This window comes from Mustela erminea, chromosome 3 (assembly GCF_009829155.1).
Source record: "Mustela erminea isolate mMusErm1 chromosome 3, mMusErm1.Pri, whole genome shotgun sequence".
Taxonomy (NCBI): Eukaryota; Metazoa; Chordata; class Mammalia; order Carnivora; family Mustelidae; genus Mustela; species Mustela erminea.
Genome location: NC_045616.1, coordinates 81,595,449 through 81,720,980, shown reverse-complemented (window position 1 = coordinate 81,720,980; position 125,532 = coordinate 81,595,449). Strand labels below are relative to the sequence as shown.

Genomic DNA, 125,532 nt, shown 5'->3' with positions numbered 1-125,532 from the left:
TACTTTAGATGGGATGGTCTGGTTAGGCCTTCCTAAGGAGGTGGATTTGAGCTGACAAGAAAAAGTTAACCACGCAAATATGTATGGAAAAGAGTTCCAGGCAAAAGGACCAGAAATGCCTGAGGTGGGAAGGACCCTGAAATGGTTGAGAAACCAAAGATGCTTTGTCCTCACTCCTCTCTCCCCAAACATCCAGGATCCCCTCCTCACATTCGACTGATGATTTCTTCTTAATTCACTGAAAACACAGAAGCTATCAGTAAAGAACGTCCATGAGTTACATTTCCTACCTCCATCAACACGTGTTCTTTTCTTGACATATTATGAACAATCAGAGCGCCAATTAAGACCTACCGAACACTTGTACACTAAGTCCCGCTCTTTTTTCCTACTAAGAGATTTTATTGTTGCAGTTGCTCACCTCACCTCTCACATCATCAGATTTTCTTTCTTCATTACATCATACTCATCTGAATCCATACATATTATCTTACCTAATGCAAGCAAGCAGACAAAGAAGTGAAAGAAAAACAGAACAAAATGCAAGCTAACCCTATCTTCTCTATCTCACAATGCCATCGAGTACCACCATTGTTCCACTCCCTTTTACAATAAAACCCTTCGTGAGAACTGTCTTACTATCTCTAATTCCTTTCCTGAACCTGTTCCAGTCAAGCATTCATTTCCTCCACTCCATGGAACTATCCAGGTCATCAGTGATTTCCACGCTGCCAAATTCAGTGGTCAATTCCTTATCTTCCATTTTCCTTGATCCAAGAACTATACGTATGACACTGTTGAAAACTCCATCTTTTCTGAGACATATTTCTTTTCTCTCTGTTCTGCTGTCTCATGGCCATGCCTTCTCAGTTGACTTTCTAAATAGGGGAATGCCCTAATGACCTTTCTAGATATAGTCACTTCCTAGACGATCTTATCCAGGCCTATGGTTTTAAACAAAATATACATGCTGATGAATCCTCAATCTTTAACACCAGACCCAATCTTTCTTATGAACTCCAGACTCACAGATCAAATTGTTTACTTGACATCCCCACTTGGATTTTTATATTTTTTATCAATTATGCCTAACAAGCTACGCCCAAACTTAGTGGCCTCAAACAATAACCATTTATTATCCCTCACAATTTCTGTGGGTTAGGTGTGTGGGAGCAACTTGACCAGGTGGTTCTAGCCAGTGGGGTCTTGAGATTACAGACAAATGTTGGCCAAGGTTATAGTCATCCAAAGGTTTGACTGGGGCTGGAAGCTCTGCTTTTTTTTTTTTTTTTTTTTTTTTTAAGATTTTACTTATTCACTTTGACAGACAGAGAGAGATCACAAGTAGGCAGAGAGGCAGGTAAAGAGAGAGGGAAGAAGGCTCCCTGAGCAGAGAGCCCCATGCAGGGCTCGATCCCAGGATCCTGAAATCATGACTTGAGCCAAAGGCAGATGCTCAACCCACTTAGCCACCCAGGCACCCCAAGGAAGATCTACTTTTAACATGGCTTACTCACAAGGCTAGAAAGTTAGTTGTGGCTATTGGTAAAGAGGTTTCATCTCCTCAAATTGGGGCTTGTTCACAGGGTTGGTTGTCATGCAACTTGGCAACTTACTTTCCCTAGAACCAGAGATCCCTGTAGAAGCTACAGTGCTTTTTATAAGCTAAACTTGGAAGTCAATGGTTGTTCCTTCTAGAGCATTCTGTTGCTTACAAAGGTAAACCCTGATCCAATATGAGAGAAAATACACGTGGGTGTGAATACTAGAAGGTGAGCATCATTGGGGGCCACCTTGGAGGCTGGCTACCACAATGTATAACGTCTAAGAAAATATGTACTGTCTAATTTATGTCCAATACTGAATGTATGATCTACCAACCATTCTTTAAATCTGCTTCCCACTTGTTTTCCCCACCTCAGGCCAGTTACTCAAGTCAAACCCCTTGGTGTCATCCTTGATTCCTCTTTGTGTTTTATACCAACAACTAGTCTCTCAGTAAGACTCATTGATTCTACCTTCAAAATATATCCAGAATCCAACTTCTTACCCTCTCTTTCACTGCTATTCTAGGCCAAACCACCATCATCCTATGCTTGAATTATTACTTCCTAACTGGTTTCCCTACCTCCACTTTTATCCCTTCCAGCCTAATTACCACAAAGGAGCCATTTCAATCCTACTTTTAAAAATTAAAAACTAGAACAGATAATTTTATTCATTTGCTTAAAACCTTCAGTGTCTTCCGGTCTCACTCAGGGTAAGAACCTGAAGTCCTTACCATGACCAACAGAGTCCTCTGTGACTTGGCCTCTAATGACTTCTGTACCATTACTTTCCTCCTGGCTCACTCCACTCCAACCCCATTGCTCCCCACTTTCCTGAAATGTGCCGAACTAGTACCTGCCTCAAGTCTTTGCACGTCCCTGGAAAGCTCTTTTCCCAGATACCCATGTGACTAACACCTTTACTGCTTCTTGACCACTGCTCGGAGAGTGCTTTAAAGTTTCCCATCGTGCTCTATCCCCACACTTAATTTTTTTTTTTTTAAAGATTTTATTTATTTATTTTACAGAGAGAGATCACAAGTAGAGAGGCAGCAGAGAGAGAGAGGGAAGCAGGCTCTCCGCTGAGCAGAGAGCCCGATGTGGGACTCGATCCCAGGACCCTGAGATCATGACCTGAGCCGAAGGCAGTGGCTTAACCCACTGAGCCACCCAGGCACCCTAATTTTTTTTCTTTATAGAATATATCCCACCTGACATATTATATAGCTGTTCATTTGGCATCATTCTCCTCCTGCTAAAATAGATCTCCAAGAGAATACCTATTTTCTTCACTGCTAGAACCCCAAGGACTCTATTGGTGCTTTGCATAATACAGGTTTTCAATAAGTGTTTCTTTTTAAGTAGGCTTCACGCCCAAAGGGGCTTGAACTCATCATCCTGAGATCAAGAGTTGCATGATCTATCAACTGAGCTAGCTAGGTGCCCCTGGTATTTCTTGAAAGAAAGGCTGGGATGCCTGGCTGGCTCAGCTGGGAAAAGCATATAACTCTTGATCTTGACATTGTGAGTCTGAGCCTCATGATTGGTGTAAAGTTTTAACTAAAAAATAAATAAATATACTAAAAGAAAAAAAGAAAAGAAAGGCTAAGCGCAGGAACCGAGGGACACCTGGGTGAATCAGTTGGTTAAGCATCTGTCTTTGGCTCAGGTCATGGCCCCAAGATCCTGGGATCAAGCCCCACATTAGGCTCCCTGCTCAGCAGGGAATCTGCTTCTCCCTTTCCCTCTTGCTGCTCCCCCTGCATGTTCTCTCTCTCTCTCATAAATAAATAAAATCTTTAACATGAACAAACAAACAAATAAGTAAATGTAGGATCTGAGGGCATATTGGTGGCTCAGTTGGTTAAGCATGGGACTCTTGATTTTGGCTCGGGTCATGACTTCAGGGTCATGAGATCAAGTCCCGTGTAAGGCTCTGCATTAGGCATGGAGCCTGCTTGAAATTTTTTTCTCTCCCTCTCACTCTGCCCTTCCCCACTCAAATAAATAAATAAATAAATAAATAAATAAATGTAGGAACTGGAAGAAACTAACCCATGAAACGTTACTTGGTAGAGTGCCACACAAAAGTATGAGGTATTATTATTTGATGTTTCCAAATCCCAAGGGGCTTATCTGATTTTTTTTTTTTTAAGATTTTATTTATTTATTTGACACAGAAAAAGAGACAGTGAGAGAGGGAACACAGCAGGGGGATTGAGAGAGGGAGAAGCAGGCTTCCCACCCAGCGGGGAGTCCGATATGGGGCTCAATCCCAGGACCTTAGGATCAACACCTGAGCCGAAGGCAGATGCTTAATGAAGAAGACACCCACGCGTCCCCCTAAGGGGCCATTTATATTAGCCATTCTTACAGTTACAGAGTGGGACAGAACTTTAAAAAAAATTCTTACAACAGGGTCACCTGGGTAGCTCAGTAGTTGTGTCTGCCTTAGGCTCAGGTCATGATCCCAGGGTGCTGGGATCAAGCAGCACTGAGCCCTGCATCCGGCTCCCTGCTCAGCAAGAAGCCTGCTTCTCCCTCTCCCATTCCCCCTGCTTCTGTTCCCTCTCTTTCTGTCTCTCTCTGTCAAATAAATACAGAAAATCTTAAAAACAAACAAACAAACAGGGACGCCTAGGTGGCTCAGTTGGTTAATTGTCTGCCTTCAGCTCGGATCATGATCCCGGGGTCCTAGAATCCAGTCCTTCATGGGCCTTCTTGCTCAGCAGGGAGCCTGCTTCTCTCTCTGCCTCTGCAGCCACTCTGCCTGCTTGTGTTCTCTCTCTGATAAATAAATAAAACCTTTAAAAAAGAAAACCAAAACCAAACAAACCCTTAAACATATTTCTCCGAAGAAAACAAATCTATATTTCCATAATGAAGAGAGACCATTCAAATCATCTTGCTATATATCTGCTAACTCACCTTGCCTTTGCATAGCCAAGATTCAAGTGACATTTATTTATTTATAAATAAAAGTAAGTTCTACATTCAATGTGGGACTTGAACTCATGACCCCAAAATCAGGAGTTTCATGCTCCCCTGACTGAGTCAGTCGGTGCCCCGAAGTGACTCTTCTCTGAGTGAGATGGGCTGCTACTTGTGACCCAGACTCAGCCGAGACTGATATTTTGATGGATGTGTGTTTAATTAGGTGATCATCTATAAACGTAGAGGCATCAGAGGGTCTGTTTGTAACTATGAAGTTCCTGGTTTGAAATTCTACCAAAGCTTTGTCTAACTGCATTTTGGGAAGACAGATTGTGATTATACATTACACAGAAATTTAAATCTGAAAAATTACTCTTAACCTCTCTTATACACCTGGGACAGCTCTCAGCCACAGGTTAAAGAAGATGACCAAAAATAAAAAAAATTGTGGGCAAATCCACTTTGATTATGGAAGGCCTACCCACCTCTAGCAACACTTGTGTGAAATTGCATAGTTAACAGTTCTTCCTGGTTGAGGCCCAGTTACCCTAAAGCGGAGAAAGGGAACTTGGTTTGAATAAGGATGGTATAGATGTATATTCTTCCTATAGTCACTCTCTCCAATGCCTTATATCAATAACCTCTCTTAGATCAACTGACATCTCTTTCTCTTCTTGTGAAGATAAAACTGAGAGAAAAGCCAATCTTTGTAAAGTATCCATTTTTAACATCCACCTTCATTAAGGAAAGAACATTTATTTGATATTAGCCTTATTCTCTACTCTCCCAAGAACAGTGTCTAATAGATGGTAACGGGCTTAATACATATTTGTTGGATTAATTTTGAATGAACCACATGGTTAATATTTCAGTGTTTGCTTGCATGATATTTAAGTGAAGGTTATAGGTGTGGACTTTGTGGTCAAACACAAAGAAAGGCTGGGCCCTTCCACTCATTAGTTTCATGATCTCTCTGGAATGCAATTTTCTCATCTGTGAATATTGTTTACTATACAGGGGGCCTATGAAGGGGAGAAGCAACAATACATTGAAATATTTAGCACAGGGCCAGCACAGAGTATGTTCTCAAAAACTGTGGCTAGGATTATTATTTACACTGCCTGACTGGTTGGCTCCCGGAATCTGAACTCCCAAAAGGCTGGATCGATATAAATGGATATAACTTTTCAAACTTCTGTGATAAAAGCAATTCCTATTCCATTTCTATCACACTACTATTAAGTTCTTACCTAGCCTGAGGCCTAATCACATCACTCACATTTCTCTTTTTTTAATTTGTCATTTTTGGGTAACACTTCATCTCTGTAGTAGGACGTAGTGAAGGAAACGTGGATAAGCACAAGGAAAGGGAGGAGGAAAGAGGGAAGCGGCAACCGTTAGATATGATAAAACCATGGGCTTACTAAGATCTAGATGCAAATTCTGATCCACCTGCAAATATGTGTGATTCTGGGTAAACTACTCAGTCTCTGGCCTTTTCCCCTCATTTGTAATGTTGGGGAGAAGGTGTCATGAACGAAGCTCATTAGATGATTTCTAAGTGCATTTTGCTACTACTCTATGTAAGAGGCCCACAAACTGCAGGCAGCAAGCCAACCCTGGTTGGCCCCTGCTTCTGTTTACTTGCAAGGTAATGATGGCTTTTGCACTTTTAAATGCTTTTTTCTTTTTTTAAATTAAAAAAAAATGTTGTGACATTTGAAAATTATCTAAAATTGAAAATCTTATATAAGTTTTATGTGGATACAGTCTTAATCATTTGCTTACATATTACCTACGGCCAGCTTCATGTCAAGCAGGCAGAGCTGGGTGGGTGTCAGAGACCTCTTGGCCCACAAAACCCAAGATATTTACTATTTAGCCCTTTTAAGAAAAATTTGCCTTTTCCTGCTCTATGTATAGATAGCATACCTGTTTATTTTAGGCTGACTCATCTCTCTTATAGAAAGGTTATGTATGCTCATCAGGTATTTTTCAAAATATTATTATTGTAATGCATAATCCCATAAACTGTTCAGCTTTCTAAGAGGAGAAACCATTTTGCTCACCTTTGGAATCCAAGTGCTAGTGCCTTACATTGTGCTGGCATATAGCAGGTGCTCAGTATCTGTTGTTGGATAAGCATTGTGAGACCAGTGCCAAGCTGGGAATTTCAAAACTTCAAAAGGAATTTCTCATTCAGTACAAACTAAGTTGGCTATTTTGGTAATTTCGATTGGAAAAAAATATTTCTAAAAACTTTTTTGCTGGCCAAAATTCTCCCTGCAAAAACAAAAACAAAAACAAAACCCTACTGAATTTAGATATCTAGTGAAAAGAGAATTTTAAAAAAATATTAGAATCGTTCTTCTTCCTAAATAAAGCATATGTTAAAAAGATTGGTAAAATTGAAATGGCCTCAGCCTTCTACAACTGTGCGCCACGTTTTAAAAATGACGATTATTGGAGTCCAGGGCATGGTTGTCAGAAACATTCTGCGTAACTTAGGCATAGCGGCGAGAAATACAAGCATGTATGCTAAGCAAAATGATTGTGTAAGAAAAAAAAAAAAGTAAAATTTTTCATTCTGTGCAATGTGTCGAACGTGAACGTATTGCACGTTGTGTTGCAGATTTACTACAGCTGAGTCATTTCGGGACACAAGTGTGTTTCCAGGAAAAAACGAGAGGAAGGAATCAGGCTGAGGGGCTCGCCGGGTTCCCCCAGGCACTCCCAGTAGCAGACACCGGTATTCCGCGGCGGGCGGCGGCGTGGTCAAAAAAGGAGCCGCGGCCCCTTTAAGAGGCACAGCACCTTCTCCAAGATACCATCTTGCACCAGGAGTTCACGTAAGCTCTCCACCTACCTTGCTATATCCCCTCCTTCTTAACTGGGTACGGCCGGCCGGCGGGGCGAGCGAGCCTTTTCATTGGCTTTGCGCGCACGGCCTTCTTACTTCTATTGGTTCTTGCGCCCGCCACTCGGCGCTATCTCCCGCCCACCTGAGCCGTCGAGCTAGGTTGAGTGAGGGCTCTTGGGTTAGTTCCTGTTAGGCCCCGGCCGGGGGAGTAGGTTGAAGTCTCCTAAGATGCCCGGTGGGCTGGGGCACCGGGAGCTGTGAAGAGGGCGTGAGGAGGCGGCGAGGGGAGACCCGCGGCAGGCCTGAACAAGAGCGGCGGCCGAGCCCGCCTTCCCTGCACCATGCTCATAGAGGATGTGGATGCCCTCAAGTCCTGGCTGGCCAAGTTACTGGAGCCGATGTGAGTGAGCCAGCCTGGGCCAGGGCCGGCGAACGTGGGCGTTGGGGGCCCGCGGGGGTGTGGGGGGAGGGGAGGCGGCGTGGGGGAGGGCGGAGCGGAGGGGCCGCGGTCGGGAGGTCCCGGCTACGTCTTGTATGTAGTACTATCACCATTGTGGGGGGGGGGTGGGGGGGGGAGCGAGAGCCTGGGGCGTAGAGGCGGTGTGGTTGTGGGACGGGGTGGGGGGGGCGGCAAGGACAGCGAGGGCTTTTTAAGTATAAATATTGAGGTGCTGGAAGGGGTAGCAGAAATAGTGAGGGAATTTAAAATTTTGTTGTTTGAGAACTGCGAGAGATCGCAAGGCTGTCGAGGGATTTTTAAACGTGAATATTGGGATCTTGGAGGGTGTAGCAGGATGTCGAGGGCTTTATTAACCGATATTAGTATGAGACTAAGATCCAGAAGCGGAGTGTGGAGGGCCTTTTAAAAACGTGAGGGCAGAAAGGAGTAGTAGGGACATTGAGGGCTTTATAGCGATTATTGATGAGCGGTAAGGGTTCAAGAATTTTGAAGGATTTGAGAAACACGGGGTAGTTGAAAGGGATATGTGGGCATTGAAGTGTTTTTGGGAATTACTGGAAAGCTGTGAAATATGATAACAAGGATATGAAGGGATTTTAAAATATTATCCAAGAGTTGATAGTGCTAGGAGGACTAATAACTTCTAAATACCATTAAGGGTTGGAAAAAATAAGGGTTTTAAATTTTAAGGGTTGAAAGGGCGACCCTGGTATTTAGTATTATTGGAGGAGTATTTGAAAGGGGGATACCTGAAGCATGCAAGCATTTTTAGTTATAGTTATTGGAGGAATAAAAGGTATAGCAGAAAGACTTAAAGAGTTTTGTAAATATTGTTGAAGGATTGTGAGGGCAACTGAGGATAGTGAGGTGTAGGATATTGTTGAGCAAAAAACAATGAGAAGGGCTTGTTTTTAAAAAATATTTTGGGGGGTGTTAGTTGTAGAAATATTGGGAGGCTTCAAAGGGATAGCAGAGGTACCAGCTTTGTTTGATTGTTTTGTAACCATTGTAAGAGGGTTGGATTGTGGTGTGTTTATTTGGGATACCGGGGTATAGGTAGTTTCTGAGACATCTCATACAGGGAAGAGAGGGAATGCTGAAGGGAGGATTGGAGGGAGATGATACCTAATTCTCCTGGGAAAGAAGGCATGGAAGGGGAAGGGAAGGGATCATTTCTTGCCTTCTTCTCATTTCTACTACTTATTCTATTAGAGGTGAGGACTTCTAAAGGAAAACTTCTTAAAGGACTGCTAAAGGAAAAGGTACAAGAGGAAGGGATGGGCAGGCATGCTTCATTAGATGAGATTACTGTAGTGAAAAAATACAGTTTTTCAGAAGTGGAAATAAGGCATAGTGTGGGAGGCATGGAGGTATGGTGACTTTGGTGCTCTTCGGAGATAGCTACTTTCCCGATTATCTATTTCCTGGTCCTTTTGAGAAATCTTGTTAGCTAACTTTGTTTGTTGTTGTTTTGCTCCTTTGATTTCTTGGACGTTAATGTCTAGGAAGAGATGCACCTGTAGTCCAGTGTATCAGCCTTGTAAAGGTAGGCTGGTTAAAGGAGACAGCATTAGGGGAGGTTTTTTTGTTTTTATTTATTTGTTTGTTTTATTAGGGGAGTTTTGATATCTAAAGTGCTATTTATATTCTGAGGATGCGGAATATGTGAGTAGAGTACAGGTGTTAGTGAAAGTACACTGAGGCTTTTGGGTTTTATATTAGCGATGGTCTGTTTGAAAGTTTTGTAGGAGAATATGGGCCGCTTGAGTATTCATCATACTTTTTCTACAGTATACTTTTGGAGCACAGTGATGGAGATGGATTGTGACAAAGGTGGGAAATGAAGTAAATAGATTTAGGGAAATTGACCACATATGGAACAGACTAAAGAAAAAGGTCTGTGTTTAAAAAAATTCTTAACCTTCATGTTATTTAACATAAACCCTTGTGTGTGTGTGCTGGACAGATTTGCATATAGGCTCTGAGTTTTTTAGTTAAATATGTGTGTCTTTGATAGAAGGTGACAAGTTTTAACGTTATAGTTAAGTGCCCTTCTTTTGTAAACTCCCTAAAATGTTTTATTCTGGGTAGTGGTGTTTTCTTTTTTCTTTTTTTTTTTTTTTTAAGATTTTATTTATTTGAGAGAGAGAGCAAGAGTGAGGCAAGGGGCAGAGGGAGAAGCAGATTCTTCACTGAGCTAGGAGCCTGATGAGGAACTTGATCCCAGGACCTCCCAGGACCCTGGGATCATGACCTGAGCCATAGGCAGCCACTAACTGAGCCACCCAGGCACCTCTGGTTTTTTTCTTAATATGAAAATTTAGTTTGGGTAGGAACTTATTAAACCTCCCAGTAGTATTTTCTCTTGACTTTTTTTGGGCTATTTATACTGATAAGTTTATAGATATTCTGTATTTTCATGGGTAAAAAGTATTTTTTTTTTTAAAGATTTTATTTATTTATTTGACAGAGAGAAATCACAAGTAGACAGAGAGGCAGGCAGAGAGAGAGAGAGGGAAGCAGGCTCCCTGCCGAGCAGAGCGCCCGATGCGGGACTCGATCCCAGGACACTGAGATCATGACCTGAGCCGAAGGTAGCGGCTTAACCCACTGAGCCACCCAGGCGCCCCGGTAAAAAGTATTTTTAAAGTGATTATTTGAGGGGCACCTGGGTGGCTCAGTGGGTTAAAGCCTCTGCCTTCCGCTTGGGTCATGATCCCAGGGTTCTGGGATAGAGCCCCACATGGGACTCTGCTCAGTGGGAAGCCTGACCCCCCCCCCCCCCGCCTGCCTCTCTGCCTGCTTGTGATCTCTGTCAAATAAATAAATAAAATCTTTAAAAAAAAATTAAAGTGAGGGGTGCCTGGGTGGCTCAGTGCGTTGAGCCGCTGCCTTCGGCTCAGGTCATGATCTCAGGGTCCTGGGATCGAGCCCCGCATCAGGCTATCTGCTCAGTGGGGAGCCTGCTTCCCTCTCTCTTTCTCTCTGGCTGCCTCTCCGTCTACTTGTGATTTCTCTCTGTCAAATTAATAAATAAGATCTTTTTTTTAAATTTTTTTTTATTTTTTAAAGATTTTTATTTATTTGTCAGAGAGAGAGAGCGAGAGCGAGCGCGAGCACAGGCAGACAGAGTGGAAGGCAGAGTCAGAGGGAGAAGCAGGCTCCCTGCGGAGCAAGGAGCCCGATGTGGGACTCGATCCCAGGACGCTGGGATCATGACCTGAGCCGAAGGCAGCTGCTTAACCAACTGAGCCACCCAGGCGTCCCAATAAATAAGATCTTTAAAAAAAAAAAATTAAAGTGATTATTTCAGTTTGGTTTCCTCATTTGTTTTGAGTTACATGTTCAACTGAAAGCACATATCATGCTTTTTTTTTTTTTAATCGTTACCTTTTTAGGGTTAAAAAGAGCTAAAAATCACTGTTTAGATTTTAATAATATAGATAGCTTTTCTCGAAGTTAAAATAAAAGTACTAAATTTTTTAAAAGATTTTATTTATTTAATATAGAGAGGGATCACAAGTAGGCAGAAAGGCAGGCAGAGAGAGAGGGAGAAACAGGCTCCCTGCTGAGCAGAGAGCCGGATGTGGGGGCTTGATCCTGGGACCCTGAGACCATGACCTGAGCTGAAGGCAGAGGTTTAACCCTCTGAGCCACCCAGGCGCCCCAAACATACTAATTTTTAGTTCATATACGTAATGGTTTTGGATGGAAGTGGTAATAGGAATTAGCAAATGCAAAAAAAAAAAAAAAACAGAAACAGAAAGAAATAGCAAATGCTGATATCATACATATTTTCATTCTTAGTATGTTGTCATGGGAGATTATTTTTTGTTTAGATACCCTAAAATGTAATAAATGATATGCTAAAATGGGTTGTATTTGTAAATTCACTTTTGGCATATTCCAGATTGAAGAACATTTTCATGGCAGATTGGCATGTTGTTACAACATAGCATTTTGGAGCAGTTGTTAGGTTTTCAGATAATGGAGTTGCAGTGGATATGTTGAATTCATACTATCCCTGGGCATGATCCATTTTTGCTTGTTTTATTTAGCTTAGTTTACAGTTAACTAAATTTATAAAAGATTTTTAAGCATGTTGTGTCTAGTCACTGGTGAAACAAAGGCATACAGTGAGGTATTTCTGAACCAATCAATTAAAAAAAATTTTTTTTTAAGATTTTATTTATTTATTTGACAGAGAAAGATCACAAGTAGGCAGAGAGGCAGGCAGAGAGAGAGGAGGAAGCAGGTTCCCCGCTGAGCAGAGAGCTCGATGCGGGACTCGATCACAGGACCCTGAGATCATGACCTGAGCCAAAGGCAGAGGCTTTAACCCACTGAGCCACCCAGGTGCCTTGAACAAATCCATTTTCTATGTAATTATTCCCTATAGACAAATTAGATATATCATCTGCTAGTAGAACTTATCTGTTACTTGCCACTACTTTTGTAGAGGTGGTACCTATCTATTACTTTTACTAGAGGAAAGACAGAAGGATGGTGCCGGAAGAAATGACTGCTTTAACAGGCCAGAGAAAAACCTAGTACCATATTTGTTGGCAGTGCAGTTCAGGGAGAGAAACCATCTTAGTCAAGAAGTTTATATATTTCTTTTCTTACTGTTACGTGAATAGACGAACTCACATGTCTTGTTTGATGTCTTTATATTGCCTCACTTCCAAAATATCCTAGATATCTTAGTCATAGAGACTATGTAGGGATTATGTGCAATTGGGAGATGTCATGGTTTCTATCAGAAATAACTTCTCATTTTTCAGTATGTGAATCCTTTAAGAGCAATGTCTAAGTAAATCTAGGGGATATATTAATCACTGAAGAAATTAAAAGTTTAGAAAAAGTTCAGGCAAGCATTTTTCAGTAACAAACATGCATTTCTACCCAAAAACGTTGTCTTTAGTGGGAAATGTTTTAAGTTATTTATACCAGATATATTAAATATATATAAACATATATAATTCAAGGTTGCTCGTTTGGCTTATTATAAAAATTTGTCTTGGTGTTAGTTTTAAAAAGAGTGATGGTGTTTGTAATACTTCTTGGACACTTGCTCTATTATAAAACATCTTTATGTGAATCAGGTTATTTAGTTTCTAGTTTGTCTCTATGTCTGATTTACTGTATGACTTTAGAGATATTCTCCAAATTTTCTCTAAACAGTTAATCATATTAGCCTTCTACCTACCTCACTGATATGATATGAATATTAATGTGTAGGCTATAAAAAGGGCCTGTGTACCTTAGAATCATTAAATATAAATGAAATTTTATGGCTTTTGAAATATGAAAATATATTAAACTCTTTTTTGCAAAAATATTTTACTTATTAATGTTAAGCTGTACTGTCACTTTCATAATAATCTAAGGCATGCTGGAGCTAGAGTCTCATTGCAGGCCCTGTAGATAGGACTGGGAATTGCTAGGGAAAGCCATGGCTATGAGATGCACTTTCTGTGAATTCAGTGAATTCAAGATCTTTTTAAGTGCACTAGGAGATTGAATATGTTGTCATCTCCGAGTGTATGATGGATACGGGAGCGATAAGCTTCACATACTAAGATCATTTTATTGGTTCAGTGGTCGTGGAGGGGTTATACTTTGGTTGAACTTTGGAGTTACATGGTGCCATAGATTTGCAGTCCTTAATCACATTAAATTCTGATTAGTAATGTCTGGGGCTGCTCAAATGAGGGGAAAATTTGTCACCTAGCAGCTGTGAGACCTGAACTCTCAGATAAACTACAAAGGTGAAATGAGTATTTTGGAGCTATGTTCTTGAGACTGGGTAGTTCTGATAATGTAGTTAGTGGCTTCAAGGAGTTCGTATACCTCGAAAGTGCTGTCGGACTTGTTTAAGGAGATGGTTACCTATTTCACAGAAAAGGGCTTATTTTGACCAGAAGACTTCTTGGCAAGTTTTAGTATACTAAGTTAAGGACATATTTGTTCTTATGTCCTTTGGTCTGCCTCCTAAATATGTCTGACTTCATTCTTCCTGGCCCAACTGCTATAGGCTAGAAGCCAGAAGTTGCTTTTATAGCTCTATGTTTCCTATTACTGCCTTGTCTCATCCTCTTACAGGGCTGTTACTTACTTTGTTGTTAATTTTTTTAACCATTCATTATTTTGCACTGTAATTATTTGTTTTCATGTTCATCTTTTGGCCACTAGACTGCTTGGCAAGGTATGTCTTGCTCAGAGTAATTTCATTACCAAGCAAGATGCTTGGCCTTTAGTGAATGATCAGTAAATGTTTAAATCAATCATTTTACTTCTATGTACATATAGGTTGGCTGACAATTTAAAACGTAAGATTTTTAAAAAATGTTTTACTTAATTATTTGACAGAGAGAGAGAGAGTGCACACTCAAAAGAAGGGGGAGTGGCAGGCAGAGGGAGAGGGAGAAGCAGGCTTCCCGACATGGCGTCAATCCTGGGACTCTGGGATCATGACTTGGGCCGAAAGCAGATGCTTAACCGACTAAGCTACCCAGGTGCCCCTAGATTTTTCTTTTTTAATAGTCTGATTTTTAGGGTGTACTTAGGTGGTGACTGCTGCTTTGTGACCCATAGTCCAAATATCAAAATGGTGTTTGCGTATGACAGATATATGTATATATATATATTTTTTTACCCAAAATAAATTTAGGGGTAATTTCTTCAGTTCATGAAAGCCTTTAGGGGAAGATGAAAGCTTTTATTTGAAAAGAAGTAGAAAAAAAAATGAAAAGAAGTAGAAGTACCATTATTTCTCTCTTTTTTTTTAAAAGATTTATTTTATTTATTTGACAGATAGAAATCACAAGTAGGCAGAGAGGCAGGCAGAGAGAGAGGGGGAAGCAGGCTCACGCTGAGCAGAGAGCTGGATGTGGGGCTCGATCCCAGGACCCTGGGACCATTACCTGAGCCGAAGGCAGAGGCTTTAACCAACTGAGCCACCCAGGCGCCCCTATTTCTCTCTCTCTTTTTTTTAAAGATTTATTTATTTATTTATTTATTTGACAGACAGAGATCACAAGTAGGCAGAGAGGCAGGCAGAGAGAGAGAGAGAGGAGGAAGCAGGCTCCCTGTGGAGCAGAGAGCCCGATGCGGGACTCGATCCCAGGACCCTGAGATCATGACCTGAGCTGAAGGCAGTGGCTTAACCCACTGAGCCACCCAGGTGCCCCCCTATTTCTCTTTTTAATATCTGTTAACAGATTCTTAGAACTTAATAGTTATTCACATTAACAATTTGAGAATGTCAACTCAGATATTACTTCTTTTTCTTTCTTTTTTTTTTTTTTTTAAAGATTTTGTTTGTAAGTAATGCCAATACCAACATGGGGCTTGAACTTAAAACCCCGAGGTTAAAAACTCTCAGGGGTGCCTGGGTGGCTCAGTGGGTTAAAGCCTCTGCCTTTAGCTCAGATCATGATCTTAGGGTCCTGGGATCAAGCCCTGCGTCGGGCTCCCTGCTAGGCGGGTAGCCTCCTTTCCCCTTCCTCTCTGCCTGCTCTTCTGCCTGCTTGTGATCTCTCTCTGTCAAATAAATAAATAAAATCTTTAAAAAAAAATAAATAAAAACTCTCAATCTCCACCAGCTGAGCCCGCTGGGCGCTCCCCCTGGACCTTTACTTGTTTTTCCAGTGTTGTTTTATTGAAGGAATAATCAATCTGAACACAGATCAGAAGCAGACTTTTTGTTTTTTTATACACTTTTTTCCTTATAAAAATGCAGAAAAAAAAAGAAAATTATTTGTATTTATTTCTAGTTTCTCTTGTGTATATGAACTTCCATGTGATAGCTTCCATATGATAGCTATAATCAGACTCAAATGTAGAATTTTTTATCTGTATTTTTCCATTTGACCTTCTTATCAGAAACATTTTTCATATTCGTGTATTGTTTTTATAACCATCGCTTTGGATGCCTAATATTTCATGAACAGTAGAATGGTTGTGCTGACTTGACTTTTTCTGTTAAAAATAATGCTGTTTTCAGGGGTGCCTGGGTGGCTAGTCGGTTAAGTGTCTGCCTTCTGCTTAGGTCATGATCCCAGAGTCCTGGGATTGAGTCCTGTTGGGCTCCTTGCTCAGCGGGGAATCTGCTTCTCCCTCTGCCTCTCCTCCTACTGATGCACATGCTCTCTCTCTCACTTTCTCTCTCTAAAATAAATAAAATCTTAAAAAAAATATAAAGTTCTTTTTACACCACACACACATACATATATCTATCTATCTAGTGTTAATTAGGTATCAGTATTTTCTGTGTTTGGCTTTATTTCCTGAGACTAACTTCCCTGAAGCTAACTACAGCTACTGGTCAGAGAACATCAACTTTAAAAAAAAAAAAAAAATTATTTATTTTAGAGGGAGGGGGACCATGTGTAGCTGGGCGGCGCACCTGTACATGGAGGGGGAGAAATTCAAGAGACTCCCCACTGAGGGTGGAGCCCTACTCCGATTGATCCCAGGACCCTGAGATTACCACCTGAGCTGAAACCCAGTTGGACAGTTAACCAACTGAGCCATCCAGGCACCCCGTTAATATGAACCCCATGAATATTTATTTATTTATTTATTTATTTTTTAAAGATTTTGTTTATTTATTTATTTGACAGACAGAGATCACAAGTAGGCAGAGAGGCAGGCAGAAAGAGAGGAGGAAGCAGGCTCTCTGCTGAGCAGAGAGCCCGATGTGGGGCTCGATCCCAGGACTCTGGGATCATGACCTGAGCCAAAGGCAGAGGCTTTAGCCCACTGAGCCACCCAGGCACCCCTGAATATTTATTTTTAAAGATTTTATTTATTTATTTGACACACACAGAGAGAGAGATCACAAGTAGGCGGGGGGGGGGGTGGGGGGCGGTGAGTAGGCTCCCTGCTGAGCAGAGACGACCGCCCCCCGAATGCAGGACTCCATCCCAGGACCCTGAGATCATGACCTGAGCCGAAGGCAGAGGCTTAGTCCACTGAGCCACCCAGGCACCCCCCGAGAATATTTTTATTGGTTGTTGATATACATTAAGAGATCATGTTTTGTTTTTTTTCCTCCCAGTGGCTCAGTAGCATATTCATTAATTGTCTCACTTTTTTAGTATATGTGCTGTGGAAGTGAGCATAATTGTCTCACTTCTAAAACAAATATTACACCAAGGTAGAACTTAAAATTGAGGGGCACCTGGGTGGCTCAGTGGGTTAAGCCTCTGCCATTGGCCCAGGTCATGATCTCAGGATCCTGGGATCAAGCCCCACATCAGGCTCTCTGCTCAGCAGGAAGCCTGCTTCCTCCCTCTCTCTATGCCTGCTTCTCTGCCTACTTGTGATCTCTGTCAAAAAAATAAATAAAATCTTTAAAAAAAAAAAAAAAAAAAGAACTTAAAATTGAGCCCATATTCAGAAACGTAGACTTTTCTGGAAGTGGAAGAGATTTAAGTACTGTTGGTTTTTCCTAAAACAAATAGACTTCGATTTTTTTTTTTTTAAGATTATTCATTTATTTATTTGACAGACAGAGATCACAAGTAGGCAGAGAGGCAAGCAGAGAGAAAGGAAGGGAAGCAGGCTTCACGCTGGGCAGAGAGCCCTATGTGGGGCTCGATCCAGGACCTTGGGATCATGACCTGAGCCAAAGGCAGAGGCTTTAACCCACTGAGCCACCCAGGCGCCCAGACTTTGATATTTTTAAGTAGTGTTTCTTGGGTTGGGGACTAAGGTAAAGAAAGACCTTTGCTCTTTGGTCTTGGGATTGGGTATATGTATGAAATCTGTGAAGCTGATGTGCCAGCATAGCAGATGTGTCATATACCTGCAGTGGAGATTTCATTAAAGAGGAAAAAGACAAATTAGAGGTTTTACACATAAAACCTCATTTTACTTTACATTTTTAGGGCAATATCTCTGTTAACTTCCCCTGATGAAAATTCATTCTTGTTGATAGTTATTTTTTAAATAAAAGATAGATAATTGAAAGATGTTCTTAGAACGTTATTATGCAAGATGTGAATTTTAAGGAGTCCTCATATTTCTAATTTCCATTAAACTTACAGAGATTTCTTTTGTTTGTTCTTTAATTAGAACAGAACTACTGGTTGAGCCATAGAATGCGGATTTACAGTAGGAAAGTACATGTGGTATAAAATAGATTTTTAACTCTGTGGAATCGTAACTGAGTTTTCGTTCCATAGGTGTGCTTTCTGCCTGATCTTGAGTGGATCACTTAATTTGTCTTTACATACTTACAAATTTAGGTATCTATAAAATGAATAGCAACCCCTTGATTGTACTGTTAAGGCCTTTTAGAGACTATAATAGAATAGTAATTTTAGATGGGTATTACTGTGTTTTCTAATCTCTTTTTATAACAGAAGCCCCTTTCTATCTAGAAATGTGTGTATTTAATATAGCCATGGATTTAAAATCTTAAAATCATCTTCATTCCCAAATATTCTTGTCCCTGTAGTTACTTAAAGTGAATTTTCATAAGCTTTGGTTACAAATAAATAGCTAAAGGATTTTAAATACTCTGAGGTAAGAGAAGTAAGAAGTAGTCCTGCATTTGTTGTGTAAATTATCAAGGATCTTAGTCATGCTCGGATTTTTGCAATTCACTCTGGAAGTTTGGTTGGGCTACTGTTAGCATTGGGGCCGTAGCTACTGCAGTATTATAATTGTCAGTTTTTAAGGATTATATAGTGGGGGTGATGAAAGAATAAATAAGAACAGTCATAAAGGTACAGAAAATTACAGCATGAAATTCCCCATGTATTTAAGTTTCACCATTTGATCCGTGTGATTTACTATTTCAGACCACCAATTTCCTTCATAGTGTACTTTATGGATACAGATTAAGAACTGTTAAATTTATTTATTCTATTTTATTTATTTATTTATTTTTTAAGGATTTTATTTATTTATTTGACAGAGAGAAATCACAAGTAGATGGAGAGGCAGGCAGAGAGAGAGAGAGGGAAGCAGGCTCTCCGCTGAGCAGAGAGCCTGATGCAGGACTCGATCCCAGGACCCTGGGATCATGACCTGAGCCGAAGGCAGCGGCTTAACCCACTGAGCCACCCAGGCGCCCCAAGAACTGTTAAATTTAAATGGTACCATTCCGTTGGCTGTAAACATGCTTTTTGTATTTGGTACAGAATTCTAACTATCAGTTACTAACAATCACTCATATTGCACAAATACTTAATATCTGTGATCACTCTCTTAAGAATCTAGATTTTTTTTTTTTTGCTCTTTTACCTTCTTGTAACTATTCATCTTGAAGCTTAACACATCACATCAAAACATATTTCATCAGGAGCAACCTTACTCTGCATTTGTTTTTCAGAGTGTGAAGACTAAATACATGTTTAAGGTATCTGGGTTTGTTTAACTCCCCTCATTTATCCAGTAATCTCAATGTTGTGCCTGCTTCTTGCTAGAAACCTCGTATTACCCAGCTTTCTACCTTTTGGGTCATGAGACTCCTCAAAGGTTCTCCTAACAGCAGAAAAAAATGAGATTGTCTCTTTCTACCATTCTCACTTATTTTTATTTTTAAAAATGTTATTCATTTATTAGACAGAGAGAGAGAACTCCCATGCCTGTGAGCACAAGTTGGGGGAAGGGCAGAGAGAGGAAGAAGCAGGCTCCCCGCTGATCAGGGAGCCCAATGAGGTGCTTAGTCCCAGGACCCAGGGATCAAGAACTGAGCCAAAGGCAGCCGCTTAACCGACTGAGCCAACCAGGCGCCCTTGCCATTCTTATTTTTATTCTATTATTTATTTATTTTTTTTAAAAAAGATTTTATTTATTTATTTGACAGAGAGAGATCACAAGTAGGCAGAGAGGCAGGCAGAGAGAGGAAGGGAAGCAGGCCCCTTGCTGAGCAGAGAGCCTGATGTGGGGCTTCATCCCAGGACCCTGGGACAATGACCTGAGCCGAAGGCAGAGGCTTAACCCACTGAGCCACCCAGGAGCCCCCCATTCTTATTTTTAAAAATCCTTTTCTTTCTCTGTTAAAATATCTTCCTTATCCAGGATCTGAACTTTTTAAGTAAAGGTAGAAATCTGATAGATTTTTTTTTTTAATCCTCTCCCATTCGAATGTTGATTAGAACTATTCTGACCAAATACCTTACTGTTTTCAGGAGTGAGATCAAATCTCTCTACACATTTCTGTTTTAAGGGGTTTATGGATTAGCCAAGGTGAGAATGGCCTCTGTAACATTTTTGAACATACTATTATTTGTTTTATTATTTATTATTTTTTTTAGATTGAGTAATTGACATACAATGTTATATTAGTTTCACATATACAACATAGTGATTTGATTTATACATGGTGTAGTGGTCATCACAGTAAGTCAAATTACAGTCTGTCACCATACAGAGTTATTAGAATATTATTGATTGTATTCCTCAGGCTATACGTTACATCCCCACGTCTTACTTACTTTGTAATTGGAAGATTGTGTCTCTTAATCCCCTTCACCTATTTCATCCATTTTCTCTCTCCACCCCCCGCATCAGCTCCCCTTCCTCTTGCAGCCATCAGTTTGTTTTCTGTATCTGTGAGCATTTCTGTTTCTTTTGTTTTTTAGATTCCACATGTAAGTGAAATCATACGGTATTTGTCTTTCTCTGACTTAGCACACTTAGCATATACCTTATAGGTCCATTAATGTTTTTGCAAATAGCAAGATTTCATTCTTTTTTATGGCTGAGTAATAATACATTATATCTATATATACCATGTCATTTTTATCTTCTTTATTCATTTACCTATCAGTGGATTTTTTTGGTTGTTTCCTTATCTTGACTCTTGATGAACATAAGGGTGTATATGTCTTTTTGAATTGGTGTTTTCATTTTCTTCAGGTAAATAGAAGTGGAATTACTGTATGATGTCATAGTTCTATTTTTCATTTTTTGAGGAACCTCCATACTGTTCTCCATAGTGGCTGCACCAGTTTACATTCCTATCAAGCAATGCATGAGTGTTCCCTTTTCCTTACATTCTCACCAAGTTGTTATTGCTTGTCTTTTTTGTTTGTTTGTTTGTTTGTTTGAGATTTTATTTTTCAATAATCTCTACACCCAACATGGAGCTTGAACTCAAAATCCCTAGATTAAGAGTCAGATGTTGTACCCACTGAGCCTGCTAGGTGCCCCTCTTGTCTTTTTGATCATAGCTGTTCTGACAAGTGTGAGGTGATCTCTCTTTGTGGTTTTGATTTGCATTTTCTGGTGGCTAGTGATGTTGATCATATTTTTAAACGCCTGTTGGCCATTTGCATGTCTTTTTTGGAAAAATATGTGTTCAGGTCCTCTGCCAGTCTTCTCTTTTTTTTTCTTTTTTTTTTTTAAAGATTTTATTTATTTATTTGAGAGAGAGACAGTGAGAGAGAGCATGAGCGAGGAGAAGGTCAGAGAGCGAAGCAGACTCCCCATGGAGCTGGGAGCCCGATGCGGGACTCGATCCCGGGACTCCGGGATCATGACCTGAGCCGAAGGCAGTCGTCCAACCAACTGAGCCACCCAGGCGTCCCTCTTTTTTTTTCTTTAAAGATTTTTTTTTCTTTGATCTAATTATAGTTGACAGGTTTTTTTTTGTTTGTTTGTTTTAGGCCTTCTATTCATGTTTTGATCAGATTGTTTTTCTGATATTGATCTGTCTATCCATTTGAGAATTTAGAAGTTGGGTTTACCAAGGTAATCTGTTTGAAAATGGAATTTACATTTTTTACTTAAGAAAAATCCTGGCTAAACTGCCTTTTTTTTTTTTTTTAAGATTTTATTTATTTGGCAGAGAGAGATCACAGGTAGGCAGAGAGGCAGGCAGAAGAAGAGGGGGAAGCAGGCTTCCCGCTGAGCAGAGAGCCCGATGTGGGGCTCCATCCCAGGACCCTGAGATCATGACCTGAGCCGAAGGCAGAGGCTTAACTCACTGAGCCACCCAGGCACCCCTAAATTGCATGTTTTTATTAATGTGTAGCTCCTCATCTTGCACACTTACACTTTCTCCTAGTGCACTTTGATCCTTACCCATAACATTAGCTCTGAGTTTTGTAAGATTGACAGTCACTGAAAGTTGCTTCCTTGGATGTGCATTGATGTTCAAAGAATTAGCCTTTCCCACAGCAATATTGGCAATAAAAATTTTTATTTTATTGAAATGTGAACTTTAAAAATATAGACAAGAAGGAAGTAAAGGTGCTGGCTGATGCTTGGTTTTCTTTTTATAAATTTTATAAAATTTATAAAAATTTTTATAAAATTTATAAAATAAAAATTTTATAAAAATTTATAAAATTTATAAAAACTTATATATATTTATATATATATAAATATATATATTATATATATATAAATTTAAAATTTTATAAAAATTTTTATTTTATTGAAATGTGAACTTTAAAAATATAGACAAGAAGGAAGTAAAGGTGCTGGCTGATGCTTGGTTTTCTTTTTATAAAATTCGCTTTATGTACTTAAAAATATATTTTTCCTATATACATAGATGCACACATCTATGTATATATATTTATGTGTAATATCTGAATATATCTAAATATATATGCTTATTTATTTATATATATAAATATAATTTACATATAAATTATATATAAATATATAAATATATATAAATATATAAATATAAATTGTAAGGTAGATAAACTATTAGGCCTGAAGATTGCTACATGTTAGGAATTGACAACTTAGGGAATGTGGGCTGCCCTGGCATAGATGGTTTTGAATGTTGAAAGACAGGTGACTGGGGCATCTGGCTGGTCTACCTTCAACTCAGGCCTTGATCCCGAAGTCCTGGGATTGATCCCCACGTCAGGCACCTTGCTCAGAGAGGATCCTGCTTCTCCTTCTCCCTCTGCTTCTCTGCCTGCTTGTGCTCCCTCACTCTCATTTGCTCTCAAATAAATAAAATCTTAAAAACAAAACAAAGCAAAACCCAAAAGACAGGTTACTACTGCCTAGGAAAAAAGAAAAAGACAAGTAGATAGAGGCTGTCCTTACTGCCCTTCTACCACTTCTTTTCTTTCTCTTCTAGGTCCCAGATTTTTTTCTTTCTTGCTTGTAGCTGCTAGAGTATTTGTCAGTAATATTTAAGGTGTTAACCTTCTTGTGTTCCTATTTTTTAAAGAGATCCTTAAGATACTGAGAAGATTATCAGTGGACTTGATCACTCTTTTTAGTTGCTGGTACCTGGGGTTATAGGGAATGGGGGAAAGGTGTCCCACTTGCCCTGGTTTTTCATCCTTGGTTACATGGAACAACAGATAGTTCTTGAGGATATCAACAGTGCTTCTAGAGCAGTGTAACTCAGGGGTTGATTGCCACCCTTTCCCTGTTACCATTGAGAAAGCAAACAAATGGAGATTTGGTTCAAAATTCTGGGTATAATTAGAAAATTGAACATAGGAGACACAGTTTTATAAAAATAAGCAGAAAGGGACAGTGTTGCTTGCATTATGTATATGCTCTTTGTTACACAAATCACCTTTGTTTGCAATCCCTTTTTTTAAAGACCTTTATTTTTCCAAAATAGGGGTGACTTTATTAATGACATTGTTATTTGAAAAAAAAAAAAGTTTGAAAATTTTTGTTTTCTCTTTGTCTAACTAGATGTGATGCTGACCCTTCAGCCTTAGCCAACTATGTTGTAGCGCTGGTCAAGAAGGACAAACCTGAGAAAGAATTGAAAGCCTTTTGTGCTGATCAACTTGACGTCTTTTTACAAAAAGGTAATTATTATGTGCCCCCAGCCATATATTTACGTTTTAAATTTAAAGCTTTGAGTAAAATATTGGAAATTGAAGTTTGGAAGGAAAGAAATCAGTCATCATCCTTTAACATTTGAATATGTCCATTCCTGTTAATTATTTATCATGTATTTTGGAATACTTTTTTCCCCCCTTTTGTTTCCTTCTCTGCTTCTTTCCTGTGTTGAAGCAGTTGTAACTCCAATGCTTTTTTGGGGGAATGGGTCCTCTGTAGCTTGTAGCAGAGTCTAGTTGAGGATTGGCAGTGTGACAACTTGTAGATAATGTAGCTTCTAATGTCCTACTGCTTATTAGGACACTGAGCTACTTCTTTTCCCCCCTCTTGGCTGGAACCTTCCTGATCCTTCCTGTCCAGGAAGAGATGGACATGATCTTCTCTTTGTGCTTTTAACTTCTGATCTTCTTACCAAAGTCCTTTCCATATGTGCAGAACTTCCTGGAGTCCTCCCCTGCTAATTCTCTGACCTCAGCTCCTACTACTCCCCTTCACTTGTTCCATTCTATCCACCTTGTTCTCCTTGCCTTTTTTTTTTAGCCTGGCAAACATGTTCCCAACTCAGGGCTTTTGAACTCATTTTACTCTTGCTTGAAATGGTTTCTTCTCTTAATGGTTTCTGGTGTCTTCTCAAATGTGCCTTTTCAGAGTAGTTTCCTTTGAGTGCTTTATGTACAGTATATTATACCTCATGCCCCTATTCATCCTTTCCTCTTCCCAGTCTGGCTTCATTTTGTTTGTCATGGCGCTTGTCACTTCCTGCCATGTTAAATGTTTGTTTGCATTTTTATCTGTGTCTCCCCGCCCCCGCATCGTTTGTCTTTCCTTTGTTGAGAACGGCTACTTGGAACCTGCGGAGCTTGGTACATAGAATGTATTCAATAAATATTGTTGAATATATGAAAGGAATGTAGTTAATGCATAATTACTGGTTGATCTAACAGTTGGTATGAGAAGATATCCTTTAATTCAAATATCGCCTTAGAAAGGAAAGATAGTAAGTAAGTATGGCTTCTTACTTGAAAAGTTAGAATTACACAGTTTTGGGTGAATTTTAGGGCTTTTTTTTACACATAAAAAATCCAGTGATTTCTCATATATATATATATATATATGAATATTCATCTTATATGAATATATGAACATATTATATGAATATATATTATAAATATAAGAATATTTATTCTCATATATGAATATTTTCTTTTGAAATTATTAATTTGTATTACTTGGTTTATAGTAGTTTCAAAATCCAGAAATAGTATCCTTCATCATAAGGGTTAGACTCATTTTTAGTTCCACCACCAGTATTTGAGATGTTCTGCTTTCCTCACCTTTGCCGTAGAGTGTTTTCAAACATCTGGCTTTGTTTGTGCAACACTTAAATAGTGTTTCTTCTCCTTAGAAACTTCAGGTTTTGTGGATAAACTGTTTGAAAGTCTCTATACTAAGAACTACCTTCCACCTCTGGAACCAGTTAAGCCTGAGCCAAAACCACCAGTCCAAGAAAAAGAAGAAATTAAAGAAGAGGTAATACAAAATTTTCTTTGTCTTTGGGGACTTTTAAGATCCTATTACTAGTATCATTCTTAGTTGGAAGTTGACCTCTTAAAAGTAATCATCTGTTGATTGAAATTTCTGTGTTTGGCACATGATACAGATTCTTTATCAGGGCTTCTAAGTTCTTTGGACTTGAAATGTTGGAAGAGTTTCAGATAGTGTGTTTAGTGTTCCAAGAAAAAGTTTAGTAATATTGAGGAATTCACAGAAATCTTATTCAGGGACTTTAGAAACCGAAAACTTGGTTAAATGTAGAGGTTTGATTAAAGTAAAGTATTGATAAAACCTTAAGAGAAATTATTAAGTAACACATTTCCATATACTCGACCATCCATTTTCTCTTTTTTAGCCAGAGTATTTTTTTATAATTAATGTAGTTATAAATATCATTGTTAATGAGTGAAAGAAAAAGAAAAAAATGTTTTTATAATGTTGAAGTACAAAAACATTATTATTTATGGTAATCTAATTGTTTGAACCAAGGGGAAAATTTTATAGAGTTCATTCGTAATTCTTTTTATATATAGACAAAACAGTGTTGTATAAGAATATGGGCTCTAAAATCAGGTTGCATGAGTTAAAATTGTTGTTCTAAAATAAGTTACTGGGGCGCCTGGATGGCTCAGTGGGTTAGGCCGCTGCCTTCGGCTTGGGTCATGATCTCAGGGTCCTGGGATCGAGTCCCGCATCGGGCTCTCTGCTCAGCAGGGAGCCCGCTTCCCTCTCTCTCTCTCTGCCTGCCTCTCCGACTACTTGTGATTTCTCTCTGTCAAATAAATAAATAAAATCTTTAAAAAAAAAAAATAAAAATAAAATAAGTTACTTATTTGCTTCATTTTCAAATTAGGAAAATGATCATTACTATGATCTACTACTAAATAGTGGTGAAGTACTACTAAGTAGTGCTATTGAGTAAAACTTCATTGAGATTTTGTATACTTACACATCCTAATCAACTCCCTGGTACATAAAAATTTGTTATTATACAGAAATATTTATTAACTTTTATTTTTATTATGAGTATCTAATAAGCTTTTTATTTAAGAATGATTTTAAGTTTACATAAAAATGACAGGAATCCTACCTAAAAGTTCAGTGCACTGTCTCTCTGTATTCACCTATTGAAAATTAGCCCCATTTGCTCTCTTTATATGTTAACACCCCAGACCATCATGTTCTGAATCTAGGAGTAAGTTAGATACATCATGATCTTCCAGTATTCTGCATTTCATAAGAATAAGGATGTTCTATTACTTTTTTTTTAAGTTGGCTCCACACCCAGTGTGGAGCCCAGCGTGGGGCTGAACTCACTAGTGTAGAGATCAAGATCTGAGCTGAGATCAAGAGTCAGATGCTTAACCGACTGAGCCATCCAGTCATCCTGAGGATGTTCCTTTAGATAGCTATAATATCATTACTAGTTTCATTAAATTTAATAAAATATCTGTATTTCAGTTTTATCAATTGACACATCAGTGTCCCCGTTGCCTTTTTTTTTCCCTCCCCAAAAAAGTTTCCCCTTTTTTATAGATTCTTTTTCTCCTCCAGTACAGGATTCAATCTAAGGATCATGTATTGCATTTAGTTGTCATTTCTGCTCTTAAAATGCTAGGTTGATTGAATGGATCCATCATTAAAAGAAAACAAAAGAAGTCATTAAATGACTATATTTAAGATCAGTGGAAACCACTGTCACAGTTTTGGTTTTGGCTCATGCCTTGTAATTGTTTCATAAAATCTTATTAAAATAGGAAAGACTCCTGGTGTGTTATTTCAAGTAATGGAAATAAGAGGAAACTTATCTACCATTACTTGATAATGTATAATTTTGGGTCTATGTGTATATGTTAAATCTTTAAGAAATAGTTAAAATCTTTGTGCTATCTGTCCTTTTCTATAGTTGTTGAAATTCAGCGGACCAGAAGTATCTGTTTGAAAGATAGCTGGTTTGAATATAGGAGAAAAATTGCATTATTTTGAGTTTGGAAGGACAGTTTGAAAAAACATCACATTGTTATGCCATTTCATTTTTGTATCTTTATTTATTTATTTTTATTTATTTATTTTTTAAAGATTTTATTTATTTATTTGACAGAGAGAGATCACAAGTAGGCAGAGAGAGAGGAGGGAAGCAGGCTCCCTGCTGAGCAGAGAGCCCGATGCGGGACTCGATCTGAGGACCCTGAGATCATGACCTGAGCCGAAGGCAACGGCTTAACCCACTGAGCCACCCAGGCGCCCCTCATTTTTGTATCTTTATAGTAAATCCTAATTTTGAAAAGTTTGAGGTGGCTATCAGCTTCTGTGTGTAAATATCCCAAATGATACTGTCTGGCATTTTTCTTGTTTCCTAAGATTTTTATACACAACTTAATTGTCATCATTGACATAAATAATAGCTCATATGATAGTATATAAACTAGTTTATAGTAATTCTGTTAGATAGTGTGGAATGAAAGGGGTTTGAAGTACCACACACCATTGGCTAATGGGCTGTATTTCTGGTCTGTGCTGAGTTAATGCTCAGAACAGTGTACAGAGGTTCAAATCCACCTAAGACCTAGCCATTTTAACTTTATTCCTGGGTCCCCAGTTAACGTTGTACCATCAGTAGTTTTAACAGATTATTGGTCACACGGGGAACCATGTAAGAATTTGGATCATTGCCACAACTCAGGTGCAGGAAAAACCTTTGGTATATATGTGCCATATTTATGAAGCACAGTGTATTTTATCTGTAGTTGGAAGATGACTTGTGAATTTTCTATTCTTACAATTGGCTGTTATTAAACCCTTACCCTAAGTTCATGCATAAGCAAAAGAATCATCCATTGTGATAAAAGATCTTAAGTATTATAATTCCTGATTTGCACTATGCCTGGTCATCTGAAATGTTAGAAGGCAGTTTTTCTTAGATATGGATTTTTGACTGGAAATACGAGAACCTGTAGCAGTTTTTCCTTCCTTTGTTTGAAAATATATTTCGTTTTTATTTTTTAACATATTATTATATTGTAGAGAATTTTCAGCATACGTCATAAGGGACAGTTGTATAATGAATTCTTACCTTTCATCACTCAACTCCAACAACCCATCAGTCCATGGCCAATCCTGCCCAACCAAATACCTGTTTGGTATACATTTTTTTTTTTTTTTTTTTTAAAGTAGGCTCTACACCCAGCATGGAGGTCAAGACCTGAGCTGAGATCAAGAGTCAGATGCTCAACTGACTGAACCGTCCATGCATCCCTTATTTAGTATACTTATATATCAAAAAGTGTTTAGTAGAATGGAGGCTCTTAGACTTGTGTAGCTGTGATAGATCAAGATAATGAATAATTAAAACTTATATGTGCAATGATTAGACTTCTAATAGAGGATGTGAAGTAGAAAGATTTAAGTCAGGTGGACAACATAGGAGAAAAACTTTAAAAATTACTGTGCCTGGTGATACCATGATTCTATAAAGAAATCTACTTTTCATATTCTTAGAATAGTAAGATTGAAGTAGATGAGAGGTTTTGGTTTATGAAGTGGTAAGTTTATTTATTTTTTAATAATCTCTATACCCATCATGGGGCTTGAACTAAATGACTCTGGGATCAAGAGTCGCGTATTCTTTCTAATGGAGCCAGCCAGATGCCCTGAAATCTTCATATAGAATTTAAATCCAAGAATATATAGGATTATAATGCCAGATATATGTATGTATACACACACACACATATATATGTATATACACACACACACACTCACTTTTTATTTTTATTTTTAAAATATTTTATTTATTTATTTAACAGAGGGATAATAGTGAGAGAGATCACAAGTAGGATGAGCAGCAGGCAGAGGGAGAGGGAGAAGCAGCCCTCCCTCACTGAGCAAGCAGCTTGATGCGGGACTTGATTCTAGGACCCGGGGATCATGACCTGGGCTGAAGGCAGATACTTAACTGACTGAGCCACCCAGGCACCCCCCAAATAACTTATTTTAGGTTAAGTTAGAAATAATTGTGGAAAAACATATCCTTAGCCACCAGGAAGTTGTAGAAAATTTATAAAATGGAGAAGAATGCAGATTATTATTATTATTATTATTATTTTTAAAGATTTTATTTATTTATTTGACAGAGATCACAAGTAGGCAGAGAGGCAGACAGAGAGAAGGAGGAAGCAGGCTCTTTGCTGAGCAGAGCGCCCGACGCGGGACTCAATCCCAGGGCCCTGAGATCATGACCCGAGCCGAAGGCAGCGGCTTAACCCACTGAGCCACCCAGGCGCCCCTCAGATTATTATTTTTCAACTTTTAAAATGTATTTGTAAGAAGCCAGAATAATGAAAGAAGTCTCCATGTACCCATCATTCACCTTCAATATTTACAGATCTACGAGCAGTGATCTTTTACTATAGTTCAGCCAGTTTTTAATCCTCTTAAATTACTTTGAAATAAATCCCAAAGATATCATTTTATCTATAAATACTTAATATGCATGTTTCTAAAAGATAATATTTTAAAAGTGATATTTTAAAAAATTTATATAAAAGTAATTCCTTAAAATAGTAACAGATACCTAGTTAGGGTTTAAATTTCTGATTGTTCATAAATGTCCATTTTTCCCTATTTGTTTTAATCAAGATCTAAATAACCAGGTTGGTTGATATTTCTTTTTTTAAAAAGATTTTATTTATTTGAGAGAGAAGGTGTGCATGTGCGTGTGCACACACACATGCACACAAGAGTGAGGAGGAACAGAAAGGGAAGAAGAGGGACAAAGCAGACTCTGTGGGAAGTGCAGAGCTTGCGTCAGGCTCTATACCAGGACCTGGGATCATGTCCTGAGCCAAAACTAAGAGTTAGATGCCTAACTGCTTAACTGACTGAGCCACCGAGGAGCCCCTGAAATTTCTTTTTTCTTTTTTTTTTTTTCAAATGTCCTTTTCCTTATTCCCTCTCACTTCCCTCTCTCCAGGGTAACCACTATTCCTTCCTCTAGTACCATGTACTAGTTTCTCCTGTTTTTTCCATTTTATGTAAAAGGAATAACAGTTTTTGCCTTTCTTTAGTTTTTTTTTTTAAGTTTTTGTTTTTGGGGTGCCTGGGTGGATCAGTTGGTTAAGTGGCTGCCTTTGGCTCAGGTCATGATCCTGGGGTCCTGGGATCGAGCCCTGTATCAGGCTCCTTGCCCAGCGGGGAGTCTGCTTCTCCCTGTACCTCTGCCTGCCAATGCCTGCTTGTGCTGTCTGTCAAATAAAGAAATAAAATATTAAAAAAAAAAAAAGATTTTATTTTAAAATCTCTACACCCATCGTGGGGCTTGAACTTAAAACCTTGAGATCAGGAGTAGCATGTTTCACCAACTGAGCTGGTCACATACCCCCCATTAGCTTATTATGTGAGGTTCATCCATATTTTGCAGGGCCTTTGACTTCTTAATAGCATTATTGAAATACAACTCCCCTACTATACCATTCTCCTATTTACAATGTACAAATGTGATGGTTTTTATTGTATTCAGAGTTGTACAGCCATCGATACCCATTATAATCATTTTCATCATCCAAAAAAGAAATAGTGTACCCATTAATCTCTTGCCCTCCAGCCCTTCTCCTCCAGGCCCCTCCCCCTCTCTTAGGCAACCACTAATCTTTATTTCTTTATGGATTTGCCTGATCTGGATATTTCATGTAAATAGAGTGATACCATTTGTAGTCTTGTGACTGGCTTCTTTCTTTCACTTCGCATAATGCTTTCAGAGTTCATTTGGTTGTATCACATATTCTTTTTTTTAATGGCTGAATAATACTCCATTTTATGGATATATCACATTTTCTTTTCTTTTTCCTTCTAATTTTTTTTATTATGTTAGTCACCATATAGTACATCATTAGTTTTTGATGTAGTCTTCCATGATTCATTGTTTGTATATAACACCCAGTGCTCCATGCAATATTTGCACTCCTTAATACCCATTACCTCACATATTCTTTGTTAGGTCATCAGTTGATGCATATTTGGGCTGATAGGCAAGCGGTTAATACATTTTGCTTTTAGGAATAATGCTGGTGTGAGCATTTATGCCCAAGTTTTTAGATGATGTTATATTTTTATTTCTCTTCAATCCTTTAACTTTTTTTTTTTTTTTTTAGATTTTATTTATTTATTTCAGAGATAAAAAGAGAGCATGAGTAGGAGGAGGAGCAGAGGGAAAGGGACAAAGCAGAGTCTGTACTGAGCACAGAGCCTAATGCAGGACTTGATCCCATGACCCTGAGATCATGACCTGAACTGAAGTCAAGAGTTGGACACTCAACCGACAGAGTCACCCCAGCTTCTTGATCCTTTAACTTTTTTTTTTTAAGATTTTATTTATTTTTTTGTCAGACGGAGATCACAGAGAAGCAGGCAGAGAGAGAGGAGGAAGCAGGCTCCTCGCTGAGCAGAGAGCCCGATGCAGGGCTTGATCCCAGGACCCTGGGATCATGACCTGAGCTGAAGGCAGAGGCTTTAACCCACTGAGCCACCCAGGCGCCCCATGATCCTTTAACTTTTTAAGAATATTTTTTCTCCATTAGAAGTTAATACACATCCATCAAAAAAATCCTTGCAAAATATAGAAAAGGAAAAAGATTTCCAAGTTGATGTCTTTTAAGTTTCTCTTAATCTTTAAATCCCCCTTTAAACCTACTTATATCTTTCTCTCTGTCTTCTTTTCCTCACCTCCTTTTTTCCCTTAAATTTTATCTTGTTGAAGGAACTTAGTCTTTTGTGCTATGCAGTTTTAACTGTCTGTATTTGTAGATTGCATCCCAGGGGAGTAATATATACTCTTTATTTCCCGTAAATAGGTAGAAAGAATGATTTTTAAATATAATCTAAGCAAATGATTCATGTTTTAGCCAGTGCCATATGTTTGCCATATTGTAGCTATCATTTTAGGTTGCCTGAGATTTACTAAATTATCATCATCTGTCCCATTCACTGACTCCTATTTGTTAAGTAAGCTTCTCCATTAGATGGACATTTGTTTAGCTCTTGTAAATGACTTTATTTCACCTTTCTCTAGTAGAGGCTATTTATTTGTTTTGAGATTAACTTTTTCAAAACAATAAAATCACAGATGATTTCTGGTCAGTCTTAACTGTTAAGCTTTAAAAGAAGATAGTATTTCCATGAATTCCAATACCATTTTTCTGTAAATCTTGTGAAATGTGTAATTTTATGGCACTTACTAACTTTACCATTAATTCTTGAAACCTTTCCTGTGAAATAAATCTACAGTTCTGAAATTATGAATATATTTTACAATTAGGGAAACAAATCATTTTACTGTATGATACTTAGAGACTTCCTCTTTCTGTGGTTTCATTATAAGGGATGAATTGCTGTTTTCCTTCTTACTGCTATTCTTATATTAATATTTAGGGTGTGTGGGTGGCACAGTTGGTTGAGAGTCCAACTCTTGGTTTTGTCTCAGTTGTTACCTCAGGGTAATGAGATAGAGCCCTGTTTTAGGCTCCATGCTGAGCTCTGGAGTCTGCTTGAGATTTCTCTCCTTCTGCACCTCCTGCTTGTGTGTTCTTTCTCTCTCAAATAAATAAATCTTAAAAAAAGAAATTAACATTTAAAAATAAGTGTATTACTTTTAAAGTAATTTCAGCATCTTTTTTTACTCCTCTCTGTTGCCTAACTTTTTTGTATATAATTTGCAGTATTTCATTGTATTTGGCCCTCTCTTGTACTAGAAAAATTATCAGATAGATGTGTTTCATAAATAATAGAAGGACTAATCTTTTTCCTATTGAATGCTTTCATATAGGTATTTCAGGAGCCAGCAGAGGAAGAACGAGATGGTAGAAAAAAGAAGTATCCTAGTCCCCAGAAGACTCGTTCAGAATCTAGTGAGCGAAGGTGTGTGTTTATATTTAATTAGGGAGACACTGATAACTTGCATTTTAGTTACTGCAAGGGCATTAATGGGGTTTTTAATGTATATACTGATGCCTCTCTCTCAACTGATTAAAGAAGGAGGTGGTTATCTTCCCTCCATTCTGTGTTTTTTGTCTTTGTCATACTTTCTCTTCCTTTTATAAACAGTCATCATTATGTGCTTTCCCCAAGAGCACAGGGGTGGGAGTAGTCTCCTTAGAGGATATTAATGAAATGTTCCATTTGGTTAGGGGTGCTCACTATTAAGATAATCCATAGTATATTATACTACAAATAGTTCAGTTTATATGTTGATTCATCAGCCTGTGATTAAAAAAATTAGTCTTTTGTTTAGGAAAACTTTGGTTCTGCCTTTCTTCTTTTCTCGTTTTAAATTTCTGCTTTTCCCCTACCCCTGCCCATACTTTGGTTTCACCTCTTTTTGTCATTTCTCCCCACCCAGTGTAATTGAGGGAATGTTTTTTCTTTTTATATAATGGGTCAGAGGAATTATGTTGTGGTTTTACAGCTTTCTGAAAAAGCTCAAACACTATGACATTTGATGAATCGAGGGTATTTCGTACTCCTGATTTGTTGGCGTACTTGGTTTCTATAGTATACATATGGCGTTTATATCTGTGTATTACAGGACACGTGAGAAAAAAAGAGAAGATGGCAAGTGGAGAGACTATGACCGGTACTATGAGCGGAATGAACTGTACCGTGAGAAATACGACTGGAGAAGAGCCAGGAGTAAGAGTCGGAGTAAGAGCCGGGGCCTGAGTCGAAGTCGAAGCCGAAGTAGAGGGCGCAGCAAAGACCGAGATCCAAATAGGAATGTTGGTGAGTAGATGAGGCTTCCTCCTAAAAATCTCTGTATTCCTTATCTTGCTCTGTCTTGAGGATACCAGATCGCCCCTTAAAAGCACGTGTACCTTTACATGTTTGAGCAATGTAAAATCTAGAATTGTCTCAAAAACCTAATGCTAATTTTGTTATAAAGACAGGGCTCTGTTGTCAGGATGGAGTCAAAGGAGTTGGACTGAAATGCTCTTTGTAAGGATATCATAGTACATGCCTGGACTTAAAGTCATTTTGTGTAATTGAAACTAATGTCTTTTAATCAACAAAGCTATCACTGGAGGAAAAGTACCTGTTCCGTCCCTCACCCCCTCACTAAAAATAATTGTTTTGCTTTAAGGTGGTCTGGAGTTTATAAAATTAAAAAGGAAACAGATAAGTAGATAACTGAGATCCCAACCACTGATCTCTCGGGATATCCGTTTGGAAGTTAGTTCTTAGATACCTTCCTTATTAAATATGAGTTTTTTTCCATTATGTATTGATGTCGTTGTTATAAAAGATGATTTTACACAAGTTACTGGTCAAGATATGTCATGTTGTTGATGTTCCTTCTTTTAGGATATATTAATAATGAAAACACTTTGAAATATGGACAACTTAGTGAGTTTATTGCAATATTCTGTTCCCTGTTCTGTGAGAAAACAAACATCGTTAAGAACATAAGTGCCTAATATTGTTTCTTGTTTTTATTTTGTCTCCGAAGCAGAGCACAGGGAAAGATCAAAGTTTAAGAGTGAAAGGAATGACTTGGAGAGTTCCTATGTGCCTGTGTCTGCACCACCTCCGAGCTCTTCTGAGCAGTATTCCTCTGGGGCACAGTCTATTCCCAGCACTGTTACTGTGATCGCACCTGCACACCACTCTGAAAACACAACGGAGAGTTGGTCTAATTACTATAACAATCATAGCTCTTCCAATTCTTTTGGTCGAAACCCACCACCAAAGAGGCGATGCAGAGATTATGATGGTAAAAATTCTCTTTTATATTGTACCCAGAAGTACTAGTAAAGCAAATGTTGCTAATATTGCTAGTGTATGCAGAACTTATCATGGCAAAAAGTCTCTTTCCTCTTACATCCAAAAGTACTAGTAAAGCAAACGTTAGTATTGTATACCTTTTCATTATAGTCCAGATTTTGTTAAAAAGGTTGAGTGAGAAAGAAAACCTCCTTTAGCATATGCTTATTTACTTTCTTGATTTAATAGTTTGGCTCTGGTTAAGAGAATGTTCAAATTTGACCCATTCGTTTGTTTCTTATTGTTCTTATTACTTTAAACACTGTAAGTACACCACAAAAATTGGTAGACATTAGGAATTGTAATTTTTTTTGGTAGGTTTTGGTGCTGGGAGTCTATTTGTTTATGTGTGTTTTAATTTTTTATTATGGAAATATTTAAATATTAGTAAAAGTTGACAAAATAATGTAATTAACCCTAATGTATCCATGATCTCACATCAATAGTTAGGAGATCATGAGCATTTTCGTTTTCATCTGTACTTCTCTCCTTGTTCTCCCAGACCATATCATATGAAGTAAATTGCAGACATTGTAACATTTTTTTCTGTAAATACAGAATATCTATTTTTACATTTTATTTAGTTTAAGTAGGAAATACAATCAAATCATAACTCAGGCATTATCTCATTCTCACCCTGGTCTCCTAGCTACTGAGTTCTCATTCCCAAGGCCAATTTAATGTTACTGATTTCTTGGGTAGCTTTCCAAACATAGTCTTGTATATATGTACGTAAACAGATACATGTAGTCTCCCCTGTTTTCTCTTCTACATAAACCCTAGTATACTCTTCACACTCTTCTGCACGTTTTTTTCACTTAGTGGTATTTTATGGCAGTTATCCTCATTAGGGCTTCCTTTATATCGTTTTTAGGTTTCTTAATTTTGTGAATGTAGGAAAATATGTTTAACTTAATTCATTATTAGTGTGCTTTTGTGGTATTTCTAATATTTTGTTGTTATAAACAGTGCTTCCGTGAATAACCTAGTAAATAATTCCCACTTGAATGTTTTTTGTTTAAATTTTATTTTTAAGTAAACTCTGTACCCAGTGTGGGGTTTAAACTTAAAAACTTGAGAGTTGGTGTTGCCCATTGTACCAACTGAGCCAGCCAGGTGCCCCTTCTCATTTGAATATTTTATTTTATTTATTTATTTTTTTTAAGGGGGAAGGGGCAGAAGGAGATGGGTGTGGAGCTAACTTGGGGCTCAATCTCATAACCCTGAGATCATGACTGGAGCCGAAATCAAGGGTCGGATGCTTGGGGTGCCTGAGTGGTGCCGTCGGTTAAGTGCCCGACCCTTGGTTTCGACTCAGGTCCTGGTCGCAGGGTTGTGGGATCTAACCCTGCTCAGGCTTCATGCTCCGTTTAGAGTCTGCTTAGGATTCTCTCTCCCTGTCCTCCCTTTTCCCCTTTCACCTGGTCGTGCTCTCTCTCTCTCAAATAAATAAATAAATCCTAAAAAAAAAGGTCAGATGCTTAAACCATAGAGCCACCCAGCTGACCCCTAACTTAAATATTTTAAACTAACATTTCAAATTACACATACAGCAAGAGTGTAGAATTTAGAATAATACCATGAAAATAGGTAATTGAAATTAGATTGTCCAGTTAAATCCCTTACACACATATCCTGCCTTTGCTAAAATGAATCTGAATTTTTAAAAAAATTTCCTTTATTTCCTTTAAGTAATCTCTACAACTAGTTCAGGGCTTGAACTCATGACCCCAAGATCAGGAGTCATATGTTCTACCAACTGAACCAGCCAGGCACCTTGAATCTGAATATTTATTTATTTATTTATTTATTTATTTATTTATTTATTTAAGTTTTTTGTTTTTTAAAAATTTGACAGAGAGTGATCACAAGTAGGCAGAGAGGCAGGCAGAGAGAGGCGGAAGCAGGCTCCCTGCCAAGCAGAGAGCCTGATGCAGGGCTTGATCCCAGGACCCTGAGATCATGACCTGAGTGGAAGGCAGAGGCTTAATCCTGAGCCACCCAGGCGCCCCAGAATCTGAATTTTTATTATGAATACATAATGGCAGATAGGTTTGTAGTGGCTAGTAATCTGTTTTGGACCCTGTTACTTGCTACCTCAACAAAGCATGGTCTCATGGAAGGTAGAGTACATCCATCTGGCCTTACCTCAGGGATATGTGATGATTAACACTAACACTAAGAAGGCTTCTAAAGTCCTTGGAGAAAAATTACTTTGTAAATCAGATTGGTAGGCTTTTCAGGGTCTTGTTTTATTTGTTTTCTGAGCTCTAAGATCATAATAAGATTCTTCTTATATTCTTTCAGAAAGAGGATTTTGTGTACTTGGTGACCTTTGTCAGTTTGATCATGGAAATGATCCCCTCGTTGTTGATGAAGTTGCTCTGCCAAGCATGATTCCTTTCCCTCCACCTCCTCCTGGGCTTCCTCCTCCACCACCTCCTGGAATGTTAATGCCTCCCATGCCAGGCCCAGGCCCAGGTCCAGGCCCAGGCCCTGGCCCAGGCCCAGGCCCAGGTCCAGGTCCTGGCCACAGTATGAGACTTCCTGTCCCCCAGGGACATGGCCAGCCTCCGCCTTCTGTTGTGCTTCCCATACCAAGTAAGTACATGTTCATTAAATATTTTGTCCTTTAACAAAGAATTGTATTTAGAAGAACCTCTTCACTAACTTGACACTGGGTTTAAAGTTTTTGAAAGATAAATTAATAATAGAATTTCGAATATATTCCTGTAATTAAAATGTTATTCTTTATTCTATCCATTGTTTTATTGTATTATTTATAGTACCTTGAAAAAATCTTGGGTGACAGAATCTTGCTGGTTGACGACATCTTAAGAAATCCAGTTGTTTTGAAGATGTCAGAAAGAACATGAAATTTCCCAGTCTTTAAAGAATATCTCTTTGGGGGTGTCTGGGCGGTTCACTTTGGTTAAACCTCTGACTCTTGATTTTGGCTCATATCATGATCTCAGGGTCATGAAATAGAGCCCTGCAGTGGGCTCCACACTCAGCAGGGAATCTGCTTGAATTCTCTTTGCCCATCCCCCCACTCATGCACCTCCTCTCCCTCTCTCTCGTGTGTTCAGATAAATAGATCTTATGATGGTATGTATGGTATACATACTATTATTCTACTTCTGTGTATATTTGAAAATTTCTCAGATAAAAGACTATAAAAATTATTTTAATTTCTAGAAGAACTTATAAAAAGATGTGAAGAATGGGAATATTTCTGTTTAAAAATGAAATCCGAGTGTCATTTTCCCCCAACATTTTGCTATGAAAAATTGCAAACTAACTGAAAAGTTGAAATAACTTACATTGAACACCCATATACTCACCATCTAGGTTCTATGATTAATATTTTACTCTATTTCTATTATCACATTATCTTTTTATCTCTCCCATTATTATTTTTTATTCATTTCCTAGTATGTTGCAGACATCAGTACATTTAAACATGTTCCTGCTGTATAGAACTTAAGAGTTCTATAGAGCTCTACTGTTATTCTAGGAGTGTCTGGGTGGCACAGTCTTAAGCGTCTGACTCTCGATTTTGGGTCAGGTCATGATCTCAGGGTGCTGGGATGGAGCTCTGCATTAGGCTCCTTGCTCACCGGGGAGTCTCTTTGAGGATTCTCCATTCCCCACTGAAGTTTTCTTTTTCTTTCAAATAAATCAGTAAATCTTTTTTTTTTTTTTTTTAAAAAAAAAAGGAGCTTACCATTATGCCAGAAAGATTGTTCGAGTTCCTTGTCAGTCATTTTTCATCCCTGCTCCCCAGAGGTAACCATCCTGCTTTTTTTTCACCCTAGAATTATTTTGTGTGTTCTAGAACTAAAATGTCCTCTTAATTATGCAATTTACTGTGCTGAAGCCTGCCTATATCAAATTCCTTAATTCTGTTCTGTGCCAAAGTAGGTACTTCAATTATGACTATTCCTAATTAGTTTTAGTATAGTAGGTATTTTTTATTAGTTAGGAAAACTTTCATGCTCTACCTTTTTCTTCTTCTTCTTTTTTTTTTTTTTTTTTTTAAATTCTTAGGACCACCCATAACACAGTCAAGCTTGATAAACAACCGTGACCAGCCTGGGACAAGTGCAGTGCCCAATCTTGCACCAGTGGGAGCAAGACTACCTCCTCCTTTACCCCAGAACCTCCTTTATACAGTATCAGAACGTAAGTAAACATTGCTTTTCTTAAAATTGCTGGAGTATAAAAAAGCTAAGTTTCAATGTCATGCTTTAAAAAAATACAACTTTTCTTCTTATGGACTATGGACTATGCCGTATAAAAATTATATTTATATTTATATTCATATTCATAAGGCAGTTTACTTTGTGATTATGCTATATGGCTGTATTTTAACTTGTGTGCCAGTAGAAGGAAAGAGTAAGGCCTTCTGCTGTAGAGGAAGCAGCAACATTTAGTATCTTCTGAAGTACATGTATTTTGAAGCTTTAATCTCTTCTAAATGATATTTATTTTGGAGCTTGTGTTAAAAAATTGAACTGTGATTGAATTTCCAAAACATAAGGCTTATCTTCTAAGGGTATACAAAAGGTTGGATAAAATATGCTGAATAATTTCTTAACTTGTATGCTGGAGTGACAGTTGAGAGCATCACTTAAACTGTAATATTTAGTGGCTATGCTATTTATAACATTTCTTTTTAACTATAATAATTTGTTCTTAAATCTTGGTTTTCTGATTTCTTAGGTATTTTTGTCATTATTTTTAGTTTATTTAAAGCGTTTTGAAATATTCCTTTCTCTAAAAACATAACAACAAGGTGATTGGTTGTTAAAAGTGTTAGATTTTGAGATTTTTTTTTTTTTAAGATTTTATTCATTTATTTGAGAAAAGAGTGAGAGAGAGAACATGAGAAGAAGAAGGGTCTGAGGGAGAAGTAGACTCCATGTTGAGCAGGGAGCCTTATGTGGGACTTGATTCCAGGACTCTGGGATCATGACCTGAGTCGAAGGTAGACATTTGACTGACTGAGTCACTCAGGTACTGTGAGATTTTTAAAAATTTTTTTTTAAACAGAGCTATGTAGTTCTATGAATAAATTCATCGTTTGTGCAGTGTATTATCATAAACATTTCTTCATCTTTATGATGTCATGGTAAGGCAGTTCAGCAATATCATGAAGCCCAGGTTTAAATCCTGTTCCATTACTTACTTTCATTGTCATCCTAGACAAGTTACTTAACTTCATAGAATGTCAGTTTTCTCTTCTGTAAAATAGGAATAATAATAACATTACTCACCTAAAAAGCGTGTTTGAGGAATAATTGCTTTAATACATCTATCTAGAATAGAACCTAGCTTCTAGCAAGCTAAATATAAAGGTTAGTTTTTATAATACTATGGTTACTATTGTCTCCTTAAAATGCAACTTTGCTGAAATCAAACAATTATCTTCTCTTTGTCTACCTCCATTATTCTTGTGTGTCTTTATAAATTGAAATAACACCCATTAATCACCTAGAATTGAAACCTTGACATGATTGACTAATTGCTTTGCTTTATTTATATTGGTTAATTAAGAAATCCTTTCTCTTTTTCTTTGAAATACCCCATTCTGTTTCTACTGTGACTTCTGCCCTCATCAACACTTGAATCACCTGACATTTGGGTTATTGCTATGATCTTGTTGACTCCATTATGTTTCAGTCCCCATCAGTCACATCATATAATGCTGCAATGCTAATTTTCCTGAGAAAACAAATCAGAACGGTACCTCATGAGAACTCTGCTGTGACCACAATTTCCCCCTGAATTGCATATATATGTTTTTTATAAGTAGGCTCCGTGCTGAGATTAAGAGTCTGAGGCTCAGCCACTGAGATACCTAGGTACCTCTCCCAGATGATTGTTGAGCCCCTCCCTATAGTTTCTCTTTCTATTATCTACCCTGCCCTTTTTGGTAATCTCTTTTTTCACTCAACTCCCACATGTAGCTTCTCTAGTTACGCCAATTATACCTTGTCTTTGCCCCCTTGTTGTGGCTCAACTTTATTTTTCTGTCTTCATTCTAATAATTTGCTCTCTCTCTTCTTTCAAGGCCTAAATCTTCTAAGTACATGGGGAACATTATTGCTCTGTTGTAAACTCCTACAGGACTAAAAAGAATTTATTACATATATGGCATATAATTGTACACAGGCCTACTGTTAGATTTCTTTTCATGGGTGTTAATTTTATGTTCAGCTGAGCTTTAGAACAGGAACCACATCTTAGTATCTCAGTCTTCTAACTACTGTAGTGTCTTTTCGCAGAACGTGTTTGTTTCACTGCTTCTCTTATTTTTTTAAAAAGGTTTTATTTGTTTATTTTAAAGAGACAAAATGAGAGAGAGAGAGAGAGAGCACGACACGGGGGAGGGTCTGAGGGAGAAGCAGACTCCCTGCTAAATAGGGAGCCCAATGTGGGACTCAATCCTGCGACACCAGACCCTGACCTGAACTGAAGGCAGTCGCCCAACCAACTGAGCACCCCTTTTCTCATTTTTTAATCAGAGAAACTTTAAACAAAAAAATAAAAAAGGATGTATAATGCATTCCCATATACCTGTTACTCAACTTCAACATTCATCCATCCTGTATCATTTATTCTCCCCAAATAATCTCTTAGCATTATTTCTTAATGCCATTAGACTTGTAAGTACAAAAAATGGATTATTTATCTGAGAGTTTGTTGCAGATGGCACATTTTCTTACTGTTAAATTTAGCATTGTGATTCACAATAAAAATTCTATTTTGTTTTTAAATTTTTTAAAAGTCCGACAATTACCATTTTTTAAAATATCGTTAAATTTAACATTGTGACTTGCTCTAAAAATTCCATTTTGATTTTAATTAATAAAAATCTGGCAGTGGTCATCATCTGAGTGACTTAGCTTCATTATTATTAATGGAGCAAATATTTATTGAATGCTTTCTATGTGCCAGGCACTGTGCTACGTGCTTGAGAGCCAAGATGAAAAAAGGTAAACTCCTTGTTACTTGAACAACATTTTTCTCTTTTTAAGAAGCAAAAATATTTTGTGATATATTAGTAAAGTCCTTTTAAACATAAGTTCCAAACTTCTGTTTTAGATGCTGGTAAACATTTTTAAGAAAATTTTGGGGAGCAGTACAGTTAGCAACTTTTATTTGCCACATTAGGGAATTGTATATGAAAATATCTAAGATCATTTCAATTTAAAAAATAAATTTTTACATTAAAATAAAAGATAAAAGGCTGTCCTTTTATATTTGGTTTTATGAAGTATTAATTACATTTTTTCCTTCTTTTTGTCTCAGACCAGTAAAAGGTAGTAACATCCTTTCAGCATTTGTGAATTACTGCTTTAGAGGATAGTCTCTTAGTTTGAATCACCGGTTTAAAGAGACTTATTTGGTTGGTAACTGAATGTTTTGAAATTACAGAATTATTTTTATCAGACAATTTAAAACTTCCTACTATGCAAACTACTCTTTTCCTTATTTATTTTAAAGATTTATATATTTTAGAGCGAGAGAGTACGCACATGTGAGTGGGAGGAGGGGCAAAGGGAGAGGTAAAGAATCTCAAGCAGCCTCCCCACTGAATGTGGAACCCAATATAGGACTTGATCTCAAGATGCATGAAATCAGTACCTGAACTGAAATGGAGTCAGATGCTTAACTGACTGAGCCACCCAGCAGCCCTTCTCTTCCTTTTTTAAAACTTAAATTTTTATTCTAAAATTTATACAGGAATTTGAAAATGTAGGGGATAGTTTCTGATCTCAGTGTAAATAGAACTTTTTTTGGGGGGGCTATAATATAGTTTGTTATTCATAAATTTTTTTGTATCTTTTCACTTGATTTTAAAAAGTTTTTTTTTTTTTAAGTTCGTTCTTTGCAGATAAATTGAATCTTTCAAGTTGTTCAGGTATACTTTCCTCAATAGTATAATTGGTAATTTTTAAAAAATTTAGAACTTGACTTCAAATGAAGTAAAAAAACTATGTTTACAATGTATTAGCTCTCAAAGTTTAATAAGTTGGGAAAGTTTAAATTATGGATATTTTATTATCAATATTATCTTTAAAATTCATAACACAGAAAATGTTATAAGTGGAATAGAGTGTATCAGATGGTATTTCTGAAAAATATGTCAGTATAGACCCGAATATACAGAGAAAAATGAAATCTGGAGTTTTAGAGGTAAAAATAATCTGCTCAAGGCTAGGTACTGGGAATATACAGATGAATAAGAAATGACTCTTCCAAGAAGCTAAAAAGCCAATAGTGGAAAAGAAATGTGTTTATTAAAAAAAAAAACAAAACACCAAGTATAGTATATTTTGCTGTTATGACTAGATGAACAGAGTGGCTTAGAAATACAGGTGACAAAGGAACTAATTCTGTCAAAATTAAAAACCATAATTTTGGCTGCAATTATTACTTGTTTTGGAATGGGACCATTGATTATTAACTGAAGATAATAAATTATATCCACCATGTAAGTGGGTAGGATATCAGTGGCTCCTGGTAATGCTATTTAAAAGGTGACGTCAAATGGATATAGTTTAGAAAAAACTCTGAAATTTTGTTGTTTCTTGAATTAAAAATGTCACAGATATTCTGAAAGGACTTAAATAATAGATGTAATTGAAATTTTATAGAAAGAGAGCAATATCACAACCCCTATTAAAATCAGCTATTATGGAGTGCCTGGGTGGCTCAGTGGGTTAAAGCCTCTGCCTTTTGCTCGGGTCATGGTCCCGGGGTCCTGGGATCAAACCCTACATCGGGCTCTCTGCTCACAGGGGAGCCTGCTTCCCCCTCTCTCTCTGCCTGCCTCTCTGCCTACTTGTGATCTCTGTCTGTCAAATAAATAAAACAAACTTTTTAAAAAAATCAGGTATTTCCTCTGAAGTACTTAAAATATTTTACCTAAATTTGAATTAACCAATTCACTGTGTACATTTTTTGTTTTCACAGTACCATTTTCAAGTATATTCCTTTATTCCCTTAAATTCAACCTGTTTCTTAAGTTTCTTTGAAGAAGACATAGTAGAAATATTTTATGATTGCTAAGCTCACTCTAAGGAGTGTGTGAAAAAGTAATAGAGTATAATATCTTGTATTCTACAGATTGATTTTTAGGTTAAAGGTAGTTATTAGTCTTCAAATAAATTTCTATCAGTTATCTTTGTGTTTCTGACAATATATTTTCCTGTTACCAACTATGTAAAATTACTGAAACACTATATTCCTACTAAGCTTGGGATTCCTCATTTAATTCTGTGGAATTAATTAATTAATTAATTAATTAATTCCCAGTGCAGAATCATGGATTTTGATGTCTAGAAAAGTATATCGATATCTGGTAGAGTCACTGAATATTGTCTGGGGTTTCTCTCCCCATATGTTTTACTTTGGTTTTCTTATATTCAGTATCTTACTGCCATATTTCAACATACAGACTTTCATCCAAAATACTTGTCATTGGGATACTTGTAATAAATAAGTTTTCATTCTTTCTTTAAATGACTCTTTATTGAGTTCCTGCTATGCACCAGGCACCATTTAGGCCCAGGAGTGTTACATGGTGTGCCAGGTACCTTGGATTCTATGATAAATATGGCCAGTAATTGGAAGGTGTAGCTTTTTTATTTTCGAATTGGGGTTTTAGTTTAAAACTTAAGATTTTTCTCCTGGCAATACTCTTAATGACAAAATCAGGAAATTACGGAGTAGCTAAAATTTCAGTGTGCTGAAAGACTGTCATCACGTGACTAGAGTTAACATTAAGAATGTAAAAATTTTGCTCTCAGGCATGTAAGATGTACAAAAGACTTAAGATAGGAGCATAAACTTGGGATGTATGCAGTTTGAAATTATCTAGTCATTCTCTTTCCCAATCAGAACTAAACTGAATGAATATAAATTGTGACCATCTCGTCTTCACCGATATTGTAACCTAGTTGATTTAAGAAAAACTTATTTTGGAAAATTTCTGATATACACCAAAGGAAAACAAATACTGCAGGAGTCTTTAGGTACTCAGAGGCTTCAACACTCCTTGATATAATATGGCTAATCATGCTTCATCTATAACTCACCCCTCACTTGATTATTTTAGAACCACCCCCAAATGTAATATTTCATCAGTAAAAACTTCAGTGTGTATCTTTCAAAGATAAGGATTAATCATATACCATCACAGTACTTTATCTCATAGTCCCAAAATATTTATATTTACTGTTGTCAAATATCCAGTCAGCATTCATATTTCCAAATTGTACGATAGGTGTCCTTTCATAGCTGATTGATGTGAAACTGCATCCAAACAAGGTTATGTATTACATTTAGAAGATACCTTTCTTAAGTCTTTAAATCTTAAACAATTTCCCTTACCTCTTTTTTGGTTTTTCCTTGACATTTATTTAAGAAACAGATCATTGTCCTGAATAATTTTTTCATATTCTGTGCTTGGCATATTGCATCCCCTCGTGTCATTTAACACATTTCTTCAGGCCTCTATATTTCCTGGAAATGGGGGGCTAAATTTGGAGACTTTAGGTTTACGTTGTTGTTTTTTTTTGGTCATGAATATTTTATTGATATACTTCCTACTTCAGTATTTTATGATGTACATAATGTGGAGTTTTTTCATTTGCTGTAAATATTGATCAGTGTGTACAGGTGTTTTCGTTCTGATTCATCCACTTTAAAAGTTGCTTATGGTTTCAGCAGCCATTTATGACCACTGCTTAGATATGTTGTTTCATTAGGGGTTAAAAAGTGTGATTCTAATTCTGTAATTTCTTGTACGTTAATTGACTGGCATTCTACGAAGTGAAACTCAGTAGTGTTAACCATTTGGTTAACCTGAAATGCAGTTTTTATAGGAAAGACAGGATAAATACTTGTTTCCTTTCATTTGTCAGTTTTCAGAATAATGACCTGCTTTTCTAGTATCTTCCAAAAGGAATCATTATGAACTCATGGATTTTTTAAATTTTAATTGTAATTTTTAAAAAAGATTTTATTTCTGTGAAAGAGAATGAGAGAGAGAGAGAGCATGGGGGAGCGGGCGGTCAGAGGGAGAAGCATACTCCCCGCTAAGCAGGGAAGTGATGTGGGACTCCATCCTGGGACTCAAGGATCATGACCTGAGCCAAAGGCAGTCGCTTAACCAACTAACTAGCTACCCAGGAGCCCAAACTCATGGATTTTTTTTTTTTCAAACTCATGGATTTTTAACATGTTTAATATGTTTCACCCCATTGCATCCTTTTTGGTGCTCACATTGTTTCATCTTTGACCATGTTGGCTCCTGCAGATTTTGTTTTTTGACACACCTAGTGTTAGATAGTTTTCTTGCTTCTGGAAGCACAATGTATATATATATGACAGTATACCAGGTTCATCTTAATTTTCTGGCCAGACTTAGAATCAGCTTTTTTATCTAAGGAAGCTTTTTGTTTTTAAATAGTATTTAGAGATTTCAGTAGTGTTGTTGAAGAACGTCAGGCTTCATTTGAATAAACAGCCTTCTTCCTGAAATGAAATTCATGCTGTCATGCATGTTGAAAGGACATTGTGCAAATTAGCCTTTGACTTCTAGTTCTCATATGGACTGAGAATTCACTTCCCCATTTTTCTCTTTAGTATACTCCTTAATTCTGTAAGAAATTCTGCCAATAGGTCATTCTTACAACTGTTATTAGATGCTTGATCTATTAGATTGTTTTTTAACATAATGATTGAAAGAGACTTTTTTAAAGGTAAATATTGAAAGAATTGGTGCTAAGTGCAGTTTTGTGTCTCTATACAGTATGATTTGTCACTTGCACCTTTGCTTCGCATGTAGAAGGATGGTAAAATGTAGTACCTCTATTTCCCTTCTACATTTCCTATGAAATCAGGTAGTTGCTTTGTGGCTTGTTCTGTTAAAGTTTATTAAAAATCTTTTGGAGGGGCACCTAGGTGGCTCAGTGGGTTAAGCCGCTGCCTTCGGCTCAGGTCATGATCCCAGGGTCCTGGGATCGAGCCCCGCATCGGGCTCTCTGCTCAGCAGGGAGTCTGCTTCACTCTCACTATCTCTGCCTGCCTCTTTGCCTACTTGTGATCTCTCTCTATCAAATAAATAAATAAAATCTTAAAAAAATCTTTTGGAAATTTATAACTTTTAAGGACATTGATTGGGTGTAAAAAAACTTCTAAATTCGTTTTATTTTATCTTTTGCCACATTGTGAGTGTATGACTTTAAGTATAAAGTACTGAGTAATTATTGTAAATAGGTCTCTTGGGGTAATCAGTAGAATAATAGTAGTAAGTGACTGATGAAAAAACTGCTCCTTGATACTTCTTTTTAAATCCTGTTGTATCAAATTTGACTTCATTTTGTCAGACATTCTTCCATTAATAAATGTGAGCACTAAATGTCTTTTCTTTCAAAAAGTGTTTCCTAATATCTGAGGTAATTTCATAAATACACTGATTGGTCTGTGTATCTGGGGTTTTGTCCTTTTTTCTTTGTACTTATTATCCATCTGCTAAGGGGTAACAAGTTTTCACTATCTTGTTTAGTTTTTCTCTTTCGAATGTTTCTTATTCTCTGTGAGGGTATGTTCTGGTGTATATGTGTGTGTGTGTTTAATTTCTTTTTTGATCTTTTTTCTGCTGTCAGAAATGGGAGTATGTTTTGTGTGAACCTGAAATTATGTGAGTTTGAGGAGAAGAGTTTTTGTTTTTAATGGGTATGACAGTCTTCACAACTACATGTTTTATTGGATACAAGTCTCTACCGTCTCAGGGTTTCAGGGCACCTTTGTCTGATAGTGTGATATGGTTGACTGTTTAGTTTTGGGTATGGTTAGCACATAGTTTTTAGATTACAAAAGATGGAGATTATGCAGTCATACTATCTAATTCTTGCTCTTTATACCTCAGTGCATCCCAGCCCAGTTGTATGTCTTTTTCTTGAGTTAGGAAGAATCTCAGTAATACCTTTCTTGACTGCCGTTCCCATGGATGTACTTTCTCTGTTCTTGGCTGAGGTCTCAGGAAGTATGGCATTACCTGAGAAGCTTGTGACTCTCATTCCCAGCTGCCCTCCTATTCTTTCCTCTGTAGGACAGCCCATGTACTCTCGTGAACATGGTGCTGCTGCATCTGAGCGACTTCAGTTGGGGACACCGCCTCCTCTGTTGGCAGCTCGTTTGGTGCCACCTCGAAACCTCATGGGATCCTCCATTGGGTACCATACCTCAGTCTCCAGCCCCACCCCTCTGGTCCCAGGTAAGCTTTGCTACAAATGGCCATCCACCTTTTTGATCTTTTGTACCACAGCTTGCCAGCCTAAGTGGTGACTGGCCTACTGATCTACTGTCACCGATTCCTATTAAACCTCTTAGGTTGTTTTCTTTCCTTTTTCTTTGCTTCTTTGATTTGTCCCTAGTGGTTGCTAGATGATGAGGCCTCCTGTGTGTCTGTTACCTCTGGTGTCCTCTATATTGAGTTTTAGTGCCTCAGGAACAAAAGTCATGCTAATTCTTTGAACTAATTTTTAATCCAATAAATAGGAAGAGGATATGTAGTTGAATGTTTTCTAATCAGTTTTATATTTCAAGAAAAACTCAGTTAATTTTTTTAAAAACAAACATCTGATTTCTTGGTGATCAAGGGTGAACATCTTTTTCCCCCACTCTGCTCCATGTATGGACTGGCTGTGTATAACATAGTGATTTCTTGAAAACTCTTCCCTCCTACCTACATGTACATGTTGAAGACCTATGTGGAGTGCTTCATGGGTGTCTCATGAGGTTTTTAACATTTCTCCTTTTGCCTTTGGATCTCCGTTCATCGTAATTAACTTAAGGACTTTGAAGTTTCTAGGAGTTCTATATATTCTCAGGAATTAGAGAACAAGGTCATTTGATTATGTAACTTCTTTAAAACTCTCTGCAGCTGTAGGAGATTTAACTATAGGAAATCTTCTGTCAAGACTACCAAATGGTAACTGAAAACTTTTTTTTGTAATAATTTGCCGATCTTCTGCTTTGAATCATGGAACTCATTGGCCATTAATAAGGATCTGAGTGTCTCTTACCTTGTAGCTGAAACTTCCTATGAATGTCATAGAGAATTTTTCCACTAAGAAAATTAAAAAAAAGGTGCAGGAACTTCTGAAGAACAGTAGGGAAAACCAATGTCTTCACTTAATCTTAACTGTTCTTTGATTTTATGTAGGATAAAGAAGATGTATACTGTTTAGAGATTAACACTCAGAATTTCTTTAACACTAACAAAATATTTAGCATTAGAATTGTAAAAATTAAGTATTTAGTTTTAGAGAAAACAAAGGGAACATGATAAAGGTGGCATTGATGTGTGGTGGTAGGGAGTAGAATCGTGATTACTTTTAGACATAGAAAATTCATCTTACTTATTTAGCTGTTTGAAAGAAAGCATTTGAAATGTTCTGTGTATGAAACCAGCTATTGTATCTGCATTTTAAAGTGTAGATAACCAAATTAGCAGATTGTTTTTTTACCCCTAATTAAAAGAGTACCTAGAAATTGGTGAGGCATGATAACTGAGGAAACCCAACCAGTCCTTTATATATGGTGTTTATATATGCTCATGCTTCTCTTAAAAATGTTCATTGATGTTAGGATTAGGTGATGGATATAGAGGATAAAAATGAATAGGTAAATAAATGGAACTCTCTATGTAGTCAGGAATGGATCTGTGTATCTGTGTTTTGGGACAGGAGCATTTTCAGTTCTTTCACTTCTAACAGGTATATCTATATACTGTAATTCAGATATATATGTATAGGTCAATATATTTGTTGAAGAAAAATATTTTTTGCAGTTGTTTGTTTTATTAATGAGAAATTAACTTCTCTCTGATTTGTTACGTGTTTTGTTTTGTTTTCCCACAGATACGTATGAACCAGATGGTTATAATCCAGAAGCTCCTAGTATTACCAGTTCTGGTAGATCTCAGTACAGACAGTTCTTTTCGAGAACACAGACACAGCGCCCAAACCTGATTGGCCTAACATCTGGAGATATGGATGCAAATCCAAGAGGTGAGACTGCCTCATACTTACTTTGATGCTTTTGTTACACAGGAGTTCAGTATAGCATTCCGACCTCACTAACGTCCGGAGTTACGTATATATTGTCTTTTTGAAGAGTGCTATGTAATTATATCAGATAAATGTGTTTGAATAACTGTATCTCCAAATTTTATTTTAAAGCTATAATTAGAATATATTTATTTTAAAATAAAAGTAATACTCATATTTTTTAATTCTTATTTTTGTAGATCTTTAGGCTGGTTTAGCTGTTTACTGGGCACTGTGTTAAATATTAGGTAAAGAAAGATGAAATGACATGGTCCCTTGCCCTCAAAGAACTGATCACTTAAGGGCCTACTTTGTATCCTATGAGCTGTGCTTCACACTAATAACTGAGAATCTGAAACACTGCAGTAAAATTATCATTTGATGTTTTTTAGTATTTATGATTACAACCCTATGTCTGGACCTTTGCAAAGAATAGTTGCAAATTTTAAAGACTAAATGCAAAAAAAATAAAGATAAATGCAAGTATTTACCTTAAATATGTGTTGATGTCATCCTTTCTCCTTCCCTCAAAAAGGGAAGGCTAGAAAGTTTAATGACATTCCAGTTCTTCTTACTTGTATAGTTTGATTTGTAATATTTAATTTGAATTTGAATGACTGGCCATGGGCCATCCTAATAGTATTTTTCTGTTTTAATTATATGGGTATCCTTTTTCCTGTTCTTACCTTCTTTCCTATCTTGCTTTTATTAACTTTTCTTTAGTGCATTAATATCAGTGTTACTACTGCAGACTAACAGTTTTGTGTCAAGATGAAGCCAAATGCTTTTATATGTATGAATGTCTTTTATTCCTTTCCTATAACTCCTTGAAAAATGGTACTATATTTATTCTCTTTTTATAGATAAAGACACTGAGGCTTAGAGAGGTTAAAGATCTTGCCCGAGGTTACACAGCAATTAATGACAGAACTGGAACTTGAACCCAGGCATATCTAATGAAAAATGTGCTTTTACCTTCTGTACTATAATGCATAAATTATTACCAGATTATTTGAAATTAGTGGGAAGATCATATCCTCAGAAATTCATGTTTTCCTTTTGCCAGTAGTCTGGTCTTCGTGCACATTCATGTATAGTAATTCATGGATAATCTCACTCAGATAGAAGTCTTGTGGTTTTTGTACAACAGGCTTGGTTTGTCATGTTGGCAAGTCACCAAAATTCTAGCTATATATCTCTTTCCTTATAAAATACTTCAGTGAAGAAAAGCACTGAGCAATGTTAAGAGGTAATCATAAGTGTTCTAGGGAAAATATAACGGCATCTCAAATTCTAGAATGCTTTATGCCATCACAATTGCTATCTTCTCCATTAGGCTTCTAAAAACAAAGGCTATAACAGGGCAGAGACCATAGTTACTTTATTCACTGATTTACACATAAGGTCTAATATAATTGTTGGAGCTCTAGCAACTGCTGAAGAAATAAATGTTAAATGAATGAACTTGCATCACAATTTCCCCGTCACACAGTGAAATGGAATATACTACCCCCACCCCTCATTCTTACCCTAACTTCTAGCCCTACATGTTACTCTTTGCTGTGTTTTACCTTGGTGGAGTTACGAAAGTTAAGGAGAATATTGAGACTATATCAGGCGTAGATTTGTGTTACTTAATTTTTTATTCAACACACCTCTTCCTGTCCACAGATAGGCCATTGTAAGTTCACTTTCTCTAAGTATTTTAGTCGTGGGACGCCTGGGTGGCTAAGTTGTTAAGTGTCTTCCTTCGGCTCAGGTCATGATCCCGGGGTCCTGGGATTAAGCCCTGCATCAGGCTTCCTGCTTGGTGGGAAGCCTGCTTCTTTATCTCCCACTCCCCCTGCTTGTGTTCCCTCTCTCGCTGTGTCTCTCTGTCAAATAAATACAAAAAAATCCAAGTATTTTAGTCGTAAATGTTGTTAATGAAATATACCAGTTTATAGTATTGGCTTTGGATTTTCCTCCCAGCTTTTGAGTTTGAGAACTTTTAAACCTATAAAAAATAAAGAAATGCAATAAACACCCGAATACCTTCGCTTAGGTTCACCATTTGTTACGTGTAGTCACCTTTGGGTGTGAATGCTTGCTTGTATACATGTACATTCTTCTTTTTCTTCTTCCTTTCTCCCTTCACTTTTTTTCCTTCAACTACTTGAAAGTATATTGTAGAGATTGAGCCCTTTGGATCCTTTATTTTACATCCAAGAGTAAGGTGTGGTCCTATATAAGCATAGTCTCGTTGCTATACTTAAGAGAATCGTAATTCCATAGTAATAATCCTGTCTGAGTGGTTCAAGTTTTTGTTAAATCATATAAGAATACAAATAATTTCACTCTATTTATGGTGCTAAGTTCTTTGATTGCTTGCCTGAGGTGATAAGTATTAGATCTGTCCTTTGTAGTGTAATCATTTGTGGAGTGGTACTTTGGCACCACATAAATATCTTGCTCTCGGGGTACCTGAGTGGCTCAGTCAGTTCTGCTGGAATTCAAATTCAGGTCTTTGACTCCAAAGCTTGTATTCTTTCTTCTAAATGATGTGCTTCCAGGGGCTGCTGGGTGGCTCAGTCATTAAGTGTCTGCCTTCAGCTCAGGTCATGATCCCAGGGTCCTGAGATCCAGGCCCACATCCAGCTCCTGTTCACCCAGGTGGCTGGGAGTCTGCTTCTCCCTCTCCTCTGTCCCCCTTGCTTGTGCTCCATGCACATGTGCACACTCTCTCTCTCTCTCACACGTGCCTTCTCTCTTTCTCTCAAATAAATAAATTCTTTAAAAAAATTTTCTAAAAAATCTTGTTCTCTAACAATTTTCTACTGGAGTTTTAAAAAAGTTTTTTTTTTTTTTTGCATTCTTTAAGGATCCTTGCCCGAATCAGTTTTTGATTTATTTATTTATTTAAAATATTTTATTTATTTATTTGACAGAGAGAGAGATCACAAGTAGGCAGAGAGGCAGGCAGAGAGAGGAGGAAGCAGGCTCCCCGCTGAGCAGAGAGCCCAATGCGGGGCTAGATCTCAGGACCCTGAGATCATGACCTGAACCGAAGGCAGAGGCTTTAACTTTAACTGAGCCACCCAAGCACCCCCCTGCTTTTTAAAAATATTTTATTTATTTATTTGACAGAGATCACAAGTAGACAGACAGACAGGCAGAGAGAGGAGGACTGAATCAGTTTTTACATTGGAGTTGCCAATGACTTTTTAAACTTGGATATTGTATTTTTAACAGAGGAGAAAAAAGGAGGCCATTGATAATTTTTTCTTTCTGTTAAGCATTTCTGAAAAGGAAACGGTAGTTGGGTGCTATTCACTTTGCTTTTTTAGCTTTTAAGCTAAATATTTTAATCGTTTGAAATTCCCCCAAATACTGTGCATTGTTAATAATGTTAATTTTTCTTTCCAACAGCTGCTAACATTGTCATCCAAACTGAACCACCAGTTCCTGTTTCAATTAATAGCAACATAACCAGAGTAGTTCTTGAACCAGATAGCCGAAAAAGAGCTATAAGTGGTTTGGAAGGGCCGCTCACCAAGAAACCTTGGCTTGGAAAGTAAGATAATTTGCTACTTAGTAACATCTACTTGGTGTTTTTGTTATTTTTGTGTGCATTAGTAAATTCATAAAATTAAGAGTTGTCATTAATGAGTTTCAAACTATGTGTCTCAAAAGTTAGGGTTCCCAGAGACATCATTAGAACATCTTAAAAATGGAAGAGCTAACAGAATATTAATAATAGATACTAGTAATTTATATTTGCTACAAATAGGTCTAGCCCAGTATTAATTATCGAGACACTGAAAGTGAATAGAAAAGAAGAAAAACTTAGGTATTTTTGCGGAAGCTGAAAAACACTTCATAAAAAAATGATGTTCTTTCCTTGCTTTAACGTTAGACTCCTTGGTAATTGTGGTGGATCTTTTTAGTATATGATTTTAAATCTCATTTGGGCCTCTTTCATTTTATGATCTTTTGCCATTCAGTTTTCTTTCTTTCTCTCTACCTCTTCTGTTCCTATGTAACGAGGAAGATACGAGAATTATTTAGTAATTGCTGCTGAAGAACGTTAACTAATTTCCCAGGAATATAAGAATGTCTTCCAGATGATGCTTTAATACATATAAACTTGAATTATTTGTTGACCTTTTCCGTGACTAGGCATAAGGTGGGGGAATTAATCAGGATCTGTTAATATTCTTTTCAGGCAAGGGAATAACAGTCAGAGTAAACCAGGATTCTTGAGAAAGAATCAGTATACAAACACCAAATTAGAAGTCAAGAAAATCCCTCAGGAATTGAACAACATTACCAAGCTCAATGAACACTTCAGCAAATTTGGAACTATTGTAAACATCCAGGTAAATGTGGCTAGGTTGGTGACAGAATTAATGTGGTTTTATGCATTTTTGAAATATTCTTGTCCGTTCACTTTGCTTAAATGAGCCATTAATTAGTGTGATTATCTCTGGTGCATGTTTTAAGCTCCACTGTATAGCCCTTAACCCAACTTCATGATGAAATTGTTGAGCTGAATTTTTTTTTTTTTTTTAATGCATTTGTTTCTTATCCTCAACTTCTTCCTGAAAGACACAGAGGCTAGTTGGTGTATTTTTGTTCATAGTGCTATTCCTGGACAAATGACTTTCTAATCAGCTTTATTAGTATTCTAATTAGGTAGGTGAGATTTTTGTTAATTTCTAAGATTGTAATTTTGTCTATTGAATGACTTATATTGTAGTGAAATACTAATTTTGTTAAGGATGGTTCTACTCTTAAGAATTTTTGGCAGTGTAACATGTTGTCTAATATCTCATAAATAGTAACTTTTGTATTCTGTCTCCAATTTATGAATTTGTGGTTGAGTGTTATGCTGTAATTGAGAGTACTTGAAGGCCTCATTAATTTTCCATTTCAGTTAGTCACCCCTGTTAGTTAATGTTGTCATCAAACCAAAATGTGATTTATATAACGGAGTTTAAAAAATAGTATTAGGAAATTTGATATTTCAAAGAACTCAAATCTTTTTGAAAGAATTTTTTTTTTTTGGAGATTTTTTAAGCAGTTTTTGTTCCCTGAATGTAGTACATGTTTAGTTTTATAGATGATTTGGAAATACATTAAACAAAAGTGGAAAAAAAATCACCTCAATCTTATTACTTTTGCAGTAACAATTACTAATATTTTAATGAAAAGACATAGTGTTTGTATGGAAGAACACATATACGCACATATACACATGTTCTCTTTTTAAAAATACACTCTTTAAGAATATATACCAAATGTCTCTGACTACCTTTTATCTCTTACATGTTTCCTAGGTCATGATTGTTTATAGCATTAAGAAAAATAAGATGGCTTGGGCGCCTGGGTGGCTCAGTGGGTTAAGCCGCTGCCTTCGGCTCAGGTCATGATCTCAGGGTCCTGGGATCGAGTCCCGCATCGGGTTCTCTGCTCCGCGGGGAGCCTGCTTCCTCCTCTCTCTCTCTCTGCCTGCCTCTCTGCCTACTTGTGATCTCTCTGTGTCAAATGAATAAATAAAATCTTTATATAAAAAAAAAAAGAAAAAAGAAAAATAAGATGGCTTAATGTAGTTTGGTAAATGAGTGTTGTCTGGTTTCCATTAACACATATCACAGACTTTGTGGCTTGAACAGTAAAAACTTACTTGGGCGGAAGTCCAAAATCAAGGTGCTGGCCAATTTGGTTCCTGATGAGATTCTCTTTCTGCTTTGCAGATGGCCACTTTCTTGCTGTGTCCTTGAATTATGGAAGGGGAGGGAGATCTCTTTCTCTTTCTATAAGGCTTCCAGTACCATCTGATTAGGGCCCCACTATTATGATTCTTAACTTTAATTCCTTCCTAAAAGACCTATCTCCAAATGTAGTCATACTGTGGGGGCTTAGGATTTCAACATAAGAATTTGGGAGGTGGGTCATAAATCAGTCCCTAGCAATAGACTATAATTTATTTACTTTTCTTCGTTTTGGGGAATTTCTGTTTTTGTTGCTTTATGTAAAAACAATGCTGTGGTGAGCCTCCTTGTCGCTGAACCTTCATTATTTTTTTATGATGAATTGCTGAATTAAAGGGAGTTTTAAGACTTTTTATTTGAGCTGCCAAATTGTTCTCCAAAAGGGTTGTGCCAGTTGATACTCCTAAATGCACTGTATGAGGCATCATCAGTACTGTAATATGGATCCATTAAAATTTTTTTAGCCAGTTTTGTAAGTGAAAAATTATACTTGTTTTAATTTCCTTTTTTTAAATAGGTTTCTAATTTGTATAGATCTTTTGCATTTTGTTGTTGTTGTTGTTGTTGTTGTTTGTTTGTTTGTTTTTTGGATATACTTATTGTCTTTGCCTGTTTTTTATGAAGGCATTTATGGTAGTGATTTTCTAAGCCACGGCTTGTCATATATATTAAAAATACTTTTTCTATTCATCATTTAGTTTAGGGCATATTTGGAATGACAGATTTTAAAATTTTATGTGGTAGAATCTACTATTCTTTGTCTTTATGGATTCTACTTTTATAGGAATGCATAAAAAGGTTTTCCAAACACTCAGATTATACCCATACCCACCTTTTTTTCTTTTGTGTTTTTATTAGGTTTTTTGTTTATTATTGTAAAATAGTTTCTTTTTCTGGAGTTTATTTGAATGTAAGATATCCAGAAGGGATCTAACAACTTTTCCCCAAGTGGTTAGGTAACATTATTAGGATTATTTGGTGAATAATAGTCTTTTATGTATAATTTTGGAAAATATGCATTTTATCTTTTAGAGGGATGGAGAACTTTATTTAGAAAGCATTCAGAGTGGATTTCAGCAGGCTGTTTACTTTTTTAAAATATATATATATATTTTTAAAGATTTTATTTATTTATTTGACAGAGAGAGATCACAAGTAGGTAGAGAGGCAGACAGAGAGAGAGAGAGGGAAGCAGGCTCCCTGCTGAGCAGAGAGCCCGATATGGGACTCGATCCGAGGACCCTGATATCATGACCTGAGCCGAAGGCAGTGGCTTAACCCACTGAGCCACCCAGGCACCCCTACTTTTTTTAAAAAATATTTTTAAAATTTATTTGACAGAGAGAGAGAACCACAAGCAGGAGGAGAAGCAGAGAGAGAGAGAGAGAGAGATGTAGGCTCTCCACTGAGCAGGGAGCCCGATGCAAGACTTGATCCCAGGCAGCCCTCTTCTGTACTTTTGAATTATTTATCAATAGTTTACTTGAATTTAACTGTTTGTTAATTTCTGTGGGGTTTTTATTGATGCTTTTGTTTTTTCTTACAGGTTGCTTTTAAGGGAGATCCAGAAGCAGCCCTCATCCAGTATCTTACCAATGAGGAGGCCAGGAAAGCCATTTCCAGCACTGAAGCAGTTCTAAACAATCGATTCATTCGAGTTCTGTGGCATAGAGAAAATAATGAGCAGCCAGCACTACAGTCTCCAACACAGCTACTCCTGCAGCAGCAGCAAACACTTAGTCACCTGTCACAGCAGCACCATCATCTGCCGCAGCACCTTCATCAGCAGCAGGTGCTGGTGGCCCAGTCTCCTCCCTCAACAGTACATGGGGGTATCCAGAAGGTAATCCATTGAATCACAGAGAATGACAGGTCCTCTAGTCCCACCCTGATCTAGATCATTATTTCTCAGTTTGGGTCCTTACGTCTTCTACATTAAAGCCACTCAGTTTTATCTGCAGACAGCAGCATCTCATCTCCTCAGAACTTATTAGACATGCATTTTCTTGGACCTCACCCCACCTTATTCAGTCAGAATCACTATGGTTAGTGCCTAAGCAAGCTCCAGATGATTTTTGGGAACCTTGAAGTTCTAATGCTAGTGTTAATTACCTGGGTACAAATTCCTGGGCCTTATCTCCCCAAACTGACAGAGTCAGTCTCCAGGTCTCCAGTCTCCAGGAGGCCCATAAATCTACATGTTTAAAGAAATATGCTTAGTGATTCTTCTCAACACTAAAATGTAGTAACTGTCCACTACCAAACAACTTTGGATCTAGAACTTTTGCTTTGTTTTGTGTTAGAATCAGTCATCCTTATACCCACTCTTCTGTCTTAATTTTTCCATTTAGAAAACTCTTTTAAAATGCCCTTAAAACTTTCTAGAACTGAAACGTAAACTCCAAGAAAATGGGGATTTTTGTCTGTTTTACTCATTCTGTCTTGCATGCCTAAAACAAGGCCTGGCGCTGTTTGATAGACTTGAATGACTAGATGAAGGAAGGAAAGAACAAACTACTGTGCAGTAGAGCCATTCCAATATTGATGATAATGATAAACCTTTTCCTAGTGTTCTCTTGTTTCAGTTAAATGCATTCAGATTTTTAAAAAGGAATTCTTATCATACATAGTCTTCATTCATCATCCTTTTTATTTGCACCTAAACCTGGATTTCTTTTGTCTCTCTCCCTCTTCATGTTAGAGCTCAAAGGCAAGTGCTTCCCCTGGATGTTGGCCACATGGTGTATTAAAGTGATACTGTCACCTTTGTGATCTATTAGACCCAGTTCTGTTATTGTTAAAAGCTACCATTAGTTAAAACTCCCAAATCCCTGAAAGGGAACATTGGAAAAAATCATTAGAAATTTTTATCTGTATGAGCATATATACATATATGCATGTATTTTGGTATGACATTTTTCAGACATCCATAGAAGTATGGATAATGGCAATCATTTCTATATCTACCACTTAAAAAATAAAACTTATGGGTAATTGAAGCACCCTCCCTTCTCATTTCCTTATTTTCTTCCCATGGTAATCACCACCCTGAATTTGTATTATTCCTGGCATTTTAAAAACTTTGACCACATATGTGCTTATTTTGTGTGCAGATGATGAGTAAACCGCAGACATCGGGTGCCTATGTTCTTAACAAAGTTCCTGTTAAGCATCGTCTTGGACATGCAAGTGGTAACCAGACTGACGCATCACACTTATTGAGTCAGTCAGGTGGTGCTGGAGAGGATTGCCAGGTCCGTATTACAGATTATTTAAAGCTGTTTAGTGACAGAGAGAAATTAAGACATTGACTTTCATCCAGATTTGTAATGTCTTGTTTCTTCAATCAAGGTAAATGTGAGAGCTAACCTGAGTGTGGCAGGTAGACTTATCTAATTTCCGTGATTATGCTAGAAATGGGCAGTTAAATTTTTTTTCCTACTCAAAGTGAAGTAGAAATTTGAAAATTTTAACCACTTATTAATAGGGAGATGTCGTTCTTAGTCTGTTTCTTTTCCTCTTTAAATAAGAACATAATGAAGAAGATTCTGTTGTAATCGGAAGTCAAACTTTGGAATATATTTTAAGAAGTTTCTTTGCTTTAGGAATATATCTGTATGGTGACTTTCCACAATGGTGATTATTTCAAAGAGGGCCTGAAAAATTCTGAAAAGGAACAAGGAGGTACTAGCGCTAGCCCTACTAAATGGTAAAAAATATTATGAAGTCTGTATAACCAAGTCAGTTGATACTGGCACATGGATAGACTAAGAGAACAGAATAAAAGACAAGAAACAGACTCGCTTGCAAAAAGGAATTTTTAGATGTCAAAACAGTATCTTAGGCCAGTGGGGAAAATATGGACTTTTTGATTGATGGTATATGGATAACTGGATAGCCATATAGAAAAGATAAAATTAGATCCATTTTTAAGTTACATAATAAGCTAGGATAATTTCCAAAAAGATCTGATATTTAGATGCCGATGGAAATGCCATGAAAGCAAATTTGGCAGTGTCTGGCAAAATTATGTATACATTTATTCTAAATCAGTAGTCCTCCCCCTCAGAATGTATGCCAAAAGTATATTTGTCAAACTATGAAAAAATATATGTACAAGACTAGTAGTTGTAAGCTCTTTATGATAATAGCAAAAGACTGGAAACAACCCAGATGTCCATCAGTAGAGGACTAGTTACTTAAAATGTAATTGTACATTCATAGACTAGCATATGTGCAACTTTACAATGGAAAGAGAAGTATCTTCATATGAACCATGCGGTGATCATCAGTATGTACTAGGTAAAAAGAAGAGTAAAATGGAACAAAACATATATAGTCAGCCCTGTTAGTATAAATAAGTAGGTCCAATGAACACATATAAATATTTGCTTATTGATAGGAATAAAAATTCCTAAAACTAATTTGAAAAAATTTTTTTTAATTTCTAAAATTTAAATCTTGATGGTTACAACAAGAAAAGAAGAAACTAGACAACTTTGACTATGTCTGGTTTTGGAAATTTGTCTTGGAACCATGTAAATGGTGAATGCAGTTATAAAATAAAATGAAAAAATTCATCTCTAAAAATTAAAAAGAAAAGACAAATTGACTGATGTTTGCATAAAAGGCTTTAAAACACAGTTACTTGACTATATATTCATAGTGAGATAAACCCTGAGGACAAAAAGCAATTAAAAAAATTTATTTATTTGAGAGAGAGAGAGAGAGCTTACCACGAGTGTATATGAGCACATTGTGGGGATGGACAGAGAAAGGGAGAGAGAAAGCCAAACAGACTGTGCACTGAGCTTAGAGCCTGTCCATGACCCTAAGATCACAACTTGAGCTGAAACCAAGAGTTGGAAACTTAACCAACTGTACCACCCAGGCCCCCCGACAAAAAGCAGTTTTTAAAAAGTATTTTTTTTTTTTAGAGATACTGTTTATCTGTTTGACAGACAGAGATCACAAGTAGTCAGAGAGGCAGGTAGAGAGAGAGGGGAAGCAGGCTCCCCGCTGAGCAGAGAGCCTGATGCGGGCCCTGACCCCGAGATCGTGACCTGAGCCAAAGGCAGAGGCCTAACCCACTGAGCCACCCAGGTGCCCCTGCAAAGTATTTTTTAACAGTCATGTTGTTGGCAATGTTGGTATTCTGAAGCTGGTTTGTGAGCATTGTAGGTTAAATCAAATGGATTATATTGTCACTGACAACTGAGATTTTTTTTTTTTTTTTTTAAAGATTTTATTTATTTATTTGACAGACAGAGATCACAAGCAGGCAGAGAGGCAGACAGAGAGAGGAGGAAGCAGGCTCCCCGCCGAGCAGAAAGCCCGATGCGGGGCTAGATCCCAGGGCCCTGGGATCATGACCCGAGCGGAAGGCAGAGGCTTTAACCCACTGAGCCACCCAGGCGCCCCGACAACTGAGATTTTTAATGTGGTTGAAAAGAAGTATATGGTAGATGAGGTTAAGTAAAAACACTGTAGTCCTGCTTTGAATTGAAACTATGGTTGATCCTTGAACAACTTGGATTTGAATTGTGCCAGGTCCACCTGAACATGGAACTTTAGTATTTACTTTTCTATATACTTGTCTATCTGTTTATGGTTTTATTTAAATTAAGTTAGTTAACATGTAGTTTATTATTAATTTTGGGGTAGAATTTAGTGATTCATTAGTTGCATAGAAGACCAGGGCTCATTACATCAAGTGCCCTTCTTAATGCCCATCACCCTGTTGCCCCACCCTTCCACTTCCTCCCCTCCAGCCACCCTCAGTTTGTTCTCTGTAGTTAAGAGTCTCTCCCTTGTTTTTTTATTTTATCTTATTTATTTATTTGACAGAGAGAGATCACAAGTAGGCAGAGAGGCAGGCAGAGAGAGGGAAGCAGGCTCCTTGCTGAGCAGAGAGCCCGATGCGGGGCTCAATCCCAGGCTCAGTCTGGGATCATGACCTGAGCCAAAGGCAGAGGCTAAACCCACTGAGGCACCCAGATGATTTATCTCCTTCTTCATTTTTATAATGTTTTATTTTTCGTTCACTTCCCTTATGTTCACATATGAGTAAAATCATATGGCATTTATCTTTATCTAACTTATATTTTGCTTAGCATAATGCATTGTAGTTCCCATTGTTTCAAATGACAAGATTTCATTCTTTTTTTTTTTTTTAAGAATTCTTTCTGGTACACGGTTATGTTTTTAAATTTATTCAGATAAGTTTATTTTATTTTATTTGAAGATTTTATTTATTATTTGAGAGAGAGGGAGAACACGAGCAGGGAGGAGAGGAAGATGTAGGCTCCCTGCCGATTAAGGAAACCTATGGGTGGCTCAATCCCAGGACCCTGAGATCATGCCTAAGCCAAAGGCAAATGCTTAACCAACTGAACCACCCAGGTGTCCCATAAGATTTCAGTCTTTTTGATGGCTGAGTGTATATACACACACACAGACACACACTCCCCCCACATCTTTATCCGTTCATCTATTGATGGACGTCTGGGCTCTTTTAAATATGAATTTTTAAAATAATTACAGTAAAGACTGTAAATGTATTTTCTCTTAGAATTTTCTAAATGTTTTCTGTAATTTATTATCGTAAGAATACAGTATGTAACATACAAAGTATGTGTTAATTGTTCATGTTATCAATAAGCCTTCTGGTCCACAGTAGGCTATTAAGTTTTGGGGGGAGTCAGAAGTTAAATATATGGATTTTTGGCTGTGGGGTGGGGCATCAGCACCCCTTATAAACTCCTGAGTTATTCAAGGATCAACTGTATTGTTACAAAATCAGATACTGTTTTATCTTAAAAAACAAGCAATAAAAAAACTCTAGAACATTGCTTAATTCTGCTCACTGAAAAGATCTGGAAATAATAATCCTTCCAAGGGTATTAATGACCCCTGCCCCCTCCCAAGCACTTAGAACCAGGGGTTCTTGAAGAAATGGCTATCCCCAGATCTAGGGCTGACAGTATTCTAGATGATCCTAGAATATTTTATCCATCCAGAAAATGAAGTTGTGAGAGATTTCTAGAATCCTGTCAAAGAATGAGAAATTGTCGTAAAGGCTGTAGATCTGTTCCTCACTGATTTAAAGGACATTCATAGGATACCGGGATGTCTTAACCAGAGTATCATAGTAATTCTGTGGTGAATACTGCAGGATGAGTGACGTGTTTTCTTTAACAATTTGCAAGAAAAAGAGATGGGAAATGAAACAGTTTTACAGGAGACTTAAAAGAGATATAACCAGTGTCAGTAGACGGACCTTAATGGGAAAAAATGTTTAGAAAATTATAATATAATCTTAGGATGTGAATATCTAATCATATTAAGGAGTTACTGTTTTTTAAGTGTGATGATGGTATTGTGGTTATGTTGAAAAAAGAGGTCCGTATTTTTTAATGATACAACTGAAATATTTACAGATAAGACAATGCAGTGTTTCGGTATGAATGTGGAGTTGGGGATTTAAGTAAAACAGGATTATAATGGTCTCCCCTTACCTGCAGGGGATACTTTCCAAGACATCCAGTGGATGCCTGACACCATAGAAAGTACCAAATCCTAATATTTTTTCTGTATATCTCTACCCATAATAAAGTTTAATATATAAATTAGGCACAATGAAATGAATAACAATGATAATAAGGTGGAACAATTATAACAATATACTTTAATAAAAGAGAGGTTGCTCTCAAAATACTGTACTATATTAGTACTTGTTCATGTGATGGTGTGAGGTGATAAAATGCCTATATGTTGAGGTAAAGTGAGGTGAATGATACAGGCATTGTGACGTAGTGTTAGACTACTGATGACCTTCTGATGAGTCAGAGGGTCATCTGTTTCCAGACTACAGTTGACCTCAGGTAACTGAAAGCATGGAAAGCCCAACTGTGAATAAGGGGAAACTACTGTATTTTATGTCCTGATAATTGGTGGTGCTTAATGATGGATACATCAAATTGGTAATATAACTCTTTTGTTTTAAAAATTCCATTATAAAAAGATACCAAAACAAAGACAGTTATACATTTGGAAGTCAGACAGCCCTGATTGACTTGACCTGCCTCTTACTGGTGTATTAGATAACTTGGGAACATTGGTTTCCTTTTCAATAAATTGAGTTGCTGTGGAGATTGAAAATTTTCATGTTGTTAAAACATGGGTCATGTTTTCAATAAATTGAGTTGCTATGGAAGTTGAAAAGTTTCGTGTTAGTAAAGCATGGAAGGGGAGTGTTTAATATGTACTATAGTGCTTAATAAATTGAAGGTGTTGCCATTTTTATTTTAATAAATAAGAACATGAATTTCGGCTACGTAGGGTTCCTGCTGTACTTCAGAGACTCTTGTATAGTTAAAGTAGCTTAATTTTGAGGATAGTTGACTACTGTATGATTGAGAGAAGTTTTGTATATGGTTATGAATAGTTAATGATATTATTTACACAGTTGAAATTTCTGTGAATTTCTCAATATTATATTCTTTGTCCCTTCAATTAATAATAAATAATTAATTAATAGTTAATAACAACAGTTAACTCTTGAGAGAAGTATGATGGAGAGAAGTTTTGTATATGGTTATGAATATTTAATATTTACACAATTGAAGTTTCTGTGAATTTCTTGATATTATATTTTTTGTCCCTTATATATTTAATTAATAATAATTAAAAGAAGCCTATGTTAGGAAAGACTTGAACCAGTAAGATTGTACTATATCATGTAGTTCTGTGCCTTAAGGGAAGACTAACTGGACAGTGGTCTGTTCAGAAGGGGAAAGGAATCTAAATACCAAAACTAGCACAGTAGAGATGACCACTACTTTGTTCAGATCTGTGAACTAACTACTTGTCTTATGTTTGATTATAAATTCATGTAACATTTTATTAAATACAATAAGATTATGTTTACAAAGTACTTTAATCTTGTGTTAGGTGATTTGGAGGATGTCTCAGTTAGTCTTAACCTAGAAGGAGGGAAAACTAGAATGAGGCTAAAGCTGTAATTGGTAAAGAAGCTGCAGTCATTCCTGTTAGGTGAAATAGATCTTTTTTTGTTTTTATTGTTTAGTTAGTATTCCTCTTTTTTGTGTCGGTTCAGTCATGATTGTGGAGTGGTCTTGTTTTTGTCTTGACCCATCCTGGTCTCAAGAATGGCCTTGTTGGAGGTTGATATTCTGTGAAATTGTTTTTGTTTAACAGGACAGTAAGGCCTCACCCAGAATAGTTGGCCAACTCCTAGATAATAAGGGGCTGCAGTTCTTTTTCTTTCAATTAAAAAAATGTAAGGAGAAGAGGAATAATGTGATTGTATCCCAAAAAACGTTATTGCTAAAATTAATTTTTGTTTTTATATTTGAGTGACAGTTGAATTTATGTATACATAAAAATCTCATAAGTGAAGTTTTTAAATGTAAAAAAAGTTTTAACTCCTGAAAAAAAAAAAAAACAAATACATGCAGACTTTCTAAAAAATTACTTGAAAGCATTTCTAAAATTTAATTTAATTATATTTGTGTTTCATAGATATTTTCAGCTCCAGGCCATCCAAAAATGATTTACAGCTCCTCAAACTTAAAGACACCTTCAAAACTTTGTTCAGGGTCTAAATCTCATGATGTTCAAGAAGTTCTTAAAAAGAAGCAGGTAACAGCCTTGATTCTAATTTCCTTAAAGAGGAAATGACCCGTTGAATTCCTAAGTGATTATGTTAACACATTTGAATAGCTCATGTTGTTATGAAACTACATTAAAATGTTTATTTAGCTGCTTCTGGATGTAGTGTATATTTGAAAAAAAGAAGAGACAAAAAAATATTTTGCTGTTGCCTTTCACTGGCTACATGAATCACAAGGAAAGAATTCTTTCCATATAGAAATAAAGAACACTGAGTTGTCCTGTTTTGTTTTTTTCCTCCAAGGTAAAGAAGCAGTTTTATTTCATTATTTCCTCTTTTAATTCCTCTCTTGCTTTGTAAGTTAGAAAATATTTCACATAAAGTAAAACATCTATGTCGTTGTTACTCATATGACTCAGTTCTGAGTTGCATTATCTTTTGAGATTTTAAACTCGTATGAGTTTTTCAAATAGATATTTATATGTATTATCCCAGTATAATTGGAGATTTGATTAATAGAGAGGGGTGAGAGGCAATTTTTTCCTGGCAGAGATCCATAGAATTTGCTATGATTTCTGTCCTCTAGCTTCATCTCACATTTTTTAAACATTAAACTTGGAAAATAAAGATTGGCTTTTTACATTGGCAAACGAAAACAAATCTTATTTTTCTTCATAAATACATTTACATTATTCAAGTGAATGTAAATGTCATAGATACAGTGTTTGGCATTTTAAATATTTTTTCAAGTACAGTTATAAATATAAACTCTCATACAGAAAATATATTTAAAGGTTTCATTTCTGGTTTCAGCTGTTTTTTGATTAGGAGCAAAATTTTTCTTGAACAGCATAGGGATGACCCGGAAGAATTGAGTTGATCTTTTATCAGATATATGCAAATGTTGGCAAATTTTGTTATCCATTACTGATTCTTTTAATCTTTTCTTATAGGAAGCATTGAAGCTACAACAAGACATGAGGAAAAAGAGGCAAGAAGTGCTAGAAAAACAAATAGAATGCCAGAAGGTGAGACGAGCTCATTATTTGCCTGCTGGAATTGATGGATATAATTGATTTTACAGAGATATCCCTCATAGTAAAGTTTATAAGCGTTATTTATATTAAAATTTACTAAGCATAGTTTTACTTTTTTCTGCTTATTTTATAGATGCTAATATCTAAGCTAGAAAAGAACAAAAACATGAAACCAGAAGAGAGAGCAAATATAATGAAGACTTTGAAAGAACTTGGTGAAAAGATCTCACAGTTGAAAGATGAATTAAAAACATCTTCTGCAGTCTCCACACCATCTAAAGTAAAGACAAAAACAGAGGTATCTATTTGTGTTTTCCATTCAGCATAGTACTGTTGAACATCTGTTACATGCTTTGCTCTTTGAAAATACACTGGAAGCCTTAGGTAGCTAATAGTCTAATGGGGAGACAATTAGAATGACAGGGTTTTTTTTAATGTTTCTATATATTCTGTGTACTCTCTTTGAAAGAGGTGCTAATACCCTCTTTAAAGATGTGGGGGTTTTTTGTTGTTTGTTTTTTTTTTTAAAGATTTTATTTATTTATCCGACAGACAGAGATCACAAGTAGGCAGAGAGGCAGGCAGAGAGAGAGGAGGAAACAGGCTCCCTGCCGAGCAGAGAGCTCGCCGTGGGGCTCGATCCCAGGACCATGGGACCATGACCCAAGCCGAAGGCAGAGGCTTTAACCCACTGAGCCACCCAGGCGCCCCAAAGATGTGTTTTTTTTTTTTTTTAATCCATTTTTTTTTTAATTTTTTATTTTTTATAAACATATATTTTTATCCCCAGGGGTACAGGTCTGTGAATCTCCAGGTTTACACACTTCACAGCACTCACCAAAGCACATACCCTCCCCAATGTCCATAATCCCACCCCCTTCTCCCAAACCCCCTCCCCCCAGCAACCCTCAGTTTGTTTTGTGAGATTAAGAGTCACTTATGGTTTGTCTCCCTCCCAATCCCATCTTGTTTCATTTATTCTTCTCCTACCCACTTAAGCCCCCATGTTGCATCACCACTTCCTCATATCAGGGAGATCATATGATAGTTGTTTTTCTCCGCTTGACTTATTTCGCTAAGCATGATATGCTCTAGTTCCATCCATGTTGTCGCAAATGGCAAGATTCCATTTCTTTTGATGGCTGCATAGTATTCCATTGTGTATATATACCACATCTTCTTGATCCGTTCATCTGTTGATGGACATCTAGGTTCTTTCCATAGTTTGGCTATTGTGGACATTGCTGCTATAAACATTCGGGCGCACGTGCCCCTTTGGATCACTACGTTTGTATCTTTAGGGTAAATACCCAGTAGTGCAATTGCTGGGTCATAGGGCAGTTCTATTTTCAACATTTTGAGGAACCTCCATGCTGTTTTCCAGAGTGGCTGCACCAGCTTGCATTCCCACCAACAGTGTAGGAGGGTTCCCCTTTCTCCGCATCCTCGCCAGCATCTGTCATTTCCTGACTTGTTTATTTTAGCCATTCTGACTGGTGTGAGGTGATATCTCATTGTGGTTTTGATTTGTATTTCCCTGATGCCGAGTGATATGGAGCACTTTTTCATGTGTCTGTTGGCCATCTGGATGTCTTCTTTGCAGAAATGTCTGTTCATGTCCTCTGCCCATTTCTTGATTGGATTATTTGTTCTTTGGGTGTTGAGTTTGCTAAGTTCTTTATAGATTCTGGACACTAGTCCTTTATCTGATATGTCGTTTGCAAATACCTTCTCCCATTCTGTCAGTTATCTTTTGATTTTGATAACTGTTTCCTTTGCTGTGCAAAAGCTTTTGATCTTGATGAAATCCCAATAGTTCATTTTTGCCCTTGCTTCCCTTGCCTTTGGTGTTGTTCCTAGGAAGATGTTGCTGCGGCTGAGGTCGAAGAGGTTGCTGCCTGTGTTCTCCTCAAGGATTTTGATGGATTCCTTTCTCACATTGAGGTCCTTCATCCATTTTGAGTCTATTTTTGTGTGTGGTGTAAGGAAATGGTCCAATTTCATTTTTCTGCATGTGGCTGTCCAATTTTCCCAGCACCATTTATTGAAGAGGCTGTCTTTTTTCCATTGGACATTCTTTCCTGCTTTGTCGAAGATTAGTTGACTGTAGAGTTGAGGGTCTATTTCTGGGCTCTCTATTCTGTTCCATTGATCTATGTGTCTGTTTTTGTGCCAGTACCATGCTGTCTTGATGATGACAGCTTTGTAATAGAGCTTGAAGTCCGGAATTGTGATGCCACCAACGTTGGCTTTCTTTTTCAATATCCCTTTGGCTATTCGAGGTCTTTTCTGGTTCCATATAAATTTTAGAATTATTTGTTCCATTTCTTTGAAAAAGATGGATGGTACTTTGATAGGAATTGCATTAAATGTGTAGATTGCTTTAGGTAGCATAGACATTTTCACAATATTTATTCTTCCAATCCAGGAGCGTGGAACATTTTTCCATTTCTTTGTGTCTTCCTCAATTTCTTTCATGAGTACTTTATAGTTTTCTGAGTATAGATTCTGTGCCTCTTTGGTTAGGTTTATTCCTAGGTATCTTATGGTTTTGGGTGCAATTGTAAATGGGATTGACTCCTTAATTTCTCTTTCTTCTGTCTTGCTGTTGGTGTAGAGAAATGCAACTGATTTCTGTGCATTGATTTTATATCCTGACACTTTACTGAATTCCTGTATAAGTTCTAGCAGTTTTGGAGTGGAGTCTTTTGGGTTTTCCACATATAGTATCATATCATCTGCGAAGAGTGATAATTTGACTTCTTCTTTGCCGATTTGGATGCCTTTAATTTCCTTTTGTTGTCTGATTGCTGAGGCTCGGACTTCTAGTACTATGTTGAATAGCAGTGGTGATAATGGACATCCCTGCCGTGTTCCTGACCTTAGCGGAAAAGCTTTCAGTTTTTCTCCATTCAGAATGATATTTGCGGTGGGTTTTTCATAGATGGCTTTGATGATATTGAGGTATGTGCCCTCTATCCCTACACTTTGAAGAGTTTTGATCAGGAAGGGATGCTGTACTTTGTCAAATGCTTTTTCAGCATCTATTGAGAGTATCATATGGTTCTTGTTCTTTCTTTCATTGATGTGTTGTATCACATTGACTGATTTGCGGATGTTGAACCAACCTTGCATCCCTGGAATAAATCCTACTTGGTCGTGGTGAATAATCCTTTTAATGTACTGTTGAATCCTATTGGCTAGTATTTTGTTGAGTATTTTCGCATCTGTATTCATCAAAGATATTGGTCTATAGCTCTCTTTTTTGATGGGATCCTTGTCTGGTTTTGGGATCAAGGTGATGCTGGCCTCATAAAATGAGTTTGGAAGTTTTCCTTCCATTGCTATTTTTTGGAACAGTTTCAGGAGAATAGGAATTAGTTCTTCTTTAAATGTTTGGTAGAATTCCCCCGGGAAGCCGTCTGGCCCTGGGCTTTTGTTTATTTGGAGATTTTTTAATGACTGTTTCAGTCTCCTGACTGGTTATGGGTCTGTTCAGGCTTTCTATTTCTTCCTGGTTCAGTTGTGGTAGTTTATATGTTTCTAGGAATGCATCCATTTCTTCCAGATTGTCAAATTTATTGGCGTAGAGTTGCTCATAGTATGTTCTTATAATAGTTTGTATTTCTTTGGTGTTAGTTGTGATCTCTCCTCTTTCATTCATGATTTTATTTATTTGGGTCCTTTCTCTTTTCTTTTTGATAAGTCGGGCCAGGGGTTTATCAATTTTATTAATTCTTTCAAAGAACCAGCTCTTAGTTTCGTTGATTTGTTCTATTGTTTTTTTGGTTTCTATTTCATTGATTTCTGCTCTGATCTTTATGATTTCTCTTCTCCTGCTGGGCTCAGGGTTTCTTTCTTGTTCTTTCTCCAGCTCCTTTAGGTGTAGGGTTAGGTTGTGTACCTGAGACCTTTCTTGTTTCTTGAGAAAGGCTTGAACCGCTATATATTTTCCTCTCAGGACTGCCTTTGTTGTGTCCCACAGATTTTGAACCGTTGTATTTTCATTATCATTTGTTTCCATGATTTTTTTCAATTCTTCTTTAATTTCCCGGTTGACCCATTCATTCTTTAGAAGGATGTTGTTTAGTCTCCATGTATTTGGGTTCTTTTCAAACTTCCTTTTGTGGTTGAGTTCTAGCTTTAGAGCATTGTGGTCTGAAAATATGCAGGGAATGATCCCAATCTTTTGATACCGGTTGAGTCCTGAATTAGGGCCGAGGATGTGATCTATTCTGGAGAATGTTCCATGTGCACTAGAGAAGAATGTGTATTCTGTTGCTTTGGGATGAAATATTCTGAATATATCTGTGATGTCCATCTGGTCCAGTGTGTCGTTTAAGGCCTTTATTTCCTTGCTGATATTTTGCTTGGATGATCTGTCCATTTCAGTGAGGGGAGTGTTAAAGTCCCCTACTATTATTGTATTATTATGTGTTTCTTTGATTTTGTTATTAATTGGTTTATATAGTTGGCTGCTCCCACGTTGGGGGCATAGATATTTAAAATTGTTAGATCTTCTTGTTGGACAGACCCTTTGAGTATGATACAGTGTCCTTCCTCATCTCTTATTATAGTCTTTGGCTTAAAATCTAATTGATCTGATATAAGGATTGCCACTCCTGCTTTCTTCTGATGTCCGTTAGCATGGTAAATTCTTTTCCACCCCCTCACTTTAAATCTGGAGGTGTCTTCGGGCTTAAAATGAGTTTCTTGGAGGCAAGATATAGATGGGTTTTGTTTTTTTATCCATTCTGATACCCTGTGTCTTTTGACAGGGGCATTTAGCCCATTAACATTCAAGGTAACTATTGAGAGATATGAATTTAGTGCCATTGTATTGCCTGTAAGGTGACTGTTACTGTATATGGTCTCTGTTCCTTTCTGATCTACCAGTTGTAGGCTCTCTCTTTGTTTAGAGGACCCCTTTCAATATTTCCTGTAGAGCTGGTTTGGTGTGTGCAAATTCTTTCAGTTTTTGTTTGTCCTGGAAGCTTTTAATCTCTCCTTCTATTTTCAATGATAGCCTAGCTGGATATAGTATTCTTGCCTGCATGTTTTTCTCGTTTAGTGCTCCGAAAATATCATGCCAGCTCTTTCTGGCCTGCCAGGTCTCTGTGGATAAGTCAGCTGCCAATCTAATATTTTTACCATTGTATGTTACAGACTTCTTTTCCCGGGCTGCTTTCAGGATTTTCTCTTTGTCACTGAGACTTGTAAATTTTACTATTAGGTGACGGGGTGTGGGCCTATTCTTATTGATTTTGAGGGACGTTCTCTGAACCTCCTGAATTTTGATGCTCATTCCCTTTGCCATATTGGGGAAATTCTCCCCAATAATTCTCTCCAGTATACCTTCTGCTCCCCTCTCTCTTTCTTCTTCTTCTGGAATCCCAATTATTCTAATGTTGTTTCGTCTTATGGTGTCACTTATCTCTCGAATTCTCCCCTCGTGGTCCAGTAGCTGTTTGTCCCTCTTTTGCTCAGCTTCTTTATTCTCTGTCATTTGGTCTTCTATATCACTAATTCTTTCTTCTGCCTCATTTATCCTAGCAGTGAGAGCCTCCATTTTTGATTGCACCTCATTAATAGCTTTTTTGATTTCAACTTGGTTAGATTTTAGTTCTTTTATTTCTCCAGAAGGGGCTTTTATATCTCTCGAGAGGGTTTCTCTAATATCTTCCATGCCTTTTTCGAGCCCGGCTAGAACCTTGAGAATTGTCATTCTGAACTTTAGATCTGACATATTACCAATGTCTGTATTGATTAGGTCCCTAGCCTTCAGTACTGCCTCTTGTTCTTTTTTCTGTGTTGAATTTTTCCGTCTTGTCATTTTGTCCAGATAAGAGTATATGAAGGAGCAAGTAAAATACTAAAAGGGTGGCAACAACCCCAGGAAAATATGCTTTAACCAAATTAGAAGAGATCCCAAATCGTGAGGGGGGAGAAAGGGGATAAAAAGAGGTGCAAAAAGGAAGAAAGAAAAAAAAAGAAAAAAAAAAAAAAAGAAAAGAATTGAAAAAAAAGGAAAACAAATAAGAAAAATATAAAAAAGAAAAAATATATATATTAGATAAACTGGTTAAAAAACGTTAAAAAAGAAAAAGGTAAAAGTTAAAAAAAAATTTTTACCAGAAGGCGAGAAAAAAAACAAAAAATGAAAAAGAAAAAAATTAAATTAACTACAAGACTAAAAAAAATCACAGGGAAAAAGCCATGAGTTCCGTGCTTTGCTTTCTCCTCCTATGGAATTCTGCTGCTCTCCTTCGTATTGAAACCGCACTCCTTGGTAGGTGAACTTGGTATCGGCTGGATTTCTTGTTGATCTTCTGGGGGAGGGGCCTGTTGTAGTGATTGTCAAGTGTCTTTGCCCCAGGTGGAATTGCACCACCCTTAGCAGGGGCCGGGGTGAGTAATCCGCTCGGGTTTGCTTTCAGGAGCTTTTGTTCCCTGAGCGCTTTCTGTAGAGTTCCGGAGGACGGGGAATACAAATGGCGGCTCCGGCCTGGAGGAGCCAAGAGCCCAGGACCCCACTCCTCAGTGCGCCCTCAGAGAACAGCACCCAGTTACTCCCATCTGCCTGACCTCCGGCCGCGCTCCGAGCTCACCGAGCCTGCGACCGGTTCAAGGTTACACCGAACTGTCAGCTTACTGTCGGCTCTGTCTCTGTAGCCGGCTTTCCCGTTCCAATACCCGCAAGCTCTGTGACACTCAGACACCCCCAATCCTTCTGTGACCCTGCGGGACCTGAGGCACGCTGACCCCGCGTGGGTTTCGCTCCGGTTTAGCCTCTGGAGCGATGTCCCTCAGCGGAACAGACTTTTAAAAGTCCTGATTTTGTGCGCCGTTGCTCCGCCGCTTGCCGGGAGCCGGCCCCTCCCCCCGGGGTCTGTCTTCCCATCGCTTTGGATTCACTTCTCCGCTGGTCCTACCTTTCAGAAAGTGGTTGTTTTTCTGTTTCTGGAATTGCTGTTCTTCTTCTCTTCGATCTGCCGATGGATTTTCAGGTGTTTGCAATCTTTAGATAAGCTATCTAGCTGATCTCCGGCTAGCTGAAGTAGTCTCAGCCTGCTACTTCTCCGCCATCTTGACTCCTCCAAAGATGTGTTTTTTAACTGGATTTTTGGCTCCCTTTTCTGAAGATGAAATTGCTAGAGTGATGGCAAGAAAAAAGTGTGTTTTCCTGTTACATGAATTGTTTTTCTAATATTATAGTTTAATGGAACTATCTCTTTTAATATTCAAAAGGTATCATCAGCTTTATATGGGTAAAAATGTGGTATTCTGTTGAAAAGATTAATCAGAAGTTCTAGATCCATGTAAGTCTTACTTTGTTAATTGCCATTTGTTTCCTTACCCTAGGAGAATACTTGCTGTACACAGTGGTTCCATTATACCACATCCCTGAGTGGAGTTTTAGATTCATTTCTGGACCTTTAGGAACTTGGAATAAAAAATTTACCAGATATATAGAATGCAAATTTTTATGTACCATATTATAATGGATTTGAAATTGTGACTCTTTATTACTGGAGGATATAAAGTTATTTCATCAACATTATTTTGAAAAAAATACAATAAAATACTTTTATTGAAATGTCCCCCAATTATAGAAGGAACATATACACATTTAAAAAATTAGAGAGTATATGTAGGGGGTAAGTCACTCCATAAACACATTTAAACATATACACATTTAAAAAATTAGAGAGTATATGTAGGGGGTAAGTCACTGTAAGTCACAGTCACTCCATCTAAAGACAGACAGTTTGTCCCTCATACCAAAAAGAGAATGACGATAGTTGTAGGGTTCAAATCTGAAAGCATTATGTAGCTATTATTTATGTTTGTATCATTAATGAGTATTTGCTGTGTAATCTATTTTGCCTGTGTTTCATTCATGACTCTTTACTATCAGAAAATTATTCTCAGCTGACTATTTCCAAGGTCTGAATTTTAGGCCATCTTAAGCAATAATACTGCTTATTATTTTTTATTGGTATCAGTATACTCTCTGTGTGTTCTTGTACAGTTAACCTTCCCTAAAACACTCAGGTTTATTGCATCCTCTTATTCTCATTTTGCCAAAAGAGATGTGTCATTCTGTAAGTATAATATTCTGAATAAGATCTTAGATGTTATCTAACATTTTTTTAAACAAATACATTTTTACTCTTAATTTTTCCAAAGGCTCAGAAAGAACTATTAGATACTGAACTGGACCTTCACAAGAGGCTATCCTCAGGAGAAGACACAACAGAGTTACGGAAAAAACTCAGTCAATTACAGGTTGAGGTGAGATTTAAGAGGAGTTACCCACTATGGTTAACACCTCAGATAATACTTTTTTCTTCCTCTGTTTTCCAAGGTTCAGTCTGACAATGTGTATTATATTCTACCTTTTATTGTTATTCAGGCTGCACGATTAGGTATTTTGCCTGTGGGTCGAGGAAAGACCATGTCCTCTCAAGGTCGAGGAAGAGGCAGAGGCCGTGGAGGAAGAGGAAGGGGCTCACTGAATCACATGGTGGTGGACCACCGCCCTAAAGCACTGTCAGTTGGGGGATTCATTGAGGAGGAAAAAGATGAATTACTTCAGCATTTCTCAGTAAGTTTTTAAAGTAGGCAGATGCCAACTCTAAAAACACTGTATTCAGCATTTTCTTGCTGCCTTCTGTATAAATGTCAAGTGTTTTATAGATTAGAAAATCAAGTTGTAAAAAAATGGGTATTAGCAAATTCTTATTAATATATTTAAAGGTCAAGAAGCAGCTCATGCTTTGTAATTCCATAATACTCCACATAAATGTGTTTGTACTGACAGGTTGTTCCCAAGCAAATATTTGATTTTTTTTTTTTTTATGGTTGTTATATGGTTTAGCAGGTGTTTATAGTCAATAAGTGAAAATAGCTTGGGATGAAGGCAGAATTCAAAGGAGGAATTTATTAGAATAAGGGACATTTATCGCTATATTTTGTATATAGTGACATACACTTTTAGATAAACATGTATACAGAGATTTATTACAGGTGACTGTTTTTAATTTGCTACTTTAACTGAGTATTCTCTTTCCACTCATTCATTTAATAAATACTGAGTGTTACTTGTGCTAGAGCATTTTCATATATGATTTTATTTAATCTTAAGTAACTGTATAAAGTGCATGTGAAATTCTGTGTGTACAGATGAGAAAATGAAAGTTTAAAACTTAAGAGTAGGGGTGGCTGGGTGGCCCAGTTGTTAAGCGTGTGCCTTCGGTTCAGGTCATGATCCTAGGGTCCTAGGATGCAGCCTGGCGTCAGGCTCGCTGCTCATTGGGAAGCCTGCTTCTCCCACCTCTGTCCCCCTGCTTGTGTTCTCTCTCTGTGTGTGTCTCTCTGTCAAAAAAAAATCGATAAAATCTTTAAAAAAAAAAAAACAAAAACACTTTTTAAATAAATAAATAAAACTTGAGAGTAAACCAGCCAAGATCATAACAGTTAGTAAGTGGTAGAACCAAGATAAAAATACACACAGTTGACTTAAAATCTGGAATCCCTGCTCCTCAAACAACTTTTTTGAGAGAAAACATTTTCAGTCCCATTTATTTATTTATTTAGAGAGTGCGCAAGTGAGCATGAATTGTGGGGAGGGACAGAGGGGAAGAGAGAATCTCAAGCAGACTCTGTGCCCAGTGCCCTGCTCCATGCAGGGATTGATCCCAGGACCCTGAGATCATGACGTGAGCTGAAATCTGTAGAGTTGGACTCTAAGCTGACTGAGGGCTGCCCCCATTTTCAGCCCTATTATGTGTTCAAGATGGTGAAGGAAGTCTTAAACAGCAAGACCTCACACACCGTTTCTTATTAGTATGATGCCCTTTAATCTTTTCTCATCCTGACGTTTGAAGAATAGTAGCTTGTTAAAGTGGCCAGATTTGAGAGCTATGTTGGCTGCATTCTGTTTATTTTTTTTTTTAAGATTTTTATTTATTTATTTGACTGAGAGAGATATCACAAGTAGGCAGAGAGACAGGCGGTCGGGGCAGGAAGCAGGCGGGGCTCGATCCCAGGACCCTGATATCATGACCTGACCCTAAGGCAGAGGCTTAACCCACTGAGCCACCCAGGTGCCCCATTCTGTTCATTCTTGAGCCGGTTTCTTTAACCAGCCTGACCAATATCTATATTTTTTTTCTTTTTTTTTTTTTTTTTGTAAACTGAGAGACTAGCTTTAAAGTGACTTCTTGAGGAGTAAAATACAGAGAGGAGAGCTACCCATGTGCAGGGTATTCTTGGGGAGCTGGGAGAATGTGATTTTTGTCTTTTGATGTTGAGTATATAAAATTATTATCTTCTTGCCAAATATGTTGGGCATTTAAACCCATTATGAGCTCTGGTGTGGCAGTACTGAAGCAAAGCAGAATTGTTTTAAATTTGAATTTGCAGAGCGTTCTAGTTACAAAAACAGGTTATCTTTGTTAGGTAGGAGGCTGTGTGTTGTATCTTGAGGGTCTCTGGAGACTATGTAGATAGATGTGTAAGGTTTAGCCCAGAACTCATGTTCACATGTATCTCTTTCCTTCTGATAAGTAGGGTCATTCTAGAGCATCTGATAACCAATTTTCATGTATACATATATTTGATAAGTCTGAAATGATGGCATTTAGTTTGTGAAAAGGGGCATGTCCCAGCATTTGGGGAAGGAACAAACAAAGCAGTGCAGATGAGGTAACTTTGAGAAGGAGACGTTGCCATCACATTTTGGGGGGGTTTTGTTTTTTTGTTTTGTTTTTGTTTTGTTTTTTAAAGATTTATTTATTTGGCAGAGAGAACACAAGCATGGGGAGAGGGAGAAGCAGGCTTCCTGCTGAGCAGGGAGCCGGATGTGAGTCTCGATCCTAGGACCCTGGGATCATGACCTGAGCTGAAGGCAGCCGTTAATGACTATGCCACCCAGGCGCCCTTGCCATCAGTTTTGATGGTGTTTTGTTGTTTGTTTGTTTTAATAGGGTGCTATTAGACAATCTTGAGTGCTAGAAACATACCCTAGTAATGGATAATTGGGCAGTGGAGTATGTTTTCTTTGAAGGAACTACAGAAATATATATGCCTAGACGGTATTGTAAATAGATATAGTAAACTTCTTTGAGGTATTTTATATCCCACAAAGGCAAAGGTAAAATGGATATTTTCAGTATTCTTTTATTGTCCTTAATGATTGTGAAAGGATCATGGATGAACCATACCTGTATGAAAAGATGGTGGATGGATTCAGTGAAGCTCTTTTTTGCAGTATGAGGACCTAATTCTGGAATCCTTCAGTTTATTCTTTTATCCAGTAATCTGCTTCTAAGAATTTATCATAAGGTAATTATGGTTGTATACAAATAAGAGCTGTAAGGATGCTTAGTATAGCACCCCTTGTAATAGTGAAAAGGGAACAATCTAAATTCTCAGTGGCATTTTACTGCTATTGAAAACTTGTTTTTTTGTTTTGTTTTGTTTTGCTTTGTTTTTTTGAAAACTTGTTTTTAAAGAGTAATGCTACGAGAAAATTCTCAGGATTGACTTTTAGGTTAAAAAAAAGTGGGATACAAGATTATCCATAAACTTGGAATGAAAGTCCATTAAATTTATATTTCTAGGTTGGCAGAATTCAAGTTGGTTTTTCATTGTTTTCTTTCTGAGGACCTATTTTCTTTGCTTTCCAAATGAACATATATTACTTTTTAAATCATACTTCTTAATATCACATTCATGTTTAGGGTGAAATATTAGTGTTGTTGTTTTCTTAAAAGATTTTATTTATTCATTTGAGGCAGAGAGACTGCACATAAGTGAGGGCAGAGGGTGAGAAAGAAACAGACTCCCCGCTGAGCAGGGAGCTAGTCACAGGGCTTGATCCCAGGACCCTGAGATCATGACCTGAGCTGAAGGCATATGCTTAACTGACTGAGCCACCCGGTCACCCCCATATTAGTATTTTTTTTAAAGATTTTATTTATTTATTTGACAGAGATCACAAGTAGGCAGAGAGGCAGGCAGAGAGAGAGAGGAGGAAGCAGGCTCCTTGCTGAGCAGAGAGCCCGATGCGGGCCTCGATCCCAGCGCCCTGGGATCATGACCTGAGCCGAAGGCAGAGGCTTAACACACTGAGCCACCCAGGCGCCCCTATACTCTTTATTTTAAAACCAAATTAGAGGAGATGTATTAATATTGGGCTCTTAGATCCCAGCTGCTTATATTTTTTAAAAAGAAGTATAAATTAAAGTATATACATATTTAAAATACATAATCTATTTAATATACAATGAGAACTATATATAACATTAAACATGTTATATATAAATATTTTAAAGAATTTATGAGAGCGAGTGCAAGCATGCTTGTGCATGGAGGACAGAGAGGGAGAGAAGGAGAATCTGAAGCAGATTCCTCACTAAGTAAGAGTCCAGCTTGGGGCTTGATCCCATGACGATCCCATGATCAGGAGATCGTGACTTAAGCTGAAACCAGGAGTCAGATGGTTAACCAGCTGAGCCACCCAGGTGCCCCACATATAAATATTTTAATAGCCTATATCAGAGGTCAGCAGACTTTCTCTGGAAAGGACCTTTAGGTTTTTGTTGGCTATATACAGTTTCTCTCAGGTTTTCTTTTGCCTCTTCCTTTATCTGCTCCTTCTCTCTCTCTTTTCTTTTCTTTTTTTAATTAAAAATTTTTTTAATTTAAGTAATCTCTGCACCCAATATGGGGCTCAAACTCAGGACTCTGAGATCAAGAGTTGCATGCTCTTCACCTGAGCCAGCCAGGTGGCGTTCCTTTTCTTTTAAAGTTTTTTGTTTTTTGTTTTTTTTTTAGAGATTTCATTTATTTATTTAACAGAGAGAGGGAGAGAGCACAAGCAGGGGGAGCAGCAGAGGGAGAGGGAGAAGCAGGCTCCCTGTCAAGCAGGGAGCCTAATGCACAGCTTGATCCCAAGACCCTGGGATCACAACCTGAGCTGAAGGCAGACACTTAACCATCTGAGCCATCCAGGCACCCCAGTGTTTTGTTTTGTTTTGTGTTTTAAGATTTTTATTTATTTATTTGAGAGAGCACATGTAGGGTAGGGGCCGAGGGAGAGGGAGAAGCAGACTCCCCGCTGAGCAGGGTGCCTGATGCTGGGCTCAATTCCAGGACCCTGAGATCATGACCTGAGCAGAAAGCAGACACTTAACTTACTGAGCCACCCAGGAATCTCTCTTCTTTTTCACTCTTGTAAGCTTTTAAAAACATAAAAACCATTCTTAGCTCACAGGCCATCAAACATAAGTTGCTGGACCACATTTGGCCTGATGACTCTAGTTTACTGAGAGACGGTATATATCACCATATTTTTATTTATTTATTTTAAGATTTTATTTATTTATTTGGCAGAGAGAGAGATCACAAGTAGGCAGAGCAGCAGGCAGAGGGAGTGGGCTAAGCAGGCTCCCCGCTGAGCAGAGAGCCCGATGCGGGGCTTGATCTCAGAACCCCAAGATAATGGCCTGAGCCAAAGGCAGAGACTTAACCCACTGAGCCACCCAGGCACCCCCATATTAATTTTTATATTAAGTATTTAAGTTTAAAAATATAAAATAGTATTATGTAGCATATAAAGAGAATTTTATGTATTTTTAAGGTAAAATCAGTGAGTTTGGAAAGAACTTTTAAAAAAAGAGTCCTTATTTATGTATCTTTCATTTGACAGAGAACTGAGGACTAAAGACCTTTATGAAGAATTCCCTCTAAGTATTTTAATATTAAACTTTAGGTCAGAAGATGAAAATTTTAAATCATAGAGTCTTGCTTGAGGCACAGACAGGACAAGAGCTAAGGTACATTCCTTTGCCCCTGATTAAAGAGAAGTTTGGCAAGTTTCAACAGAAGAGTTACTTAAACTATATGTTTGGAATACTTGAACTGCACTTACGCATTTTCAAGTAATATGCATCAGTTAGTTACAAGATTTTTGAACTGTTGTATGTTTTAGCTTGTGTCACTCAGTGATACAGGGTAAAACTTGATTTTTTTTTTTCTTTCTAATTATGAAAGTAATACATGCATGTCAGGTTGTGTTTGGCTGCAAGTAAAACGTGAATAATTTGGGAAATATGAACATTTACTTTCTTTCTTTTCAAGAAATCTAGCAGTATGGAGGTTTTAGGTTTAATTTATTCAGAAACTCAGGCACACAACTTCTTTTCGTATTTCTCTTCTAGTATCCTAGTATGTTGGCTTTTTTTCTTAGGCCTTTTCTTCATGGTGTGACACCAGGATGTCTACAACAACCACAAAATTCATGGCCTCTAAAAAGGATGTCCAAAGGCAGAAAAGAATAGTACCTTTCTTATGACATTCTAATCATGAGATAACCTTCTAAAAAAATATCCCTGCCTCAACCCTTACCTTCCATGCCCACCTGACTCCTGACATGCACCACTCTCTGAGCACTCGTGCCCTCATGTGTCTTAGCCAGAATTGTCACTTACCCATTTGTAAGCTAATCCCTGTTGAGGAAACTGTTACCATGATTGAATTAAATCAGTCATGGTTCCATATGACAGTTGGTCAATGGTAAAAATCAGGATCAGTTAGAATGGAAAGAGGTGGGCGCCTGGGTGGCTCAGTGGGTTAAGCCGCTGCCTTCGGCTCAGGTCATGATCTCAGGGTCCTGGGATCGAGTCCCGCATCGGGCTCTCCGCTCCGCGGGGAGCCTGCTTCCTCCTCTCTCTCTCTGCCTGCCTCTCTGCCTACTTGTGATCTCTCTCTGTCAAATAAATAAATAAAATCTTAAAAAAAAAAAAAAAAAAAAAAAGAATGGAAAGAGGTTAGGTAGTTGGTTTAGACAACTAAGTCAATGTCTTTTTTTTCCTACAGTTTTATTTAGATTTGTTAACATACAGTGTAATATTAGTTTCTGGTGTACAGTATGGTGATTCAGCACTTCCATACATTACCCAGTGCTCATAAAGACAATTGCACTCCTTAATCCCCATCACCTACTTCACCCACCACCCACCTCCCATCTGATAACCATCAGTTTGTTCTCTACAGTTAATGAGTCTATCTCTTGGTTTACCTCTTTCTCTTTTTTTCCCTTTGCTCATTTGTTTTGTTTCTTCAGTTCCACATATGAGTGAAGTCATACAGTATTTGTCTTCATCTGACTTACTTGCTCAGCACAATACTCCCTAGTTCTACCCATGTCATTGCAAATGGCAAGATTTCATTCTTTTTTATTTTTTTAATTTATTTTATTTTTATTTATTTATTTTTTATTAACATATAATGTATTATTAGCCCCAGCAGTACAGGTCTGTGAATCACCGGGGATTTCATTCTTTTTTATAACTGAGTAATACTTCATTGTCTGTGTGTCTATGTGTATATACAGCACATCTTTATACATTCATCGGTTGGTGGACACTTGGACTATTTCTATAATTTGGCTGTTATTAAATAATGCTGTTGTATCAAAGTACTTGTATCCCTTTGAATTAGTGTCTTTGTAGTCTTTGGGTAAGTATCCAGAGTTACAGTTGCTGGATTGTAGGATAGTTGTATTTTTTTTTTTTTTTTTAGATTTTATTTATATATTTGACACAGAGAGAGAGATCACAAGCGGGCAGAGAGGCAGGCAGAGAGAGAGGAGGAAGCAGGCTCCCTGCTGAGCAGAGAGCCCGATGCGGGGCTCCATCCCAGGACCTGAGATCATGACCTGAGCCGAAGGCAGAGGCTTTAACCCACTGAGCCACCCAGGCACCCCGGAGAGTTGTATTTTTGCTGTGCAGAAGTATAGTTATATTTTTAACTTTGTGAGGAACCTCCATATTCTTTTCCACAGTGACTGTCCCTAGCTCACATTTTCAGCAGCAGTGCAAGAGGCTTTTTCTTTTACCACATTTTTGTCAACACCCGTTGTTTCTTGTGTTACTGATTTAAGCCATTCTGACAGGTGTGTCTCACTGTAATTTTGATTTGCATTTCCCTGATGATAAGTGATGGTGAGCACCGTTTATGTGACTATTGACCATCTGGATATCTTCTTTGGAGAAATGTCTGTTTATGTCTTTTGGCCGTCTTTTAATTGGATTATTTGTTTTTGGGAGGTGTTCAATTTTGTAAGTTCTTTTTGTATGTTGGATACTAATCCTTCATCAGATATGTCATTTGCAAGTATCTTCTCCCATTCTCTCATAGGTTGCCTTTCAGTTTTGTTGATTGTTTCTGTCATTGTGCAGAGGCTTTTTATTTTGATGTAGCTCCAGTAGGGTTTTTTTTACTATTATTTCCCTTCCCTCTGGAGACCTTTCTAGAAAAACATTGCTACAGGTGATAGCAGAGAAATTACCGCCTTGGTTTTCTTCTAGGATTTTTATCATTTCAGGACTCAAATTTAGATTTTTAATCCATTTTGACTTTATTTTTATGTTTGGTGAAAGAGAATGGTTGAGTTTCATTCTTCTCTAAGACAATGTCTTCTGTGATGTTCACTGAAGAAAACTTGGAAACCATTCAGTTACAGAAAGAAGAAAACACCTAAGTACCTTACATTCTTTTGATAGGAATGTTTTAGTTTTCTTAAAAGTTACGTGTACATCATTTGAAGAGTCAGGTGAACTGAATAGCTACCAAGTTGTTAAACATTCTCCAATTGTATTCTCGTTTTCTGTTCTTTAAGGATGTCTACTTTTAGGGCGCCTGGGTGGCTCAGTGGGTTAAGCCGCTGCCTTCGGCTCAGGTCATGATCCCAGGGTCCTGAGATCGAGCCCCACATCGGGCTCTCTGCTCGGCAGGGAGCCTGCTTCCCTCTCTCTCTCTCTGCCTGCCTCTCTGTCTACTTGTGATCTCTCTCTGTCAAATAAATAAATAAAAATCTTTAAAAAAAAAAAAAAAGGATGTCTACTTTTAAATCTTTCAGCTGATTTTCTGGGTATTTTTTTCATTTTTAAATAATTGATTTTACTGCAACTTTTTGATTTTTTAAATTGTAAGCATTTTATATTGACCTTAATCTTTTGCTTTTCAGCTCCCCAGTTTTTTGGCTGTGTTGTATTCTGTCCTATTTTCTCTTTTCTTAGGGATTTATGCCTTAAAAAAAAAAAATCACTTTAGTGTCATTGCATACTATGGATGCAATGCAGTCTTCTCTTTTGTAACCAGAGAGCATTTTGAGTCTTAAGAAAGTAAGAGGTCTGAGTTTCTGTACCCCCAAAAATATTTATGTAATTCATTCAAATTTTTGTGTTCTTACTAGCAAGAACTTCTAATTTGCCTGCTCCTTCATTCCTGGAACTTCATATAAAACAATGGAATACTTCTGTTGTAATTACTGTAGACTTCTCACATACAGTTAGCTTTTCCCTATAGCCTCTCTAGAGAGGGTTTTTACTTTCCTTCTTCCAAGAAGAAGGAAATATTTGAGAGTGTTAGTGTATGAAACTGATACCTTATCATTTGACAAGTAAGACACTTTTGAGTTTTACCAGAATAAAAGTTACCCTTTCTCTGTATTTAACATTCAGAGAAACTGAATTCAGCACTATTCAGCACTTCAGTTATTGCCCTTCCTCAGACTGTGTAAAAAAACTTTTAGTAATTTTGATCTTTTGTGAACCTACTGATAACTTACTGCCATTTGATAGCTAGTGGGTTTTCTGTTTTTTTTTTCACTGTTACAAGTGATGTTAATATACATCTTACTGGATTTGGTGATTTAGAGTAGAATAATTTGTTATGCAGGACAGTCCTACACATGTCAACACCTTTAGCACTGCTGTTAAATGCCAGGAAGTGCTCTTCAGTCTGTATGACACCCACAGTAATGTTACTATCTCTGGTGAAGACCCTTTTTTAACATTAGTTTGTAGGAGTGATGACTAGATCCAAGGCATGCATATTTAAAATTTGGGGACAGCTTGCCAAATAACCCTGCAGGAATAATAATGCTGTACTAATTCATACTTGTGGTGACATTGAATAAGAGTACCTATTTGCTTATATCCTCAATAGCACTTGAGTTTTGTGTTTTCGTATTTGCTAGTCAGGTAATTGATGAATAATGACTGACAGAACTGGCATCAGTTTCTGATCTGGGAAAATGGTGGGGCTAGATGAATTTCTCTCTGAGTATCTTCTGCCTCTAAGGTTCCAAGTACCCCTGAGTTATCACATACAACTTTTCATTGATGGCATATAATCAGTTTTCTCATGTTCATGTATATATTGGTGTGCATATATATATATATATATATATTTGAATTACCTTATTATATGTATATTTTTAAAGATTTTATTTATTTGACAGAGAGATCACAAGTAGGCAGAGAGGCAGGCAGAGAGAGAGAGAAAGAGGGGGAGAGGGAAGCAGGCCCCCCACTGAGCAAAGAGCCCAATGTGGGACTCGATCCCAGGACCCCGAGATCATGACCTGAGCCGAAGGCAGCAGCTTAACCCACTGAGCCACCCAGGCACCTGTGAATTACCTTATTATATTTTGAGGGGCAGCACACATGTACAAAGTGTAAAAGAAAGAAAAATGTATGCAGTGAAAAATAAGGTTTCCTTCTATACCCATTCAGTTTCACTCCCCAGAGGCATTTATTGTTTTTTGTTTCTTATATACTAAAAAATATTCTTTCTGTGTATATGTATTATTTTGTCTCTCTTTAACCCAAATGGTGGTATGTTACACAGTACTCTCTTACATGTGCATTTCTCATTTATTATGTATTAGCTTGTTAATAGAGATGATGCTATACTAGTACACGTGGTGTTTCTCTGGTATTTTTTGTGGCTTCTTGGTATTTCATTGCATCGATGAACCACCTTGGATTTCAACAATGTCTGTAGTGATGGACAGCTAACTTTTGCCTACTATTTCATTATTTCAAGCCATATTACAAATATGTGTGTGAGATAATACATATGTGGGTATAGAAAAATTATGTATTTTTAATAGATATGTGACATTTTAGAGGCCATTTTTAAAGCTGTTAAAGTGCTTTTTTTTTTTTTAAAGATTTTATTTATTTATTTGACACACAGAGATCAAGTAGGCAGAGAGGCAGGCAGAGAGAGGAGGAAGCAGTCTTCCTGCTGAGCAGAGAGCCTGATGCGGGGCTCGATCCCAGGACTCTGAGATCATGACCTGAGCCGAAGGCAGAGGTCCAACCCACTAAGCCATGCAGGCGCCCCTGTTAAAATACTTTTCAACAAAAAAATGAGGACATGCAAATAGTTAAAAATACAGTTAATCAGAAGTAAAAATCTCCCCTCTTTTCTTGATCTCTGCCTACTCTTTTAAAAGGTAGTCTGTACTCTTAGACATCTTTACAGAAAAACGTTACTAATATAAGAATATATACACAAAGTCTCTCACTTAAATTTTATCAGAGTGGGCTTATATTATATAGAGCTACATTTCAGGCCTTGCTTTTTCAACATAAATATCTTAGCTGTTTGGTGTTTTCTTAAAATTATAAGGATAATACTCAACTTAAAATACTTACTGAAACAAACTATACCAAGTAGAAATGTATATAGTTCAGTGATTTATCAGAAGGTAAACTTGTGTATACCTAACCCTCAGGTCAAGAAAAAGAATATTCGCAGCCGCCTTCCAGTCATTGTTTTCTCTCCTCCTCAATAAAATGACCATTATCCTCACTTTATCATAATCACCTTCTTGCTTTTGTTACACAGTTGATCCTCATTATTCATGGATTTCGTATTTGCACATTAACCTACCTAGCAATATTATTTGTAAGATCAAAAATCAATATTCAAGGTGCTTTTGTGATCAGTTCAGACTTTGACGGAGCTGTGAAAAATTTGAGTTACCTGATGCCATGTTCCCAGCTCAGGTCAGTTAAAGTGAGGCTCTGCCCTTCTTGTTTCGGCTTTCATACCATAAACAGCTGTTCTTTTTGCAGTGTTTTTAGTACCACATTTTCCTCATTTTTGTGCTTTTCACTGGTTGTTTCATTATTTGAAATGCCCCCCACCCCCAAATATAGTTCTCAGGTGCTTTGTTGAAAGTTCAAGAAGGCTGTGATGTGCCTTATGGTGAAGACCCATGTATTATGTAAGCTTTGTTCAGGCATGAGTGCTTTTAGCCATGAGTTCAGTGTCAGTGAATCAACAGTATATTTTAAATACGGTGTCTTTAAATATAAAACAATTGATTAGTTGATGTTTTGACCAGAGGCTCATAGGAACCTAACCCTCTCTCGGCCCTAGGAGCAGTGATTGAGTATTTGCTAATTCTTTGCTTGCAGTGAACTTCATATGACTTAGTGTGAATAATGAGAACCAGCTGTAGTTTTATCACCTAAATGTGCGTTCCTAAAGATTATAATATTACTCTATTTTTAAATTTGTATGAATGGAACCACACAGTCTATATTCTTTCGTGTCTGCTCTTTTCCCTTAACATTATGTTTGTAAGATTCATTAATGTTGTCACATGTAACAATAGTTTCCATTTTTAATTGCTGTATAATTTTCAGTTGTATAACTATAACATAGTTTATTCTTCAGTTCTCCTGTGGATAGGTATGTGGGTTATTTTCACTTTATTTTTATGAACACTGTTGATAGGATTCTTCTAGATCATTCGGTGTGTATGTGTACAAATTTATGTTGGATATAGATGGTAATGTTGAGTGAACTACATCAGTTTCATTATGTAGATTCCTGCCAGTAGTGTGTGAAAATTCTTGACTTGGTATTATTAAAATACATCTTTATTCTAATCGCTAATCTTGTTTATTGTTGTAAGTTAGATTGTGGGAGTTATATATTCTTAATTACTGACTGCCTACAAATTAAATTTCTAATTCTTCCTTCAGTAGTTTATACGCAGTACACTTAATGCTCTTAAAATTCCTCTTGAAGGACAGAACTGCTACCCTATTCAGAGGGCAACCCAATAAATGCAGGTTAAAGAAGTCTTTCTCACTTTCTGTGGTTATAGAAGTAATACATCTTTTTAAAAATTTTTTAAATAACAAAGTCTAAGGATCTAATATATAACATGGTGACTGGTTGACCACACTGTATTGTATAATTGAAATTTGCTAAGAGAATAGTAGAACCTAAATATTCTCATCAGAAAAAAGGTAAATATGTGAGGTGATGAACGTGTTGTTAATGAACTACATAGGGAGACTCTTCACTCTTTATATGTATATCAGATCATCGTGTTTTACACTTACAAATATCCTTCGGTTGTGTTTTACCTCAGTAATCCTGGAAAGAATTCAGATAATACCAAAGTGAACAAAATAGTGAAAAAGTCTCTAATTGGGCTGTGTATGTTAAACGAATAAGGGCAAAAGATATCTATTACATGCATTATGAGATTTTTTTCTTCAAGTTTATTGAAATATAATTGATGTAAAACACTGTGTTAGTTTAAGATATACAACATAATGGTTTGATATATGTACATATAGTGAAATGATTACTATGAAATAAGTGTAGTTCACATCTGTCACCTCACATAGTCAGAATTCTTTTTCCTTGTGATGAGATCTCCTCTCAGCATCCACCTGTGTTTTGTTTTTAGAAGATGGCAAATGTATATTTGGATGGGGCCATTTCAGTACATCATTTTAGTATGTCCCATAAGTTAAAATGTTTGGTACCAGGTTATAAACGTGCAGCCCCTACAGGGATAATAGAGTTTTCCCTAAGATCACAGGCTGATTTCTGTGCAGACAGTAATGGGTTATGGATCTGGCTTAATATATACAATATATAACCTTTTTTGTTTAATTTTTTAGAAAATTTTTAAGATTTTATTTTTTTAATTGACAGAGAGAATGAGCATAAGCAGGGGGAAAAGCAGAGGGAGTGAGAGAAGCAGACTCCCTGCTGAGCAGGGAGCCCACCATGGGGCTTGATCCCAGGACCCCAGAGTCATGACCTGAGCTGAAGGCAGATGCTTAACTGACCTAGCCACCTATGCGCCACCACGCCCTACCTTTTTAAGATTTTATTTACTTATTTGACAGAGAGAGAGAGAGAGAGAGAACATAACACTTTTAACATGCAGTGATCTGAGTGTTCTGTGGAAACATTTGGCAAATGGTTAATGACATTTATCAGCATTTTTTCTAAGAAAAACTAGAGTGAACCCCTATTTTTAAAAGAACCATTTCTATTACATTTTTCAGGATTAAACCCAGAATTGGGGATATTCTGCAATGTGGCATCATTGAAAGAAAAGCTGTAGGAATGACTGAGCTTTCACTTTAATGATACTTTAGGTCCCTATTCTTTTTATCTCTGTTGCTTTTTCTTTAAAATTTTTGCTTTCTCTTTATGAAGTTTCTTGAGGAGGAAGAAATTGTTTGGGTGGTAGTCCTAAGAAATACATTTGAAACTGAGCAATTTTACCTTGAGTTAGGAAAGTAGGTGTTTTTAATTAACGTTTGTTAAATGCATAGAATGGCTGGTACTTGCCATTGTTGTATGGCATTTCAGAGGAGGAAGTGGGAATAGCTTTATCAACTACAGGTGGAGTAGTTGACCTCAGTAGGCATTTTAAAAATTATACTTTTAAGTTTTCAGTCTAACTATGTAGATTATCAAAGCTAAAGACTAGCAATCGTTTTAAGATAGTATTTGTTGAGGGGCGCCTGGGTGGCTCAGTGGGTTAAATCCTCTGCCTTCAGCTTGGGTCATGGTCCCAGGGTCCTGGGATCAAGCCCCACATCCTGCTCTCTGCTCAGCTGGGAGCCTGCTTCCTTCTCTCTCTCTCTCTCTCTCTCTCTGCCTGCCTCTCTGCCTACTTGTGATCTCTGTCTGTCAAATAAATAAATAAAATCTTTTAAAAAAAAGATAGTATTTATTGAAACAAAATCATGGGAAAGAAAGGGAAAAATAAAACGACAAAATCAGAGAGGGAGACAAACTATAGGAGACTCTTGATCATAGGAAACAAACAGGGTTGCTGGAGGGGAGGGGGTAGGGCGTTGGGGTAACTGGGTGATGGACATTAAGGAGGGTATGTGGTATAATGAGCACTGGGTATTATGTAAGACTGATGAATCACTGACCTCTGTCTCTGAAACCAATAATAAATTATGTTAATTAATTGAATTTAAATTTTAAAAAGCATGAGATTTACCAAGTATGTCATTTGCATACCTGTATACTTTGCTACACACTTTAATAATTTGTATGTTAGGGCGTATATTAATTTTTTTTGTTGTTTAATGCCTTTCAATATTTATAATTGTGCTAACCGTGATTTTTGTGCATTTGGATAGAATACTCAAATTCTTTTTACATTATTTTTATGGACTCCTTAGAGCAATCCTGAAACAGAAAAAAAGTGAAAAAAAAGCTGAGATACTTTGATATTAAGCAATATTAATGCTTTAATTAATTAAAGCCTTATGGAGCCTTATGGAGGCTCATTTATGTTCAGTTACTTGCCAGTTCATGGTAGAGCTGGATCGAGACTTTAATCCCAGCATCTTGCTCAATAATCTTTCTTTAAATCTTTTTTAAAAAATATTTTATTTATTTATTTTTGAGAGAGAGAGAGAGCACAAGTAGGGGAGAGGGACAGAGGGAGAAACAGACTCCCCGCTGAGCAGGGAGCCCAATGCAGGACTCATCCAAGAACCCTGGGAATATGACCTAAGCTGAAGGCAGACGCTTAACTGAATGAGTCACCCAGGTGCCCTTGTTCAATACTGATGTCAGTAAAATCATGAGCAGAAGAAAAAAAGTATTTGTTGTTTTCATTATGACTTTTGTAAGTGGAGTGACAGTATCATCTAAACCAAGACAAATTCTAAAGTTAACATGACATAAATACAAGTCATAGACTATCTGGGCAAAATAGTACATGTGGTTCTTTAATTAAAAGGGACTTCAGGGTTATTGGAGGGGAGGTGGGTGGAGGGATTGAGTAACTAGATATTGGGCATTATGGAGGGCACGTGATGTGATGAACACTGGGTGTCACATGCAACAGATGAATAACTGAACTCTGCTTCTGAAACTAATGATAGACTATATGTTCACTAATTGAATTTAAATAAAATAAGTTTAGAGGAGAAGGGATTTTACTTTTTCTAGTTCTTACTAGATAGATAGATCCACTTTAATTTTCCTCACCAATCATTACACTTTTTAAATAGCATACAATTTGAATACAAACTTAACGTGTTTTTCCTAAAATCTATTTTAGCCTGCAAACCAAGGGTCAAAATTCAAAGACCGTCGGCTACAAATATCATGGCACAAGGCCAAGGTGCCTTCTGTATCCACTGAGACCGAGGAAGAAGAAGTCAAGGAGGAGGTAAATTTAACGATTGAAAATAAACATTCAATTAGATTGTTTCTCAATTAGCATTTTTCTTGACACTAAAGTAAGTAAAATAAATCTTAAAATAAATCTTGTTCTTTTATGCCCGCTGTAACTTAAGACTAGTCTACAAGTTTACTAAAGAGCCAGAACAGTTGCAGACATAAAAAGTTCTTTGCGGGGGATATTTTCTGGCATAGGAGAGACTGTTGTTTGTTTTTTTTTTCCTTTTTTCTTTTTACTTTGTGTTTATTTGGCTTTGTGCTCTAGAAATTTTTATTCTGTTAAGTGAGGACATGGATTACACGAACAAATTTAATTTTAGCTGGTTGTTTAGCTTTTTGCTTATTCATGTTCCATAAGTAATAGATTTGAGTTTCTTACTTTCCTTCTATGTGCAGTTGATTAAAATGAGAGTAAGGAAGTGGGAATAAAAGGGAAGAAATATAAAAACCAAGGACTTAACATAGTACAACTGTTAAATATAATGAAACTCTTAAAATACATGAAAAATAATTTTGCTTTTTTACTCCCTGTTTCTAATTTCTTTGTTAAAATGGACACTTAGCCAATGTTTCAAGTTATTTGATTTGTTTTAATTTTGGTTTTAAAAGATGTTAGCATTCATGATTGATCAAGAGTCCTCTGGGTAGTTTTAAAAAACAAAAGCAGAAACATTTCCCATGTTTAATAAGAAGAAAAGGAAAGAAAAATCTTGGTGTTTTGGGAATGTTTGTAGATATTTCTACCACATGTAAGATTCCAGATTTTTATGTAAGGTTGAGAATGTTGGTGTCATGAGGAAGTTAGTAAGTTCTCCATCACAGATAACTGGATATTAAAGGAAAGGTTTAGGAGCTTGGTCATTTATTTTCCTTCTTTTTAAGTTAATGGAATAAAATTAATTTAAATTTATTTAATTTCATTAAATTAATTTTATTAAAACCATTTCATAGATATTTTTCCTCCTAACCATTCATGTATTATTTTCCTGATGATATTAGAATGGAAATCTCTTGAAACTAGCAAAATTAACAGGGGAGAGAATATGTATATGTTAATTGTTTGAGGTGTCTTTGCCCTGAAGGATACTCTCTGACTGCATCACTTGTAACTCCAGCCTGGGTTTTGTATACTAGTCTTTTTGTCCTTTGGCCTAAAAACTTAACTTGCTTGTACTACTAAGCAGATTTTACCCTCTCTTTCTTCAGGAAACAGAGACCTCAGATTTGTTTTTGCATGATGATGATGATGAAGATGAAGATGAATATGAGTCTCGTTCATGGCGAAGATGAAATCTGATGCGAGCTGTATAATTTTTAGGAATATTGTTTAGAAGAACAACTTTTTAAAATTATTTAAAGAAGTCAATGAGCCAAAAATTTTTTTTATTTTTCTTTTCCACACAGTAGGTTTAAGGACAGCAAGTTTGCTATTTAAACACATCTCATAACTGTTCATGATATTAAAGCACCAAAGGCCTAGTGACTTTTACACAGTTGTGAAGATCCACAGGAATGATATGGATAATCTCTAGAGCCTTATTTTCCACACCACCTGTTTTGTTGCTATTGGTGTTGGATTATGATGTAAATGACAGGGTGTTCAGAAATTTTATTTTGGATTATAATCTGCTGATAAAATTTCATTAAATGTCAAAATCGCCTGGAATCTCTTAACTCTCAGCTATTATGGATGGGTCGTCAGACAGGAGATATTTGTAATTAAAATACCCTTTTGCTTTCAAGAGTTGTCTTGGAAGAAGAAAAGTAAATTTATTTTAATTTTTTACTGTGGAGGAGCCCAGTTTGTATTCAATCTAAATTTTCGAGGGGGGGTGTTTATGTGCAGTACAAGTACTATTTTAGTGTAAATCATAACAGACTGTATTAAATGCTGTAAGGCAGTGGTAGCTAGCTCCATGGTATTTCCATTCTGTCATCATATTAACTGTCCTGGATTTATGCTACTGATCCTTAGTTTGCTTTGAAATTAGTGAATATTGGTTCAGTTGGTCCTGTTTAAAAATACTCAGAATGTAAAAGGCTTTCACCTCTTGCCCCTTTCTTGTCCCCATTTTCTTTCTCCTGCCTTTATATTAATAGCCCTGACTTACCCACTATTGAGAGAAGTGATTCTTCTGGGCCACCCAAAGTCAGTCCCAAATAAAAAGTTTAAACCAGCACCTTGATAAATAAGTGATGTTTTGATGAGAATAATGGAAGGTTTGCGGGGGTGGGGGGAAGAGAGTCACCAGCTTTTCTTTTTTCTTTTTTGAAGCTTCAGTTTAGTTAATAGTTACACAAAAGGGTTAAAAAGTGTCTGAAATTCTTCACCTAAATTTAAACCATGATGATGAGGTGACTGGGGATAGGGTGGGGGTGGGTGGGATGGGGGATGGGGATGCTAGTAATAAATGGGAGTCATAACTTGACTTTGATCAGATGACTTTATATTTTCATAATTTTGTAGCTTGTTGCTATCCATGAACATATGCATCCTTCATTAGACAGTTTCCTTCACTGTGTGCATTTTTACTGTACACTGTATAGAGTAGAGTATCTGTTAAGTAAAATATATATGTAAATTTATGTCCTTGTGTTCTGAATGTTAGATGGAAAGCAGAGGAGCAACACTACACTGTATTGACCCCTGGGAAAATAAAATAAATAATGTACATAGGATGTCACTTTTTCAAGGATATACACATCTATGTTTTTATATATGTGTGGTGTGAAAATTTGAAACTTCCTGTTGGCTTCAGAAGGTTCTTGGTGATTGATTACTAGATCAAGGATTTTGTTTCCTGGGGTAAAGGCTGTTTCTCAAAATAGAAACTGTTCGCTAAGAAACCTAAAACCATCAGGACTCTAGATTTACTTAGCTGTAAGAAGTTAAATCCCACGTTGTGATTATCTTTTCTTTTCCACGTATTTTCCTGGAATGATGTCTCAAACCAGGATCATTTTTAAGTTGATGTAATTTTCCCTTCACAATAATAAAGACTTCCTTTTTCTAGGTTGTTATATTTCTGATAACACTGAAGCTAAAATAAGCTCATAAAAGCAGGAAAACCTTACAACGGGGTACCTAGAATAAGCAATCTTGCTCCTTCCTCCTCCATCATCTCTAATGAAATTTTGATGTCTGTGGCTCAGTTGGTATATATTTTGAAAGATTCATTGTGGTGAATATTTTGAGTCCTGACAGTTTAAACGTGATAGAGGGAACAAAGGATTTATATATTTTTTGTACAAAGTTTTTTCTTAAACTGTATAATTTTGTAAATAATTTGTTTGGTTTTTTTGTGTACTAAAACTACCAGCGTATAGATTTCAATAAGAATTGTTGTATTTTTGTATTTGGAAACTGAAAATTACAGTAAATTAATGGAGCTGTAAAAGAAAATTTTCAGTAGACTGACAGTTCAGCAGAATGAGATTCCTTTTCATATGATTTTTTTGAGCTTCAAAATTGACATCGTATGATAATACTCTCAGTATAGAGAGAGTAGATTTGTTTGATTTTTTTAGTTACTGGGGGAGAGGGGATGAAAGAAAAGGGTGTTCAAGTAAAGAATAGACGGACACTGTTTTCAGGAAGATTTGAAGCCCTTTCTTTAAAATAGTGTCATTTTCAGTACACCTTAAAGTAGGACTAAAATAATTTATAAATGTCCTAAGAATTCCAAGATTCCAAGATTCCAAGATTCCATTCATTCTAAAATGAATTCAAGATATGGGTTGAATATATTATTAGAAAATTTAGTTAAGGTTAGCATAAAATAGTTGAATGTATGTATTTTTTTCCTTTAGAATTTTTTTTAACCCCCACCCGCAAATCCTCAAGCCCTAGAATTTCTCTTAAAAGTAAGTAACTATCATGGCTTGTTTTCCTGGCCTCTTCCCTTAACAAAAATAACATACTCCATCTGAGGCAAATTTTGTTCTTTTAAATGAGTATGACATCTAAGAACTAATGAGCAGTCGGAGCCACCGGTCTGGCTAGGTTAGCCTGGTTTACTAATGGATTGTTGCCCAGGCTTAACAAAGCAACCCTAGGGCATACGGAATTTTCCTCACTTTCTTCGTGTTGTAATATCAGGAAAACATTGTCACCAGCTCAGATGATAAATTGGGAAACAGTCTAGTTAGGTGGGTCCGTGGTGATGGATCATTATTTGAAAAAGAAGAAAAAAATCATGTGAAAAGGAATAGTGGTTCCTCTTGATGTATAGTATGCCTGTATTATAGTTTTTACAAAATTGTGAACTTGTGTAATAGTATAATAGGAGATATTGTTGAATTTCTAACTGTTTATACATTTAAATTCATATATGTAATGTTTGTTTTATCGATTACAATCTGAATTTCTAAGAAGCATGTTGACTTTTGCAATAAAGATGCAATATGGAATGGTTCACAATTGGAAAAAAAAGAAAAAAAAAGTATTACAAATTTAAAATAATTTGGAAATTTTATGAACCATTCCAAAAATTCTAACAATCACCAAAAGAGCTGTAATTCTGGCTTGTTCTGGAAAGAAAGAAAATGTGTGTGTATGCTTGTTTGTGTGTGAGAATGAGTGAGCAGTGGATATGTCTGTGTGTTTCATTTTGGTTTCATGTATATGAGAGAATGCACTTAATATGCATTTGGGTACGGAAGTCCCTGACTGTCAAATATTCAATGAATTTAAGAAAATGTAATCAACAGGGTGTTCTTTAAAATGAGTGAGAAGGGTATTGCAGAGGCAGTTGTGAGTAACCTCGGATAGCCATATTTTTTTGGTCGTGGATGGATCCCGGTATCCCAGATACAAAAGCACAAACAGTTTTATGAAAAAAATTATTTGAATGTTACCTTGAGATTTTTCAGTATGCCTCCCAGTCAATCGGAAGGACATTTTCCAGAAGTAGAATAGAGAGAAGGGAAAGAGCACAGTGAAGAGATGACTTACAGATAGGTCAGCTCTTGGTGAGTATTTGTAAAGAATAACAGGACAAGGAAGTGATATTACACACTAAGGACTGGATGGTGATAAGAAGAGGAGATACATCACTGGGGCTTATTTTCTCACTTTAAAATTGCTTTTCTCATTCTTATAAAATTCCCCTTCAGAAGATTAGGCATTGTCTACGAAGAATTCTTTAGATCTCAACTTTACCGGAAAATACTAAGGAATGGGAACAAATTTCATTTTCATTCATTTCAAATAAATTTTATCTATTTTATAAATTAAGTAAATGGCAGGGTCTGTGTGACCATTTGTTTTGACTAGATGATAATATAACCAGCATTATGTTTGTAATAAGCATTAGTTTTGGGGTGGTTGGGAAGGGACCAAGCACACTATTAAACACAGTTGTGTCTGTTTAATGGTAGTAAGGGGAATGTTTTGCTACAGTGGAGCTCTCATTGATAGAAATTACTGGTTTTGTGTGACGTTTTTACTGACCAATATTAATTCTTACAAAGCCAAGGATAAATTTCTAATCCCAATCCCCAGTGTACTACTACCTAGTCTGGATCTAATTAATGTTACTGTAAACGCAGGGTGAGTGTATGTCAATGTGTGGGATCATCTGAGATGAGAGAGTCAGGATAGCTTTCAATACGTGAACCAACATTGGTAGGACCCTTTTTTTTTTTTCCAATTTTAGTCTCAAATATCTATGTGAGGAGCTAATAATGTGTCAAAAAAAAATGTACTGCTATTGCTTGTGTTTTCAATCACCATTTATGGTACATTGATCTTACTGCCAAGTGATCTCCTTTCTACGGGATCATCTACCATTTGGCCTCTTAACCTGATTCTGCATTCGACCTTAGGTTAACTAAACCGCCCCAGCGTTATAGAGGTGACTTGATACAGTTGAAATTAAGGTCAGACTAGTGTTTGAGGATTATTGGCAAGGTTTTTGTATTTGGAGGCTACTCTTTTCTTGGGCTTCTGCAGTTTTGTTTTTGATGGTAGTGGTGATTACACATTATAAACACTGCTGTTAATTTTTCTTTGTATTTGTTATCTTTACTTTTATAAAAGAGGAACAAGGGAGGAAGGCCCTATTCTAATACTCTATTAAATTATTTTCCATGAACATCAGCCTATGTTTTCTACTTCATAGAATTCTACTACTTTGGTATAATAACCATTAGTTCTTAAAATAATAGAGTCTATTAAATATAGACTCGATATTTCAAAATTGTTCTTTACTCAATCCTTTGTTGGGGTGTAGAGGTGTGAAAAGACTTTCAGTGGCCCTCGCCATGTTTCTTTTGGTTTTGTGAAAACTTCGTAAAAGTGGATGTCTGGTTAAGAGTTTTCTAACATCCTTGTGATTCTCTTAGCTTTCCCTCAGCTATTACTGTGAAATAGGGATATATGTTCTCCCAGTTTTAAATGAAATTAGATCCTAAGGGCTAATACAGACCTTGCTAAATTCGTTCAGTTTCTTGAGGATGACTTGGCTTCAAGAATGTGTTTGCCCACATGTTTGGTTTATGTTTTTGGATCAAACACTGCCTGTTTATATATGGAAACATCTGTTCCTCTATAAACTACTGAGTTCTAGTTTCTGAACAAAAAGGTTATTTGTTTACTCTAGGATTGAAGTTTTTAACATTGAGAGCCTGTAGGGGGCGCCAGCAGCCAAACTAGTTAGCCTTAGAGCAATGACTAAATCTTTGACAGCAGCTCAGAGCGAAAAAACACATTTTTGCATTGTGACCTAGCATACACCCACACGAGAAAAAAAGTTTGCCAATGTGTACCCTTACTACGGAGTATGCACCTGATAATTTTTTATTTTATTAAAAATTCTTGTCAGGATCCACTCTTTGGCTTTTAGAACTGCAGTTGGCAAAGTAGCCTTTTGAATTGCACGGTGAATTGGAATTTTAAACCACTCTCTCCCTTGCTGTCACATCATCACTACTATTTTGAATATAAAATGATAAAATTTTATCTTCTGTGTTTGCTTGCAAAAGTAGTCTGGAGCGTACTGTTGACCATTGCCTTAAAGGTGGAAGTAATACGTACACTGACCTCTTTATTGATTAGTGTGTGCTCTTGAACATGTGTTCAAGGTGTTGTATAGTTTTCATTTTTTAGAAGATTTAATTTTAGCGCATGTGCATGTGTGCATGAACAGGACGAGGAAGAGAATCTCAAGCAGACTCCTTGCTGATGTGGGGCTCTATCTTACTACCCCAAGATCATGACCTAAACTGAAACCAAGAGTTGGATGCTTAACCAACTGAGCCACTAAGGCACCCAGGTGCCCCTGTAGTTTTCAATTTTTTAAATAGACAAGTGTGAGAGGGTTTAAACCTGCCTGCAGTTTTAAATTTTTGTCATTTGTGTAGGGAATGGAGTGGAATACTGTTACATTGGTGCTACTTTTTACAAAATTCAAGTCACTTTGCAGACATTATTACTTAATAATTAAAAAAAAAAAAAAGGATCTCCCTGTGAAGTCCATACAACTTGCAATTACTTAGTGGCTGTGAATCAATAAAAGTTATTTGGCTTTGAATTTTACTTTGCGTATGGAGTTTACCTTAGCTATCAACCATTCAAAACAAATTAAGTACACTGTCCCTGTGAGAACATTGTACATATTTCTAATATTGTGCCATTAAATTTTATCCTTTCAGATGCATTGTCCTGTAGGTTTCTGATTGGTATTGATAAACCCCTGTATGAAAAATAACTACCCATTCCATGCTACTTTTCTTAATTTTGGGCAAGTGTGTCATTTGTAGCCTTGTGGGCCTGAGCTTTTTCAGTTTCTAAAACGTAAAGAGAAAGATTGGGAACATATTGATGAGAATGTTGCCATGTCTTCAGAAAGCCACAGAGAAGCCATTAAGCCTGCAAAGTAATGAAAATCAGTACTAATCACGCAAGTATTGTACACTTCAGTATTTCTATTCTCTTGTCTCTCTGTACATCCCTTGTGGGATTCCTTAAGCAAGAAAGCCTGACTTTCCTATAATACCAATGGTACCAAGTAAATGTTTTCAATGAAACTGATTGGTATTTTTGAGCTATCCACTTCTAAAAAAATAATAACTGGCATGTATTGAATGCAGGCTTTAATGGTTCAGAACTTTGCCTGCATTCTCGCTTGCAGCTACAAGCTTTGAAGAAAGCGCTCTAACCTCTTGTTCAGCTTTGAACGCTGAGTTTGGAGAGGTTAAGTGGCTTCCAGCCTATAGTGGTGGGACCAGAATTTGAACAGTGGTCTGACTCCAGAGCTCATACTATTAACCTCTTTGCTGCTTCTAATAAAATGGAATATTGCAAGTCTGTAGAATGTCACTGGACTTTTTTATCAGTGTCTGTCAAGCACTGCCATTCTGGCTCCTTCTATCTCATCCGCCTTGGATTGGAACCAAGCTCCCTTGGGGAGCGACAACTGTGTTTTTAGGTAGCGTATTGGAAACCATAGAGAACAGTTTATATATGCTAATTTGTGGGGAAACATTTTAAAGTAATTTTCTGTGACCTCCATAATGTGCAGCCAGCCAATTTGATACATTTCGCACTAATTTGGCTATATCATAACCTATGTTTATTTTATTTTCAATTTTATCTTAAATATTTTCCCCATGGCAAACCGGATTATGATAATCTTACAGTATTTCTACCTTGCTTCTTTGTGTTTTTCAATATTTCTGGTGCCTTCTTCCTTTTAACCTTGGCATTAAAAAAATCATGTTGTACATAAATAAGTTTACATGCTTTAATTTAATGATGTTTTCATATAGTATACTGAATTTTCTAGGCAGAAAGTGCTGAGAATAGCAGTGTTCGCTTATAGTTATGTTTATGCCATAGATTAAAAAAAAAATATTCGCAGTGAATAAAACTGATGTTCATGTCATTGTTCTATTGTTTATAGAGTTATTTGATTTTTTTTTTACATGTTTGGATTTCTTATTTTTAGTAAAGTTATTCTAGATCCTTGGGGAATTTCTAATATTAGCTATTTTGGCAACTATGAAATGTTTATTGACTACTAATGGTATGGTGGTAATTATAACCTGCAAAAAGAAAAAAAAAAAAAGCAGATGTAAGCACCCTTGGGAGAAAGGGGACTTTCTTTTTTTTCTTGACAGCCCATGAAATCTAGGCATGTTCCACTAGATGCAACAGAAAAAAGATTTTTATTCTTGACAAATTAGTAGCCTTTGGAAATATTTCCACTATAACAATTGTCTCAGAGAAATGGCTGAGACAAAAGACAGTGATAACAGTACATATTTTTAGGTATTTGTGCCTAAAAATTGGATTCTGCCATTAACAAATATTTCACTGTCATTAAATGCTGAAAAAGCAGGTGTGCAGTTTTTAAAACATTATCAGCATTCTTGGTTTTGATTAAAGATGGGCAAGAATTTTATACACAGAACTTAATTCCTTAGAATTACATTAAAAAAATTTTGGGGGAGAAAATGTATCAATGATTTGAAAGCACTTCTCTCCCTGTGATTTATTTAAATCCTAATAAATTATACATTTCTGCACTTTAGCCACTCATGTGAACATTATTTGGAGTTATCTCAATAGAATGTTTTTATGCAGTCTCCTGAGACCCCAGGTATGTCAAAGAAGTTTCATCCGTTCTTAGTTTTATATTTTTGGTGACTATTCTTGTAAGTCAGATAAAGCTAAAGAGAAGTCTTTAAAGATTGGATTAAAATCTGTCAGAAGTGAGGACTTACTTATGTAGGAACTCTTTTATGGCAAGCTTCTGTGTTGAGACCTTCATATTTTTGGGAATCTATCTGTGACTTGTAGGCACCAATCAGTTTCTCAGAAATGACCATATCTTGGGCGGGGGAATCCCTAACTGGTACATTATGACATGTTCGGAAGACTTTGAACATTGTAAAAACAGCACATAGCTGATTTTTCATCTCATGTGTTGCAGTCCAGGAGGATTGTGTTTTCCTGCATTTTGTTGTTTCAGTGATCATCACTGGCAGCACTTTTATGCCTCCTAGGCTTTGGATGGCAGAACTGGTGTGAGTAGACGGTTTCACTTGTTTTTCTTTCTTTGTGGCGTGAGTGGGTTAGACTCCAAAGAGAATTTGCACACTAAAAATAGGAGAAAAGCACAAGTTTTGATTCTGTTCAACATTTTAATAGGGACTCCTTGAGGACATTTGCCGAGAAACGTGACCCATTAGTGTGTGTGTAGGAAGTGTGTGTGTGTGTGTGTGCGCGCGTGCGCATGTCTGTGCGCCATAAATAAGAAATTAAGAAAACCTGTTTGGTCAGAGAGGGTGAAATATTCTGCACACAGAAGCCCTGTAATAACTGAGTAAGTGACTGGAAGAATCAGGGCGGATAACAGTCTATCTCTGCTTTTTATTTGATTCATTTTCATTTAATTCACCACAGTCCATTTTAATGGCACTAAGAAATTATGGTCAACATGGAAAAAGAACTGTGAAGACTTAACTACTTCCTGATTGTGTTTTCTATGAATTTTTATTTTTTTAATTTAGTGTTCTTTTCTTTAAAGTATGGTACCCTTTTGTGTAGTACTTTTTAAAAAGATTTTATTTTTAAGTAATCTTTACACCCAATATGGGCCTCAAATTTAGAAGCCTGAGATCAAGGGTCACATGCTCCCCCGAACTGAGCCAGCCAGGCACTCTGTGTGTAGTGGTTTTGCTGTCAATATTGCCTTTGCGAAGAGAGATGGCAAGCAGGTCAGGACCTGACGACCCACATGTCTGAGGCAGGCAGCTCATCTCCACAGCTGGGGTGTTCCTCACCCTATAGTGGCCAAGAGAGCTCCAGCCTTTATGAGGATCACAGTAATCCTGGCTACCATTTCAGTGTTCCTTATGTGACTTATTTGTTTTCAAACGTTCTCATTTAGTCCTTTCAACAAGGCTGGGAGGTATATTCTAGTTTTTCTTTTTTTTTTTTTTTGAAGATTTTATTTATTTATTTGATAGACCGAGATCACAAGTAGGCAGAAAGGCAGACAGAGAGAGAGGGGGAAGCAGGCTCCCTGCAGAGCAGAGAGCCCGATGCGGGGCTCCATCCCAGAACCCTGAGACCATGACCTGAGCCGCAGGCAGAGGCTTTAACCCACTGAGCCACCCAGACGCCCCTGGTTTTTCCCTTTTTGTACAAGGGAAAACAGAGTTATAAACGGGATCCGTCACCCATATCTCAAAGCAAAGCCAAGACTGAAAGTCACGTTATATTTGATTTCACAGTAAGGCTTTTAACCATTGCTTGATGCTGTGTTCACATCCCAATTCCTGCTACCTATGCCAGCTTGGATTAATTATTCTTAACTGCTCAACTTGCATAAAATGGACATTTTAATATTAGTTCCCATTTAATGTTCACAAGATTGCAATAAGCATTAAATGAGATAAAAGCTCTGAAAGAACTTTGTGAAATGTAAACCACTATTAGCACATCTTCTAAGCTTCATCAAATGGTCTGAATGGAGTCAGATTCAACTACCATTGAATTTCCTACTTGGGTTATTAAATCTTAGCAAATTACTTACATGTGTTTAGTGATGTTGGAGACGAGGGAATATTTCACACCTGAGTCTGCACTTTTATATTTCTATAATATGCCACATTAATCAACTAGATAAAGACAACTGGATTCTAGGTAATGACATTTTCTCATAACTTAGCAGCTAGAAATACACATTACCCGTAGCCCTGAGCTGAGTCAAATACTGTATGTTTTGGCAGTTGTCCAAGTGACCTCATGCAGAAGAAGAAAGGGGCTCGCTTTCCTGACCAGGATCCCCTACCAGTCTCCCCTGAAGTAAATAAGTGGTTTTTTTTTTGTACTGACAGTGTATCATGGAGAAGCATAAGTATCACCCCAAAGTCTTAAGCCCTGTAACTTGGGAATTTAGAAGGCATACTTCAGAATCCGTCTCACGGGCTGTGGTGTTATTTGCTACAGTTTGCTCTAGTCTGAAATATCCTTTAGTGTGAATTTCTTAGTTGCATAAAGTGAGATTTTTTTCCTTGCTGTCACATTTCTGTACAGTGTGTATACCTGTATGTAAAAAGGTGGCCAATGAGTTACGCTCTATGTGGAGCCCAAAGGAAAAGAGTTAAAATAGAAAAGTCAGTGAAACTATTTTACATAATGAAAATATTTGGGGGACACAAGAATTAACTATTGTACAGATACGTTGTTAGTACACAGTACGTGAAATTATTGCACAAATTTTTCAGGGATTTTGTGTTTCTGAGTAAAAGGCAGATAAATATTTAAAAGCAAGCTATCATTTTCCTCATCTCTCCATAAAATTATCTTTCAGATGATACACTCTGAAAAGAACCATGTTATTATTAAACATTTCTTTTTTTTTTAAACTGGTTCTCTTGTTACCATTTAAGCAAATGTATTGATTTATTGAGCATTCTGGAAGATAAAAATGTTTTAGACACTCAACTTGAAAATACACTGACACATTTTATCTGGAAAGGATAGGTCTTCCCCTTGCTTGCTTCCCCTCCTCCTGTCTAACCTACCACACCATTAACCAGGGGGGGACTTTTTCTTCTCTGACGGTGTGTTTATATCTCTATTTTACACTTCCTCAGGACATCATCTCTCTGTTCATGAAAAGGCTAGATTTTTTCTATTTTTAAACCCATTTCCTATAGCAAAGTATTTCGTATTAAGGAGAAAGGAGGTTGTGGATCACCAGTGGTCGTGTGTGTAATTCGCTGGGAGTCCCTTTCCTTTGTTTTCTGCCTTATTCTTTCTTATTGTTGGAATGATTAACTCAATGTGGTTACCCAGAAGCCAGAGGCGAAGTTGTACTTCAAATTTAAAATCAAAACAGGAGAGCAGGTGTAAAATTTTCGATAATGGCTTTATCCGGACTCGATCTGGAACATTAGGCCAAGGGGCCTTTTCCACTTGGGTCATGAATATTACCTGTGGATTCCGTTCCTACACTATGCTGTAACCCAAAAGAGTAAACCCTTGCAGGGAAAGAAATGAGCCTGTGTTAAAATAAACAAGGCGCTTTTTTCAAAGGCAGCAAGCCTAAGGATTATGTAATCAGTGAAATTATTACAGTGTTACAGTACTTTACACCCTGGGGTCCCAGATGACATGAAAACATTTTGGGTCACTCTCCGCATTGGTAGTAACACTGAAAATCAATTTGGGCAAATTCTGAAGAACTTAGTGATTATGTGACCTCGGGAACAAATGAGCATCATCTGATCATTTGTTTCAGGAGTCTGTTAAATTATATGAAACACAGAGGAAAGAAACAACCTTGCCCTTTCCTTCCATACAACTTGATTTTTGTTTGACCTTACTAGCTAAGATTTTTCTAAGGACTTCTCCTCCTGAGCATTCAGAGGCTGGCAGCACTGGGAAGAAGACACATTCTGGAATAATGATGTCATTTTCTTCCTTTCTCCCACTGGTTGGCTTAATTGTTATTACAGTGCACTCTGCAGGTATTTTAGTAGTGGGTACTCTTCTGGGTGTTGCTTTTTAAAGGTACTAGTATCTATCTTAAAGTAAAAATATCTGAGCCGAAGTTTGTGCCGACCAGCTAAATGAAAGAGTGGTCTGGAAATCGTACTTTTCCAAGCCTTCACAAGCAAATTAAAAAACTTTTTGTTGCAATGTGCCACAAAATTCACCTCTTTACTCTCTTTACTCCGCCCACCACCTTTTTTCATTTTATGGTTTATAAGTGTCCGTGAGTCTGCTTCAGATTAATTGCATTCCGTTATGGGAGCGTTTATGTATTTTTGCAGATCACAGAGCGAGTAAGCATGTCCTTTGGCTACAGAAATGTGTGGGGAGGGAATCAGAAATGTGACCAGTGTGGATCGAAAGACTTAAGTACGCTGTGGCCATACACCTGAGGGGCTCTCTGAATTCAGCTGGTCTGTGTGGGAAGGAGCACCGGCCACCCGGGCTGACAGGTCGTGTTGTTTAATCAAACACAGAAGTGACACAGAAAGCTTTGGCTGCCTGTTGGGTTTGATTTCATTAAAACAGCCAATGGCGTGTGCACTTCGCCCAGCCCCTGTCCATTTCCCCCGCACTTGGACAAATGAGCTCATGTGCTCCTTCCAGAGAGCTTGGTTTTAGGTAATAGGCTCTCCTCTCTTTGTGGTATTTCTATTTTAATTTCACCGCCTAATGATTGGTGCAGGGATCATCGATGCCAAGGGAGTACGCCCAGGGGATGGGGGAAAGCAGGGGGATGGGTTGGATACTAAAGGAATCTATTGTTTTCGTCATGTTTCATGACTCCTTTCGAGTCTCTTGTGGGTCCTTGACTGCAGCCATCCCAGCTGACCGGGCACTGAGCGGAGAACATTCACAGGCATTAAAACAGGTTGCCGGTGGAAAGCGGATGGACCCGCACCAGGGACAGGCTCTGGTTGGAGAGGTAAGGCAGGCATTCTGGCCCCAGGAGAACATGCTGTTAGTCTTGTGTAGGCCACCTCGGTGGGTAATGTAGTCTCGGGAGTGGACTGCACTAGCTACTGAAAATAGTCCTCCCCTCCGCCCCCCATTTCTTTCTGATAAGTAAAGCATTATTTCGACCGCGTGGACTAACGGCGGCCCATCCGTAGCCCTCGCTCACGGCAGACTCCTGCAGAGATGAGACAGGATGCTGGTTTCTGCACTAGCAACGTAACTCCCTCTTTCCCGCTGAAAAGTGTTAGAGCAGGGGAGAGAGAGAGAGTGTCCGTGTTACGGAGATAAGCTCACAACCACCCTCATTCATGACAGCAGGTCTTTCGTAAAGATTGATACTCTTTAATCACAGCAAATGGTGAGAGACAAACGCGCTGTGACACACGATGTAGAGAACCCCTGCCTTTGAACAGTAGCTTCCAAATCTGACCGTAAACTAGAACTTTCCTAGCAAGCTTTAAAAAATACTGGTTACTAGGCCCCAGCAAGGACGATTCTAATTCAGGAGTGCTGGAGAGGGGCTTGTGTAGACACACACCCACACATGTGCACACATCACACATGCACACACACCACACACACCACATGCTCCCTTGCACTCGCACGCTCAATATAAACAAATACATATGTAAATATGCATAGATATTTTTTAAAGTTCCCCAGGCGATTCTGCATGCAGCATGAGAAATGCTTCCTAGGATCCCTCCACATGTCGATGACTTGTGATTCAACAGGCAGGACAGAGATGACCTTCCCAAAGAAGGGTCGTTCCCTGTGACCCTTTGGATACAAGGTCCGAGGGCTACAAGTGCCTTTGAAAAGAACTAATCCTCAGTCTCCAGCGTAGATGAGACGAGGAGCCCTAGAAAAGGCACAGGGTTAGCACGCCAGTCTCTTGTGGCTGCCATTTTGGTCCCCAAGTTGCTATCAAGCATCTTGTTCCTCCTCATAGGATCACGAAGGAAATTCTGTTCTCAAAGGATCGTGCAAAATCATCATGACGGACAGTGTGAGTTAGAAGGCAAGGTGGACCCCATCATAAAAGCTGTGGCTGTACAGAATGTGAATTCTGGGTGAAATACCCACTACTACCATACTCATAAATTCACTGCAGTAAAGCTGTCCTGAAAATAAAAACTATATGGAATAACAATATATAATAATAACATCTCACAAAAACTGAGCATGGGTTCTCAAGAGCTCATTTTACAACCTAGTGGTGGGTCCTCTCACCATCCCATGTTGCGAGTCAGGAAGCCGTGGTACTCAGAGGTCACTCCTGCCAGTACAAAGCTAGTGAGTAGAAGAGCCAGATTTTCAAGCTGGGTGGGCCCGCTCTCAGCAATGGCCCCACTTAGGCACGCCTGGATAGCTCACTCAGTTGAGCGTCTGTCTTCGGCTCAGGTCATGATCTCAGGGTCCTGGAATCGAGCACTGCTTTGGGCTCCCTGCTCAGCAGGGAGTCTGCTGCTCCCACTGCTGCCCCTGCTTCTTGTGCTTTCTCTCTCTCTCTCTCAAATAAATAAATAAAACCTTAAAAAGGAAAAAATGTGGTCCCACACAAACTGCCACTCCGTATCTGACAAGACTTTTGCAACTCAGAAAAGGGACCGACACATTTTATTCTGTCCAAATCAGGGTGAAAGCAGAAACGAAGGTTTGAATCATCCAGATTTGTACACGATGGTGTCGACATTTCCAGCCTTGCCCCTCATTCAGCGGCCATGGAAGCAGCTGCCTTTGGAACGGTTCCAGAAAGGGGGCAGCTTGCAAAGCTGTTTCAGAATAGCGATCTCTTTCTTTTCGTCCTCCACCCCTACATCCAACTCCTATCTTTACTGCTTGATAGAATACTTAAACACTGGGAAACAGGAACAGAACCTGCTCTGACGATTTTCCAGCGCCTTGCAGTTTGAATAAATACTGTCTTGGGCAGGGCCAGTGTTTCGACAACTATTGCTGCCTGCCTTCCCTGTACACGGGCTGATTTCTCCTATTTGCACCTTTTTATACTCATTCCATCCTTCAAGGTTGTCTTTATAAAGATACATCTGTTTAGCTTTGGTGATTAGCAGAAACATTAGCAGACCTACTGTTTCAGAGCATACATAATTAATGGATGTTCCTCATTAATTTCTTCTGAAACTGACTCTTGTTAGACTACCGTTAGGTATTTCTTGAATTAAGAGCAGATACAAGGGGGGCACCTGGGTGGCTCAGTGGGTTAAGCCTCTGCCTTTGGCTCAGGTCATGATCTCAGGGTCCTGAGATCAAGCCCCGCATCAGGCTCCCTGGGAGCCTGCTTCCCCTCCTCTCTCTCTCTCTCTCTCTGCTTGCCTCTCTGACTACTTGTGATCTCTCTCTTTGTCAAATAAATAAATAAAATCTTAAAAAAAAAAAAAAAAGAGCAGATACAAGGAGTGGGGACTCTTTGCCTATTTTGAAAATAGGCCATGTACTTTGGAGGGGAATTATGACATCTGAGTGCCTCCATGGCAATGAAAGGAAATTCCTCTCTTAATGAGATGCAACACATGTCTTTTTGCTAAACACCTGCCCTGCCGTCACTGGGTGCCTGTTCTGAGATCTGATTCTCTAATTTTCACATAAACCTGCCTTTCCCAGCCCCCCACCCCAGGACAGTGTGAGTAGTAATTATGGTCCTGATGTATTTACAAACCATGACAGCAAACCTGTCTTTTCATCAAACAAATCTGGAACAGAAGGATCCCTTGTGCACTCTGCACTTGCCTGCCTCCTCCTTTTGCTTTGTGCAAAGAGTGCATTTCACTTCTTGCTGGGTGTTCCTCTAAGTTCATACACATACGGTGAAAGCCTCGCCCCAGGTTAGCTTCAGTCCTTCACCTTGCTATTTACTAATGCACATCCCCTTTGAATAATCTATTTAATGGGCAGAAAATAAATATATAGGTTCTAAGGCAAACGGTCTGTGTTTCTCAGAGCATTAGCCTAATTAATAGATTTCTTTCCATGAAAAAATCCAATGCACATCAGCATTGCCTGTTTCTGACCCCCAGAGTAGGCAAAGTTTATCTCCCAAATATCAACAAAATACAGTCCGAGACTTCCCAAGGATCTTCAGCGACTCTCCATCCTCTCTCTAAGCTGGCCTATCCTTCAATCCACCAAAGGGAAACTGTGGTTGATTTTTTTTTTTTTTTTTTTTTTTTACTGTGGTTGATTTTTAAAACAAAACAACAGAACTAGTAAATTTGTTATAGGGAGGCAAGTAGTAATGATGCAGTAATGTATGCAGTACATCAGTATGTAATAATAACGTAGTTACGAAGTATCGTGTCTTCTATATACTCTGCAGAAATTCTAAGTCATGGCAACCACTGTAGCAAAGAGAAGCCATATTTCTTAGATGTTTTCTTAGTCACGTGGGCTCCTGAAGTTTTATCTCAAGGTAATAACACCGGGTATTCTTGAAATGGTGGTGTCAACCTCAAAGATCAGCATTAATGGGGCGCCTGGGTAGCTCAGGTCATGATCTCAGGGTCCTGGGATCCAGCCCGGCATCACATCAGGCTCTGTGCTCAGCAGGGAGCCTGTTTCCCCCTCTCTTTCTGCCTGCCTCTCTGCCTACTTGTGATCTCTGTCTTTCAAATAAATAAATAAAATCTTTTTTAAAAAATCAGCATTAATGATTGATTAAATATATTATAGCTTGGCAATGCAGCCGATTAGACCTCATCCATTAGAAGCAATACTGTCTTAATAAAAATAGATAACTTTTTTAACACGATAGGCACAGTGCTAAGCACTAAATAGTAGCTTTAAAGGATGTGTTAAAAAATGTCTCATCTATGATTACAATACTCCTTAAGGTGCATATGGTGATTTCCATTTTACAGATGAGAAAGCACAGAGAGGTTAAGTAACTTGCCCATGGTCACATAGTGAAGAGATGGCAGAACTGGGCTATGAATCCAGGTAAAATGAAGTTGAAAAATTGTCCAAATGGATTATTAAAGGAAAAAAGGACATTATGAACCTGATTATCCAGTATGCTTCCATTTTAATTTTTAAGAAGATAATTTTTATTTTCTTTTATTAGTAATCATGTATCATTTTTGTATTTTTTTTTAAGATTTTATTTATTTATTTGACAGAGAGAAATCACAAGTAGATGGAGAGGCAGGCAGAGAGAGAGAGGGAAGCAGGCTCCCTGCTGAGCAGAGAGCCCGATGTGGGGCTCAATCCCAGGACCCTGGGATCATGACCTGGGCCGAAGGCAGCGGCTTAACCCACTGAGCCACCCAGGCGCCCTGTATTTTTTTAATTGGAAAAAATGACTTTTATATTTAGAATAAAATGTGTTTTTCTTGACGTAAAACACAGTGGCTATTTATAGGCATATGCTACAGTGTCCATTTGGTGTTTATTTAATAACCTTAAGATGACATTCCTTTTCTTGAACTTGCTGTCTAAATTCAGAAAAGAGCAGGCAACTTGTGAAAAAAAAAACAAACAACAACTCTGGAATAAAGCATAAGACTCTAGGTTGCTATTAAACCTGTTTCCACTATAATTTAGAATTGGTGCATAAAGCAAAAAACCAGGCAATGGGTCTTCCGTGTCTAACCAACTGCAATGTCCCCTACAGGCTGCAGCACAGAGCCTGCGTGACGAGAGCGAGGTGAAGGTATACAATAGGAAAAGCACATACCGTTGCACCAACAGCTCAAACTCAATATTGGTTTCCTTAATAAATGACGCCATAAAGTTGTATTGAAGTGAATATACGTTATTAGTATCGCTTACCATGTTTATGATCCACTCCACATCAAAGTGACATAAAAAGCGGAGTTAGTAGCAATTAATATCCAGTTGCTCATCAAACTTTAATTTGTATTTGCTTTCCCCTGATTGATACATCTTTTATAACTGAAAGGCTCCATCTCTTTATAACATGTGCTATCATTCAAGGCCACTTGTTTTAATCACTCTGCAAACCAGCATGAAATTGTCTAATAATTCACCCAGGTTTTGTCACAAGTGCCTGAAGTTACGACATCCTTTTCCAAGGAGCAGCGGTCCCCCTCAGAACATTTGGAATTATTAAAACAGCAGAGTAGCTTCCTGGCTAGGATTGATGAATACATTGCTTGTTCTTTCACAGACGTGGAGCTGATTTCTCTCTCTTTTTTTCTTCACCTGCTGGTTTGGGTTTTGGTAGCACAGCCCCAGAAGAGAACTCCCCCGGCTGTGGGGCACTTGGAATAGGTTTTGGGGGAAGGTTGCAACTGAGAGGTGCCACCTGTCAGCTTGGACTCATCTTAAATAGTTATTCATCCACAGCCAGGGCAAATTTGGATTGGAAATCTGGTAAAAACAAGCAGACAAACAAATCCTGTTATCTTTCAAGTTACCTTCCTCTTTTTTTTTTTTTTTAAGATTTTATGTATTTATTTGTCAGAGAGAAAGAGAGAGCACAAGCAGGGGGAGCAGCAGAGGGAGAGAGAGAAGCAGTCTCCCTGCTGAGAGAGGAGCCCGATGCAGGGATCGATCCCAGGACTCCAGCCCAGAGACCCTGGGATCATGACCTGAACTGGAGGCAGACGCTTAACTCACTGAGCCACCCAGGTGCCCCTCAAATTACCTTCTATTAGAGAGAGTACAGACCCATACAAGAGGTTTTATTTTGTCTAGCTGTCGCAACTCAGAGAGTTCTCCAGGGTATCAGAGGGAATTCTGAGCACACAGCGGGGGGACCTACAAGATCCTGACCCTTCCCCTCCTACAGAGCCCAAGTGAGATTTCTCAGTGGCCCAGCCACTGCCATGCTTTAAAGGGTTGCATTTTAAAAAATGGGAGTATGAAGTTGGCATACTTAAAATCCCTGCATTAACAAATGTAAATGCTTTTCATATTTAAGGAAGAGGAAGAAGAAAGGAGAAAAAAAACAGAAAAGAAAAATGACAATGACTTCATAATCTTGTTAGGAGAAAAATCTCACAGGTCAGAAGGCCCTTCCCAAAAAAGTCTCTTGGCCAACGCCTGCGGTAGGCACTCACCATACCACACCCTCACCAATGTCCATAACCCAGCCACTCTCTCCCTCTCCCCACCACATCACCCAGCAACCCTCAGTTTGTTTCCTGAGATTAAGAGTCTCTTATGTTTGTCTCCCTTCCCAGTCCCGTCTTGTTTCATTTTTTCCCTCCCTACCTCCCATAAGCCCCCATCCTGCCTCTCAAATTCTTCATATCAGAGAGACCATATGATAATTGTCTTTCTCTGATTGACTTATTTCACTCAGCATAATATCTTCTAGTTCCATCCATGTTGTTGCAAATGGCAAGATTTTGGAGGGTTTTTGATGGCTGCATAGTATTCCATTGTATACTATACCTTTAAATAAATATAAATAAATGCACCGCCCTTGCCAAGGGCTGGGCTAAGTAATCTGCTCCGGTTGGCTGTGGGAGCTTTTGTTCCCTGAACACTTTCCGTAAAGGTCTGGAGGACGGGAATGAAGATGGCGGCCTCCCAGTCTCCAGGCGGAGGAGCCAGAGCTCTGGGCCCCACTCCTCAGTGCACCTTCAGAGAAAAGCAGTCAATCATGCTTGTCCACCTGGTTTCCAGCCGCTCTCTGAGCTCACCTGACCTGTAACCAAGCGTTTTTATCTCTGGCGCATGGCCCCGTTTGGAATCTCCAAACCCAGGAAATTCCTGTTGTACGCTCCTGCACCTCCCAGAGGAGGAAGGAGAGGGTCTCTCCAGATCTGCCACTTCCCTGCCGGAAGAGCAGTGGCCCAACTGTGTTGTGGATCATGGCTTAAGGTAACCCCGAGCTGAGACCCCCCACTTCTATCCGTCTCTGTAGAAGAGAGGCTTCCCCGCTCTGATACCTGCGAGCTCTGCTACACTCGCACATCCCTGATCCTTCTGTGACCCCCGCAGGACCTAAGAACACCCTGTCCCTGTGAGGGCTCCATCCCCACTTAGCCTCTGGAGTGACGTCCCTCAGCGGAGCAGACTTCTAAAAGTTCCGATTTTGTGCTGCGCTGCTCCACTGCTTGTCAGAAACCAACACAGAGCCCCCACCCCGGAGGGGTCTATCTTCCCATGTGTTGCCTCGGATTCACTTCTCACCATGTCCTACCTTCCAGAAAGTGGTCGATTCTCTGTTCATAGAATTGCTGCTCTTCTTCAATTCGATCTCCTGTTGAGTTTGTAGGTGTTTGGAATGGTTTGATAACTATCTAGCTGAATTTCTGGGACCTGATGATATTCTGGGGAGGGGCCAGGCCAACTGACAGAGTCCAGACCAAGCCAAAGGCACACCTCCCTCCCCCAACTGTGGCAAAACACGAGGTGGTGAGTCATGAGAACGTGGATCTTTCAGTCAGAGAGGTCTGCTTGCGAATGCTGGCTCTGCACCTTCCTCGCCATCTGAAACTGGCCAAGTCACCAAACTGCTGAGCCTCATCTCTCTCAGCTATAAATGCAGTCTAATAATGACACCCCCTCCCTGTAATATATTGTTATGAGGACTAAGTGAGATCACCCTCTCAAAGCACTTGGCACAGTGCCTGGCACAGCATCAGGGTTCGGTAAACACAACCAGTCTTATTACAAAAGTATGAGTTGCGGAGCTCAAGCCCCAGAAATGTGAATGAGTGGGGAGCGGCCCTCTGCAAACCACCAGGACAGCCAAGCATGGCTACAAGAAGCATTGTACGCCCCCAGAGAAACTGCAAGACAGCACTCACTTTATTCTTTAAATCATAAACTATCTCTGACTTCTGGTAAAGTTTAGAAACGAACAGAACCAACATCAAAGGTACCCACTGCTCAGCTTAAGAAATAAAACATTAGGAACAACAAAATGCTCTCCAGCTATGAAAATGAATGAGTTAGAGCAAGGCAGATACATCTCAGGAACGCCGTTCTGATCAACAAGAGTGAGTGACAATAAGATGTATACGGTCTGATGCCGTTTATTCAAGTTTACCAACTTGTGCTGCGATGCTGGGTGTGAATTGTCTAGTGGTGCAGAGGTGGGTAGTGAAAGTGTCCAGACAGAGAGGGGGATGATAGGTCTTGGGAAAGCTTTGAAGGACTGGAGCTCTTTAATTCTCAGGTGTCCTGGCTTTGTTCTCAGCAGGGCCTAGGCCAGGAGCTCCCCTCCCTGCTGTTTTACACAGATGTTAGCCCCTGTGGAGACGGAACTCTAGGCAAACAGTGTTAAATATACTGAAAGCAAAATTCTTCCTTTGAATGTACTCGGCTCCCATTAATGTCCAGGGGCGCTCTCTCTGCAGGCCTCCTGCGCATCATGGCATGACATATTCAACCCGAATTCTGAAGGTTGGATGTAACATAAAAGCAGCCAACCAACAGCATAAATGTATATGAAATGAAATCAATGAAAAGTGTATTTTTTTCCTCTATTGAAGAGAGTCCTGGGAGGGTACATCACAGGAGCCAGGACAATGCTAAGGAGATGCTCACAGGAAGGATGAAGCGAGGAGAAGGTGGGGGCAGTGGGGAGAGGAAGAGGGAGGGCGGGAGGTTATGTTAATTTCACTGTGTGAGCCAGGGTTTACTGAGAAATGTCTTTGCCCTCCTCACTTAAAAAAAAATCAATGATCAATGCTTATGTGATGAAATAATAATTTGTGTTCTGTTCATCTGACTTTATCCTAAGAGGTCATCGTGATAAAGAATTTTTTTTCTGGGATTGGGTTGATATCACAAAAGGTCAATATCAGATTGTAAATTTCTTGTGGGTGAGAAACTGATATCAGGCTTAGCGAGAGGAAGGTTTTTCTTCATCCATCCTTTCCTGCTATAACAGCAGTGGTATTTTTACATCTCATAAAAGTAAAATGCCAAGAATTGCAATGAGTTCTTCGCATTGGCTATTTCATGTATCTTTCATAAAAAAACATACGAGGTCGCTCAGAGACTGTGAGTAGATGGGGAGGGACCCCGGAGAGCCAAGGATGAACCCAGGGAGTCCAACTCCAAAACCTACACTCTATCACCACACAATATACCTCCCCCCACTGAAACAAACAACTTCAAAGAAATGGTTTATGTTTACTAACAAAATAATCCTCATGCTGTACTGAAACTTTACCACAGGGCTCTAGTGCTTGTTGGGCTTTGGAAATTATCTAACACGAGCCTTTCACTTAGAAAACTTGTATTTGAAGTGATAATGTGCTCTGGTAGCTAAAATGTTGGTCTGGGAATGAGGGACCTGTTTTCGATCCCCGCTCTTGTTCTAAAGTTATCCTGCTGCAGCAGACCAGCCTTTCCCAGCTCTTGTCCCTGACTTTCAAAACTGTCCTCTCCTCCCTCAGGTCTGGGCTTCTGCATCTTTTTTTATATGACATGAACTTGACCTTCTGTGACTTCAGGTGACTGAACCCTAGATGGACATGGGACCTAGGGGAGAGCAGTCCTTGGAGGGTGGACAATAAAGAGAAGTGTGCAAAATAATGCTCTCTTCTTCCTAGATCTGAGTGATGTCCAGAAATGCCTGGAGTCATCAGCTTCAGAATTACATCTAAAGACCACCCCCTTTATTCCCAGCCTAGAGCCATTTATGTGTTATGTTGTCCCATCTTTGCTTCTTTTATCCTGCTCTCCCTTCTCCGAACTCTTGACCTGGGGATCATTGAAACTTTTGCTGCTACATCGTCATGACTTCATTATGTTTTCCAGAATTTTAGTTATTTTGCATTAGTTACAATTCAGAATGTTTTTCTCTTCTTATAGCGGATAGTGGTGTTGGGGACTCATTTAATCTTAAGAGTGTTTTCAGAGCACTTTATAACTAAATAAATATATTTATATATATTTATAGTATTCATTATACAATATATTTACATATTGTATGTATACTTTGTGTATGCACACGTGTGTGTGTGTGTGTGTGTGTGTGTGTGTATTCATTTCATTTTCAGGGAATAATAGATATTTTGTAGCGTCTTGTCACCTGATTCCAGGCATACAGGTGTAATCGTCCAGTATCATCTTGTGACTTTGCAGAGATTGGGAGGCTGGATCTTTGTATCTTTTTGAGTTCTTTGGTTATGAGTCATAGAAAATAAATCTAGCTAATTAAAAAAAGGAATTTACTGAAGATATAGAATAGCATACAGAATTGAGGAAAAGGCTGAAAATCTCAGAAAATGACAAAGGCCAGGCAGTTCTGATGCAGCAGGAATAATGGGACCGTACTATAATGTGTCACGACTGTTGTAAATGAGCTCCTTCAGCCCTTTTCAGTCCACCCAGGATTCAGTGTCCATGTTGAGAACACTTGCCTGGTCAGCCCTGGTCACATGCCAAACCATTAGCCAGAGGAGGATAGGACTCATGATTGACAGACCCACCAAGATTGTATCCATTCAAGAAGGGCTGGTTCCCCAAAGCAAAACTGGAGTGTCTGATAGTGGAAGGGGGAAGGGATGGTGGTCAGATTAACATTATATTGTCTCAACATGTTATCTGATCCCTCCCCAAGAGTAGTATGAGCAAGGGGTCTATAAGAGGAGCTGCCGTATATAGGCTTGTTATCATCATAGTCATGGATGAACCCCACTTGGCTCTCTGTTACTTGGTGCAATAGGTGTGTACTTGGGCTACACGGACAGTCGTGATGTGCCAGTAGAGCACATACTTTGGGGCTGCATCTGCTAGATGTTGGGTTGGTGTAATTTGAAGAGATAAACCATCCTGTGGAACTAAAACCTACACTGTTGGCAGAGAAGGAGAATTTGATCTGGAACGTTTAGGAACAGAATTTTTCTAAGTGGAGATAAAAAAAGTCAATAGTTATTTCTGATCAGGACCCCACATATGTTTACTTCAACTCCAAAAATGCCCCCTCCCCTTGACTTCCTTACCTCTTTTCAATGAAAACAAATATTTCATATTACTCAGTTTTGGATCATGTCCATATGTATAATATGAAAGCTTCCCGGTTTATTCTCTATTTAGGTTCACAGAGATCGTTGTCCTCTAAAATATTCATCAGTTACTTTAAAGTAATTTTTAGTGCTCAAGTAATTTATGTTCATTGTAAAAAATAAAAAAATAGAGATTGGCCAAAGGAAGAAAAGTGAAAACCCGCAGACAACCACTTGCTGCTTTTCCATGTATATACCTCTAGTGAATATATGTACATACATTCTGTAAAGGATTTATGCTCGCAATTTTCAAAAAATAGAATCATGTTGATTATATTGCTTTCATTATCTTTTTCTTCCAAAAATAAGTTGCTATCTTTCCATAACTATAAAAAATATTTCCTCTACATTGTTTTCAGACCTCCAACGAGCTGCATATTTTAGCAGCCTGTTAGCTTACTGGTTCATTGCAGAGAAAAAGACAACTTGCCACATTTCTTTTTTTTTTTTTTTCTTTTTAAAAGATTTTTTTTTTATTTGTTTGACAGAGAGAGATCACAAGTGGGGGTGGGGGTGGGGAGGGGAGGCAGGCTTCAGCTTGACAGGGGACTGGATCCCAGGACCCTGAGATGGTGACCTCAGCTGAAGGCAGAGGGCTTAACCCAGTGAACCATCCCGGGCGCCCTGCCACATTTCCAGTATCTCATTGGGGCCTTGATTTTGGTTTGCCCTCTTTCCATGACCATGGAGTCTAGATTTTTCTGAGGTGCTCCATCTCCCTCTCCCTCTGCCCGCCCCCCCAACAACTGTTGTATGTATGTGTACACGCCCACGCGCGCGCGCGCGCACACACACACACACACACACACACACACTCTCTCTCTCTCTCTCTCTCTTAATTGCCCCGGGGCAACATTTCTTTAAGGAGGCGCTAGCACTGCTATTTCACCACTAGGAAGAAGGAGACAGACGGCTTTGAGGCCACGGGAGAAGTCAGTGGCAGAGCCCAAAAGAGAAATTCTAATGGCCCAGTCCTCTGGTCAAACCGCAGAGCCGCACTGCTTCCCCTTCCGCTGCCTCCGGGCCGGGCTGGGAAAGGCGAGCGCTGCGGGTCCGGGAGGGCTGAATGGTGATTCGCCATTCACCTGCCAGGGCGCTCGGTGGGAGATGCGCACACTCCCCAGCTCTCAATTGCGGGTGAAAGCTTGTTATCACGTGCAGGACCCATTGATCTGTTTCAACAGTGACTCCTGAGTTATATGGCCCCTAAATGTTTGCTGCCAGAGGGATCTATATTGTGGACGAGATGATGGTACTTACTGGAAACTGTTGCCTGATATATGAGTGTGGTCGTTTAGTCTCAATGAAAGTATGCCCCGCGCTCTTGGAGATCCTCGCTCCTTTATAAGCCTTGCACCGCCCCGGTATGGTATGTGGTGCTAGAAAATAGTGAAAGAAAATGACTTGTAAATGTCTTAGCACTTAAAGTAAAGTGGTATTTGTGGTGTGAGTGCAGAGTGGCACAAGCTGCCCAGAGGATGAATTTTTTAATTCATTTAAAAAAGAAAAGAAAAAGCTTAACAAATGTGCCTGCGCATTTACCCGGCATTTACTGTGCTTTGACAATTCATCCCAAGTGAATGATGGTGGAAGAGACAACACTAAATTACAAGGGTCTTCTCCCTAGCACCGTTCACAGTGGTGAAAAAATTGAAGCCATTTCAAAACTGAACCGTAGGAGATTGGTGAAATGAGTTATGATTTGGTTGTATAATGGCTCTGTGCTGTCATTAAAAATAAGTTGTATTAAGGCTTATGATGACAAGGAAAGTTGTTTATGATATAATGGTAGGTTAAAAAAAAAAACAAAACAGGCTCTGAAACGATTCGAGTCGAATGCCCGTTTTGGAAATATAATAGGGGCGGGCACAGCCTCACCCTTATCCAAATGCGCATAGGGTATTTGTGCATTTGTGAGTCCTGATTGCCTCTCTTACTCCGTGTCCAGCTCTTCTCACCCTTGACTCTTTCCCTAACTCCCCCTATAACACCCAGACGAATGGCTTGAGACGTTCCCTCTCCCTGAAACATCTCCCTTCGCCGTCTTCCTTCACCACTCATCCTTCAGCTCTCAGCTCAAACTTCGTTTCCCACAAATAGGGGTCAGAACCCTGTTATACATTCTCAGGGGCACCTGAGACAAGAAAGACATTTTCTGCACAGCACTGTGGAAGTTACCAATGTTGTCGACCAAATAGAGAGTATTTAAAGTCTGGAAACAAGAAAATATAATTTTTTTCATGAATTATAATATCAACAAACTATTCGAAATATATTCTCCTATGTTTTTAGATTTTGTGGACACCCTGTACTTCCGGTTCCCCTCTGTCTAGGCACATGTTTGGCCTCCAAGGAGTTCAGGGTGGTCCTGAGACTAGCTTTGGTACATTCAATGGGTGAGAAACAACGTATATCAATTCCCCACAGAAGCCTATAAGGAGCAGTCCATCTTGCTCTAACCTTTCCTCCCTGCCATGGTCTTGCAACTGTCCAGGGGCAGAGATACCACCAACCTTCATCGCTGAGTGAGGGTGCCCAGGGCAGAGACACCTTCTGTCCCCGCCGTTATGTGATGGACAAGTGTGAAAGATAAGCTGTTCTTTGTTATTTGAGGTGACTGAGACACAAGCATTGTTTGTTATCACAGCATCGCCCAGCTTCTCCTGACTAGTGTATTCTCTTATCAAAGTTGTGGTTTTACACTCACATGTCTAATTTTTAGTCTCATATATGATCTGCATCTCTAAGGTGATGGACACTGTACTAGAATGTGAGGCCTCAGAACAAGGTATAAACCAAGTTCTCTGCTTTCATGGAGTTTCATTCTGGTGAGAGGCAGATCATAAAGAGAGGAAGCCAAGACCCGCATGAAAATAAGTCGTGTGCTCAGATTGGCAGCAGAGGGCTCCACTGGGGTCCTGCTGTTCCTGAGATGGGGTACAGGAAGCAGTGTGGGGAGTAGGACGTGTCTGGGCCAAGAAAATCAGAGGGGCAGTGAGGGAGAGGAGTAGGTCACATAGGACTTTGTAGGCCCTGGGACTGTCTTGGATTTCATTCTAATGTGATGGGAAGTTATTGCAAGGTTCTGAGCAGGAGTATGATATGATGAAACTCTTTCAAAAAGAATCACTCTGTTGGGGGTGCCTGGGTGGCTCAGTGGGTTAGAGCCTCTGCCTTCGGCTCAGGTCATGATCCCAGGGTCCTGGGATCGAGCCCCACATCAGGCTCTCTGCTCAGTGGGGCGCCTGCTTCCCCGCCTCTCTGCCTACTTGTGATCTCTGTCAAATAAATAAATAAAAATCTTTAAATTAAAAAAAAAAGAAAAGAATCACTCTATTGTTTTGAAAATCAGCTAGAGAGGGAGCTGCAAGTAGAAGTCAGGAGGTCAAAAGGCAAGAGGGGTGGGGGTCTGGACATGGTGATTGGTTTGGAAGTAGCTATATTTGGAAGGTAAGAGAGATGAGATATGTCATTGGATTGGATGTGGGGTGAACAAGAGAGGACTCAAACATCATTCCTAGATACTGCCCTGAGCAACTAGGCAAATGGTACTATTTGGGGGACAGGCCACACTGAGGGAAGAGAGAGCTTAGGGTGAAGGTGGGTGAAACCAACAGTTGTATGAATGCATCTGAGTGTCTAGGGGAAAAAACAGTAGGAGGATATATACTAAGATGTTAGAGTATTTGTGGTTGTGAATTGCTTTTATGCCTTCTTTGTGCCTCTTTATATTTTCTAATGTTCCTATAATAAGCACAGGTTAACAATTTTTTTTTTTTAAATTGAGCCATTGTTTCTGATTATACCTTGGAACTGTGAGAGAGCAACAAGTTCTCTCGGAACCCTCAGAGTCCTATAACGTTTGAAAGGGTGTGCTCCTGGTTGTAGCAACACCCACTTTCTCAGCAGTACCCCTAGGGAGTGACCACTACAGCATAAAAAGGAATAAAAAGTGACCAATACAGCATAAATATGTATTTATGTAGAAAAATACTATTTTTCAAGGTAAAAGTGAATTTTTAAAAAAATATTTATTTGAGAGAGAAACTGAGTGAGCAGGCAGAGGGGCAGGGAGAGGGAGAATCCTCAAGCAGACTCCATGCTGAGCACTGAACCCAACGCAGGGCTCACTCTCAGGGCCCCCGAGATCATGACCTGAGCTGAAATCAAGAGTCAGATGCTTCACCAACTATATCACCCAGGTGCCCCAAAGTGAATTTTTAAGTACAAATTCCTTAAACATAGCCAGCCCATACTGGAGGCCAGCAACTATGTACAATTTTTTTCTTCAATTTTAACAGCTTTATCCACCACTGGAGGCAGTATCTTTTTTTTTTTTTTTAAGAGATTTTGTTTATTTATTTGACAGACAGAGATCACAAGTAGGCAAAGAACCAGGCAGAGAGAGAGAGGAAGGGAAGCAGGCTCCCTGCTGAGCAGAGAGCCTGATGCGGGGCTCGATTCCAGGACCCTGAGATCATGACCTGAGACGAAGGCAGAGGCTTTAACCCACTGAGCCACCCAGGTGCCCCGGCACTCTCTTTAGTTGGGCAGACTCTGAAATTGCTCAGACCCTGGTGCAAGTCCAGATGGAGACTCTGTTCTCCAGTACCATAATTACCATAATTACTTGACAATCTGCGAATAGCCGGCCCCTTAGAGGAGGCATGAGCGTGTCTCCTGGCCTCGGTGCCCCCTCGGTGGACTGAGACGATATTTTGCAAAGAGTTGCTTAGGTTTCCCAAAAACCTTCATTCCCCCACGCTCCTACCTTCCAGAGATCTTAGGGTAATCACATACTTAGAACAAGGCAAACATCACACAGTAAGTAAGGGGAAGACACAGCAAAACGTAGAGCAAAGCTATTAACTTACTCACCTAGTTGGAAGAGAACCACAGACGTCCCTATTTTAATTACAGTGATTTTGGAAAAAGACTTCAGCCCTCCGGTGAGAAAGAAAGATTTTTGCCTCATTTCAGAACCAGCTTTACAATCATTCTATCTACCTTAAATATATATATATATATATATACATATATATACACACAGACACACACACATACATATATATGTAATTGAGAGAAAAGAGATCCATTATAATACATTTGAAATTATTATGTCTCTTTAAAAAGGGTACGTGACATTTTAAATGTGTGGTTTTCATAAGGAACTTCTCTTCCATGTCCCCCAACTCCCAAAATGAAGGTGGCACCCAGTTATACTTACCCAAATTGTATGTGTGAATTCTTTTTTTTTTTAAGATTTTATTTATATGACAGAGAGATCACAAGTAGGCAGAGAGGCAGGCAGAGAGAGAGGGGGAAGCAGGGTCCCCACTGAGCAGAGAGTCTAACGAAGGGCTCAATCCCAGGACCCTGGGATCATGACCTGAGCTGAAGGCAGAGGCTTAACCCACTGAGCCACCCATGAGCCCCTGTATGTGTGAATTCTTTTTTTTTTTTTTTTTCAAAGATTATTTATTTATTTATTTGACAAACAGAGATCACAAGTAGGCAGAGAGGCAGGCAGAGAGAGAGAGAGAGAGAGAGAGGAGGAAGCAGGCTCCCGGCTGAGCAGAGAGCCCGACACGGGGCTTGATCCCAGGACCCCGGGATCATGACCTGAGCCGAAGGCAGAGGCCCCAACCCACTGAGCCACCCAGGCGTCCCTGTGTATGTGAATTCTTAAACAGCCCATTTGCCCTCTCCACTCTAAAAAGACTGTTGAGAACATCACACTTAAATACAAGGGTTGGGGCTAAAGCTTATGCTTAGTGACACTGGTGACTTAGTGACTTAATGACATTGGTTAATAAATAGCCAAACATAACAGTCATGCTTGCAGTCTGAATATGGCTAAACATGGCTAAGAATAAACAAAGAGATCTAATTTTCTCAGTTTAGAAAGGTATCACCTGTGCTAGGTCTCTCTGAGCTGCTTAATTAGTAGTAATACGGGGAAATGTTCTTTTTGTTATTCAAAGATCAGCTAGGAGAAACTTTCTAACAGTCCTACAAATGTGTGTCTTTAATGAAGACTTTGAATATCTGATGATTATCTACTTCGCAGTAAGAACAAGTGACTGCAAGTGACAGCCTTTAAAAATCTTTCTTATTACTTATGTGATACATTTTTTTACAGATTATATTATTTATTTATTTGCCAGAGAGAGAGCACAAGCAGGGGGAGCCGCAGGCCAAGGGAGAAGCAGGCTCCCTACCCAGCAGGGAGCTCGATGCTGGACTCCATCCTGGGACCCGGGGATCATGACCTGAACCAAAGGCAAACACTTAACAACTGAGCCACCCAAGCACCCTGATACATTTTTAAAAAATATTTTATTTATTTATTTGGGGTGTCTGGGTGACTCAATGTGTTAAGGCCTTTGTCCTCAGCTCCGGTCGTGATCCCAGAGACCTGGGATCGAGCCCCACCTTGGGCTCTCTACTGAGCGGGGAGCCTGCTTCCCTTCCTCTCTCTCTCTGCCTACTTGTGATCTCTGTCAAATTAAAAAAAAAAATCTTTAAAAAGATTTTATTTATTTGACAGAGAGAGAGAGAGAGGGCATAAGCAGGGGGAGCGGCAGGCTGAGGGAGAAAGAGAAGCAGTCTACCTGCCAAGCAAGGAGCCCCATCTGGGACTCCATCCCAGGACTCTGGCATCAAGACCTGACCTGAAGGCAGACACTTCACCAACTGAGCCACACAGGTGCCCCATGTGATACATTTGAATCACTCTAAGAAATTCAGAAAATACAGATGAACAAGCAAATAATGAAATGTCCTTGTAATGGAATGCTGTGCCATCATGAAAAGGCTAAGACAGAGCTTTACATTTGCACAGGGCAATGCCAACGTGGCCACACCAGCCACCAGCATGAAAATGGCTGGAACTACCATTAATGAGGGTGTAAATACTTCAGGCACACAACATGTTGGGCACATTAATTTATTCTTTTCCCTTTAAACACCCTGATGATTAGGTACCAAATAGTATCTTCTAAATGCAGATAAATTACTCTCTGTGAATTCTCTACCTAAGAATGGACTTGAGCTGAATTTGGGACTAAACAGCTGAGCTCCATCTGGCTAGACTGTCCATCCGTAAGTTCCTGTGATCACTTTGTGGGCAAAGTGGACCCAATTGAAGATGTGACGTTTTGACAAGATATTTTGAAACCGGTGACTGAGAGGGCTGTTAATTCAACAAACTCGAGCCAGTGTTCTATGGCGGAATAGTTCCTTTTGGCGGTCTAGACAGGCCCAGGCACTTGCACTATATATAGACTTCAGCTAGTTCTTAAGAAGCGTATGATGGGAACTTCTTAAAATGAATGTTATTTACCTGCTAGGATGTAAATGCTGAAAGGATGTGGTCTACATTATGGACAAAGGCTCTGTAAAAAGTGATATTAGAAAATGGAAATTTTACGAGTTCTGGGAACAGAAACAGGTGATGTGAGTGAAATGGGAGAAGATTATAATTTTTGCTGCCTTGCTAGAATTTAATCCAAAACACTAAAAACAAAACAAAACAAAAAACAAAAACAAAACAAACAAACCATGAATAGGAGAACTGCAGTGTCCCTGGGTCAGTTGGGCTCCTTTTGACTCTATCAGGCTACCTCTTCCTGAAAAATAACCCTTGTACTTGAGACGACAGTCCTTTCCACCAGAGTTCATAGGGCTCAAGTTCCAGAGTTCCAAGCCGTTGGGACATTTGGGATTCTCAATCCAGCTCCCAGCCTGGGTGAATTACTCTTTGTTGTGTGGTCAAATCGTCTCCATCAGAGACTTGTAAGATGGGAGTTAGTGGAATGCAAAGGGCGAGACCTCAACAGATTTTGCTGTCGTATTTACCCAGCTGTGTTCTAGGGACAAGGCAAGGTTAGGGTCCCCCTACTACTCCGCCATCTTAACTCCTCCCAGATTTTGCTTTCAGGTGATCTTCACTAGCTCTGTGCCCTTGGCATTGCTTAGCCTCTAAAGACTTTGGCCAACTCAGCTCTAAAATACAAATACCTCAGGGATAGTTGGAAGGATTAAATGAAGATATCTTAGTAAAGCCTTGGGTAAAGTACCTGACAGCATCAATAACTACCTTTATCACCATAATTATTGTCAGCAACATCACGCAGAGGAGTAAGCATGACAGAGTTGTCATGACATCGGGGAACAGGCTGCAGCTGCTGAAATAGTGATAAGGCCATAGGGCGACTTTGGATCATAAGCCACACTCCTTATCTTGAACCAGGGACCAGTCTCCATGAGCCCCCACTATCCTGGGTTCTGGTGAGAACTCTGTTTTCCTGATCTTAAAGGAATTCTTGTTACTCTACTCCTATCTTGAATAGAATTTTCTTTAACATCAAAAAGACCTACCTTACAGAAATGCTCTCTGTAGTATGACCGCATAAGAAAACAAAATCAAATTCATAAAAAAAAAGGAAACAAACTGATTGATTCTCTGATGCCCCTGCCCAGATGAAAGCTTAATTCTTTCAGTACAATCTTAACCTACGATGTAATTATACAGTGACAAATACTTGCTCATATTTTATTTCATTCAATTATTACTAGCAAACTTGGGAGGAAAATAGAGCAAAAACTATGTTATCATCCTTGTTCCACAGATCAGGGGAACAGAGAGAAAGTAGCTCACTTGCCTAAGGGGCACAGCTATTGGTAGAAATAAAATCAGAGTCTCTCTGGATAGGCTTCTTGCCTGTTGTCTTTCCACTGCCCCAGAGAAAGCCAGTCTGTGCAGTCACTCCCCTATTCTTTGCTTGCAACTGACATCACTAATCAACCTCAATATTCTTTCCCAGCACCTGAACTTACCTTCAGAGTTATTCTTACAGTGTTCCAGATAGCCGTCACCAGTTGAATGTAAGTGACACAGGGATATAACAAATGTATTGGTCATTCCTGGACAAGACTGTCTGGCCTTCAGCATTGAGTTTCACCACTGAGCTCATCATCTCATTCACTTGGCATGTCAAGTGATACAGCTGGGAGTGAGAATTTTTTCCTAGGAACTCTAGTGCCAGGTTCTATTTTCAGCAGGTATGCGGTCAACATTGATTGTGTGCTCCTCCAGCTCTGAATCCTGGTCATTTTCATATCCCATAACCTGAAATGGAATCTGACACAGATAGACATTGAACCGTATTTTGATGGATGGATGGATGGATGGACGGATGGATGGATGGATTTAGCAATTGAGTAGACCCATAGAAACATGTCTAGGGGG

General features: G+C 38.2%; 1 protein-coding gene across 5 annotated transcripts; it reads left to right on the top strand.

Moving 5' to 3' along the window:
- Nucleotides 1-7,477: 7,477 nt before the first annotated feature.
- On the top strand, nucleotides 7,478-95,366 carry RBM27 (RNA binding motif protein 27). 5 transcript variants are annotated; one of them, XM_032336284.1, is made up of 21 exons: nucleotides 7,478-7,741; nucleotides 23,444-23,562; nucleotides 25,002-25,126; nucleotides 32,970-33,061; nucleotides 33,729-33,922; nucleotides 34,650-34,910; nucleotides 37,268-37,561; nucleotides 39,011-39,145; nucleotides 48,090-48,254; nucleotides 49,903-50,052; nucleotides 53,500-53,644; nucleotides 54,296-54,449; nucleotides 57,391-57,687; nucleotides 58,958-59,098; nucleotides 65,388-65,507; nucleotides 66,432-66,506; nucleotides 66,649-66,813; nucleotides 74,706-74,810; nucleotides 74,932-75,123; nucleotides 90,736-90,846; nucleotides 92,064-95,366. In XM_032336284.1, exons 1-21 carry the CDS (start codon nucleotides 7,683-7,685, stop codon nucleotides 92,145-92,147), a joined length of 3,183 nt encoding a protein of 1,060 aa, XP_032192175.1. In that variant the 5' UTR covers nucleotides 7,478-7,682; the 3' UTR covers nucleotides 92,148-95,366. The 5 variants fall into 5 exon arrangements, with proteins under 5 accessions (XP_032192175.1, XP_032192174.1, XP_032192178.1 ...); XM_032336283.1 differs by having other exon boundaries at nucleotides 34,647-34,910; XM_032336287.1 differs by lacking the exon at nucleotides 48,090-48,254.
- Nucleotides 95,367-125,532: the final 30,166 nt, after the last annotated feature.

Coding starts and splice junctions, on each gene's coding strand:
- RBM27 (XM_032336283.1), top strand. CDS start 7,683: ATGCTCATAGAGGATGTGGATGCCCTCAAGTCCTGGCTGGCCAAGTTA. Junction 48,255..49,902: donor CCCCACCCCTCTGGTCCCAG/GTAAGCTTTGCT, acceptor GTTTTCCCACAG/ATACGTATGAACCAGATGGT. Junction 66,814..74,705: donor AAGTAAAGACAAAAACAGAG/GTATCTATTTGT, acceptor ATTTTTCCAAAG/GCTCAGAAAGAACTATTAGA.